At 37.2% G+C, this 142,639-nt stretch overlaps 1 protein-coding gene across 1 annotated transcript; it reads right to left on the bottom strand.

Annotated features, from left to right (window-relative positions):
• Positions 1–21,098: 21,098 nt before the first annotated feature.
• CLVS2 (clavesin 2) lies at positions 21,099–92,601 on the bottom strand (the record flags this gene model as incomplete). The annotated part of the gene is made up of 5 exons (XM_079716377.1): positions 92,093–92,601; positions 79,996–80,170; positions 34,649–34,759; positions 28,592–28,812; positions 21,099–21,186 (listed from the first exon to the last, which is right to left on the bottom strand). Exons 1-5 carry the CDS (start codon positions 92,479–92,481, stop codon positions 21,099–21,101), a joined length of 984 nt encoding a protein of 327 aa, XP_079572503.1. The 5' UTR covers positions 92,482–92,601.
• Between the last annotated feature and the right edge of the window lie 50,038 nt (positions 92,602–142,639).

Raw genomic sequence — 142,639 nt, 5'->3', positions numbered from 1 at the left:
AAAGTGCAAATTTCCTTCCCACCCTTGCTCAATCTACCCAATTTCCAACTCCCCCAACAGACAACAAATGTTATTAAGTCCTTTGTATTTTTCTGCATTTCTTTAATATACAAGCAAATATGTATATTTATTTTATTCCCTTCTCCACTTTTTTACATTAACTATAACATATTCTGTACAATATTCTGTACCTTGTTTTCTTGAACAATGTATCTTAGATGTCTTTCTATTTTAGTACATAAAGTGTTTCCTCATTTTTTTTAGGTTTGTATAGTATTCTGGTTTATTTAAGCAGATTATATCAGCTCTGTATAGTATCCTTTCTATGGATATAACATATATTTTAAAACATTTTTTCTTCCAATTTTTTGTTCTTGCAAACAATTATCCTATGAATATCCTTGGAAATACATTTGAATATATCCTATGAAATATTTATCATGTCTGCAAGTATGTTTGAAGGATAAATTCCCAAAAGTGGAATGTCTGAGTCAAAGTACACTTCCTTTTGTAGTTTTGATAGATATTGCCAAACTGTCATCCATCGTAAAAGCAATGTGAGGAAGAACTGATTTCCCCATAGCCTCCTCAAAATAGAGTGTGCCCTGAAACTGCCCCACTGAATTTTTATTTCTCTCATTTTAAGCATGGTACAGCATCTTTTCGTATTTTTAGAGATACTATGTTTTCTTTTCTGTGAACCATATGTTTATATCAGCTGCCCATATTTCTATTGGGTTTTTCTTTTTCTCATCAATTTCTAGAAACCTTTTAATACATGAGAACTTAGCTCTATATCTGTGATATGAGTTGAAAAATTTTCCCAATTTGTCCTTTGTCTTTTGACTTTTAAAGGGCTTGCATTTGAAATTTAGGATAATACACGGTATGATGTATGAAGCTATGCTGTTTTTAATTATAATTCTGTTTCCCAAAGAGAAATATTTTTAAATTAGATTACTTCCAACTTAGAATACAATAGTATTATAAGTACTTAGGGTTTTTTTTGTTTTTTGTTTTTTTTTGCGGTACGCGGGCCTCTCACCGCTGTGGCCTCTCTCGTCGTGGAGTGCAGGCTCAGCGGCCATGGCCAATGGGCCCAGCCACTCCACAGCACGCAGGATCCTCCCGGACCGGGGCACAAACCCGTGTCCCCTGCACCGGCAGGCGGACTCCCAACCACTGCGCCACCAGGGAAGCCCTACTATGGGTTTTCTAAAGTGCATTATTTTAAGATAGTTGACTCTGTGTAGCATTTATGTTCTCAGTATAGGTCTAATACCATATTTTCACACATTATTTTAAAAAAAAACATTCAAATGCAGTTAAAAAGTCAGATAAAATGATAATGGCCAAGTAACTCCAGAGCCACGATTTTCCAAACTCAACAATAACAATGCTGAGATAATCTCAGATAAAATCTGATACAGAACTTTTTACTCCTTTTTAGTGAACTGAATTAAATATTTTTGTACACTTAGATTAACCAATTTATTAAGATCTATAGTTCCGTCCAATTTTTTTCTTAAGATTTGAGAAAATCCAATCTGTGAAAGTTACCAGCCCATAAAATTCCTATAGCAAATCCTATGAGAAAAGCTCACAATAAGGTAACACAGTAGGGGAAATGCCTGTGGGAAGCTCTCTCCCAAACAGTACCACAGCTCTCCCACAGAACACATAGTTGATTGGCAGCCATCATGATAGAAAATGTCACCAACCTCCTGGCCTTTGATTTGCCTTTAATCGTTGACAAATGTAGAGACGATAGTCAAGAGTTAAGTTGAGTAGTTGCACTGAGCTGCTCCCCATCCCATTTTCTTCTTGAAATCAAGGAACACATGCTTCTAAACACAAGATAGTTGGCTTCACTGAGTGACTATTGTTTTCTTAGTCATAGGCCTGATAAAATTTCATCTTCCTGCAGGACTGGGCTTATGTCGCATCTACTGATTGTTAAGATCTTTTCAAAGGCTGGGCATAGTGGATATGTACAGTCTGTTTCTAATTTTAATATCCCTGAATATTGTGCTCTTAGTGTTAGTAGATGTCTACCTAATATAATACTGGTGGAGAATTCCAAGCACATTAAAAGGTATGGGGAAAAAATGAAAAAAAATGAAATGGGGACATATGCAGAAGAGAGTTTAATAGAAAAGGATTAGGAGAGCAAGGAAGAAGTTATTAAAAGCAACAAAAGCATCACCAAATTGGTTGAATCTTCATTCTAGTACCAGCATTTCCCTTAATTAGTTGTGTGACTTCTAGCAAGACAGACGTTATAGGTTTCCATTTATATACTAATAAAATGAGCAATTTGGATTACTTAATCTCTAAAGGATCTTCTAGTAGCATCTATTATTCTCAAGGAAAACAAAAAGAGAGGTAGTTTCTGATTGTGGTGAGGAGGGCCATGCCTGAGGGATAATGAGAAAGTTTTTTTGCTTTTTTCCTTAGGTGTTAACAACTGTCTGTTTGGCAGTCTTCATTAATCAAATATATTGAATAATTACCAAATATCCTCATAATCGTTCCAAGTTAAAAATATGTATGCTATAGATTCTTAGATTTTTTAAAAGTCTTGAATTATATCTATAATTTGTTTTAATATTTTTGAGAAAAGTTTGTTAAAACATGTTTATAATATCCATTAACTGTCAAAAGAGCAACTGTGGCAAAATAAGTTTTAAAATTCTTTGCACTAGAAAAATTGCTTTCAAATATCTTTTAGTATGTAAGTTGTATAAAAACCACTATTTGGGCTTCCCTGGTGGCGCAGTGGTTGAGAGTTCGCCTGCCGATGCAGGGGACACCGGTTCGTGCCCCAGTCCGGGAAGATCCCACATGCCGTGGAGTGCTGGGCCCATGAGCCATGGCCGCTGAGCCAGGGCGTCCGGAGCCTGTGCTCCGCAACGGGAGATGCCACAGCAGTGAGAGGCCCGCATACCACCCCCCCAAAAAAAAAACCCACCTTTTTTTTCTAGAGACTGGCTAAAATCTTTAGTATATAATCAATGAGGGAAATAAATTTATAAAGACTTCAGGAACACATCAACTCACAAAATAGGTAATACTTTCCTGCTCTCAAAAACAGAATGTTTTATTATGATCGTAAAAATTATCTGTTTTTTTTTGCCATAAATTTAATGAATCAATTGTTGGTGGTCTGAAATATTCCTTTATGAAAGTCAGTATGTGAAAGAAGACTCAATTTTTCTATTAGTTAACTAACATGGCATCTAGCCTGCCCTAATATAGACACTTTCCTTTAGTGATTTTTCTGTATGAACAGAAATAGAGAAGCCCTATGTTTCCCTAAGATGGAAGTCATTTGCTGTTTTTCTCTCTATTTCATAAGTGAAACTTTTATTTGCTCACGGCTCCTCCTAGATGAGTTATAATCTATATTCATGGTGTCTTGTACTTTGTCCAAACTTTCTCACAACTTTCTCTGAGTATTTCATAATGTGACTACTTTATAAAAAGCAAAACTTCTAAGTTTCACGTACCAGCAGGAAGTAATCCTTTTAATTCTACCTAAATTAACACCTCTGGATCTACAATGGTTGGAGCTCCCTTTAACTGTGATACTGATACATAGAATACACCCATACCTTGTCAGGAAAACCATGGGTTTGTGGTTCTCCCTGTGGATGCGGGAAAATAACAGATTAAATGGAAAGATGAAATTGTGCAGTCTATCAGCGCTCATTTATCTTTCGTTCTTTTTGTCTCCTTTTCTGATGAAAATTGATGTTTATTTTTCACATATAATGAATTAAAGCAGTATGGAATTTACCTTAAAAGGGACAAAACTGAGCAGGAGCTGGCACCTCTGGATGACCCTGAAACGCAGGTTGTATGATTCATTTTCTGTGAGCATCTGCAGCCCTAGCAACCACTGCCAGTGCTGAGCAGAAATGAACTGAAGAATCCTGATAGCCATCCCCCAAATAGCATGGAGACTGATAGATTATATTGTATTTTTCCATGAAAGGTAAGGGGCCAAATTAACAAGAGGATTTATAACAAGATCTAGCTCATGTTTTTGGTAAAAGTATTGTCCCATTTCACAGGTGAGGAAACAGAGTGCCAGAGGTCACACAAATTAAACTAATAAGTCTTCATTGTACTTACACTACTACCTGACAGTATATAATTTTTCTTATCTACTTTTTGCATGTCTTCTCCACCAGAATAAGACTTTCATAAAGACAAAGGCTTGGTTTTGTTTACTCCTGTACCTCTGGAGCTTAGAACAGTAACTGGGACAGATAAAGTGCTCAATTAATGTTTGTTAATGTTAAAAATGAAATAAACTGAAATCATCATCCAGTCCATTCCACTGCTTCAAGGGGAGGACTTTACAGCTGACACTGGTTTGGATCACCATTCTGTCATTCCAGAAGTCACTAAGTTCTTTCTAGTGATTTGCTGTTTATAACAATCTCATCAAATATATTGTATCAAATCAACAATAAATTCAAAATAACATTACAATATGTCCACAAATGTTTAGAGTCCCTTTAAAAATATTTTATACTTCTAAATACTAACACCAATTTCATATGTCTCCATTTTTAATGACAAAGTTATTCATAGCTATTTGATACAATGTCTTCTAAATTTACAGAAATTTAGCTTATGACGAAAAGATTGAAAGGGCATATACGCACATCCACATTTTAGAATCTGAAATTTCATTTAGTGACACTTTATTTAACAGAAATCCATTTGTCCTCAGAAATAAACAGACATGAATAATCTAGACATTAAATGAAACATGAATACTACGGGTTTAAGAATATAATAAACAGTGACCTATTTTGTAAAATTTCTAAGTCCATTAAAAAGTGGATATAATGAATAAATTTATCAAAGAACATATTGTTAGGATTCAATCATAAAAATAATTCATGAAAAAAATAAAATTGAGTAAAAGATAACATGAATTACAGTATCTTCCATGTACTGTGCATACTTGAGCTTGAATTCTTTATTTCTGAAGTGATGCTAAACACATTCTTGAAGATTGGCAAAAAATGTTGCCACAGAGGCAAATACTGTCAAGGATAGAAATACAAGAAAATCCTGCCTTGTTTCTGAGCAAGAGCCATTTAATCTCTTCTCTATAGAAGAAGGTTTTCCAAACTATCCATTAACCCTGATTGCAATATATTTATGTAACTGACAAGAAACATGATCATTACTGAGTACCAATGTACATACTATACATCACAAAGTCACTAAAGACTGGTTGTCTCCTGAAAACACTTTCAAACATCTATCCTTATTTTTCAAGTTATAGTTCCTTCTTCAGTACCACCTGTCAACCCTTTATTTTCAGTATCTTCTTAATAGAAGTCCTGGTAGGAAATTATAAAACTGGAGGATTGAATTATTACAATGTAGGGAAAGGCACAAAAGTATAGTGGGGGAAAAGGAATAGCATAGGTTTAACAAGAACAGAAAGATAAACTGCAAAGGATAAAAATCAGAAACTTGTCACACCAAGAATCAATATCTAAGATATTCGGTTACTAAAATTATGGGTGTGTCCAAATTGTAAAAAAAATAATATGGGGATAGTTAAGGACAAAAAAAAAAATGTGATTGTAAAGTTCAGAAAATGATACCTGCAAGTAAAGTACAGAGAAGGGAGAAAGTTGGAAAGCCAGTTAGACTATATGAGTTTGATCAATTCCTGTCATGTGGTGCCAGGACTATAAGAAATGTATAAAGATATCAAATACAAGACTCATTTGATATAAGACTTCTGTTAAGAGGGCTCATGGACTAAGTAGTTGTAATATATAGATTTCTAGATCATGGGAAGCTCTTAGAAACACCAAAAAACTTCCTCATTTATAATTGTTTCAGAGAAAGGGTGATCATAATCTCTTTCCTTCTTCCTGCTCTTTTCCCTCTCCTTTCCAGTAAAAGTAAGTATATAGGCATATTCAATTGATCTGTCTTCTATAGTGGAAGAACTATGGTCTTTTAACTTCCTGCAATTTTAAAAAATTGGAATTAACTAGGATAATCAACAAAGAACAATTTACTATGGTTTTGAGCTCAAAATGACTTTTCATCTGAGGTATCTTGTAGTCTCTCTAGGTGTAAATATAAGCCATGAATATATAGACACAACATCTAATGATCTTAGGATGACTTCCAAAGATAAAGCTCAAACAGTTATGTAAAATTTAGGACCTGGAGTAGAGACCAGATTTGGGAGAAAGGGGAAGAGAATTCTCAGCACGTGACTCCATCATCATCAGAGAGGTAAAAATTCCCACTTTGATGATGAGTTTTAAAAAAATATTTCTTATTAAGAAAAAAAGGGCTCTCCTTAAATGTATACTACTGGCTAATATAAAACTTGCTGAAACAACTTAAGATATTCATGCAGTCATTTTGGATTTGCTACTAAATTCCAGTCACTATTCAAGGCACTGGTAATACAACAGTAAACAAGACAGACACAAATCTCTGCCTGTGTGGAGTTCATATTCCATTAGGGGAAAATGCAAAGTGAACAAAATAAATAAGCTTTATGATGTATTAGAAGGTGATAAAAGCTATGGAGAAGAAATAGAGCAGAAAAAAGTACGTGAAGAAGCACAGGGCCATGTGATTTTAAATAGGGAAATCCAGAGAGTTCTAAGAAGGTGTCATTTGAGCAAAGATCTGAAGGAGATGAGGGAATAAGCTACGGGGATAACTGGGGGAAAGAGGCAGAAGGAACAGAGAGTAAAAGTTCAGAGGTGGAGGAATGCTTGGCAATTTCCTGGAAGCGCAAGGATGACCGTTAGGAAGACAATAAAGAGTTGATGAAAGCTTGAGAGATGATCTAAGAAAAGTCAAGGTCAGGGGTGAGAGGGTATAGTGTCTAGAACTTTAGAAGCAAGAAATTACTTAACAATTACATTTGCATCGTACAGGTAAAGATGCCAGCCCAAGCAGAAAATATGCTCTTGAGGAGCCGGAGGAAGATGGCGGAAGAGTAAGACGCGGAGATCACCTTCCTCCCCACAGATACATCAGAAATTCATCTACACGTGGAACAACTCCAACAGAACACCTACTGAACGCTGACAGAAGACCTCAGACCCCCCAAAAGGCAAGAAACTCCCCACATACCTGGGTAGGTCAAAAGAAAAAAAGAATAAACAGAGACAATAGGATATGGACGGGACCTGCACCAGTGGGAGGGAGCCGTGAAGGAGGGAAGGTTTCTACACACTACAAGCCCCTTCAAGGGCGGAGACTGCAGGTGGCGGAGGGGGAAAGCTTCGGAGTAGCGGAGGAGAGCACAGCAACAGGGGTGTGGAGGGCAAAGCAGAGAGATTTTGGCACAGAGGATCGGTGCCCTCAGGCACACACCAGCCCGAGAGACTTGTCTGCTCGGCCGCCAGGGCGGGCGGGGCTGGGAGCTGAGGCTCGGGTATCGGCTTTCAGTCGGAGCGCAGGGAGAGGTCTGGGGCTGGCGGCAGGAAGAGACCCTGAAGGGGTTAGTGCTAGCCCGGAGGGAGTCCGGGGAAAGGGTCTGGAGCTACCGGAGAGGCAAGAGACTTTTTTCCCTTTTGTTGCCTGGTGCGCGAGGAGAGGGCATTCCCCTCCCTCCCCTCTGCCTGAGTGAGCCAGAGCCCCCGAATCAGCGGCTCCTTTAAACCCGTCCTGTCTGAGCGAAGAACGGACGCCCTCCGGCGACCTACGCGCAGAGGCGGGGCCAGGTCCAAGGCTGAGACCCGGGAGCTGTGAGAGCAGAGACAGGGAAATCTCTCTGTGCAGCCTCCGAGGCAGCGGATTAAAGCTCCACGGTCCATTTGATGTGCCCTGCGTCTGTGGAGTGCATGAATGGACAGCGAATCATCCCAAATTGAGGAAGTGGATCTTGAGGACAAGATTTAAGACTTTCCCCCCCCTTTTTTTTCCTCTTTTTACAACGAATTATCTCAAATTAAGGAGGTGGACTTAGCAAGATTTCAGACTTTTCGCCCTTTTCCTCTTTTTACAACGAATTATCCCAAATCGAGGAGGTGGACTTGGAGAGCAAGATTTTTGATTTTTCCCCCTGCTCTCTTTTTGTGAATGTGTATGTGTAATCTTCTGTGTAAGATTCTCTCTGTATAGCTTTGCTTCCACCATATGTCCCAGGGTTCTTTCGGTCCGTGTTTTTTTTCAATAATTACTTTTTAATTTTAATAACGCTACTATATTTCATACTTTATTCTATTTTACTTTACCTGCTCTTTCTTTTTTTCCTCCCTTCCCTTCCTCCCTCCCTCCCTCCGCTCCTCCTTTCCTTCTTTCTTTTTCTTTCCTCCATCCCTCCCTCCCTCCCACCCTTCTTCTTTCCACTTTCTTTTTCTTTCCTTCCTCCCTCCCTCCCTCCCTCCTGTGTTTCTTTCTTTCTTTCCTTCCTCCCTCCCTCCCTCTCTTCTTCCATTCACTCTTCCTTTTGCTTTCATTCCTCCCTCCCTCCCTCCTTTCTTTCCTTTCTTTCCATCCTTCCTCCCTCCCTCCTTTCTTTCTTTCTTCCTTCCTTCCTTCCTTACTTCCCTTCTTCCTTTCTTTCAATCTCTCTTTCTTTCTTCTACTAATTATTTCTTTCTACTTTTTCTCACTGTTATTCTGAGCCGGGTGGATGAAAGGCTCTTGGTGCTGCAGCCAGGAGTTAGTGCTGTGCCTCTGAAGTGGGAGAGCCAACTTCAGGACACGGGTCCACAAGAGACCTCCCAGCTCCACATAATATCAAGCAGCGAAAATCTCCCAGGGATCTCCATCTCAACACCAGCACCCAGCTTCAGTCAACGACCAGCAAGCTACAGTGCTGGTCACCCTATGCCAAGCAACTAGCAAGGCAGGAACACAACCCCACCCATTAGCAGAGAGGATACCTAAAAACATAATAAGGCCACAGGCACCCCAAAACACACCACCAGACGTGGACCTGTCCACCAGAAAGACAAGATCGAGCTTCAACCACCAGAACACAGGCATTAGTCCCCCCCACCAGGAAGCCTACACAACCTACTGAAACAACCTTAGCCACGGGGGACAGACACCAAAAACAACGGGAACTGCGAATCTGCAGCCTGCAAAAAGGAGACCCCAAACACAGTAACATAAGCAAAATGAGAAAGCAGAAAAACACACAGCAGGTGAAGGAGCAAGATAAAAACCTACCAGACCTAACAAATGAAGAGGTAATAGGCAGTCTACCTGAAAAAGAATTCAGAATAATGATAGTAAAGCTGATCCAAGATTCTATTTCCCAGATCCAAAATCTTGGAAATAGAATAGACAATATGCAAGAAACAGTTAACAAGGACCTAGAAGAACTAAAGATGAATCAAGCATCGATTAAAAACACAATAAATGAAATGAAAAATACTCTAGATGGGATCAATAGCAGAATAACTGAGGCAGAAGAACGGATAAGTGAGGTGGAAGATAAAATAGTGGAAATAACTGCTGCAGAGCAAAATAAAGAAAAAAGAATGAAAAGAACAGAGGACAGTCTCAGAGACCTCTGGGACAACATTAAACGCACCAACATTCGAATTATAGGGGTTCCAGAAGAAGAAGAGAAAAAGAAAGGGACTGAGAAAATATTTGAAGAGATTATAGTTGAAAACTTCCCTAATATGGGAAAGGAAATAGTTAATCAAGTCCAGGAGGCACAGAGAGTCCCATACAGAATAAATCCAAGAAGAAATACGCCAAGACACATATTAATCAAACTGTCAAAAATTAAACACAAAGAAATCATATTAAAAGCAGCAAGGGAAAAACAACAAATAACACACAAGGGAATCCCCATCAGGTTAACAGCTGATCTCTCAGCAGAAACTCTACAAGCCAGAAGGGAGTGGCAGGACATAATTAAAGTGATGAAGGAGAGAAACCTGCAACCAAGATTACTCTACCCAGCAAGGATCTCATTCAGATTTGATGGAGAAATTAAAACCTTTACAGACAAGCAAAAGCTGAGAGAGTTCAGCACCACCAAACCAGCTTTACAACAAATGCTAAAGGAACTTCTCTAGGCAAGAAACACAACAGAAGGACTATACCTACAATAACGAACCCAAAGCCATTAAGGAAATGGGAATAGGAACATACATATCAATAATTACCTTAAATGTAAATGGACTAAATGCTCCCACCAAAAGACACAGAGTGGCTGAATGGATACAAAAACAAGACCCATATGTATGCTGTCTACAAGAGACCCACTTCAGACCTAGAGACACATACAGATTGAAAGTAAGGGGATGGAAAAAGATATTCCATGCAAATGGAAATCAAAAGAAAGCTGGAGTAGCAATTCTTATATCAGACAAAATAGACTTTAAAATAAAGACTATTAGAAGAGACAAAGAAGGACACTACATAACGATAAAGGGATCGATCCAAGAAGAAGATATAACAATTGTAAATATTTATGCACCCAACATAGGAGCGCCTCAATACATAAGGCAAATACTAACAGCCATAAAAGGGGAAATCGACAGTAACACAATCATAGTAGGGGACTTTAACACCCCACTTTCACCAATGGACAGATCATCCAAAATGAAAATAAATAAGGAAACACAAGCTTTAAATGATACATTAAACAAGATGGACTTAATTGATATTTATAGGACATTCCACCCAAAAACAACAGAATACACATTTTTCTCAAGTGCTCATGGAACATTCTCCAGGATAGATCATATCTTGGGTCACAAATCAAGCCTTGGTAAATTTAAGAAAATTGAAATTGTATCAAGTATCTTTTCCGACCACAATGCTATGAGACTAGACATCAATTACAGGAAAAGATCTGTAAAAAATACAAACACATGGAGGCTAAACAATACACTACTCAATAACGAAGTGATCACTGAAGAAATCAAAGAGGAAATTAAGAAATACTTAGAAACAAATGACAATGGAGACACGACGACCCAAAACCTACGGGACGCAGCAAAAGCAGTTCTAAGGGGGAAGTTTATAGCAATACAATCCCACCTTAAAAAACAGGAAACATTTCGAGTAAACAACCTGACCCTGCACCTAAAGCAATTAGAGAAAGAAGAACAAAAAACCCCCAAAGTTAGCAGAAGGAAAGAAATCATAAAGATCAGATCAGAAATAAATGAAAAAGAAATGAAGGAAACGATAGCAAAGATCAACCAAACTAAAAGCTGGTTCTTTGAGAAGATAAACAAAATTGACAAACCATTAGCCAGACTCATCAAGAAAAGAAGGGAGAAGACTCAAATCAGTAGAATTAGAAATGAAAAAGGAGAAGTAACAACTGACACTGCAGAAATACAAAAGATCATGAGAGATTACTATAAGCAACTCTATGCCAATAAAATGGACAACCTGGAAGAAATGGACAAATTCTTAGAAATGCACAACCTGCCAAGACTGACTCAGGAAGAAATAGAAAATATGAATAGACCAATCACAAGCACTGAAATTGAAACTGTGATTAAAAATCTTCCATCAAACAAAAGCCCAGGACCAGATGGCTTCACAGGCGAATTCTATCAAACATTTAGAGAAGAGCTAACACCCATCCTTCTCAAACTCTTCCAAACAATATCAGAGGAAGGAACACTCCCAAACTCATTCTACGAGGCCACCATCACCTTGATACCAAAACCAGGCAAGGATGTCACAAAGAAAGAAAACTACAGGCCAATATCACTGATGAACATAGATGCAAAAATCCTCAACAAAATACTAGCAAACAGAATCCAACAGCACATTAAAAGGATCATACACCATGATCAAGTGGGGTTTATTCCAGGAATGCAAGGATTCTTTAATATACGCAAATCAATCAATGTGATACACCATATTAACAAGTTGAAGGAGAAAAACCATATGATCATCTCAATAGATGCAGAGAAAGCTTTCGACAAAATTCAACACCCATTTATGATAAAAACCCTGCAGAAAGTAGGCATAGAGGGAACTTTCCTCAACATAATAAAGGCCATATATGACAAACCCACAGCCAACATTGTCCTCAATGGTGAAAAACTGAAACCATTTCCACTAAGATCAGGAACAAGACAAGGCTGCCCACTCTCACCACTCTTATTCAACATAGTTTTGGAAGTTTTAGCCACAGCAATCAGAGAAGAAAAGGAAATAAAAGGAATCCAAATTGGAAAAGAAGAAGTAAAGCTGTCACTGTTTGCAGATGACATGATGCTATACATAGAGAATCCTAAAGATGCTACCGAAAAACTACTAGAGCTAATCAATGAATTTGGTAAAGTAGCAGGATACAAAATTAATGCACAGAAATCTCTGGCATTCCTGTACACTAATGATGAAAAATCTGAAAATGAAATCAAGAAAACACTCCCATTTACCATTGCAACAAAAAGAATAAAATATCTAGGAATAAACCTACCTAAGGAGACAAAAGACCTGTATGCAGAAAATTATAAGACACTGATGAAAGAAATTAAAGATGATATAAATAGATGGAGAGATATACCATGCTCCTGGATTGGAAGAATCAATATTGTGAAAATGACTCTACTACCCAAAGCAATCTACAGATTCAATGCAATCCCTATCAAACTACCACTGGCATTTTTCACAGAAGTAGAACAAAAAATTTCAAAATTTGTTTGGAAAAACAAAAGACCCCGAATAGCCAAAGCAATCTTGAGAACGAAAAACGGAGCTGGAGGAATCAGGCTGCCTGACTTCAGACTATACTCCAAAGCTACAGTAATTAAGACAGTGTGGTACTGGCATAAAAACAGAAAGATAGATCAGTGGATCAGGATAGAAAGCCCAGAGATAAACCCACGCACATATGGCCAACTTATCTTTGATAAAGGAGGCAGGAATGTACAGTGGAGAAAGGACAGCCTCTTCAATAAGTGGTGCTGGGAAAACTGGACAGGGACATGTAGAAGTATGAGATTAGATCATTCCCTAACACCATACACAAAAATAAGCTCAAAATGGATTAAAGACCTAAATGTAAGGCCAGAAACTATCAAACTCTTAGAGGAAAACATAGGTAGAACACTCTATGACATAAATCACAGCAAGATCCTTTTGGACCCACCTCCTAGAGAAATGGAAATAAAAACAAAGATAAACAAATGGGACCTAATGAAACTTCAAAGCTTTTGCACAGCAAAGGAAACCATAAACAAGACCAAAAGACAACCCTCAGAATGGGAGAAAATATTTGCAAATGAAGCAACTGACAAAGGATTAATCTCCAAAATTTATAAACAGCTCATGCAGCTCAATAGCAAAAAAACAAACAACCCAATCCAAAAATGGGCAGAAGACTTAAATAGGCATTTCTCCAAAGAAGATATACAGACTGCCAACAAACACATGAAAGGATGCTCAACATCATTAATCATTAGAGAAATGCAAATCAAAACTACAATGAGATATCATCTCACACCAGTCAGAATGGCCATCATCAAGAAATCTAGAAACAATAAATGCTGGAGAGGGTGTGGAGAAAAGGGAACACTCTTGCACTGCTGGTGGGAATGTGAATTGGTACAGCCACTATGGAGAACAGTATGGAGGTTCCTTAAAAAACTAAAAATAGAACTACCATATGACCCAGCAATCCCACTACTAGGCATATACCCTGAGAAAACCATAATTCAAAAAGAGACATGTACCAAAATGTTCATTGCAGCTCTATTCACAATAGCCCGGAGCTGGAAACAACCTAAGTGTCCATCATCGGATGAATGGATAAAGATGATGTGGCACATATATACAATGGAATATTACTCAGCCATAAAAAGAAACGAAACTGAGCTATTTGTAATGAGGTGGATAGACCTAGAGTCTGTCATACAGAGTGAAGTAAGTCAGAAAGAGAAAGACAAATACCGTATGCTAACACATATATATGGAATTTAAAAAAAAAAATGTCATGAAGAACCTAGGGGTAAAACGGGAATAAAGACACAGACCTACTTGAGAATGGACTTGAGGATATGGGGAAGGGGAAGGGTAAGCTGTGACAAAGGGAAAGAGAGGCATGGACATATATACACTACCAAACGTAAGGTAGATAGATAGTGGGAAGCAGCCGCAGAGCACAGGGAGATCAGCTCGGTGCTTTGTGACCGCCTGGAGGGGTGGGATGGGGAGGGTGGGAGGGAGGGAGATGCATGAGGGAGGGGATGTGGGAACAGATGTATATGTATGACTGATTCACTTTGTTATAAAGCAGAAACTAATAAAAAAAAAAAGAAAGAAAATATTCTCTTCTGCTATACTGGTGCTTACAAACTTCGTATCAATCCTTCTCAACCATCGTTATAAGGACTGTGGTGTTTACTCTTGCAGAGAGTTTTGAGAAGAATGAAATCATCTGAGCTCACCCTCACTAACGTGTCATAAACTGATTCTAGGGGGCAAGGGCAGAAACAAGGAGACTAGTTTTCAGATTATTAAACTATTCCAGGTGGAAAATGAAATCTTGGAGCAAGGTACTGATGATGAAGGTTAGAGAAGTGGTCAGAGTGTGGATACTATACTTTGAAAAGGAGCTAAAAGTATGAGCTAGCAGACTGGATGTGGGTTTGAGATCAAGAGAGGAGGGATAGGATGACTGTAAAGTTTTAAGCCCTAGAAACTAGAAGGTTAGGGTTGACTCTTAGTGAGATGGTAAAGTTATAAAGAGGAAACAGGTTCAGGATAGAGAAGTTTGGTTTTGTAAATGTTAAATGTGAGATGTCCGTTAAACATCCAAATAAAATGTTTAGATATATGAATTCAACAGAAAGGATATTACCAGTCTTCCCCACGAATCCCAGATACGAAGAACGTTTAATAATTTTCTAGCAATAAAGTCTTATTATATATGTTTTTAAATTTTTAGGAAGGATTTATAAATCAGGATGCAAATATTTCAGTCCTATGCAACTGAGTGAGTTGTGTTTATATGGGTATAACGTAGCATTTTTTTCTTAAAAGACAACTAAGCATTTACAGTTTCCAACTGATACTTTTATGTTTCCAGTTAGAAAAAAAGGGAATAAGAGCATATTTTATTTTTAGAGAAAAGTGATACGTAGAGATAAGGGTTTAGGTGGCGCTGCTGTGTGCAGACAGACCACACAACAGAGCCCTGTCCATCATGTCCCCGTGGCCTCTGTTCTTGGGCTAAGAATGTTTAACTCTTGATATCAGAAAGTCTTGACATTTTGAAATCATTTTCTGTATTTAGAATTAGTAATAGTTTAATGCACTTTTAAGTGAAAAGGGGTGCAGACCATATCTCTGGCTTTTTGTGTATTGTCTGGTTGCCCTTGTTTTATTCCTACTCAGGATGCTTCTGCAGTAGCTGCTAGAAACTTGGGTTCCTCCTGACAGAGCTTTAGAAAGAGGCGGCAATGACTAGACTTGATAACCTCAAAAGCTGTGCACGGGAAAATCATCTGCATTTGAGCTAAAGAAAGTCATGAAATCAATTACAGAGGATTCTAGTTAGGGGTCTCTTGCCCCTCCATAGATGGTTTTTCATCCACAGGTGAGGAAAACTCGCAGAAGATACAAGTGTGTATTTATTAAGTAAGCATTTTTTTCAAGTCAGGCTGAATTTTTTTTTTTTTTACTTAATATTTTTTAATTTTACTTAATTATTTTTATAGAATTTAAATCAATGTTTTTTATAATTCAAATTTCTGAATTTAGTTCCTTGTCTAATCCAATAACATTACATGAAAATGTGAAAATGTGAGTTATTTTACTTATTGATCATTCCCATTGCTCCATGCAACTTAAAAGTTAACTTACTTCTTTCAAGCTCTCCTTTGAAGGCTTGTCTAGAAGTTATAGACTATTGAAAATGTAATTTTGATGAAATGAATTGTGTTTTTCCCTTTAGCCCCAAACATACAAGTATCAGAAAATTTCAGGTGTCCTAACCAAAATAGCTAACTACAATTTCTCTCAAAATATAGTTACTGTTGCCCATTTTTAGATAACATTTTAGAAATCTCCATTTCACAGATGCAAAGATCCATACTACAAAATTCTACATCTACTATATGCAAAATAAAGGCTTTTTTAAAGCAAAAATGTATATTTATTCAAAATTATGTTATACCATTTGTAATATTGTATTGGAATAAACAATTCCCTCAAAAGGTCAAAGGTAGTTGAGCCAAATAGTAAACAGTGTGCTCAGTATTCATATCAAAGTCTGTATAATTACCTCTTAGACATCTTATTTAGTCTGTTTTGAAAACAAAACTACTTAGTTTGGGGAGTTTTATTTATATTTTACACAAATATGAAAACTGAAAAACTGAATTAAGAACAAGACAAAGCTTCGAACCTCTGTTATATATAACCAATTATAATGCATTGCAATTTTTTAATATGGTTTAGGGTTTGTTCACTTCTTATCTAGGCCCCTCTCATTCACCACAAGAACTAATTTTGACAGAATAAATGCATTGATATCATTAAGGAAAAAAATATTTGCATGAAATTTGAAACTAAGTCAAATACTGACTGACCAAACACCTTCTGAATTGTAACAATGTCCACTATTTACTATAAAAGTGCATTTATTGTATTTAAGACCTATGCTTATTTGTTTTCTAATTATTTTAAATTTCAACAGTATCATTTGCACTCCTTTAAAAAAAATAGTACAACTTAAGTGTTTCAATCCAGTGCATTGCTATTTCATATTTTTCTCTTACAGTATAGGGGAATAAATTCCCACGCTCAGCGCAGAATAAGTTCCATAGTATTATGTCCATGTGCCCGGCTAATCTATGGATATTTACTAAATAAAAACTTCAATTCATGAAAAAAAATTATATGCTTTAAGCCATTAAAGTGATATAATAATGTTTCAAAGCCAAGCCTCCTTATGTATTTATTATTTTCTCCCTTTCAAATAGTAATAGTGCTAACTAGTTCCAATAGCATATTGGAAAACAGTTTTTTCAACTAAAACAAAACAAAATCCTTTTCACTACTAAAGATAATTACACACACAATGAATATTTAGCCAATCCTCCACATTTGTTCCAATATATTTTAGATAATCTGCTGATTCTTACATGATCTAACAGCCTCATAAATTTAAAATGTATCACTAATTCTTAGGCTATATAGCTATATAGCACATATAAAATGGAACATTTCCCTATTAGCCGATTAATGCAAAAAAATGTAAATACCATATCTGAAAGTTCACACATCGTGCCAGAGTTCTGCTCCTTTTATTTTGTGTTGAAAGTCATTCTGAAATGTCCTCATATAACTGGAGACAATTTTTCAAGTAATCATTAATAAATACACACCAAATAAGAAGCAAAAGAAATTATTAACCAACCAAACCAGCTAGACGCTTACATAAAATAACATAAGATTGTACAACCTTTCAGCAGGTTTTCTTGATATAACTTCTTTAAAGGACCATAAGCATATCCATATGCTTTTGGGTTACTTGTAGATGAAAAGGAAGTCTGTTCCTGAAGACACACTGCCATAGCTCTAAAAGTTTCTTTTTGTGAAGAGTAGTAAACATGTTTCTTGATGTTTAAAACAATTCTGCATTATCTTGATGCATTAGAGGGACCTCTGTTCCCTCAGAAATATTACGGAAACTTCAAATGTTTAATTTAACAATGTGACCTAGTTAATATTAAAGAGAACCCAGCTGCTTGGCTTTCTTGCTTATGAATGTATGAACTTTCAGTACTGTAAAGTAAACAAGCATTTTATATGAAAACACTTAAGGAATGTCTCTGTCTACACTTATGCAAACTATTAATCATGCATGCACTTCAAAAACTTGCTTGCAACACTCAATTTAATATTTGTATATTGTTTTAGCATAGTGCCATGTTTGTCAGAAACATGTTGAAGTTACTGTATCGAACTTACACAATAAAGACAATACTATACGAGAATCGTCAAAGCAAGACCGCAAATATCCTTCTTCAAATTATAGCTATATTTCACCCTTATAATATAATAGATGCATGTATTTACTTTTTGGAAGAGAGAACAAATAGAATCCATAGTCTAGTATCACTGCTTTGTTCCACTTTTAAAGAGGCACTTCTTCATATTTCTTAGAATATATTTTTATGATAATCTCTTCCTTTTAAAATATCAGTCAAAAATGTGTGCAAATATCACTGACAACATAAGGAAGTTACTTATTCTTAAACCAGCTTTGGAAGCAGCTGCCCCTGAAACACTGGAGAAAAGAAATGATACACGAAATAGAAGGTAAGGCAGGCTAAGTGAGGGAAGTAAATGAATTATGGGCCTATTCCAAATCAAACGTGGTAATTCTTTGATGCCTACAAATTTTAAGTAACAAGATAACTGAAAAAGAAAAGCATAGCTCTCAAAATAGAGAGGCAAATCATTAGAGCAAACAGCCTAGTGTTCGTGTGTGTGTGTGTGAGTGGGGATGTACTATCTCAATGAAATCGAAAGAATATAAGGGTGTTTATTTACTATGTTATGTAACAGTAGACATAGCTACATAACACAGAAAATCACATGAGGAAAAAGAAAATTCCTAAACAGTGTTAGTTAGCTGGTGCTGAGGGGAAAATTCATAAAGTTGATCAAATGTTCTCTAAACAGCTTCAAAAACATTACTGGAAAATTTTTTTCCAGACTGAAAAGACATAGGCAGACTGAACTAGATACAGCAATTTCAAAACACATCATTGTTGTAATTTGTTCATTCATTTAAAAATATTTTACACAATCTGGCCAACTCTCAATTGCTCATTTGAAGAAGAGCAGTCAAGCAGCAATGCCAGTGCAGTTTCCAAATGTGGGGTAGGGAGAGAGTGTGAATGATACTTATAAGTGGGTAGGTATACACATAAAATATGCCTTCCAAGTTATTTTTGTATATGACACTAGCCTATGACAGGGGGAAAAATAAGCTGGCTATGCTGGTTGACATCTGAAGCTGGTAGAATTCTGAAAATTGGCAATAAATGGTGCATATCAAATGAAACTCATGAAAATGCAAAGTTGACTGGCCTTCTGTACTTACTTTGTTTCCATTTTATTCCAAAGCATCATATTGTCTAACACTTGCTTGTATAGTATATAAAGCCCAACGCTAAAAAATGTATGTCAAGTTGGCAAAAACAAGAACACCATTGGTTAGGTTCTTAGATTAAGAGTTGCTGTGGCTTTTTATTCCAATGCATTCCAATCTCTGTAATATTTATGGGTGGAGCAAAGGACCAACAGTCATTATTTTTCTGCATTTGATTGGAGGTCAGCATTTTTAAGGTATCTTTCGTTCATATTTTTTATGTATATTTATGTATTTTTACAAATACTAGACAGTCCATTGGTGACACTGCAGAATCATGTACTGATCTTGATTTTAAGATTCTTAGCTGTAGAATTAGAACTGGACTTTTTAAAGCTTTTGACTAAGAAGTATATGAAGGCTGCTACATGCCTTTATTTCTGTTGGTTTCCAAATGTCCCTTGAGATATTTTTCTTTCAAAAGAATGGTTTAATGTTAAATCCTCAGTCTCAAAAATTACCACTCTGAAAAGGTGGTAAAAATCTTGCTTTTTCACACTAGAATTTGAAATTTAAAGTTAAATTTTTAAAAATGTGCTATCATTTCAGAATTTTTATGAAGTGAAAACTTTAACATAAGGATTCCAAATCTAGATTTATACTATAATATAGTATCTCAGATGCCCTCAGAAGATTTCATTGTCTCTCCTGGATGCAATATGCTCTTAAAATCTTTTCTGAGAAGAAAATGTGTACTTACTGGATCATTAGGAAAATTAACTTGAATTTGGGGAAAACAATATTACTCTCCATCACCTGATACTGCCTACTGCCTTTGTTGATACCTGTTGTTTTTTTGAAGAAAAAATATATTTCACTAAAATGGCAGAGTCAAGATTGCATTACAAATTAAATTGAATTCCCTTAAATAAGTTCACTGAAAGTCTGTTTTACAATACCTCATTTTCATTAACTTTAATGGAAGTGGTTTTCCAGAGTTAGCATTGCATACAGTAATCTATAACATCTCTAAGACCATTGAATATTTGTGATTTATTTTGTAAGCCTGTCACATCAAGGATTTATTAGAGCTCAGTAAAAATATATACGTGTGTGTGAATATATATATTTTTTCAACCAGTGCACAAGAATTAGAAATTAGCCCCTTATTGGTACTTGGCAACTTTTATGTTCAAAATTAGCTGTCAAATACTATTCATGTATGAGTTCTCTTTTTCTTGATCAAAGGGTTTTGGGGGAAAAAGTTTCTTAAAGTACATCAGACAGGGATAAAATGGGGTCTGGACTAAAGGACATATTGTGAAGACAGCAGTTTAAAAAGAATCCACTCTCTTTCAGAATTCCACATCTTAATTTGGGGAACATATTTTTTCACAAGATTCCAGGAATTAAACAACATAGAAGAGTTCAACTGTTGAGTTTACCAGGTCATTTGCCATTTCTTGTCTCCCAAATGGAAGGCCAGTGATAGTCACCAGGGTATGTTTTCTGTGAACTGAAAATCACTAGACAGTTAATACATTTATCATAATAATTTCCTAGAATCATCTAGTTCCCTGTGCCCATTAAATGTACATTTGAGTAGAACAGAGTTTCAGAGAAAAACAACGAAACAATCACTATGATAGCTGAAATATGGCTTCATAGGAAACAGGGCTACATTTAATTATCTTTGATTGTTTATGTGTCTTTTCTGTTCTTGTTATAGTTCATATCACTGGCATAGACTCATAAGCCAATCTTCCAATTTAAGTTACTACCAAAATTTACAAACTTGACGTGAAGAGTACATTGTATTTACAAAGAACTTGGCACTTACAGAATAAATTATTGACTTTTTTTAAAAAATCCAGACCAGGACACCCATGGTTCAGGCAAATGGGAAAGCCTGATGTCTTATATATTATGCTACATTAACGTGAATAAATAAATTTCCAGCTGGTAATTCCTCCACAGCGCTGGCCCTGGTGCTGAAAAAAGTACCTTCCATTTCTTATCCATGGGGAGGGTAGAGAAGTTATCAGTCCAGAGAGAGCAAAGGTTGCATGTTTTCTTCCTCATTTTTATCCATGCGTTTTAGCACTGTAGGATCCACAACTGATTGGGATCTAGAAATGATAAAGCCAATATCAGTACATTACTGCCAAACAATCACGTTCTCTTCTCTGTCTTTTCTCCTTTATTACTTCTCTCATGGATGCGGATTAACTTCTTCTACATTAAGAGACTTATGAACTGAGAATGCTGCACATTTAGAGAGATACATTTATGGTGATGTTTTACATCAAAGGAAACAATCCCCTCTGGCCTCTGAATAGAATAATGCACAGCAGAGGATTCTAAATACACAATAATAGGCTTAAGTTCTCTTCTTTACAGTCAAGCAAGAGACTTTTCTTTGAGTCTGAGAATTTCTACTACAGGACTAATGTATTCCAAGAGATCACCAAATGGGAGAATTATTACAGTGAACTTATTGTTATAAGAAAAGAAGTAGAAATAAAAGGAGCCTTGATTCCTGTCTGAAAGGGCTCTATGAAATGACTTCAACAGGAATGTGCATTTTTAACCATCATTTTTTATATTTAATGAGAACATTAGGAAAAAATCAATATTTCAATATGAGTTTTGTTAAATTTTCCACTAGGACATCTGAATAAAATCAATCCTACTCTTGAAAACTTTAAGAAAAGTAGAAATCCTTCTTGTTTAGTCAGCAGCACTTTATGATTAGGAAAGCAAATAATGTGAAAACCCCTTACACATGCCTTTGATAGCAGGTGGGAATTATATCTCAGTTCCTCACTAGGAAACAACATAAAACTTGGAAGGAGGAAAGTCAATGGAAAGTGCTACTATGGTGGCAGGAAGCTGCCATCTTAGTGGCTATGGCATTAAAGAAGCAGCTGCCCTTTTAAATTCTCCTCCATAATGAATTTTTCCCCTGCTGCTGCATTCCAACCATTTGGCTATTGCTGTGGCAATATGCCTCTTCGCAGACCTCATTAATTTTCAAAAAGAAAGACTATAAGCTAAATACAACCACACATGCTAATGGAAAAGAACAGCAATGGAACTAATTATCAAAGCAAAAATAATGACAGAATTAACTGATAAATTGACTCCTTCATTTAAATAAACTTAAATTCATTTCTAAAGAGAGAATGAAAAGGAAGGTGAGAACTTTAAAATAAAGAGGTTTATTTTCTAAGTCATTTTCACTATTTTACCTCAATAATAGGTATTAGATGCATATGTCAGAATGGAGACTGACTGCAGTTGAATGTGGGGTGTGTGTGTGTGTGTGTGTGTGTGTGTGTGCAGGAGAGAGAAAGAGACAGAGAGAGAGAGGAGAAGGAGAAATGATAATTTATCTTAGAAAAAAGTACATGAATAAAATACATTTTAACACAATTGACAATTGCACAAAGCACTTAATAATTAGATCTGTAACACTATTTTTCTTAGACTCAACTGAAATAATTGGTTTCCCAAGATGATCCGTGCTAAAGTATACAGGGTTTCATTTAATGTCCTGCACTAGAGCGTTACTTGACAATGAGTACCCACTAGACTATAAATTCCATGAGCAGGGACTTTATCAGTTTCTCTCCTTGCTGTGAACACAATGCGTGTCACAGAGTCTGTTACACAGTAGGATTTCAATGTCTTAACTTTTATCCAATAAATAGTTTCCATACTGAAAGAAGATGGGTATCAAGCATTCAAAGCGAAGAGTGATGAAGATAAAGCAATTTATCCTGTGGAGAAAGAAATTCTTCACAAAAACATTTATTTTAAAATTCTCACAAAGTTAAATATATAAATGTTGAGGCATATCCTAATAATATTCATTAGGTACACACCAAAGCTCTTCAGACAGCACAGAGTCCACAATATAAGCATTTGTCATAATGTTCTATGAAAACACACATCATACAAATACACATACACATGCACACACATCTTTTAAATCCTTACGTTCCTTGACTACTTTTACTACCAAATGTAAAATAGATAGCTAGTGGGAAGCAGTCACGTAGCAAAGGGAGATCAACTCGGTGCTTTGTGACCACCTAGAGGGGTGGGATAGGGAGGAGGGGAGGGAAACGCAAGAGGGAGGAGATATGGGGACATATGTATATGTATAGCTGATTCACTTTGTTATACAGCAGAAACTAACACACCATTGTAAAGCAATTATACTCCAATAAAGATGTTTAAAATTTTTTTTAAATAAAATAAAATTATTAGAGGATATGGCAATTTTAATAAAATAGTTTAAATTACAGTGCACTATCCAACCTGGGATTAAGTTCCTAGTTTGCTTTTTGTTTAAACATCTTTATTGGAGTATAATTGCTTTACAATGGTGTGTTAGTTTCTGCTTTATAACAAAGTGAATCAGTTATGCATATACATATGTCCCCATATCTCTTCCCTCTTGTGTCTCCTTCCCTCCCACCCTCCTTATCCCACTCCTCTGGGGTTGTCACAAAGCACCGAGCTGATCTCCCTGTGCTATGCGGCTGCTTCCCACTAGTTATCTGTTTTATGTTTGGTAGTGTATATATGTCCTAGTTTGCTTTTAACATGCACTACAGGTGTCAGAATTGTTGGATGATGAACGTTGCTGGCTCAATATGCAGAACAATTCCTCAATAAAGCAAGCCAGGCAGAAACAATTTCTGATTAAGATTTTTTTGATATTTAATTGCCCCAAGTGTACTGTTGTTTTAGTCTAGATTTTCTTTTTTGCTCTCTTTTACAAAACAACAGGGTTATTTGTGCAGGATCATAACTGTTAATAAATTGGTCTGTTTCAACTGCAATAGAGGAAGTTACCTAACATTAACTCATAATACATCTTATCAGTCTCCAACCTCTACTGTCTTTCAATGAATAACTTTTTTCCCTCATGAAAACCTATAGTTTAACTTTAATTATCCAGGTATCATTTATTCATTTATTATGTATCTACAATATTGTGCTATACCTTAGTGTTTAAGAGACTAGATTTTAGACAGAAATGGATTCCAATTCCACCTTCTGCTATTTATTAATTCTGTGACCAAGGGAAGGCTATTTAAACTTCCTAAGATTTTGTTCCCTTATCTGTGAAATGGGGAAAATAATACCTACATCATACAGACGTATTGAAGATCAAGTGCAATAATGCATGCATAACCCCCAGCATTAATTCTGGCAGATAGCATATGGTAGTGGTTAAGGAAATAACTTAGAGAATACTATTACCTGTGTTCCAACATTAGCATTGTAGCTTTGTAGCTATGTGAAATGTAGAAGTTACTTACCTTCTCTGTATCTGGGTCTCATCAATAAGATGGGTATAGTATTACCTTATTAGTTGTTTAGAAAAAGCAAAGGAGTTGATGTATACAAAGCATTAGGTAGGGTTTGGCATGTAGTAACAATAGGTGTTGAATATTATTTAATAAAATGGAAGTGCATATTACCATGGCAACATTAGTGTTGATGCTCACTGCAACTGTTGTGTGCCAGACACTATCCTGGGTCCTAGAGGCATAAGGTACAAGACATTCCCCAAGTTTAAGGAACCCATTCTCTAGTGAAGTTTGTATTCTTTCACATGATTATACTATCTCTCCACAAATTTACACAGAAGAACATAATCTTCTAGCTATACACGTAGCTAAATTCACCCAAAGGAACAGTTATCTACAACTCTTTGGTGAAGGAATGATTTTTCCCCTCTCAATCTAAGAATGATATAAAACTGGAAAAAGAGATGGAGGAAGGGTGGAACCTAGATGGGGAACTGCCATCCCCTGCCAGAAAGAAGATAAAAATAAAGTGAAACAACTTTCCTGATCTCATTCTTCAGGAGTTTTCAAATAGAACCATATAAGCTTCATATGATACAAAACCTACACCAAACAAAGGATGTCTGAAATTTCAATCAGCCCATGTCAGAGGCAAGAAACTCAGGGTTGGGGAGGTCATCATGCTGTAAGCCAAGTCTTCAGGGGACAAAATGTCCTAATTAATTGGAGAAGAAAATCAGGATCCAAAAAGACTTCAAAAGGTGGATCGCCTGAACCAAATCTAACAAGGTGATGTCAATTAAAATAATGTGCTTGGAGGAAAAAGCTAAACACAGAAATAAAGAATTATGAGGATAAGGATCTATAAGTAAAGAGACCAGTTTTAAGGGGTTCAGTATGAGTCAGCAATGTGCCTTGGCTGCCTGAATGGCAGCAACAGTGACAACAACAGCAACTAAAGGAAGCCAAAGAGGTCTACACTGCAAAGCCAGAATTCTGGAACCTCTATGCAAGTAATGATAACGTCAGATGTCACCTCTACAATTCTAAACACTGCACCTAAAAGGGGCCACTGACAGACAGCAGAGGACTCCTTCATTCATTTAACTGGTGCCTAGTGAGCATGGTTTGTGTGCCAGGCTCCACTCCAGGCACTGAGGATTCAGAAGAGAACAGGATAGACAAAGCCACTAAAGTCTCCCTGAAGCTTACATTGCAGGACAGGGGGGATAAATAACTAAATAAAATCAATCATTTCACTGACTAATAATGAACTATGAAGAAAATGAAGAAGGTGATTGATAGGAAGTGGCTAGAATGAGTAGGAAGTAGAGCTGATTAAGACCTGGTGACTGAGGAAGACCAAAAGACCCTCTTGAGGAGATGACCTTTGATTGGGGCCAACCATTGGAAGATAGAGGAAAAGAATATTCCAGCCAGAGGTGACCAGAATAAAGACCCTTGGATAGGAACAAGCTGGGGAGGCTGAAGGAGAATAAAGAAGGATGTTGTGTCTGAAAGGTAGGGGAGGAGAGAAAAGGTAAATAAACTGAGAGGAGAGAGGTAGGCAGGATCAGATCATGCAGCATATTGTAAGTCTCGTTATGGAGTTGATTGTATTCATTGTATAATCAGCAGTCACTTAAAAATTCAAAGCAGAGAAGTGAAATGATCTGATTTACATTTTTAAAATAATATTTTGATTGCCACATGGTTAATATAATAAATGGAAGGTAGGGGAGCAGGGTAAAGGTGGAGGCAAAGAGAGCAGGTAGGAGTTTTGGAGGAAGTGTAGGTGATGGGGATGCAGCTAAGGCTGTAGAGGATATGGAGAGAGGTGTGCTCAGAGGAGGGGACCACATTAGTTAACAAGTCACAGAAGGAGGGGCTAAAGGAAATGAACATTGTTAGCTGGCAAAGGAAAAGACTAAGGGACACCTATGAGAGCAGTCTCCAAATCCTCCTGTAGCTCAGTTCTACAGTGAGGGCACTCTGTGTCATGCTGTCACAGAAGAGTAGACAAGATTTATATCAACAACATGAAAGACTCTGTACCTCATGGATTGGAACCTTGTTCCATTACATATAAACTATGTGACTTTGGGGATACGAATATCTGTTTAACAAGGTTGCTGTGAGAATTAAATAAGTGAATGTTATCAAAAAAGGTACCTAGGGCTTCCCTGGTGGCGCAGTGGTTAAGAGTCCGCCTGCCGATGCAGGGGACACGGGTTCGTGCTCCGGTCTGGGAAGATCCCACATGCTGCAGAGCGGCTAGGCCCGTGAGCCATGGCGCTGAGCCTGCGCGTCCGGAGCCTGTGCTCCGCAAGGGGAGAGGCCACAACAGTGAGAGGCCCGCCTACCGCAAAAAAAAAAAAAAAAAAAAAAAAAAAAAGGTACCTAGTAAGGGCCTAGCTCATGAGAAGTTTATTAAAAATGGTAGGTTGTGGGCTTCCCTGGTGGCGCAGTGGTTGAGAGTCCGCCTGCCGATGCAGGGGACACGGGTTCGTGCCCCAGTCCAGGAAGATCCCACATGCCGCGGAGCGGCTGGGCCCGTGAGCCATGGCCGCTGAGCCTGCGAGTCTGGAGCCTGTTCTCCACAATGGGAGAGGCCACAACAGTGAGAGGCCCGTGTACCGCCAAAAAAAAAAAAAAAAAAAACTCTGACTTCTGCCAACAGTAAAATAAAAAAATAAAAAATAATAAAAATGGTAGATTGTAACAATTATCACTGTTAGAATTTTAATTTTTATCAGCAGGAACCTATTCTTAGGCAATGACTTTTAACCATTTTTGTCTTAGACAACTTTGAGAGTTTGATGAAATATGCCTTCTCTCCAGAAAAAAAATCCACTATATATACATTTATATATCTATATATACATACATACATTCAAACATATACACACACAGTTTTGAATACAACTTTTATCACTTTACAGACCACTTTGAGAGTCCATCAATGAACCCCTTTGGTGAGAAGAGCATATAACTCAAATTAGGAAGCCTTGTTTTAAGAGGAGGGAGTTGAAAAGCTCAAACTTGATTTAAAGATAAGCTTGTCAATTAGTGGAGAAATTAAAGTTGAAGATGTTCCTGGCCTTTCCATTCTCTCCAAGGAGTTGTGGAGCAGCCTGGGGAGAGAAAGGCATCACACTCCACCCCCCAAGAACAGCAGGAGCTGCAGCAGCAAATAAAAGAGGCCAGTCTCAATGATGCCACTGCATGAGTCAGTGGTGACCAAATGACCCTAAGGCTTTCCTCAGAGAAGGATGCAAGATAGTGTTTGCAATGACATGGGAGATGCCCTTGTGTCCTCCCTGAATTAGGTGAAGAGAGACTTGTAGGATCTGTGATTCCTATATTTCCAGGATAGGAAATGAACCAAGAAATAATATTTGTGATCCAAATGAACCCTGGGCTGGTGTGGCCGGGGGTAGCATAAGAATTAGATGTCTTCTGGTGTGCTACAGAATGCAAACTCAGAGGCAGTTATGCATTTGTGTATGTCTGGCAACCCACCTGCCCTTGACATATGTTTTACCCATATTGGATTCAAAACGCCTAGGAAAGTTTTTATTACAGAGCATGTGTTGAATAAATACCCACTGACTGAAAGAAAACAGGCCTAATAACACTATGAGAGTCAAAGCAGGAAATCAGATTCTGACTCAACAATGAATTCTGTAAAGATTAAAGCTGCAGGGAAATACAGTGTTTTGCCCCAGGAATGGCTAGACAGAAACTTGGCAGAGATGCTGAAAAAAGAACGTAAGCTTTGAATGTTAGTGTTTGAAGTGTGTGTGTGTGTGCACTCTATGGATCCATTCCTTCAAATGAAATCTTACTCAGAAGTTCAAAAATTTGTTTAGATAGTCAGTCTCATTGTAGTGGAGATGGGCACTGTCCCCACCCCCTACCTGCTTGCCCTGAGACACTCAACCAGAACCTTAAAGAACAGTTTGAAAAGCCACTGGATTGGCTGACTTCTAAGGGGCCAGCTAGATTGTGAATTTGGAGCAACACTGAGTTGAGGTTACCTTGAATGAATTTATCTTTGACTTGAAACTCCTTAGACATCCAATCATAGGAGCATGAAAGGCTTTAAAATGTCACCAAATATCTACTTCAGAAAAATATAAAATCTGGAGTTGTATCAGGTGTCCTCACCCTGGCCCAGCCCACTTCCCAGCGACCTCCAGCATACCTCTTCATGGACTTGGGGGAGAGTTCCTTCTCTACCTCCTTCACAGGCTTGCTGTAGGAGTCCACATTGTACTCACTGTCATCATCATACTCGTGGTCTAGCAGTGTTCTTGCCCAGGTTCCCATATCATAAGGGGGGAGCATTCCTCCAAACTCAGAGGGCAAAATCTCAGGATGAATTAGTTGGTGTAGACTGTTCAGGTTGTTACCGTGCAAAAATATCTACAAATGTAAGAAGAGGGTGGGAGAAAACACACAGAGGAGAATAAATATCACCCAGATTTTGGGAACTGGGAGGGAGGTGGGGGGGATGGAGGATTGGGGATAGCAAAGCCAAAGCAAGAGTTTTCCATGTCTGTTTAAATATTTAAGCCCCTCATCTACTCTGTGAAACAGGAAGGCTGGTTCTGTAATCCTAATAATTCATATAAAAATCCTGAGGCTCAGGGGTTTTAAGTAGCTTCTAGAAGGTCAGATGGTTATTGGTTTAAAGAACTGGAACAAGAAATTTAGTTTCCTGCTTCATAGCTGGGAACATGAGCAGAATCTAATGTGCACGTTGATCTGCACATTATCCTGGTGTTAGCTGTACAAAGCTGATGACGTGCATAATGAATGCTGTTAAAAGACTCTTCTCATAAGGACTCAACAACTGCTGAGCCCATTCAAGTTATTAATCCCAAAAGCTGTCACCAGTATGGCTTCCTCTTTATCTTCAGTAAAAATAAGAATACTGTAACCACTAAATTACTGTTTTATAATACAAAGTATGTGATGTAAATAAAAGTAGATTAGCATCATCACAATGAAAGGTTGACTGAAGTTTCACATCCCAAAGGACCAAGTTCTATAATGTTGCCAGCATCTTCTCTGCTAGAGATTTCCATGGTTATCATTCAAATCAGAAATGGAATAATGAGTTGAAACTGTAAAGCTGTGTGCATCTGTTAATTATTCTTATCATTGTCTACATAGAGCTTTTTGTTAAACTGGAGAATTATTTAAGCTACATACTCAAGATTTGTTTCTCCATAAATTGCTACCTCTTTCCTCTTCTTTCATTTCAATCTCAAGACTCAGATCAGTCTTCTCTGATAAAGTACTCTTGTCACCTCATATAAACTTATATATTTATTTAAAGATTATAATTTATAAGTGGCTTAGAAATCTCATACTTCAGGTTCAAGATGAACAGGCTAAGACATTCATCTTGCTTTCCATACTTTTAGAATCCACGGAAGTAAATATACTGGGAAACAAAGACTAGTCTATATCAAATAAAATGAGAGGAATGGGAGTCACCAGTCAACAAATAATTTCAACAAATTGTGGAAGAGTATAAAAGCACCTGAGAGCAGGTCACTGGCCAAAATGATCACAGCAAGTGGCTGGTGGAATACATAATGTGGGGCTTACAGAGGTGGAAGATACTGTCCGCCCCAAGTTAAATCAGGTTAATTGCAAATTTTATACCTTCCCCTTCCTACTTACAGAGCACAACAGGAAAACACACACACACACACACACACACACACACACACACACACACTCTGTCTCTCTCTCTCTCTCTCTCTCTCTCTTATAATTTTCCTGGGAAAATTAAGTTCTAGCACCTGAAATCCCTACTTTATTAGGTATACAACCTTTATTTCATTAGATGTACTACTTCATGTCAGAAACCTTATCTTTCAAGTCATGCAAGAGTTATGGTAATAAATCCTTAGAAAAGTAAATGGAATTCACACTACTTCTCTCTTCACTAACACTCTGTTCCCTCCTCCCTCAACATCACTTTCAGCTTTGGTCTTGTTTCCTCTTTCCCTGAAAAAATAGGGCAACCAGATGAGACCCACCCACTAGCATCTGTGTCCATATGCTTTGCCTTTGCTCCCAGCACAATGGAAGAATAAATTCTACAAAGGCCAACCCCTCCACCTGTGCACTAGAATTCATTCTCTCTTCCACTCAGTTATATTTCCCAAACAATTTTCTCTTGTCTCTCTCACATCATCAAATTTCCTCCTCTTCTGTATCTTTCCCAACAAAGAACAAACATGCCAACTCTACTCTTCCCTTCCCCCCCCATACAGATGCATAAAACCTCTCTTGACCTTACCTCTAGTTATTATCCTATTTTTCTCCTTCCTTTCATTGCAAAACTCGTCAAAGGAGTCATCTATATTCATTGTCCAAGTACTTTTGTCCCATTTTTCCTGAATCGAATCCAAATAGGCTTTGCCTCCCACCATTGCATGAAAATAGCTCTTGTCAAGATCCTTCTCACTGCTAAATTCAGTGTCCAATAATTCTCTGTCCTTATTTTTCTTAAACTCTCAGCAGCACTGGATATAGTAGATGGCTCTCCTCATTGAAACAATTTCTCCCAGGATCTCTTGGTTTCCTTCTATTTGATAGATGTTTTTTTCAGACTCTTTTGCTGGTTATTCATCACCTCCCCAGCATCTTAACATCAGAGAGCTCCAGGCTTCAGTTCTTGGATTTATTCTCTTCTCTAACTATACTCACTCCTTGGTGATGTCATTCAGTCTAGTGGCTTTAAGTATTGCCCATACACTGAAAATTTATATTTTGAATCCAGACCTCTCTTTTGAACTCCATGTTGGTATTTCTACTCTCTACGTCACACCTCCACTTAAATGGTAAATGAGCACCTGGAACTTAACATATCCAAGACTGAACTTATAATTCTCTCCCCCAAATCAACTCCTCCCTATTTTCAATGTCAGTTAATCGTACAAATATGCTTCTAGTTTCTCAGGCCAAAACATCTGACTCATCTTTTACTTCTCTCCTAATCTAAGTTGTCAGTCAGTTCTTTTGGTACTACCTCCAACATCTATCCTGAATTCAAACATCTGAACAACTCCACCCTTACAACCCTAACTCAACTCCCATCATCCTTCACACTGTGTTACTGCCTCCTAACTGCTCTCCCGACTTCCACTCTTGCCACCAACACTCTATTCTCAACACAGCAGACAGAATGACCATGTTAAAACATCCATCAGGTCACATTAGTCTGCTCATAATACCCATTGGCTTCTTCTTTCTCTTAGAGTAAGTCCTATAAGATCCTCTATGAACTCTTTCTGTGAGCACATCTCCTACTACTCACACCCTGCTGGAATATGCCATGCACACATTTGTCTCATCATTTGTTGAAGTTTTACTATATTCTCCCCCATGTATATTTTTTCTTCCTCCATTTCATGCAAGAAGTCTGGTTCTTTGGGTCTCCTTTGCCTTAGATTACCTTACAATTATACTTAGGCTGAACTTTTAAATTTAAAAATTTTTTTAATTTTACTTTCCTAAACCGTGCCATTGAAGAGATTATGGTAGCTGACCATAATTATGGTAGAAAGAGGGTAGAATATTTTCAAGAATTAGCAAGGAATAGAATAGCAAGCCCATGATTGAGGAAGAAGTGGAAATTTGTGACAACTAGCAGGAAAACCTGTTTCTTGTCAGCTCTTGGGGTGTGGCAGGACCACATCCGTGGACCAGCTGAAGAGTGCACTAGGGTAGTGGATTGAAACTTAGCCATTGGGTTCTGGCTTCAGTAAAGATGCTGGAGCATCTCCTTCTGCTGGAGCAGAAGGAGACCTTAATTCAAGGAACTAATACTAGCTTGAACAGTGAGCATGTCAAAAGTGGCCATGATGGATGGGAAGTTAGGCTCTGCATGAAAGATTCCAGACTCTGGTGAAATTTTGAGAAGAAGGGACCCCTGTGACACCTAAGGTTGACATTCCCATCAGCCCAATGTGTTGGAAACTCAAAGTCTGATTTAGTTTAAGAAAATGAAGAGCTAAATGTCTACTGTGAAAGAGGATTCACGACTCTTTCCTAGGTTTCCTTTTACCAGTTTTTCAGAACATAGATTTACAGCATCTGTATTATAAGTTGTTTGAGTAATACTGTAATGCTGAATCACTTGGGATTCCAGTAAAGAAATATAATAACATTGCATTGTGCATTGATTATATACTTAAAAATTAAAGGTGTTTCAATCTATAATTATTTTCTCATACAAATATTTCCAAGTCATATAGTTTTAATTAAAATGGTAAAATTCAAATACCTCAATTCCATCTGGAATAGTGCTAGCAATGCATTCTTGTAGGCATTGTCAAAATCATCAAATTCCATCAAATAACTCCCAAACCTAGAGCTTTCCTTGTTTTGTAGACTTGATACTCTTCAGTCTTTTCAACAGAGCAAAATCATGTCAAAATCATGTCACAACAAGTCACTCCTGCACTCAAAATCTTTCAAGTGCTCCTCATTTCACTCTGATTGAAAGCCCAGATCTTTACAACAGTGTACAAGACCTTCTATGAGCGGATACACTATGTTCCTGCCCATCCATTCCCCTAATATCCCCCCCAGTAGCTCATTCATCTCTAGCTTTTCTGGCCTCCTTGCTGTTTGTCAAATATTCCAGGCCTGTTTCTACCTAAGGACCATTGCCTTTGCTAGTCCCTCTACCTGGAAAATTCTTCCCAATACATCCACATTTTCAGCTCTACTACCTCCTAGCTGTGATTTAGAGCAAATGGTTTCACCTTCCATGCCTCATTTTCTCATCTATAAAAGGAGGAAAATAACAATGCTTACCCTAAAGCTTTGTTGGAAGGACTAAATGAATTAACATACCAAGAGTACTTAGAACAGCACGTGGCATAGTGTGAACACTACAAAAACATTCACTAGTACAATTTGTGCTAAAAGCCCCAGCAGGTATTTTGGATCACCTGATCATCCCTTCATAAAACAATGCTGAAAGTGTTTTTTCTAAGGCACATCAATACATTTTTCCAAATTATAAAATGTAAATTAATATGAATCTTGGTGGTAGAAATAATTCCTAATATAAATTATAATTGTTTACAGAATTCTTCCTCCTAAATTACTAAAACATATTCAACAAATTCATAAACAGAAAACTCTCTGTTCACAAATGTTTGACACCAACACATACTAACAATGATTTCACTTTCACACTCACAGAAAGGCTTTTATGGCACTGAGATACCTGAAGTGCCTTCTCATTCATGAGAAACATGGAAAATTATCTTCCATATGGATTTAGAAGTAACTATATTTTACTTTGGAACTAATCATTTGAAAATTGGTCACAGCACAGTGATAAAAATATCTCTAAATGCAGAGCTATTTGGATTCAAATGTTAACTCTACAACTTTACAGCTGTGTAAATGAATAAGCAAGTTATTTATCCATCCTAAGACTTACTTTCCTCAGCTTTTAAATAGGAGACAATGCTTACTAAGCTTACTTTTCAGAGATGTTTGGAGGATAAAATGAAATAATGTACATTAAAATGCGTTTTAAAATATTATCAAGAGTGATAAATGTGTTCGGTATTTACAATGTGCCATGCACTGCATTAAATAATTTATATAAATATTCTTATTCTCAGAAAAATGATTATTTTGGAACATACTTTGAATATCCTCATTGTTGGATAAAATTGAATCTTGGAATTCAAGTAACTTGTAATTTAAAGAGATATTAAAATTTCTACACATTAGTATTCTTTCTGAAATATGTGATTGATCAAGACAATCATTACAAAATTATATTAGAGATCACAAAATTCACTATATTCAATGTAATATATTGTGAAATAACTAACACCTATTTATAACATAAAAAATTATAACTTTTGCCTGTATATTACTTGAAATTAAGTGTACCAATAACAATATACTAACATGGTAAAATTTTTTTTACTTTTAAACCGAGGCTTTAATGTATAATGAATGTGCTAAAATATTCTCCCCATTTGTGGAAAAGCAAGAGAACTAGTTTTTATTTCTTTCACAGATACACTGTTCAGAATTAATCACAAGTTTTTACATTTTGTAAAATATCTTTTATGTTATCTTTTACAGTTATATTCAATACAGAAACACATTTTACCAGAGGACATGTTATACATGCAGTATGCATCATAATTTATTGAATGGGGGAGCAGAAAGGAAATAAAAAAACAAAGAAGCAAACAAATACCCTTTTCCGAGTCTTCTCCTTCAGGAAAGGCCGGATCACGGTATACAGGGCATGGATATACCATGGTTGGTTGACAAAATGAATTCCTCCAAATCGTGCTGGGAAACTATCCTAGAGTAACATGGCAGGGAAAAAAAAATCAAAACACGCTTTAAAACACTGAGAAGGTTTAGGGAAGGCCATATGGTATACAAATTTGTTATTCCGTACACTTAAATGATTATCTGTATAGCTAAGGAGAAGAAAGAAGGAAGAACCTTACTGCAATTAATCATTGTAACTTTCAGACAGAAACTGAAGCAATATGTAATAAAGCACATCTTTCTCAAGAATAGGTTGTTGATAGGAATTTCAGCATTTTTAGGAGTGCCACGTTTTAAGCCTGCAAACTGCTAACAGTCATTATAGACCAAGAAATATAAGTAAAAGACTTTAGAAATTTGTCAAATAATGAATCTATGTTAGATAAGTGTATATTAAAATGTATTTAAATTAAAATGTTTTATTAAATTTCAATGTAGTTATCTATAATGTGAGGATGGTCAGATATCAAAACTCACTTTATTCTCTTTATTTTATTACCAACTTTACTATAAACACTCTCCTTTCCTTATTCCAACTACCAAAAAAATGAAACATGCTTAAGCAAAATAAAAACTTGGAATTGTAGTGTTAGAAATTTGCACATGCATTTTGCCAAGTTAAATGAAAGTTAAACCCTCTGAGCTCACCCAACAGGAGGAAAACGGGGCTATCACAAAGCCAGCCTCTCCTTCAGCAAGAACTCAACCATGTAAGGTTTGCATCTGAAGTGATGCAGAGGTGTTTTCCTCCTTTCTGTGACTAAATAGGTGCATCTCAAGTCCACCCCAAAATCTGAAGAGAATCCTTAAGCCAAATAAGTTACAACATTTGACAGTGCTATGGATTCTATGTAAATGGACCTAGATTTTGCTACTGGTTCAACATTCCACGCTGAACTGACTACAAAAGTCTCCTTTAAAAAACTGTGCCACTAGAAGTGTCTCTTGAGAGGCATCATAATAATTGGCATACATCTGGAGTCTACTGAGAACATAAACAGGAACAAAAGAGAAGAAACTGAAATAATTGTAGATCTATTTTCTTAATTTAAATTTTCTCTTGAACAAGATTCAAAAGATTTAAAAACATGGTTTAACATCATTAAGTTATCTTGTTTTTAGGGGACACTTATGAGCATTAGAAATTAATTAGTGATTTTATATATTGATTTTTAGAGTCAACAAACATTTTTTCTGCAACAAAATTTCTATCTTTGAGAATAACACACTATGAAAAAACCCCAGTACTTCAAATAATAAATAAATACATTCATAAGCTGTGTCTTATTTTATGTCAGTGTTTTACTTCTTTTATAAATTTGTAGCTTTCATTCATCAAGAGTATTACAAAACAGAAATGAATCAGGTAGAAATGCAGACATACTGTCTTTTAATTTTTTTATTTTTATTTTTTCAGCTAAATGTGCTTTTATTTTCATATGAAAAAATACATCTGACTTCCACATAGCAGGTTACTTTTTAAAAATTTTTTTATTGGAATATAGCTGCTTTACAATGTTGTGTTAGTTTCTACTGTACACAGGTATAGAGAACAAACATATGGATACCAAGGGGGAAATGGGGGGGGGGGATGAACTGGGACATTGAGATTGACATATATACACTATTGATACTATGTATAAAATAGATAACTAATGAGAACCTACTGTATAGCACAGGGAACTCTACTCAATGCTCTGTGGTGACCTAAATGGGAAGGAAATCTAAAAAAGAGGGGATATATGAATCATATATGTATATATGATTCATAGTGTTTTTTAAAATTATGACATTTTATACATAAAATGGAGATAAATAATGTATATACAATAAAGAGAATACTAATATGTGCCCTCCACTCAGCTTAAGAAATAGAATATAATTGGTAACCTTGAAGATCACTGTATTTATATATTCTTTCATTTCCCCCACATTTTAAAATTTCACATTGTATTTCAAATATAAGCATTTCTCTTGCTTATATCAATATTTTATATTTTATTTTATAAATGTTATAAATATATAAATATCATATTTATTATTTTGCATATTTTAATTTTATATTTTTGCTATATATATATATATATATATATATATATATATATATATATATCCCTTAAAACATACTGTTAAGTTTTTTAAGTACTTAAGCTTTACAAAAATGTCATAGTGAATGTGGTCGTGTAACAGTGTTTTTGCGGTTCGTTGTATTTGAAATTTAAACACGTTGTGCATAGCTATAGTTCATTGTCACTATTGTATAGCATACCATTGTATGGAACACCACAGTTTATTTTCTTCTGTCCCTGCACATTGTTTTCCAAATTTTCGGTTTGTTTTGCTATCACCAACACAGCTGCCCTGCAGACTTCATTCTCAGAAGTGTCTCTTGTGCATGTTCAGGTGTATGTGCAGGGTATTTATCTAAAAGTGTTAACGTTGAGTCATAGAGTGTATACAGTTCAACTTTACAAAATTGTTAGGAGCAAACTTCACCAATTTATACTCCTCTTTCCCCCAGTAATGCAGGAAGGTTCTGGCTGCTCCACATACTACACTTGGTATTATCCATCTTTCTAAGTTCTGCCAATCTAGTGGGTGTAAAATAGATTCTCGTGACACTTTAATTTGTTAGTTGCTTGGTCTTTGCTTATTTTAATTCCATCATTAATAACATTGTTTGATAACATAACCATTTTACACAGAGGTATTTTGTTTCTGGATCCTTGAGTGCCTAAATTTGTTATCTCTGCTGATCTTGTTCATGATATCTTGTTTATGGTGGATCATATTTGGCTAATATTAATCCTTGGGAATCCTGAAAGAGCTAGTTTGAGGATGCTTTTCTCCTGACAAGATCTATATTAGCTCCCACTAGGTTCTATCCCTGGATATGGGAAAGGCAGAGAGGTTCCTTAAACGTTTCCTGGCCAGCAGGGATTTTCCCAGCACAACCTTTCCCTAAGGATGCAGCACCTGGAGGAATGCAGGTTCTCACATCCAGTCCCCAACTTGCCCTCAGTGTGTGCAGGCCTCACGTCTTCTCCTGCCCACCGCGCACCCCCAGCAATCATTCCTCTCCAAAACTCTAGGTTCCTACAGTCAACACTGGCCTCCAGAACCACTCAAGCTTCCCTTATTCTGTTTCTTTCCAGTAGACTCCATGTGCTTGTCTCTGTTGGGACTTGTTTTATGTTCACCAGAGTTCAGTAGAGCATCTAGACATATTTTCATTGTGATTTATTCAACACCTTGATGTTTCATGGCAGGGAGATCTTTAAGAATTTTTAACCTACAGCACAACCTAAAGCAGAACTACTTAGTACACTTTTAAAATATACTCCTGAGTGAGCATTTGATCTCTAGAACAAAATCGAATGAACACCACCTATCAGGTTTTTAAGCCAGAAGTCTTAGCTCAGTGATTTTTAAACTTTGAGAACCACTTGGAGGTCATGCTTCTTCTACTGTGAACAAAGAATATACACATGTAAACACATAACTTACACACGATGCCATGGATTCCTTGGACACATCTTTAAATACAGAATGACTTGGTCAGTACCAAATCACAGTTAAGGCAGTGAAAGAGAAAGGAAAGCACTGACTTTGCAATCAAGTAGACCTAGATTAAAATTCTGACTTAACACTACCTCTATGTTAAAAAGGTATCAAAGTATCAAAGTCCAAAGCAAGGACATAATACTTGATTCCTTCCTTTCCTCACTGTGATGTCACTCATTTCCTTTCTCTTTTTCTTTTCCTTGTGGTATTACCATTATACACATGGTACACCTTTTGTAGTTGCCCTGCAGTCCTTGGATATTCTGTTCTGTTTTTTTTTTCCCTTTGTTCTCTTTGCATTTCAGTTTTTGAGGTTTCTATTGATATATCCTCAAGCTCAGAGATTCTTTCCTTAGCTGTGTCCAGTCTACTAAAAAGCCTATCAAAAGCATTCTTCATTTCTGTCACTGTTTTTGATCGCTAGCATTTCTTTTTGGTTCTTTTTTAGGATTTCTTCCTCTCTGCTTACATTGTCCATCTGTTTTAGCATGCTGTCTAGTTATTCATTAAAGCCCTTAGCATATTAATCATAGTTTAAAATTCCCAGTCTAATAATTCCAATATCCCTGCCATGTCTCATTCAGATGCTTACCCTGTCTCTTCAAATTTTGTTTTCTACCTTTTTTTCAGTTATGACTTATAATTTTTTCTTGATAGCCAGGCATGATGTACCAGGTAAAAGGAACTATTGTAAAAAGCCTTCAGTAATAAAATGGTAAGAGGTGGGGGAAGGTAAAGCATTCTATAGTCCAATGGATTAGCTCTTGGGCTTTTAATGATCATGTGCTTCTGGACTGTTAACTCACAAGTGTTTCTTGATTTTTTTTCTCCCCGCTTGGGTGGAGCAGGATGGCTAAAGTACCTGGAGTTGGGTATTTGCCTTTTCCCATGTGGAAGACTAAAGTTGGGAGTTTCCCTCTCCCGCAGGTCAGTTAAGCTCTAATAATACCCCAGCAGGTTAGGTTCTGGTTACCTGGTTTCTCCTGAGAGCAAGCCTTGATGAGAAGAGCAGAGTGCTCTGGCATATGTAAAAATGGTTCCTTTTCCCCTCCTCCTGATGCAAACACAAGGAGATTTTTCTCAAATATTTACTGTGATAACTTGGTCAAGATCCTGGAGGTAAATCTCACAAAAGTGTGGAGGGCCCGCCTATACCTGCTCCTCTCCCTGGAGGTTTTAAATCTCAGCATTTTATACAATGAGCCTCCAGCAATTCGTCATTAACAATTCAGGTTGTCCTTCCCCAGATTGGTTCCTACGTAGGTTTCTGATCATGACTTTCTGCCCCAATAAGCCAAGACTCTCTGTATTCACCTGTTTCTCTAATCTTGGGGGGGTAGGGGATTGCCCTGTGCCCTCACACCACTTTTATAGATCTAAGAATAGTTGTTGATTTTTCAGTCTGTTCAGTTTTTTCCTTGTTAGGACAGAGTGGTGACTTCCAAACTGTTTATATTAGGAACTGGAAACGAGAAGGCTGATCCCCTTTATTTCTGATCACACCTCAAGTCTTGCAGTATTTATGCCCCCACCTCTGTGTAGCTTCATAGTTTCACATTCACCTTCCATATGATGCCAGTGTGATCACAGTTAAATCCGAAACTAACTACATCCATTCCACTCCTTGGTACCATGTCACTTCCCCCCATCCCCTTCATGTCCGTTCATGTTCACATGCTGTTTAATCACTTGTTGATTCTGTTCCTTCCCATACGCATCCCTCCCTTTTTGTACCATCTGCTCTTACTAATCCCTCAAGAATTAGCTCAGGCAACATCATTTCCAGGAAGCCCTTTTGATCCTTTTCCTGTCTTCTCATCCCACTGCTCTCACATCAAAGCCCATCTCTACCATCACAGTGCCTAAGTCCATCACTGCACTTGCCGTGAGATACTAAATTTGTCTCTTTATTTGTCTGCCTCCACTACTAAATTGTGAGCTCTTTGAGTGCAGAGGTTGTGTGTTCCATATGGTCTGTTGGTGCTGGGCCTGGCATCCATTTCCACCTACTTCACGTCCCACCTAACAGAGCAGGGGATGGAAAGCTAAAACAGGAATCTATGTTAGCTAGGGTTCTGACTAGGTGAGATCTGTCAATGAGAAGCACTTGAATAAGATTTAAAGGACTAAAGGGAGGCAGCAATCACCTTCCTGTGCAATGACAGCTGCTAAGCAAGCTCTAGAAGAGCAATTGTTTACAGTAGTATCTGCACACCACCTTCCACTTTCTAGTTACCACCCTTGGAAAGTAAAAGTCTGTTGGGACATCAGCAGTAAGAGGGTGAAGACATCAGTTTCTTGACCTCTGAATCACATCTGCAGGGTTGTGACCTCAAAACCAAGAGATCAGTCACAGTCCTCTGTTATTTTCATTCCTCCTGCTCTTCCAGTGAGGTTTTAAGCACTCACTCACTGCATTTAAATCAATTTTTCCTTGAACTATCTAGAGAGATTTCTGTTTTGTGCACTGAATGCTGATCCAGACTGTGCCTGATTCATCCTTATACTCCCAGCATTTTGAAAACCTGTGTATGTGAATGTGTGTGTAAGCTAGATGAATATTTATTAAATGAAATACATTCTGATATTTATTATTTAATTAAACTATTTATATTCTCTGAGCTACAATTTCTTTATCTGCAACATGGGAAAAATATTTAACAGGACTGCTAATGGCTCACCATTGGTGCCACTCATTGAGCCCACCTTCTTGGTGCTGAGCTACCATATTAACTCCCACTTTACACACGTGGAAATGACCACGGTGGTAATTTTATAATATAGTTTATTGGGCAATTGTTTGGCCCTAAATAATACTACATAGTACAAAATAATAATCAAAATATTAAGAATATACAGTATGTTGATCATTGGCTCTGGCCACACTGCTCTTCACTGGAGACAAGGAAATAAGTGCTTTGCAATTAGTGAGAATATAGCCAAAATGGGCTGAAAAGAGTTAATAGAATTTCTACCTTCCAAAAGCTTTTGCCAATTCACCTACTTCCATTCATTTTTCCTTGAGCAGAACACTTGTGCTTGAGGTACAGATTGTCTGGCCTGAATTCTTCCGTTAATGGAAACTTGAACCACCAGAGCTCTAGTGGAATTCAGCATCTCTCCAAGCCTCTGCTGACCACAAACTCAAATAAATATCCTTCTTTGGGAGAAGATGGATTTGGAAGTACTTCCAGCATGTAATATGTGGGTTTCCTTAAGAGTTGACTGCCATGGCAAACAACTGCAAAACTAGTTCAATCAAAGCAAAGCCTTGATCTTCTCATTAGCATATAAACACTATGAACACAATAGACATTGGCACCATGGGCACCATATAGAGGGGTAAACGTATTTATACCTACCAAATATACATAAGAGAATTATTCACATATTTCTAGCCAAAAAAAATACGTTTGCCCTAAATATCTAGCTATTCAAGAAAAAAAATTTACAGAATCTGAACTATTCGCATGTAACTCAAATTTTTAACTGATTTTGATGAAATATAAAAATTGTATATTAAGATTAATACTACTATGAGTAAATTATCAGATTTGAGAACATAAATCAATATAATTTCTGGTGTAATTAAAGGTTGAGGTCACAAATGTGAGGAAAATGAACTTTTCTATTATTACATCAAAACTCTGGTCTTGTTTCACAAGTAAGACTGTCTAGGACTCCTAAACCAGACTGTCTAGGGTTTCTCAACTTCTTCTTAAACTTATCAACTGGGTTTAAGAATTGTCCTCAATGTGAACAGAGGCAAAAATTGCATTTGTAACTCACCCGTTCAGAATTAAATTTATTCGGCCTTTTTTAATGTTTGTTTTTCTTTTCCTCTTTTCTTGCACTTTTTTTGTAGCACTTAGTTTCAACTACTATATGCGCTATGGCAAAATGCATTTAGTGATAAATTGTAGCACCAGCACCTAGAAATTACACCTTTAATTCTACAACTCTACCTCTGAAGTTATACTAGGATCAAAAATATTGGACTATTATTTTATGATGTTTTAGAAAAAATATAAAACACGCTTGTTGTAGAAATTTTGATCACAAAATAAAATATAATTTTTATTTTTTATTTATTTATTTTTTTTGCAGTACGCAGGCCTCTCACTATTGTGGCCTCTCCTGTTGCTGAGCACAGGCTCCGGACACGCAGGCTCAGCGGCCATGGCTCACGGGCCTACCCGCTCCGTAGCATGTGGTATCTTCCCAGACCGGGGCATGAACCCGTGTCCCCTGCATCGGCAGGCAGACTCTCAACCACTGCGCCACCAGGGAAGCCCAAAATATAATTTTTAAAAAGTCACTCATAACCTTACCACCTAGAGACAAAAGCAATACTCTAAGCATCTTGAGGTATGCCTCCATTTCTTTTCAGTTATGTTTTATATAGATGACATGAAACTCTAACAGTCTGAAATTATGATAATAGTTTTTTTTATAATGGCTCATATATGTGCAACATACACAATAATCACTTTCTCTAAAAGTATGAGTAGGTATAGAAAGTAGGTGATTATTGTAGCAGTTGGTACTACTGGTTCCTTAGGTAGGATCAACATTAGCTTCCTTCAGATATGTTCAAACTTCTTAAGATTGGTCTGCTTTGATTGCTAGTGGGCAGCAGCCACATAGTACAGGGAGATCAGCTCAGTGCTTCGTGTCCACCTAAAGGGTGGGATAGGGAGGGTGAGAGGGAAACACAAGAGGGAAGAGATATGGGGATATATGTATACATATAGCTGATTTGCTTTGTTATACAGCAGCAACTAACACAACGTTGTAAAGCAATTATACTCCAATAAAGATGTTAAAAAAATAAAAATAAAAACTTTGAAAAGAAAGCATAAAAAATATGCAATTGAAAGATGAAGAGAAAAAAGATATAAAAGATGGTGTTAAGTAGTTATTAAGAATATTATGTTATTTGTATAGATTTTATGATATTTGTGGTATGTGGCAGTTTCTTAAAATGTCTAGTTTATAGTGATTCATTTCTTCATCATGAGTAAAATTTCATCTTGTATCTGAAAAAAAACAAAACAAACAAAAAAAAAACGATTGGTCTGCTTTGACGTGCTAACCGTAGAATGTTTTGCTAAATATGTATATTGAGGGTATTCTTTCTAGATGGTAAAATAGTATTTTAATACCTCATATCCATCTTTTAGAATGTTGTATTAGCTATTTGTCTACATGTTGTACCCATCTTCAGAAGGTTAAGATTCCTGTATGAAATCACGTTTGTTCTAGTTCCAAAGCCCTGCTCCCATTCCTTACCACTAGCACCCTGCGCAGCGTATGCAACTGAAAAGAATGGAACTATAGTTGTGATCCCATATATTTAGCGCCATCAATAGTGGACAGACAGATCCAGGCAAGTCATTCAACTACTTTCACAAGGGAAACAAAAATTTTTACCAAAACTAGTGCCTTCTGCCAAACTGCAAGAAGACAGGCAGGAAAGTATTTAATTATCAGCTAATTGGTATGTCTTTTTCTGTGCCTGTCTCATGACTGGTAATAAGCCATATGTAAATGAATGTAAATGACATATTGAAAACAAAGGATCTTGATCCTGGTATGGAGATAAGAGAGTTTACATTGAAATCATACACATGCAGGAGGATGCTTCATCTCCATCCTCTTAACTTCTAACTGTCCATTAAAACCTCATGCTATCCAGATGGGCATCAAATAAAGGAACTTAGATGAAAAAATTGTGTAGAAACAAAATTTCACCAAAAAGAAGTAATTGCTCTGATATGTAGGGAAACAATAATGATTAACATTTTCTACAACCAGTTTGTTTAACATTTAGAGTTCGTCATCAGAGAAAAGAGAAAAAAATAAGCGAATGGTTGGTAAAATGACCAGTGAATTCCTGTTTCAGGAAACAAGTCAGCCTTCAAAGATATATCACATTGTATTCCAAAATAAGCACTTAGCAAAGCTTTTTGTTTGATGAGCAATCTCTGAAACAAAATGCATGTAAATTACAGATTTAAATTTTTATGATTCCTCAGAAAACAGTCTTAATTTTAATAAGTGTTTTAAGAAACATGGATTAACCATGATGGATCATTTAAAAGAGTGATAAATAGGATACATTAATTTCCCATTAATAAGTGATATTCTTTTTAGAATTAAAAATTTTTGAGATATGAATATATTTTGAAATGATTTTACCCTTATAAAGGTTAAAATCTTAAATCCAAATACACACTAAAATATAGATAACAGTTTATGTTAAATTTTTAAATTTGAAAATTGATGTTCTTAGATTTGCATTTGCAAACTTTACAGTATCTGTTTGTTTTAAGACCTCTGGCAAAATGTCAGCTATTGTTTAAAGTGTCTATCATGAATACAAGTGTGTCAACATGAATTTCTATTAAGGGTGATCAACAGAATGTGCTCTACCCAAAGGCAAATGCATATCATTTATGACATTTCTATTTTAAAAAATAGCCACTTTCCTTCATCCTATATGCATCAATATTTGGCTAAAGAAGATTTTATGGCACCACGACTCCTAATAATGTCTCTTTTGCCCTGTCACTCTCCTTTTATAGAATTCAGTTCCCATTATAGAGATATGCTAGCTTTGTTCTTTTTCAGTTTTGTCTGAGGGTGTTCTCTGTTTTGTTTTTTTTTAAGTTAATTTGAAATGATGCCCAAGTGCAAGTGCAATGATATTGCCTGATATTCTCCTTTCTGGGGAACATAAAAGAAAACTTAGAGGGGCTCAATGGAGGGTTCTATCTTCTCAATGCAAATAACTAGGAAAACTGCTATAGGATTCTAAGGTATTAAATTATCATGTCCTTTAAACTGTGAGTGGACATGTGCTGTAGGGAGAGCAGCTCTCACACCAGCATTTTGAAGGCAGAGGCATTTGACTGCATTGCTTTGGTGATTGCTTGGACTGAGAGAGTCTTCCAACTTCCACTCCAGAGGACTAGGAGGAAACTTCTCTGGGTCACTCAGAACCCAGTGGTGGCCAAGGACTGCTCCAGCTCACAAAGCTACAGGCCTAGAGAAAGGGAAGGAGTGATCCTTTCCTCATCCAAGACGGCACATGATTATCATCTGCTCACATGAAAATGAGAATTTTGTAATATTCTTATTGTTGTAATTTTAATGTAGACCATCATTTCCCAATTTTTAATTTCGTTATAAAAATCTTAAATACAGTATAGTTCGCTTGCCTAAATCTACAAAGAATAACCTTACTTCCTCTCTCACGAGTAAATTATCACTTGTAAATAATGGTTATACACTAATTCCACAGGAAAAAACACAAATGTTATTCCATTTTTTCCTATTCCTGCTATGTTTTGAACACATGTATTGAGGTAATCTATAACACTCTTGACTTCTAGGTTCCAGGGGTAAATCCATGTACCTATTAGGTAAATGTCTCTGTCAGCAAAAGTATTCCTGTCCCTCCCTCTCAGCCACATAATCAGAATTATTAAATAGACCAGAGGGATTACTATGGAGAGAAAGCCTACGAGAGTACATTATGACTATATGATCAGGGTCTCTGAAATTTGTGGGCTGGAACTGACTAATCTTTCTCAAAATCTCAGGTATATGCTAATTCCAGACAAATCACTGTTTTATTATTGTGTTCTTGTGCCTATAGTTGATCATCTGGTGTTGGTTAACTTTGGTTCAAGTACAACCCTTCCCATCCTGTGAGGAACCCTGGAACACAATGTTGGTACATTACAGTGGATAGATCCCTATATCTAGATAAAACTCTCAAATTACACGGGTGACACAGTGCCATCAACTTTGCACATGGAAGGGTATGTCTGAGTCTTGAGTGCAGTAAAATACAGACAACTTAAAGTGGGATATTATATAAAATATTCCTCCTCGAAAGAGCACTACCTAGATAAAAAAGTTTCTTAAAGTATAACCAACACTGAAAATTAATTTGTAGCATGTTTAGTCATCACATAACTGAATGAGCAAGAAGATTTCTCTTTCATGAGCAAAATAAGTTGGTATTCTCCCCAGCTATTTTTTCTGTCAGAGAAGGTTGAAAACAGATTGAAACAAATCACAGCTACAGAGCCTTGACACGAAGACACAAGACTTATTTAAGTTAGTCTCTGCTGGTGTGTGTCTGGTACATGCAGGAGGTGAGACAGCCAAAAGGACAGGACACAAAGCTATTCTCACACCTCTTTACAATCCATGAAGTACCAATTTCAATCAACTATAACAGCAGGAGAGAACCCAAAGTCAAAACTACCACCTTATAAAAGCACTAGGTTCTTTTATTAAAACTGAACACAAAGCAAGGTTAACAGTTAATTGTGCCATTTCTAATCAAAATAGAATATATAGTAATTTTTTATGACCTGTACCTTGAGTCTTGTGGCTTCAATCTATGTGTTAGCTGTAGCAAGACAGCCTTACTTTTACCCCCAGACAGTACATCAATAATGAATTAGGTCTCCCACTTGACTTTTAAACTACTTTAGTAACACACATTCAGAAGTGCTGACGTTCTCATATTCAAAATTGCCAAAGGAGAATGAAGCGGCAGAACTTCAGCCAGAGGAATTCAGAAGAGCAAATTATAAAAATAATTAGGCAGAAGTCCTTAAGTGAATATTTCAGGACACTCCTGTCTACATCAGGCAGGTGAAACTGGCCAGTATTGTTTGTAATGGTGAAACTCAGTGCTGCAAGGGTTTGGCAAGACAGTATCTGTCGTATTCTGTTAAGGAAATAGAAATTGGTGAAACATTCCTGAAAGAAACCTCAAAGCATGTACTTTATTTCTCCTAATACCATTTCTAGAAATAAATTATAAAGAAATTATCATTAATTGGGGCAAAATTTTCTGTACTTGAATGTTTTGTACATATTTTGTAATGAGGAAAACACCAAGAACAATTTAAATTTATTTAACAAAAGAGTGAATAAATGAATAGTGTATTTATAATATATAATACTAAAGAGCCATTGAAATGGCATTTTCAAAGAATTCTTAATAACAGAAAACAATCAAAATATAATATTAGGCAATAATCCAGGAAAAAACTTTATTTTAACAAAGAATATAAAAGAATAGAAATATACATCAAATATTGGCCTGGTTAACTCTGTGTAATAGAATACTAGATGACTTTTATTTTATTCTTTGTATATTTTATATTTTTCAAATGTTCCAAAATGACCATACACCACACACACACACGCACACGCACACACACACACACATACACACTTAGAGAAATATTTTTTAAAAATCAATACAAAGACAACACAGAACTCTAAGCATTGATTAATGCTAACAAATATTTACTGAAAACTGCTCAAGCCTAAGAAACGTAAGGGGAATATGAATGAAGCAGAGTCCTTACTCTGAAGGAATTTATATTTTGGTAAAGAGAATAAGTAATGTAAACCAAGGAAAGATAATGTTCACAAAATGTTATAAGGTTTAAAGGAGAGAAAGGATGACAGATTGAACAGAAGTTGAAATGATGAGGAAAGAACTCTCAAAAGAGGCGGTATTTGGAATAAATCTTAGGGTGTCAGTGAGAATCTGGTCGCTGTAGATAAGGCAACAGAGTGAGTGGAAGAGAGCATCTCAGAGAGAAGGAGAAGTGGTACTAGACACGGGGAGACTGGGCCACCTTTGGGATCCAGTTGCCAGGACTGTTTGTCTGCAGTTGAATGTAAGTGTGAAGAAGTGTTGACAGCATGGCTGTCAGCAAGATGGTTTCGCAGTCCACCTGAGCCATCCAAGCTGTCTCACAAAAGATTTCGTGTGTACCTTGCACTAGGTCTCCTTGAGAAGAGTGGCATGTTGCAGTCGTGCTGTGGGAACATTAATCTAGCAGGGTTGTGTAGTTTGTTATGGAAATTGATATTTTAATATTTATGTTTTAGTGCAACCATTTTAACGTAGAGACATTCTGTCTCAGGTTAAAAATCAAAAACAACTAGAGTGTTAGTTTTGTCGTTTTGTTTTTTAATGACCAAGTGATGTGTGACACACACATCCATCCACCAGGTCCTCCCATCATGCTCACCTACCACATGCTCACCCGCAGCAGGGATAAGGTGGTGAGGGTAAGGGATGGGACAGGGCTGGAGTAAGACTTGGGAACTAATGGAGATAAGGATGGAATAAGAGTCCTGGGTGTCTCTGGTGCACATTTCTTGGAATATGAAACAGTGATTTTTATGTTTTCACCTGCCCAATTCGTTTGGTGAAGCCTTGCAAAATGTCCTACTTTACTTGATTTCAAGTAGGGAGAAAGGGAGGATGGACACATGAGGTCAAGCCTATTAGTGCTCTGCAGGTAACAAAGCCGAATGTGAGCCATATTAAGGTGTTAACTATAAAGAGAAAACAAGATACACTCTTCAGAATTATGGCGAAGACAGAAGAGGGAGCTTACAAGAGAATGGCTGAAAGTAGGCTGGCACATTTTAATCTTGGTTAGTTGAGAAACCACTACTTGTACTAGAAACTGAAAGAGGAAAAGGATTATATTTGAGGGGGAGTGTGATATGTCGAATTTCAAGTGGCAGTAGGCCATGTGGAGATGTCCCCAAGTTTGGATAACTCAGACTGGAGTAGAGATATAGAAAAGCAGAAACAGAGCAAAAAATGGAGATTCATGAATACACTGAAAAACATTTTAAAAGACTACAGACACCTGTAAATTTTAAAATGATAATAATACACATTTGTCTCCCGAATTGAAGTTCTTGACCACTATCATGTTGCCGGCATTGGAGGGAAGAGGTCACTGAAGCCAGTGTGATGTTTTCCAATCATTTGTCAGAACATTTTTAGCTCTACCAACTCCTTCCAAGACTATGTGGTGTCCATATGGATGGTGAGGCAGTGGATTATAAAGATAGCTTGAGAGGTTCTAAAGATGTTCAGGCACGTGTCCTTCAAAGAAGCACATATGAAAAACAGCACAGCCAAGGCTCACGGTGTAGGCAGCCCCTCTGCCTGACACTGCTAATGAGGAGCTCCCATTTAGTCTCTGAATATCTCCTGCAAGGCCAGGGGTAAGGAGGATGATTCCTCAGTTTAGCTAATCTGGGAATATTTACATTCTCTTACCTGTTAGTTTTACAACAGGAAGGAAGCAAGGGTATAGATTGGGATGGTCACCGCCCGCCCCCCCCCCACTGCCTCCAAAATCTGAAAACTCGTAATGAATGTACCTCTAAAAAAAAGAACTTCTAATTCAATGCTTCAAATATTTTACTGTGCTTTCCTTGTGTTTATTACAAAATCAAAGATACTTATCGATTTTGGTTACTTTGAGACAATTCTAATTAAAGCTACAGGAAATTCATGTGCGCTGTATAGGATTTGTATTCCTTTTGCTTTACCTTCTGTGACTTTATTGGCAGTAATAATCATCCAAAGCTATTCCCTGGAAGTTTGCCTTCACATTGCTGTAAACTCCTCCTACAAATAAAGCTCCTTGGGAAGTTGTATTCAACAAGCTGTTGCACCATGGTGCATTTCATCGGAGTGGAGATGTCAAAGATTGGCACTTACTGTCCCCCCATAGCATTCCTATGCACTCAAGGCCTCCTTGAGTGCACAGGAACTGGAGAGTTCATATTAGTCTTTGGTCTGCCAATTTGCATGAACAAGATATGGAAGCATCTTTATTTGTCCAAACATTCATATCAGGGCAACCACACACATCTCTGGTCTTTCTTTCTATAATCTCAGTCATGGTATATACATAAAAAATAAAATAAAATTCTAGCCCACCCACATAAAGTTGCAGAAAATCCTCAAGAAAGCACAGATTTCCTGAAAAGTTATTTCCAATGATTGCTGTATGCATGGATGTATGTGTTTAAGAAAGCTCCATAGCTTCAACCTCTTCTTTGCAATTCATGAGTAGAAGAGATTTCATGCCTTGCCCTTCACCTGCCCTTGAAGGGAACACAACAATTCTGAACTAGTGACAAAGCTGGTAGATATCCATTTTATATAACGTGTAAATCTGACTGGGGCAATGCATGTCATTTAAAAAATTGAAGTATGTGACACATTTAGGCTGATATTTTGTTCAGTGTAATTTTTAAAAACTCACTCTCAAATCTTTAGAATAGTCCATGGCTCAACCATGAGTTGCAATTTAGGTGGATTCCAGAGATTTTGGAGACAAAACACAGACAGCTACACCTTTTCTCCAACTTCAACACTCTCCCCACCCCATCCATGTAGTTTGTCATTGGATCAGGTTTTGATCATATTCCTTTTTTTCTATCATCTACTTACAATTGCTTTAACATGGGTTCTATCTGTGTTCATGTATGTACATATGTATGTACATATGTATGTATTTGATGGAAAGCTCCACATGAAGTTCTATGTATTAACTCTAAAAAAATAACCCCCACCTTTAGGTAAAGTCATCAAAAAATTCCTTTACAAGTAAATATTAGCAAAGGAGTAGATTTTACTTTAAAAAGTGTTGCTTTGGGGCTTCCCTGGTGGCGCAGTGGTTGAGAGTCTGTCTGCCGATGCAGGGGACACGGGTTCGTGCCCCGGTCCGGGAGGATCCCACATGCCGCGGAGCGGCTGGGCCCGTGAGCCATGGCCGCTGGGCCTGTGCGTCCGGAGCCTGTGCTCCCCAACTGGAGAGGCCACAGCAGCGAGAGGCCCGCGTACCACCAAAAAAAAAAGAAAAAAGTGTTGCTTTTATCTCTCCAATAGTCTCTGCCATATAGATCTGACCAAAAACAAAACAAAACAGCAAAAACTATTCTACTTCTTTCAATGATGCAAAATAAAAATGTTATTCTGAATGTTATTCTATGGTTTTCTTCAAAAGAGGTAATAAAAGTTTATTTCTCATTCAACAAGGATTTATTGTTTTAAATATACATTGGTACGATGTTGGTGGTGAGATCCAGACTCTATAATATTTTCACTTTTTTAACCATTCAGAAGGTACTTGTATCTATCTATTTACTCGCTGATTTTTAAGTTTTTAATTATAGACTCATAGGAAGCTGCAAAACTGAAAGAGAGACCTCCTGCACCACTCCCCCTTCCGCGCCCAATGGAATATTTGTACAATCCACAAAGTTTACTCAGATAACATCAGTTTAACAAATACTCATTTGTGAGTGTGTTTGTATGTACGTCTATGCAATTTGTATCATCTGCGTAGCTCACCACATTCAAGATGCCTAAATGATCTATCACCACAGGGTTCCCTCCTGCTACCTCTCCAGAGTCACACCCAACCTGACCCCAATCCTTCATCTCTGGTAACCATTCATCTATCTTCCATCTCTATAATTTTGTTATTTTGAGAATTTTATATACAAGTAGAATCATACAGTATATAACTTTTTGAGACTGGCTTTTCTCATTTACATAATGCCCTTGATATACTTCAAAATTGTTGTATGTAGCAATAGTCATTTTTTCCCCTTTTTATTACTAAGTAGTATGCCATGGTATGGATGTACCACCATTCACTCCTTTTAGGACATTTGGGTTGTTTCCAGTTTGGGGCTATTATTAAGAATATTTGTGTGTATCGTTTTGTGTGAACATAAGTTTTCATTTATCTGTGATAAGTGCTCCAGAGTGAAATTGCTGGGTGATATGGTTGCATGTTTAGTTTTATAGAAAACTGCCAATTGATCTTCAGAATTGCTGCAGCATTTTACATTCCCACAAGGAATGTATGAGAGATCTGGTTTCTCTGCATCTTTACCATCATTTAGTATTTTCACTGTTTTTAATTTTGTTTTTATTTTAGCAATTCTGGTAGGTATATACTGATATCTCATTGTGGTATTAATTGCATTTCCCTACATGCAAAAATGTTGAACATCTTTTCATGTGCTTATTTGTCATCTGTATATCCTTCTCAGTGAAATATATGTTCATTTACTTTGCTCATTTTATTATTGGAGGGTTTTTTCAAATGTTGACTTTTTAAGAGTTGTTTGTTTCCTAGATAAAAGTTCTTTCTCGCTTATGTGGTTTGCAAATATTTTCTCCTTGCTTGCAGCCAGTCTTTTCATCCTTTAAACAGGGTGTTTCATAGAGTAAATATTCTTTAATTTTGATGAGGTTCAATTTTTTTTTTCTTTTATAGATTGTGCTTTCAACATCAAGTCTAAGAAACCTTTTCCTAGCCTTAGATCCTAAAGATTTTCTTTGATTTTTTAGAAGTTAGAGCTTTGTATTTTACATTTAATTCCATAATCCATTTTGAGTTAATTTTTGCATAAAGTTTGAGGTTTAAGTTGGGATTCATTTTTTTGCCTGTGGATGTCCAGTCACTTCCTGCATCATTTGTTGAAAAAGCTATACTTCCTCCACTGAATAGCTCTCACATTTCTGTAAAAAACAAGGGCATATTTGTGTAAGTCTATTTCTAAGTTCTCTATTTTGCTCCATTTTTCTATGTGTTTATCCCTCTACCAGTTCAACGTTCTAATATTTATATCTAATATTACTGTAGCTATATAAATTTGACACAAAAAGAACAAAATCTACTTCTTCTCAAGATGTAAATTAAAACTATTTTCCAAATATATCACTATGTTGTTCTCTAAAACATAAATAAAAGTTTATTTTTAAGGAAACAATTCCGTCCCTAGAAAAAGCTGAAAATTAACTTGCCATTTTATACCTTTCAATTTAATAAGCCAAATAATGTTAGTTTGAAACGTTTCTGTTAAAGCGAGAAAAGATTAATATGCCAACATGAAAAAAATAAACTCCAAACTTGAATAAAAAATACATATCTAAAGGTTGAGAAAAATTACTAGGAAAAAATATACAACTAAGAAATAATTAAATTTTTAAAAAACTCTGGGGCTTCCCTGGTGGTGCAGTGGTTGAGAGTCCGCCTGCCGATGCAGGGGACACAGGTTCATGCCCCGGTCCGGGAAGATCCCACATGCCACGGAGTGGCTGGGCCCGTGAGCCATGGCCGCTGAGCCTGCGTGTCCGGAGCCTGTGCTCTGCAACGGGAGAGGCCACAACAGTGAAAGGCCCACATACCGCAAAAAAAAACAAAACAAAACTCTGACATAGATAAAGAAACAACAGACAACAAATAAACCTTTGGTGTTTATGATATACAGAATGCCCATAGCCTCTTGGACAAGTCTGTCATTACATAATCTTAATTTTATAACTGAGAAAACTGAGACACAGAAAGTTTAAAAATTTAAAGGATTAAAGATCTAATCAAACTGTTGTTAGTTAAGGTGAGCATGGACTCTACCATAGTTTCAAATCTACTTCTTAGTCTCCTCTGCTATAATTTTTTGTCTATTAGTGAGAAAGAGACCAAATTTTGAATATTAAACTTAAGTATCATACTAAGAAAATACTGCACATACTCCTGTAGCAGTGACACTGCTTCAGTCACTCTACAGCCAACACACACCTTTATCATTTTCTTAGTTTAAGCAAAAAAGGGCTTCACATTTTATTGATGATACATGTATTTAAGGAACATTTGTTAAGCTCTACTTTTTGCCATTCCCTTAGTGATGGTGAGTAAGATACCATCTCTGCCACCGATGGATTTTTCCATTTAGTTGAAATTAAAATGTTATATTCTATGTTTTACCAGAGAGCATTTTGGTGGCTTACAATGATACAAAACTTTATTTTAAAGTAAAGTGAGTAGTTTCTGATTTAAAATGACAGACTGAGCATGTGCATTTGTCTCCCTTACTCCTGAGGCTTCATTACAATGATGGGAAAGGAATGTTTTTGAGGAAATGAAACCATAAATAGTGAGCAGAGTGGAGAAAAGAAACATGATCACTTAAATTATTTCAAAGCATTTTTAGAATAGTTGAAGGATTTAAAAGTCTAATGAATAAAATAGAGGCAATACAGACAGGTATGAGAACAAGAAGAAAGAGATTTTAAACAAGAAACAGTAGATTTAAGCCAGGAATTCACTGAAAAACAATACAGTATGATAGTCATGCAGCAAAACTAGAAAGCAATTAGACAACTTAGAAGAGAAAATGACTGGGCTAAAAGAAAAATGATTTTTAAAGGAATAAAAAGAATTTCATGCGTAAATATTATGAAAAGATGACTATAAGATACTGGCAGTGAATAGTGGGAAAAGGTCTTTTACTTTTAGTTATAAGCTCTTTTATTTTTATGAAGAAGTAAATATCTTGATATAATATTTTTAAATGGAGTTAAGTATAAAAGAAGGAAAAATAAGACCAAGATTCTCAATAATGAGACTAATGCAGTAACGTATATGTAGAACTAGTTAGTACAGATATATCCCTGAGTGTTTTAGGAGCAGAATTTGAAGATATAATCCCTGAAAATCTTCTGGAAATAGTTACTTAGAAGTTCATCAGATTTGTGAGTAGACATGTGAGCTGGAATTAGAATTGGCATTTGCTTGTGAAAACAAGCAACTTTTAGAGGTGGCCTAATAGAGACACCTAACACAACAGAAATTCATCCTTACTCTACTCTGTGATGAGCTGAATGATAACCTTTCAGGTAAGATTAAGATCCTCCATGATTTCTTAATGATTTCAACCCCATCCTAATGCATAGCAAGCAAAGTAGCAGTTAAGGCCCTAGGATTTACTCCCTCTAGCTTGGTAGAGCAAGTTTTAGTCTCAGATATTAACATGAAGAAGAAAGCATGTGCTGTCATTTGGATCTGCCCACCTTGGTTCCACTCCGATACTATCTGGACAGCAAAGTCCAGTTTGGAGCTAAGAAAAAAGACAAAGGGAAGCAGATCTAAAGAAAATGTTACTGAAGATACGGCTGACTTTCATGCTTAGCTAGCGGGGAGTGAGCAATTCTCTAAGCAGTCATATATGAGTCTGAAGAACATACAGTTTTAGGTGGCATAAAGCTTGACTTCAACATGACTCATTCCTGCTTCTCTCTCCCATAGTGCTGAGAACATTAAAACAGAACCTGAGATAAGGTTCTTGGATCACTGGGACTCCACTGGATATTAAATATTATGCAAAGAATTCAAGAATCCAGTCTCTTACCTGTCTCTTATAATAGCTCCATAAGACCAGAGATGAGATCAAAGACCAGAGAGAGATCAAAGATCAGACACAGATAGAATTGAACAAGAAAAGAACTAAATGTATGCACTTTTATTAACAGCCTATTTAAAAGCCTATTTCAAAGAAATAAGAAAAAAATGACATAAAAGGAGACATTGGGATATTATAAGGCAACAGTGTGATGGTGATAAACTGTAACTTCCTGCCTTTCCCCAGTCGGTGTTGTAGAGCTGTGACAGAGCTTTGACTCGGCTCTCTGTACGGCTCGCTAAAGGTCTGGTGTACGGAGGTTATGAGCATTTTGCTAAGCGAGGATGATGCATCTCCAAGTCCAAAACCTTCTCCATGTAAGACGATTCATGAGAACTAGTCTCACAGTAGTTTTAACAAAAACTGCCTCATCAATCTGTGTTTTAATACACAGGTTCCTTGTTACCTGTGAATTCCATCATCAGACAGTATTTGCTATAAGTACAGTTGATGATATGCTTAAGTGAACCAACAGCATGTTGCAACTGTTACACAGTGTTTCCCTCTGTTTAACCCATCCTTTATAACAGGTCCACCAGATTTTCTATTAAAATACACTTTTCCTGTCAAGTCAAAATCTCGACTGATCACCCACAGAAAAAAATTTGAACTCTAGAGTTGCATTCATGACCTTATACTATTGGTATCAATTAACTTTTGCAACGTTATTTCCTACTTTACTTTTTCATGAATGCTAATATACAACTAAATTAATCTACTTGCTAATACCCATCATGTACATCATGTACATATTCATCTCTGTTTTTTCCCCTAACTGTCCCTCAGCATGTAATGCTTTTAATGATGCATTTCCCTTATCTCAAAATCCTTCCAGGACCTTCTACGGATATCTTTTTTCTTATTCCTTTCCTTAAGTAAAATATAACTGCCCTTTCCTTTCTCCCTCTTTAGTATGTTATTTGCACTTTTACAGAGCATTTGCGATTTTAAGTTAACATCATCTTTGGCTATTTAATAATATACTTTACTAATGGTGGGAAATATTTGCCACACTGATACAAACACATGTGGAGTAATTACTTTTTTACTTGGGGATAAACTGAAAAAAAATGTTTTGAATTTAGAAGAAGGAAACTAGAGTGATACACTATTTAGAAACTTTGTCATGAGAGAAAGGATGGAGGAACAGGTCATTGGTATTTGGAGAAGAAAATCATAAAATAAAAAATATCAGATAGCTCCAAATGTTCAAAGGAACAACACTCTATGTTTTTGAAATATTGTTATGTAAAGGGCCAGGTACTAGGTGCAGTAGCATTGATCCTGTCTTCATGAGTTGGTATAAGGACCAATGGGTGCAAGATTCAGAAGCAGATTTTAGCTGAATTTAAGAAAGATCTTTGTTGCCAAACTCAGAGATGGAAAGGACTGCCTTTTGAGGTGCTGCACTAGCAGGCTCAGATTGTGTATAAACGGAAGCTGCAGAATCATCTCTTAAGACTACCACAGAAGTAATTCTTACATAAGATTGCCTGTGTGACTTCTACGTTTCCTTCAAATGCTAAGATTCTAAAGATTCTAGCCACTTCTACACTAAACTTTTCATGACAGCATCTGACATAGAATGTGCTCCTGTGTTGTGTACCTGCTGAAACTAATTTAGATATATATAGAATGGTCAAGAGCCCAATACAGAATGACATAAAATGCCAAGAAATGGCATCCTAATTAGATAAGAAAGATCACATTAGGCTGCTCTCTGTTATTTTAATACTTGGTTTTCCATTCACTTGTACTTAGTATTAGTCTAGAAAGTCTACAGGAAAAAGAAGAATCTAGTCATGAATCTGTAACCCTTAAATATTTAAAATATGTGAATAGTTGTTTATAATTTACCAACATTTGATCAGATTTTAGAAGAAAATTAATTCATTAAAAAGTCTTATAAAACAGAATGCACTTTTTTGTACATTCAATATCATAAATACAGTTTATAATCAGATCTTGAGCAAATGAAAGTATAAACCTTTTCAAGAAAATCTTTTCCACAAAAGGCTTTACCATGAGTAACAACTAATTTAATGTTTCAAGAGTATCTTTTTTTTGAATTTTATTTTATTTATTTTTTATACAGCAGGTTCTTATTAGTTATCCATTTTATACATATTAGTGTATACATGTCAATCCCAGCCTCCAAGTTCATCCCCCCACCCCCCACCCCTGCCACCTTCCCCCCTTGGTGTCCATACATTTGTTCTCTACATCTGTGTCTCTATTTCTGCCTTGTAAACCGGATGGAATTCTAATTTGGGTCCCAAACCGCTGCCTCGCCAAAACCTCTGGTTTGTTTCATTTAAGGTAAGCCTGACAAGCTCCGGGTCTATGGAGCATGCCAGAACCCTTACTTCTCGTCTGTTCAAAGAGACCAATGTGAGCAAAGACATGGGCTGGGGGAGAGTGTCTGGTGACTAGATCACGTTTTAGAAAGACAACTGTGATTACCACGTCCATGTTGAGGAGGAACTGGACAGGGTCCAGTTGGAGGCAGGGCCACTGATTTATCTTTGGAGATAACAAAGGTGAGAGGTAACAAAGATTTAAAGGAGGATAGGAAAAAAATGTGAATCGGAAAGGACACAGAAAAAAGTACCCTCCCCTTCTTTTTCATATCATTTGGCCCGAGCTAATGCGGACTTTCAGCATCTCTGGGCTGGACTGCTATAAAATTGTCTCCTAAATTCCCACTTTTCCAACTTCTTTCTTTAAGATTATCGCACTCCATAGATATTGGTGGGCTGAAGTCATGAACAAATGAATTATATCACATTAGTTTTTCAATTGGCCACTTTCCATGATTTGTTCTCTGACTTAAAATACTCATTTATTCTCCAGTCTTCATAAAATACAGTTTAAATTCAAAGTCCATCCCACTTTGACCCCAACCTATCAGATTTCTCCAGTGTATCTTTCTTGCCTACCTTACATCAACTCATCACATGAGACTGCCTAGACTTATAACATATCCAAAATGCAATGTATGAATTTTCACTCTATACTTAGCTGCACTGTTTCCCTCCCTATGCATCTCTATATACCAAATCATGTCATCCTTGAAGATATGCTCAATCTTTAACTCTTACATAAAACATTTATAGCATTTTAGTCCATACACCACAACTCCCTCTTCTGAACTATTAAACAATTTCTGTCTGTAAAAATTTATTTTGCCATTTATAGAACCAATTTTAATAATATAAGGATATGACTGGTAGGCAGAAATAAGATGTACTGTTTAAAAGCATGATTGTCTTATAAGGTGTAATTTATGTCCACTTTTTGTCTTTTACTTAATTCATCGATGGCTATCTTATTCAGATTTGCATAAAAATGTTTTTAAATGGGGCTTATTGATGGCTGTTTAAAAATTCAACTTCCTTCTTTTCTCCTACCAAACACTGGTTAGTTCATATCAGGTATATTAGCATAATATTTTGGATTATATATCAGCCTGGTAGCTTCATAAAACATGCTTTTTAAAGCATGTCTGATCTTTAACTCTGAAGCATATTTACGTTTCCACTGACTCTGTTTTCCTAGGTCTTGATGTAAATTTTCTTTGTGGTTCCCAAATGTGACCCATCACAGCTATATGAGTTAGCACTGCATAATTTTCTTAAGATGAGCAGCTGCAGCTGCCTGATTCTATTAATTTTCTCGTCAGACTATGTTAATATCACTTTAAAATAGAAGCTAACCTTTTTAACATGGCATATTGTATACTTATTTGTTAAATAATTTGCTTTATTTTCTACTGTATATCATGACTACTTGAAATAAAATTTTTAGGATAAAAATACTATGTTCCCAATGGTAAAATGTATAAAATGCAGAAAGTAGGAAAAGGAAAATTTCTCCACAGTCCTACCACTCTCATATAATCATTGCTTACATTCCAATGCATTTTCTTCTCCTCTTTGTTTAACATATTATTAACATAAATGTGATCATATTTTCATACATTCGTTTCTATCACACACACTTAAGATTATTAATAATCATTGCCCATATTATCACAAACTCTTTGCAAACATTACTCGTAGCAGTTGAAAGATCATCCACCATAGAAATATCTTGGTGCTGCAGGGTTCTTCCTCACAAGGATCTATATTCTCCTTCAGCTCATGGATTCTGAGTCTGAGAACTATCTCAGGTCAGGAAACTAGGCATAATATTCTAACTTTATATTCGGATAGCTGCCTTCATTCCTTTTCTCTTTTTTCTCTTTTAACTTGTTTTTTGTGTGTGTGTGTGTGTGTTTTTTTTTTTTTTTTTTTTTTGGCGGTACGCGGGCCTCTCACCGCTGCGGCCTCTCCCGTTGCAGAGCACAGGCTCCAGACGCGCAGGCTCAGTGGCCATGGCTCACGGGCCCAGCCGCTCCGCGGCATGTGGGATCTTCCCAGACCGGGGCACGAACCCGTGTTCCCTGCATCGGCAGGCGGACTCTCAACCACTGCGCCACCAGGGAAGCCCTCGTTTAATATTTTAAGCAATATTTATTGTCTTCCTATCTTTCTTTCCCAATAGGAACACCATGTTTAATAACCATATCCATAGCTCCCTTAGGGCCAGGCCCTTATGTTTGCCACTCCAACCTTGCTACTCATTATAATAACTGCAGCTTAAGCTACTTTTGATTACTAATTCCCCTGCAGCTTTCACATTTCTTAGATATTGCACTCTCCAGTGTATGTTCTCCCATGAGTATCTCATCCTATTTCACCACTATGAAAGTTTTAAGAGTTGCAGGTCTATAACATGCTTTTAGTCCACCCAGGACCAATGATATGATCCTCCTTGCCAGCCAACTGGTGAGTTATTTAGTGGAACTGTTATCTTGCCATTGAGGAAGTCTTCATCTAGTTGAAAACAGTGAGGAGAGATATGGATGTTAATCATGTAAAAACAAGTCTCTTCATGTATTTCAGCAGAAAATATTTGTGATATTCCCAAGAGTGAAAATCCCCAAAGTCTTACATCCTGAGAACAAACCAACGAGTTCCACATGTTATAAATCACAATACTTTTTATTATCACATTTAACCATTATCTTACAACTTGGAAGAACAAATGTAGTGACTATAAACTTCAAAGAGAAAATTACCCACTTAATTTCTTAAAAAATGCATTGTTTTCAGAAAAAGGGGGTGAGAGACTTTCTTCCCACCTAATTTTAGTTGGTGAGTTTTGCATGATCTGCCAAGTTAGGTTGATTAATTATATTATATAACCACTGTATTTTGTTCTAAAGATGTAATCTTCTTGTTACATAGTTTATTTATATTATCTTCTCCAGCATGGGGCAGGGAAGAAGTGCATGGTCAGGACTGACTGTAACGAAGTGACTTCTCTGACTAGGTATCATGCCAATCTCTTTCATATATGTTATCTTGTTTAATCCTCAAAATAACACCAGGTGGAAGGTATCACTCCCATTTTATATGTGGTAACAGTGACTGCGATCAGTTAAGTAGTCTATTTAAAGTTGAAATCTGGATGTGGCTGAGACAAGACTTAAGCCCAGGAATGCTTGCTTCTAAAGTCTGACCTATTCTAGCACTTGTCAGGGGAGAGACAATTCTGCTTTCAACTATATCCTATATAATTTTTGTCCAAATACCTCTTTATGAAGAAAGCATATAATCAAACCATGACTTTCCTAGCAGTTTTCATGGGTGAAAGAAGACAATCTCTTTCTTCCTTACATGACCTTATGATGAAACACAAATCACAGTGTCATTTCTCTTACCCTATATCCAACTTAGGAATGTTTTTGTGTTTTTAAAATTAGGATATAAATAACTTATGGGAAGATTCCAAGAATAAAGCAAAGAGAGGTGATAGTTCTAATTCCAATAGTTCTAATTCCAATGCCGATACATGAGTTTCCAGTAAACAATTCCAAAAAAACAGGAGCTAAATAATAAAGGGAAAGCCTTAAAAGGAAAACCTTGGACCACGTGAAAAATGTAGCCTTGACTCAAACATAGAAACTATGAGACTCAGGGAAAATGAAGGAAACCTCTACTTCTGTGAGTACTGTGACCTATTCTAAGAGGTAGAGGGGCTTACTTTAAAGGCAGTGATGACAAGAGAAAACCAGAACTGCAAAGCGGAAAAGACAAACCGCAGCAATGGAATTTCTGGGAGCTCTCCGTGGTGCTGCTCAATTCAGCCTAAGCCTACTTTGATGGTTTCTATGCAGCATTGAAGTCACATTAGCTCTTTTCTGAGTTAAGGCACTTTCCAGATCTAAATATCTATGAAACTAGAAAACAGCCTGTTATGATTTACAGCAGAGTGCTTTTACCCTCCTTTCACTGACTAAATTATAGCTCTAAGTTTAGCGTATAGTAGATCTACCCCCTGTTGAGACAGTAGGCCTCAAATACCACTAAATGTAGTTTGTTTACCAGTTCTGTTGCAGCCCATCACTGTCTTACGTGGGGTAGAATGTGCTTTTCTTTTTTTTTTTTTTAACATCTTTATTGGAGTATAATTGCTTTACAATGGTGTGTTAGTTTCTGCTTTATAACAAAGTGAATCAGTTATACATATACATATGTTCCCATATCTCTTCCCTCTTGCGTCTCCCTCCCTCCCACCCTCCCTATCCCACCCCTGTAGGTGGTCACAAAGCACAGAGCTGATCTCCCTGTGCTATGCGGCTGCTTCCCACTAGCTATTTTACGTTTGGTATTTATATACGTCCATGCCACTCTCTCACTTTGTCACAGCTTCCCCTTCCCCTTCCCCATATCCTCAAGTCCCAGACTGCCAACAAACGCATGAAAGGATGCTCAACATCACTAATCATTAGAGAAATGCAAATCAAAACTACAATGAGATATCATCTCACACCAGTCAGAATGACCATCATCAAAAAAATCTAGAAACAATAAATGCTGGAGAATGTGCTTTTCTTAGCCATCTTAGGAGAGACAGTGGTCTGACTGGTAGCATCTTTTTGAGGTTTTCTTTTAAAACCAAGTGATAAAATTGCCTATCTGCCTGAATTTCATCTTACTTGAAAATAAACCTGGTTTTCTAAGCTTTAGCGTCTTTGTTCATAATAATTTGCAAATAATTATGGGTATATCTCTTGGAATATTTTTGGGTTTTTGAAAATAAATTTACTCCATATTTAATACTAGAAAAATATCTCTGGGGATTTAAAGAACATAATAATAAAAGCTATTACTACATAGAAGAAGAAGAATTTCTCCCTTAGATCATTATCTATAGGTAAAAATGATGGCTCATGACCTTCATTTCTATTGTCTTGTGGTCATAAACTAGAAAATGGTTGCTTTAAGGAGTTAAGGAGCTTCCAAGTCAATAAGGCAGACTGAATAAGCACACTTTCCTCACCTCCCTCCACAAATTTAAATGACAGTAAACGGTACAAACTATAAGAAATTTACAACAACACTGAAAACTAAATGAGGCAAAGTAACTTTATTAAATCAGATATTTGATAAAATTTTAGAAGATGAAAAATACATGTGGTTCTAACTTCCACTTCCAGAAAGACAGGAAAATCAAATCATACTTTTCCCTATTCTTCTCATTAAGTATAACTAAAAAACTTGGGCAGTATACATAAAACAAACATAAGAAGACAATAAATGGTGAAAAGAAAAAGGCAGACCAGCTAGAGACTTTGGGACCAAAAGAATGAAATACTAGCACATTCCCCGGGCTTGATTTTGCCTCAGATATACCAGATTTATAGCTCAGGAAACTGGCAACTGGAAACAGGCACAGACAAAAAAGCCTTAACTAAAGCTTGCTCTCACTGGCCAAAGGACCAGGAAAGATGCATACTAGCAACACACAAAATTTTTAGGCAATAACTACTCTACTCCAGCCAAGCACTAGAGGAAAAGAAAAAAACAAAAACAAAAACATGTGATCTCACTCCCACCCACACCAGCAAAGGATGAGAGCACCCTCATCAAGCTGTGATGAGGTATCTCAGCTCCCACCAGGGTCATGTGTAAGAGAAGACTGAGTACGTAGCCAGGACTTTCACCCCTATTATATCGATGTTAATATCCTGGTTGTGAGATTGCACAATACTTTTGCAAGATGTTACCATTGAGGAAAACATATATGAGATCTCTCTGCACTATTTCTTACAACTGCACGTGAAGTTGTATATTAATTTCAAAATAAAAATGAAAAGTTTAATTCAAAAACATGTGATCCAGAAACATTATGATACACAGAGGATTAAGACCACAGACACAATGTCCACGCAATAGTAATACCAGAAAAGGGATCAGAGAAAAATTGAAAGGAAAGAATAACAAAAATGTTTCTGTTTCTAACTGAGGGATTCATTAAGGTGTGGTAGACACAAGAAGATCTGCTCCCAAGTGCATGCTTGTAAATGCCAAAGATGAAAAAAGATCCTAAAATCTTTCACAGGTACCTACAAAGTAACAAAAATTTGTCTGAATCCAGGCTTCTTATCAGAAATAATGGATGCCTAACAACTATAAAATAATGATTTCTAAGTACTGAGGGAAATTATTTTGAATCTATGTTTATATATCTAGACAAAACTATTAACCGATGTGAAAAAATAAACACACTTTAGAGAATGCAAGTGTTCTGCAACTTTACCTCCCTCATACTCCTTCAGGTGGAAAAAAAAAATATATATATATATATATATGTAAACAAAACAAAAAAGAGAGAAAAGAATTCAAGGACTTGAGGAAAGGAAATCTAAGACACAACGAATATTACACAAGAATGAAATTTGAAAGTCTTCTAGAATGACAGCTCTAATACAGACCTAATAAACAAGAGGAAAAAGTCAAGCTTCCGGGTAAGATAGCGGAAGAGTAAGACGCGGAGATCACCTTCCTCCCCACGGATACACCAGAAATACAGCTACACGTGGAACAACTCCTACAGAACACCTACTGAACGCTGGCAGAAGACCCCAGACCTCCCAAAAGGCAAGAAACTCCCCACATACCTGGGTAGGGCAAAGCGGAGAGATCCCCGCACAGAGGATCGGTGCCGAGCGGCACTCACCAGCCCGAGAGGCTTGTCTGCTCGCCCGCCGGGGCGGGCGGCGCTGGAAGCTGAGGCTCGGGCTTCGGTCAGAGCGCAGGGAGAGGACTGGGGCTGGCGGCGAGAACTCAGCCTGAAGGGGGCTAATGTGCCACAGCTAGCCGGGAGGGAGTACAGGAAAACTCTGGAGCTGCTGAAGAGGCAAGAGACTTTTTCTTCCCTCTTGGTTTCCTGGTGCGCGAGGAGAGGGGATTAAGAGCGCTGCTTAAAGGAGCTCCTCAGACGGGCGCGAGTCGCGGTTGAAAGCGCGGAGCCCAGAGACGGGCGTGGGACGCTGGGGCTGCTGCTGCCGCCGCCAAGAAGCCTGTGTGCGAGCGCAGGTCACTGTCCACACCGCCCTTCCGAGAGTCTGTGCAGCCCGCCACTGCCGGGGTCCCGGTATCCAGGGGCGCCTTCCCTGGGAGAACGCACGGCGCGCCTCGGGCTGGTGCAACGTCACGCCAACCTCTGCCGCTGCAGGCTCGCCCCGCACTCCGTGCCCCTCCCTCCCGCCCGGCCTGAGTGAGCCAGAGTCGCCGAAGAGGCTGCTCCTTTAACCCTGTCCTGTCTGAGCAAAGAACAGACGCCCTCCGGCGACCTACACGCAGAGGCGGGGCCAAATCCAAAGCTGAGACCCGGGAGCTGTGAGAACAAAGAAGAGAAAGGGAAACCTCTCCCAGCAGCCTCAGAAGCAGCGGATTAAAGCTCCACAATCAACTTGATGTACCCTGCATCTGTGGAATACATGAACAGACAACAAATCATCCCAAATTGAGGAGCCAGGAGTCAGTGCTGTGCCTCTGAGGTGGGAGAGCCAACCTCAGGACACTGGTGCACAAGAGACCTCCCAGCTCCACATAATATCAAACGGCGAAAATCTTCCAGAGATCTCCATCTCAACACCAGCACCCAGCTGCACTCAACGACCAGCAAGCTACAGTGCTGGACACCCTATGCCAAACAACTAGCAAGACAGGAACACAATGCCACCCATTAGCAGAGAGGTGGCCTAAAATCATAAGAAGTCCACAGACACCCCAAAACACACCACCAGACATGGACCTGCCCACCAGAAAGACAAGATCCAGCCTCATCCACCAGAACACAGGCACTAGTCCCCTCCACCAGGAAGCCTACACAACCCACTAAACCAACCTTAGCCACTGGGGACAGACGCCAAAAACAACGGGAACTACGAACCTGCAGCCTGCAAAAAGGAGACCCCAAACACAGTAACATAAGCAAAATGAGAAGACAGAAAAACACACAGCAGGAGAAGGAGCAAGATAAAAACCCACCAGACCTAACAAATGAAGAGGTAATAGGCAGTCTACCTGAAAAAGAACTCAGAATAATGATGGTAAAGATGATCCAAGATTCTATTTCCAAGATCCAAAATCTTGGAAATAGAATAGACAAAATGCAAGAAACAGTTAACAAGGACCTAGAAGAACTAAAGATGAATCAAGCATCGATTAAAAACACAATAAATGAAATAAAAAATACTCTAGATGGGATCAATAGCAGAATAACTGAGGCAGAAGAACGGATAAGTGAGGTGGAAGATAAAATAGTGGAAATAAATGCTGCAGAGCAAAATAAAGAAAAAAGAATGAAAAGAACAGAGGACAGTCTCAGAGACCTCTGGGACAACATTAAATGCACCAACATTCGAATTATAGGGGTTCCAGAAGAAGAGAAAAAGAAAGGGACTGAGAAAATATTTGAAGAGATTATAGTTGAAAACTTCCCTAATATGGGAAAGGAAATAGTTAATCAAGTCCAGGAGGCACAGAGAGTCCCATACAGAATAAATCCAAGGAGAAATATGCCAAGACACATATTAATCAAACTGTCAAAAATTAAACACAAAGAAATCATATTAAAAGCAGCAAGGCAAAAACAACAAATAACACACGAGGGAATCCCATCAGGATAACAGCTGATCTCTCAGCAGAAACTCTACAAGCCAGAAGGGAGTGGCAGGACATAATTAAAGTGATGAAGGAGAAAAACCTGCAACCAAGATTACTCTACCCAGCAAGGATCTCATTCAGATTTGATGGAGAAATTAAAACGTTTACAGACAAGCAAAAGCTGAGAGAGTTCAGCACCACCAAACCAGCTTTACAACAAATGCTAAAGGAACTTCTCTAGGCAAGAAACACAACAGAAGGAAAAGACCTACAATGACAAACCCAAAACAATTAAGAAAATGGGAATAGGAACATACATATCGATAATTACCTTAAATGTAAATGGACTACATGCTCCCACCAAAAGACACAGATTGGCTGAATGGATACAAAAACAAGACCCATATATATGCTGTCTACAAGAGACCCACTTCAGACCTAGAGACACATACAGACTGAAAGTAAGGGGATGGAAAAAGATATTCCATGCAAATGGAAATCAAAAGAAAGCTGGAGTAGCAATTCTCATATCAGACAAAATAGACTTTAAAATAAAGACTACAAGAAGAGACAAAGAAGGACACTACATAATGATCAAGGGATCGATCCAAGAAGAAGATATAACAATTGTAAATATTTATGCACCAAACATAGGAGCACCTCAATACATAAGGTGAATACTAACAGCCATAAAAGGAGAAATCGACAGTAACACAATCATAGTAGGGGACTTTAACACCCCACTTTCACCAATGGACAGATCATCCAAAATGAAAATAAATAAGGAAACACAAGCTTTAAATGATACATTAAACAAGATGGACTTAATTGATATTTATAGGACATTCCATCCAAAAACAACAGAATACACATTTTTCTCAAGTTCTCATGGAACATTCTCCAGGATAGATCATATCTTGGGTCACAAATCAAGCCTTGGTAAATTTAAGAAAATTGAAATTGTATCAAGTATCTTTTCCGACCACAATGCTATGAGACTAGATATCAATTACAGGAAAAGAGCTATAAAAAATACAAACACATGGAGGCTAAACAATACACTACTTAATAACGAAGTGATCACTGAAGAAATCAAAGAGGAAATAAAAAAATACCTAGAAACAAATGACAATGGAGACACGACGACCCAAAACCTATGGGATGCAGCCAAAGCAGTTCTAAGAGGAAAGTTTACAGCAATACAATCCCACCTTAAGAAACAGGAAACATCTCGAATAAACAACCTAACCTTGCACCTAAAGCAATTAGAGAAAGAAGAACAAAAACATCCCAAAGTTAGCAGAGGGAAAGAAATCATAAAAATCAGATCAGAAATAAATGAAAAAGAAATGAAGGAAACGATAGCAAAGATCAATAAAACTAAAAGCTGGTTCTTTGAGTAGATAAACAAAATTGATAAACCATTAGCCAGACTCATCAAGAAAGAAAGGGAGAAGACTCAAATCAATAGAATTAGAAATGAAAAAGGAGAAGTAACAACTGACACTGCAGAAATACAAAAGATCATGAGAGATTACTATAAGCAACTCTATGCCAATAATAATGGACAACCTGGAAGAAATGGACAAATTCTTAGAAATGCACAACCTGCCAAGACTGAATCAGGAAGAAATAGAAAATAGGAACAGACCAATCACAAGCACTGAAATTGAAACTGTGATAAAATTTCTTCCAAGAAACAAAAGCCCAGGACCAGATGGCTTCACAGGCGAATTCTATCAAACATTTAAAGAAGAGCTAACACCTATCCTTCTCAAACTCTTCCAAAATATAGCAGAGGGAGGAACACTCCCAAACTCATTCTACGAGGCCACCATCACCTTGATACCAAAACCAGACAAGGATGTCACAAAGAAAGAAAACTACAGGCCAATATCACTGATGAACATAGATGCAAAAATCCTCAACAAAATACTAGCAAACAGAATCCAACAGCACATTAAAAGATTCATACACCATGATCAAATGGGGTTTATTCCAGGAATGCAAGGATTCTTCAATATATGCAAATCAATCAACGTGATACACCATATTAACAAATTGAAGGAGAAAAACCATATGATCATCTCAATAGATGCAGAGAAAGCTTTTGACAAAATTCAACACCCATTTATGATAAAAACCCTGCAGAAAGTAGGCATAGAGGGAACTTTCCTCAACATAATAAAGGCCATATATGACAAACCCACAGCCAGCTTCGTCCTCAATGGTGAAAAACTGAAACCATTTCCACTAAGATCAGGAACAAGACAAGGTTGCCCATTCTCACCACTCTTATTCAACATAGTTTTGGAAGTTTTAGCCACAGCAATCAGAGAAGAAAAGGAAATAAAAGGAATCCAAATCGGAAAAGAAGAAGTAAAGCTGTCACTGTTTGCAGATGACATGATACTATACATAGAGAATCCTAAAGATGCTACCAGAAAACTACTAGAGCTAATCAATGAATGTGGTAAATTTGCAGGATACAAAATTAATGCACAGAAATCTCTGGCATTCTTATATACTAATGATGAAAAATCTGAAAGTGAAATCAAGGAAACACTCCCATTTACCATTGCAACAAAAAGAATAAAATATCTAGGAATAAACCTACCTAAGGAGACAAAAGACCTGTATGCAGAAAATTATAAGACACTGATGAAAGAAATTAAAGATGATACAAATAGATGGAGAGATATACCATGCTCCTGGATTGGAAGAATCAACATTGTGAAAATGACTCTACTACCCAAAGCAATCTACAGATTCAATGCAATCCCTATCAAACTACCACTGGCATTTTTCACAGAACTAGAGCAAAAAATTTCACAATTTGTATGGAAACACAAAAAACCCCGAATAGCCAAAGCAATCTTGAGAACGAAAAACGGAGCTGGAGGAATCAGGCTCCCTGACTTCAGACTATACTACAAAGCTACAGTAATCAAGAAGTGTGGTACTGGCACAAAAACAGAAACATAGATCAATGGAACAGGATAGAAAGCTCAGAGATAAACCCACGGACATATGTTCACCTTATCTTTGATAAAGGAGGCAGGAATGTACAGTGGAGAAAGGACAGTCTCTTCAATAAGTGGTGCTGGGAAAACTGGACAGGGACATGTAAAAGTATGAGATTAGTCACTCCCTAACACCATACACAAAAATAAGCTCAAAATGGATTAAAGACCTAAATGTAAGGCCAGACACTATCAAACTCTTAGAGGAAAACATAGGCAGAACACTCTATGACATAAATCACAGCAAGATCCTTTTTGACCCACCTCCTAGAGAAATGGAAATAAAGACAAAAATAAACACATGGGACCTAATGAAACTTCAAAGCTTTTGCACAGCAAAGGAAACCATAAACAAGACCAAAAGACAACCCTCAGAATGGGAGAAAATATTTGCAAATGAAGCAACTGACAAAGGATTAATCTCCAAATTTTATAAGCAGCTCATGCAGCTCAGTATCCAAAAAACAAACAACCCAATCCAAAAATGGGCAGAAGACCTAAATAGACATTTCTCCACAGAAGATATACAGACTGCCAACAAACACATGAAAGGATGCTCAACATCTTTACTCATTAGAGAAATGCAAATCAAAACTACAATGAGATATCATCTCACACCAGTCAGAATGGCCATCATCAAAAAATCTAGGAACAGTAAATGCTGGAGAGAGTGTGGAAAAAAGGGAACACTCTTGCACCGCTGGTGGGAATGTGAATTGGTACAGCCACTATGGAGAACGGTATGGAGGTTCCTTAAAAAACTACAAATAGAACTACCATATGACCCAGCAATCCCACTACTGGGCATATACCCTGAGAAAACCATAATTCAAAAAGAGACATGTACCAAAATGTTCATAGCAGCCCTATTTACAATAGCCTGGAGATGGAAACAACCTAAGTGTCCATCATCAGATGAATGGGTAAAGAAGATGTCGCACATATATACAATGGAATATTACTCAGCCATAAAAAGAAATGAAATTGAGCTATTTGTAATGAGGTGGATGGACCTAGAGTCTGTCATACAGAGTGAAGTAAGTCAGAAAGAGAAAGACAAATACTGTATGCTGACACATATATATGGAATTTAAGAAAAAAAATGTCATGAAGAACATAGGGGTAAGACAGGAATAAAGCCACAGACCTACTAGAGAATGGACTTGAGGATATGGGGAGGGGGAAGGGTAAGCTGTGACAAAGTGAAATAGCGGCATGGACATATATACACTACCAATCGTAAAGTAGATAGCTAGTGGGAAGCAGCTGCATAACACAGGGAGATCAGCTCGGTGCTTTGTGACTGCCTGGAGGGGTGGGATAGGGAGGGTGGGAGGGAGATGCAAAAGGGAGGGGATATGGGAACATATGTATATGTATAACTGATTAAATTTGTTATAAAGCAAAAAAATAAAAAAAATTTTTTTAAAAAGAGGAAAAAGTCATAACAGGAAATAAAGAGCTCCTAGAATACCTTCAAGAGGAAAGTGGATTCCTTATAGTATACAATATGATTGAAAAATTAGGTACTGATAGTATAACTTTTACTTTATTAATTTATGTACTAAAATTATATTGACTTTTTGCATGTTTTCACTAGATGACTAAACAATAAGTAAAACTTCTACTGGTTTTTAAAGCACTTGATAGATATTGACAAAATGGTGAAAGCTGGTGGACTCTGCATCCTAAAATTTGACATTGATTTCAGTCTTTAAGCCTATGCAACAAGACTCTACAGTGAAATCCTTTCAGTGTTTCAGCAGCTAGTGTTCTTTTTTGGGGAGATTCTCAAGGTAGGTAATCTCAAATTTTTTAAAAAGTCATATTCTCATTTTATGAAAATTAAATCCCCAATTCAGAGGATTTCTAACTTTCAAGGTAAAGCAACAAAAATATCACTATAGCTGTCTTACATGTAGTCTTAAGACGCTAGAAGATGATTTATTATTTTTCTCCTTTTAAAATTGGGATTTTAGGAGCACTGAACTGATTGAATCGCAGCTGTGTTACCTTTGTTATGGGGATATAGCTATAGTGACCCACGTACTCAGAAATTGCCAGCATCCCTACCTATGCAAAGCTAGTTGGGTACAGAGATTGCAATAAGTACACAGAATGGATTGTAGGAAAACTGCATTTATTTCTTTGTGCTTAAATGTTGGAATAAAACTTTCTTGAAACACTGTCTAATTATCACCTCTTCCTTTCAGAGAACATAAGCAAACATTCTATAAAGAGCTGATAGAAGAGTCATCATAGGTATTTTAGGGAATCAGCATTGTGAAGGAGAGGACGAGGTGTCCACCATTCCTGTTCTTCCTAGAATCACAGACTACATTTCTTCATCTCCTTTATAGTTATGGGTGTCGACTTGACTGAGTTTTCTAGCCAACAGAATTCGAATTCAAATAAATAATGTACACTGTTTTCAGGTTTGGCCGATAGACATGTATCATACGTGATCCTCCATGCTTTTTCACCTTATAAGGAAATGCAATGAAACTGACAAAAGTGATCCGGGAAACCACACATAGAAAATGTCAGGGCAACAAAGTGGAAGGAACATGGGTTACTGACTCACTAGGAGAAGCACCATACCTTGATCAAAGCACCCTATTTGATTTCACCGTGAGATGGTTGAGCAAATGCACACATTTTCGTTTGTTTGTTACAGCAGCTATCATTACCTTGTATAACTACCTCACACTCACCCACATCTTAAAATTCCAACTGACTGAGGCCTTTCAAAATGCAGTTGACCCCAAGCCATAGAAACACACTATTTTTAATTGTGCATCAAATAGAAGCCCAGGATTAATACAAGGAGGCATTCCTCTTATGAGTTTATTGCGACTTCTCCAATTGCTGGTATGAAGAAAATTAAGCCCATTAAAAACAAATCCTCAGAATAGTTAAAATGAAGACTAAAGAGTATTTTAATTTCCAGATCAATCTTAAGAGAATATAACAAGAGTGCTACTCATGGATGGGATAGAAGAATCACTCACCTCCAAGATTCTGGCAATATGGTACCAGAATTTTCAAACTTAAGAAAACAAAAATGACACCTTAATTTGAGATTTCAAAAGATTTTGATTTAGATGTCCAGGAGGGTACATTTATGAAGGTGAAATGACTAAACACTGGAAAGATAAGCATGTCAGTTTTATCAACATCTGTAGGAAAATCTGATAGCACTGGGGTCTTAAATTAATTTTTTCCAGTTTTATCAAGACATGATTGACAAAATTTGGATATATTTAAGGTATACAGCATGATATTTTGGTATACACATACATTGTAAAATAATTGCCACAATTAGGCTAACTAACATATCTATCACCTCACATAATTACCTTTTATTATGTGTGTGTGTGTGTGTGTGTGTGTGGTAAAAACAGTTGAGATCTACTCTCTTAGCAAATTTCAAGTATACAACACATTATTATTAACTATAGTCACCATTCTGTCCATTAGGTCTCCAGGATTTATTCATCTTATAACTGAAATGTTGTACCCTTTGACCAGCATCTCCCCATTTCCCCAACCTCCCGACCCCTGGTAACCACCATTCTCCTCCCTGTTACTATGAATTTGACTTTGTAGATCCCACGTGTAAGTGAGATCATGCAGTACTTGTATTTCAGTGCCTGGCTTACTTCACTTAGCATAATGTCCTCAAGGTTCACCCGTATTGTTGCAAACAGCAGGATTCCTTTGTTTTTTAAGGTTGTATCTAAACTAATATTTTAAAGATAAATGAATGTTCACATTTTGCCATTTTGATTTGAAGAGAGTGAAAAAAATGAAGTTCTACTGAGAGAGAAGGATATATCAAGATGCATTTACATTGATAATAAAAAGAATAAGAGCGAACCTGCAGTTACTCATCTTTTTTGTTCTCCAGTTAAGGACTTGTCTTAACATAGCCAATAAAATGAAATGTAGAATAGCTCATATGGTTCGTTCAGTTTTTCATTATAGGTAGTTACTTTCTATCCATTTATCATTATCTCAATGACTCAAACAGAAAGATTATTTGCTTCCTTCCCTTTTGTTTCTTAAATTATTTGGCTATTAGAAGAAAAATGATAGCTAGTCTCCTTTTCAGTGGTTGAAAGTGTACAGGTATTAAATTTTATGGATAATTACTGATACTCCTTACTTTAATTCAGTAAGTGTATGTTAAGTAAGTCTAGAGCATTCATCTCTTTAATTTTATTCCAAGGTTGACAGCTACTTCCTATAACTAGACATTTTAAATGGATTTAGCTGCTAATCAAAAAAAACCCCAGCAATTTTAATGCAAGAAAAAATAGTGAGATATATGCACATACACATGTATGTAGGTACATGTATGTGTTATGTGTATATATGTACATATATATGCAGAATTAACCTGGCCTGTTAGCAAAGTTTATATAATCCTTAGCCTGCTTGCTGAACTGAATATTATATATAGCTTTTACATGTCTATTGTCAGATTTTAAAAAGACTTCCAATGTCCTACTTCTGGGGACTAAACCTCTCAGCCAAGCCACATTCTCATACCATGAAATCAGGCAACTTTAGGGTTTTCACTCATTTTGTTTTAGGTTAAGAAACAACTGAAAGGAAGCACACTTAGTTCAGACAGCTATGCATGTGATGAACAAAATGTAACTTTTTTTTTTTTTGCACACTGCCCTTGTCACTGTTTCTCAACATGGTTCTGACTGTGCATACAAAATGTGGAAATAAATGCTCCCACCTCCAGGCTGTCTGAATAAATACAGTTCATGAGTCCGTGTGTTCATTTTCAAAAAGACAGGTATCGTTTCAGACCTCTACCATCAATGCACCATCATGCCACCTTAAATTTACAAGGCAGCTTGCATGCAAGAGGTTTCTGCTATTGTCAGAAGCATTATAAGCCTGAAAACTACTGGCAGGTTAACAACCATTGCAAAAAACACTGTTGCAAAGCAGAGTCCTTTTGTCTTATTATGAAAGCCTAATTTACTCAATATCTCACTGACTTCCTTTTTAATAATCTCTGATAACTGTCCTACACACATACACACGCACACACACATGTGCAATTTCAAAGCTAGCAGGAACTGTAGGTAAGATCGGGAAGACTGAATAAGCTAACGTTAGACTGAACTTAATGGTGCTCCTCACCCGCTAGCCCTGGACAGGGATGTTCCAAGTCATTAGCATGGCCTCTGTTTTTGGCAAGATCCCCTAGGTAGGACTGGGCTTCCAAACAGTCAGAGCCAGAATTTGTAGTGGCAGCACTTTCTGCCTTCCACATGAATGACCAGAGCTCTCAGAGCTAGCAGATTGGTGGCTGCTAGTAACACTGGACCCTTGAGTCAAAAGAAAGGGCCAGCATTAAGTACTGTGAATTGATTACATATTCTTTATTCTTTCACAAGTCCTATTTATTAAGGGCTCTTACAATATCTGGCACTGATTTAGGTACTTTGTGATGGCCCTACATCTGAGTGTTAGGTAGCAATTCAAAGAGCTATTCAATTCTTTGTTACAGCCAAACCCCTTGTCAGCAAGCTAACTCTTGACTACGTTATGTACTTTTCAGCAGACGGAGTTTGAGGATTCCTGTGAAATTGTGAAAGCAACAGCACAGAGACTCAGCAGAACAGAGCTAAGGGGTAATAACAGGTAAATACATCCAAAGGGCAACAAAAAACAAAGGTAGGGTCAGGATATGTTTTTAAAAATCACAAATAAGAGATTCTGGATTCATAAGACAGTTTGAGTTTTTCACTACCAAAGAGTTTTAAGAATGGTAATATTTTATAAGAAAACTATTAAAATAGAGCAATAGCAACCAAAAAATATTAAAAGCATACTGCTCCATTATAAGTTCAGTCTAAGCCATTCTAGGTATTTCCAAACATTTCATGTTTTAATTGGCTTCCCAGACAGATATCTTAGAGTCAACCAGTCACATCCACTTAATCTTGTATTGATTTTCTAAGATGCTTCCTGTTACTATGACTACCCTAATCAATTAAATTCTTGTAAGGTGCAAGACAATTTTCTCTTTTTCTTTTCCTTCTGACTAAGAATGAATACTTTATTTCCACAAAATATATCTGATGTTGCCTCTTATCTATCAAGAAGCTGCATTGTGTTGGTAAAAAATCTTTTATGCCTTTCATTTAAAAAAAATGTTTGAAGATTCTGCAAAGAGAAAGTGTACAGAATTGCCTTGGATTGGTATAATGAGTGGCTTACCAATTTGTGGTTGTGAGGATAAAAGTTCTCTTTGGCTAGCAGAAAAGTGCCTTGCCCTTGTCCTTAATCACAGGGAACTGGGAGGTTGGTAGTCACTCAAAGAGACCACTCACTGGGAAGAAGAGAATTGTTCTGCCACTTGGTGTCCAAAAAAGTGCAAGGTCAGCCATTTGTGACTATTTTAGTACTGTACTATCCCAGCAAAGAAATTTCTCCTGTACTGAAATGTGAGGATTTCTGGCATGGGGGAGGAAATTTACTTTAACCTGAGGCTACTCATTTTTTCTTAGGCACAGCCCTGGAAACAACAGAAACAAGGGGGCATGGGAGGCACAAACTATTGGATGTAAAATAAGCTCAAGGATGTATTGTACAACACGAGGAGTAGAGCCAATATTTTGTAATCACTGTAAATGGAAAGTAACCTTTAAAATTGTATAATTTTTTAAATTAACATAAAACCAGACACAATAAGATTCAGGAAAGACATTCATTCTTTGGAATCAGACACCCTGGACTCAAGCCTTGAGGTCAGTTGAGAAAATTCAGGTAAGTGTCTTAAACTCCCTGAAGTTTCATATCTGTCCTACAAAATGGGATCAATATAAGTACCTCCAGGGTAGTGTGGGTGTTCTCTATATCTAAGCCCTCTCCTTTGATCCAAGTCAATTCTTCTACCCAACAGATCTTTCCAAAGAAGAAGAGTGACCAGGTCACTTTCCTGTCCCAAATGTCCCCATGTCTGGAGTACCCAGGTCAAATCACACAGCATGCCTTCCTCCAGCCCATAGGGCCAGGTCTCAGTCTGCCTTTCCCAGATCACCTCTGGTCATTCGTTTCCATTCATTTCTCACTCTAGCCATATTGAAACTGATTTATCACATACTTTCAGTGCTTTATAGCTGTTTGTTCAAGTCACCTCCCCCAAAGTTTCCCTGCCCAAAATGCTCTTCCTGTCCTTATTCCCATAGCAAACTCTTGCTCCTCCCTCAAGGCCAAAGCTATCTCCACAATCACCACCTTTCCAACTGTGCCTGGAGTTTCTCCCAAAAGAAACAAATATTAATTTTCACCAGGTGAAAAAAAATCTCATGTTTTGTTTGGCTTCCAACAAGAAAAAAGTATATTATTTGGCATCTAACATGAAAATATCTAGATGCTATTTAACGACAAAGTAAGTGATTTTTTAAACATGGAATCTGTGTATCTATAATCTGAGCACTAAAAGCAAAATATGATATTTTTCAGATTCCCAAAGTCAATCATCTTTAAGTCTTCACAGCCTAGGTAGTCACTGAATTGTGAGAAAACCAGCACACATCCAGAAAAATATGCCACTTGAGAAATGAGCTTACCCACATCAATTACTTTGATCATTAATATCACCTGCTAGGTGCAAGGTGTATTATTTCTAATGCAATACTTTAAAATTGGTATAAATGAATAGATTGACATCCAAACAAGTTAAGTAATTTGCCCAAATATTTGATATGTGGCAGGGCTGCCATCCAAACCCAGGTCTCTCTGCCTCTATAGCCCGTTTCCATCCTTCAACAGTGTCTCTCTATTCGCCTTCCACTGTGATCACAGGTGGATCTTACAACAATGGTCTCTGTGTTTTTATCCAAAGTATAAGGTGCTATCTCTAGCTGGGTCACTCAAAATACTTGAGGAAAAAGGGGATTGGTCTATGCAGGTAGAGAGGTTATACAGTCACCTCTGTATAAAGGAAGAGAGATGGGCCCTCTTCAAAACACAGTTACATCCCTTAATAATACACATCATTAAATTAAGTTTCCTCCCTTGCACTAGACCCACTGGTAGCTTTTCTTACTTTTGGTTTAATTCCCTAGGATATTTTTTTGTTTGCCTAAATAAAAGTAACATATTATGGCAGAATGATAGAGTGATATAAATTATCACTGAGTTATTAAAAATATTCTCACCTCTTAATTTCCCTGACTGGGTTAATTGGAAGGGGATTATTATTGTGGTTTCAGTGGTGGTCTTAGTGATGGCGATAGTTGTGTTTAACAATCTAAAATTGTGCATATGTGTCTTTACTTCAAACACCTTACAGTTTCACGCTAATCTCAAAAAAAAAGTTTATTCATGCTCTGCGTGAAACATATCAATACACAATAATATTTCTCACCTAGTAAGTGCAAAATAAAACAGTCTTAATTAGAAAAGTCAGAAAACGTTACTTCAGTATGAAGGTAAATATGAAATCACACATGTCACAATGGAACATTTTTAGCACATCTTATATTCCAATTCAGAATCACCACTGTTTATAGATATCGATATAGACATAGACACAGATATAGACATAGATATAGAGCATTTAAAAATTAATTTGAACTAGAGAAAAAATGAGTTTAAAAGTTAGTAACATGTCAAATTTATTCCCAGGAGGAGCTCCCTTCTTTTAAGTGGCTTCCCAATTGGCAACCAGGAGGAATCAACCCTGCTTACTCAGCCTGGGTCCTGGGAGCAAGGAAAGGGGATCGGGACAGTGATGGGGAATAGAGATAAGGCAGTTCAGCTGAGGTCCCTGCAGAGAGGGGGACCATTTCCCTCTCTAACACAAGCACAGAGGTTTAACGTGACTGTAGCTCCTGTTGGGCTAACCCTCAGCACTTAAAAAAGTCCAGATTGGAGCCATGGGTAATGGGGAAGTTCCCAAACATGTCCAAGTGGTCAGTTTTTTCCTCCATCGAGGACTTATCATATTACTATTAAATGACTCCATAAAGTGTGTAAATTAGCAAACAGCGAGATACTGAGTCTATCCTTGAGTTGTTTGTTTTTTTCAATTTTTTGGAAATAATATGAGTTCTCCAGTTCTTCATATGCTGAAGGCCTAGACTACGCCTCATGCCAGTTAAATTGGGATCACGATTATAAAAGGCTAGGTTACCATTCTGTGTTAAGTAATATGGTTGGTGGTGACCAATTTTCTCTATAAAGTGAAGAACACTTTACACGCTCATGGCAGGAGGGCAGAATTAGGACTGATTCTACATGATACACACATTTCCAAACACTGTGTTTCCCCATGCCCTCCCAACTTTTATTAACTGTCTCTATGGAGTTCAAAAGAAAGTGTAGTTCAAGATATGGTAGGAGCAAGGCTGACTCACCAAGAGCAAGTCAGGAAACCTGCATCAGGGAAAGCCTATCAGAGAAAAGGATCAGTGTGTCTTATTCACTCCAGAGGCAAAACCCAAACTGTGAATTCAATTTGGTTAAGATGTCCTGCTGCTTGGAGAAGTGACCTTTGTTTAGGGGGCCATCATCCTTCAGTTTAGGTGCCTATAGACACAGTCAGAAATTACTGTGAAGCAGAGATCTAGATAATTTTGGTTGTTCTATTAAAAAAAAAATCTAGCATCCTGAACTAATGAATGACAATGATAAAATTAGTGATTTTGTGATATTTTCAGTGATAAACGTTATAAAAACTAACTGCTGCAAACTTCTAAAAAGCATGTTGAACATACTGAGAATAAATACTGACTAACATCACTTAAGAATTAATATGGAAACCTTTTTAAGAATTTAAATTTCATTCCATAAATAGTATATATAGAGTAGCATAAAGCAAAGCAGAGAGCAGAAAAAAGACACCTTAAAATTTAAAAAGAAATCGTTGATATTAGGTTTATAACATCTCACTAAATAATAACTGATTTTCCATTTTATAATTCCCAACCAGTTAAATGTCATTCATTGGAAGATGCACCATTCCTCTGTCAACTTCACATCATGGCCCTTCCACAATAAAAAAAAAAAAGAGAGAGAAAAAAAAAAAAAACCCCAATTAAGTCTAAAGAAGTAATTCAAAACAGTGATTCCATATCTTAGATACCAAAAAACATATTGATTGACTGGCTTTCCAACAGTTGTTGGGCAACTAAATGGAACAATGAAGCAAACATTTAGCTAATTAACAACTATACACAGAAAAGGAAAGAAAAACAAACAAACAAAAGCCTAGATAGTTAATAATGAAAATCCAGAAGATGTTGCTTGTTCTGATTGTCAAGCTAAAAATCCCAGACCATCACTGGCACTTATAGACATAGTGAGGGCTCAGTGCCAAGTATCACAATCTTCCGTTCATTAAAAGGCCCACATCTTCTAGTTTTTCTTCTATGATCCTTTGTCCAGTTAATGTTTGTGCTTGAAAACTAGTTTTTTAAATGTGCTTTTATTATTCCTTAAATAAGACCTTCTGTTGTTCTACCACAGATCAGCCAAACATGGGACACTGAGAAACTGGGTAATTTGTAAATCATTACCTGAAGGCCTTCGATAGCCAAGCGCAGCATGCTTGGTGTAAGTTTAGAGGCTTGCTTGAAGGTGAAGTTACTCCAGTCTATGATCAAAACAAATCCATTCACTTGAAGCTCAGGATCTTCGATCATGGCTTCTAAAGAAAGTAAGATGGCACGCAAAATATCCACCAGTGTGTACCTATCAGCAACAGAAAAGTGCTGCATTAAATCTGACAACCACTTTTGTAGAAGCTATAGAAAGTTGTGAAGCATACTAAAAATTCCCTTTTAAAATACATCAGGAATCTTAAGGAAATGATTTTGTTTAAAAATCTTCTTTTAAGATGAAGTTTACTTTATTTGCTATACTCAGGGGACATATTAGAATTTAACATGCATTCTATCAAAACAAATTCCAATGCTTTTGAAAATACTACAATTTGTTTCATATTTTAAAACCTTTTCCTTTCCTTCTAGGCCTTCCCATGAGTTTATAAAATCTCATTTCAACAACCCTAAAAACTAGGCATGGTACTTTTAAATAGCTCAAGAATGCTCTCAGTAGTACTGACATTTCATATCTTCACACGTGGAAAATTTGAGAATGAGATTTGAAGGAGTTTCATCAATAAACAACATTATATGTAAACAGTTATGATTGAAAGTGTCAACAGATTTTAATTGTACTGAGTTTATATCATAAAGATAAAAGAAAGGAAAAGAAAAAAGGAAAGGTGGGATGGACAGAAAGAAAGAGAAATCAACGAAAATAAAAGGGAAAATGTACCTGCCTGTTATTACATAGACCATCCAAATTTAGGGGTCAAGACTTTATCTTTTTCTACCTTGCAACTTAGCACAGTGCCTGGCACACTGTAAAAACCCCATAAATGCTCTTTACTTTCTTCTAAAATGGAACTAGACTAGAGTGCAAAGACACTAATTGTACATTAAGACACTACCTCAACGAAGGCAGCAGAAGTAAGAAGAAAAGAAGCCACATTTGAGAAGTGTTTGAGAGGTAAACTTTTTAAAACTTAGTACTTAATTAAATGTGAGGGCTAAGATTGAGGGAAGAGTATAAGATGGCACACAGATTCTAGCTTCATTCTGATTAGATGGTAAAAATCTTTCATCAAAATAAATAGTGCAAAAAGAGGATAGAGTTGAGGATGGCTGGAAATGTGGAATTTGGAATAGTACCTGTTGTACTTGAGAAATATGTAGTATACCCAGAAAGATATATCAAGTAAACATCTGAAAAAGTAAATTCCAAACTCAGGAGAGAGCTCAAGATTGAAAATTCCAGAATCAAAAGCATACCAATCCTACGTTCAAGGAAGTGAAGGAGGTAATGCAATCTGAGCTGAGAAGAAAATGAGATAATTACTCTAAGAGGGAATCCCAGCATTTTAAGAGGGATTAGTAAATTTATGGAAGATGTTAACAATTTTCCATTTTTAGCAGCCTGCATTTCAAGTTTACTTTTCTGCTCAGACATTCAGGTGGAGGTATCTGGGAAAAGCGAGAGAAAGAAATCCTGACCTCAGGGAAGAGGTGGTGTGTGGAGAGGGGTGGATTAGGAGTGGAAATCATTGGGATTCAGTGGAAGCAATGGGCTCACCAGGAAGATGCATGAGACAGTGAGCACATGTGAGGGAGTAGTTCTATTTTGACTTCTAAAAACATTTGGAGGCGAATGGAGAAAGTGTAGTAGTTCAGAAAGGAAGGAATAATTAACAGTGAAACCTCAGGCAATTTCTCACTTTCTCTGGGCCTCATTTCCTCATCTGTAAAATCAGTAGTTTGGAATAGAATCTCTTTAGGGTCCCAGCATTAATCAAGCAAAGGGCGTGGTGTCAGAAGACTTCAAGAAGGAATCTCTTCCTGTCCCTCATTAGCTGTGTGGCCCTGGACATGTCAATGATTTATCATTCTGAGGCTTAGTTCCCTTAAATGAGAGTATCTATGATTATCTCACTGCATCTCACTGGCAGTGGCAAGGTGGGAGGAGGGGGTATGGGAAGGGAAGTCAAAGACATGATTCAAGTGAAAGCATTTGCACAATGCTAGGTATATAGCATGTGTTCAGTAAATGTTGGTTGGAATACACACATAGCACACTTTTTACTGTATTGGTAACCACAGACATTGTGCACTAGGCAGGGTATAATCAGAACTAAAGAATATTTGCTTGTAAATTTTACTTAAAAATTAATGATAATCTTTAGATAGCTTATTACTACTGTGAAAGGCAAGGATCAAGAGATTATTTTTAAATCTCTGGAAAGTATACAGGGTATTTATAGGCCTAAGGCTATGGCATCCCAAAATACTACATAAGCACATGAGATAAAATTTTTTGTAGAGCTCTGTTACTTGTCTTTAAATCTGTGAAATATGAATGACTGAATACCTTTATCTGTCACTTCATGGCTGGCTCATCTCCTTTTTAAATATAATGGCCTAACATGGTATTGTGACCAAAAGCCTATAAGCCTACACAGACGGGAAAGTTGGAGCAGGAAGGCTATAGTTCTGGTTAAAATGTAGAACTACCCCCTCTAAAAAAGTATTCACTTTAATTTCTGAAGTTCATAATAATATCACAGTTAAGAAAATTAAAAATTAGAACAATCCAATTTAGAACTTCCCCCCATTATGATCATTCTTACATTTCCTATAAGAATGACAAATAGCATTAATACCAAACAGCCTTAAGTAAAAGTGGAATCTAAAATCAGCTTTGGAAGAATGATGCACTGTATGTATGAAGAATAAACCATGGCACCAGTAGGGCTGAAAACAAGAGGCAATTTGTTTTGAGCAACACATTTTAAGTTTGGTTTTTCCAAAACTGCGTCAAATCAAGAGAGAAACTTATATACATATCATTATTCCAAAGGAAAGAAAATAAGGCAAATCCCAGGATCATCAATAGAGAAAAGTAGGTTTGCAAAGTTTTCAAGAGTAAATCTAACAATGGATTTTTAATTTAATATCTTCTTCCAAAAAGAGAATTAAGTGATTTTTATATAAATTATACTAGTGTATACGTTTAATAAAAGAAACATAAAAACATCTTAGCTAACTGAATTCAAAGGGCAGGTCAAAACCACTCTTGAGGGCTTCCATGGTGGCGCAGTGGTTGAGAGTCTGCCTGCCGGTGTGGGGGACACGGGTTCGATCCCTGGTCTGGGAGGATCCCACGTGCCGCGGAGCAGCTGGGACCGTGCGCCACAAGTATTGAGCCTGCGCTCTGGAGCCCACAAGCCAGAACTGTTGAAGCCCGCGCGCCTGGAGCCCGTGCTCCGCAGCGGGAGAAGCCACCGCAAACGAGAAGCCCGCGGACTGCAGCGAAGAGTGGCCCCCACTCGCCGCGGCTAGAGAAAGCCCGCATGCAGCAGTGAAGACCCAACTCAGCCAAAAAAAAAAAAAAAAAAACCACTCTTGACACTCCAATCCTCTGTTGTCCAACATGTCACATTACTACCATTAGCAGCTCAGCAGGTTATTCCTAAGCAGAACATTATTACATGAGATCTTGCCAAAGTCCGCAAAATATCTTCCAAAGAAATGGAGCATTTTATGAATTTTCTGTCTTCAGGAATCCTACTTTCATTATTCTCTTTGAAACTATTTTTGAACTGTTGTATTTTACAAATTAGACGTCACTACAATAAGTATTTCACAAGCTTATGTTTGGGGTTTACACCCCAATTATAGTAGCTCTACCATTGCTATTCTTCCCTTCTATGTTGAAAGAAAGCCATAAACAATAAACTAGCCCATTAATGGGGCTCTTGGCTCCTGACTGTGCTTCCCAAAGCAGCATTAGGTGAAGCCTGAACCTGAAATCAGCTTGGAGAGGATGAAATAATGACACCAGTACAACTGGGACTATGTAGACCACTGCTCTTGAAAGAAGTCAAAGCTGCTATAATATGTAAAAAAAAATAAAATAAATAAAAAATTCTATTTAGTACCAGTGTGATCAAGAGCAGGGAAACTTCTTCTCCTGCCTCTGGCCTTACAAGGTTTTGGGGAGCTACCTAGCCTATGCTTCTCTCCTAGGGTTCACAACGTCTCAACCCCTACTAGAGCTTACAATCAGCGCAAAGAGCAACTTAAATCACAAACAGACCATTTCCTTCCTACTCTCCAGCCCTTTCTTTTAGCCTGACAAGGAAAAACTGGCATCTTGGCATCACACTGAGCAGCACAAGAGCAAGCAGTTTCCCCTCTGTCACTAAATCAATCAGCCATTATTAAATTCTTCATTAAGGCTGCCCCCAACCCTCAGTTTTCATTATGCCACATTTTCTAATGTCTGAAGCACTTTGTGTTAGAAAGGTGCTAGGGGAAGAGACAAAGGAGAAGAATTACTTTTATTAATGCCTCGGAGTATCATTAGTGCTAAAGTCAATGAATTCACCAAGGTATTTTATATTACTGAGTGGTAATAACAATATCTCTATATGTGTAATCGTTTAAGATTTCCAAAGCAATTTCAAACGTATTATCTTAATCTCAAAATAAGCCCAAAGTCTCTGTGCCTGGCTTAGTTCCTATTATTCTGGAGATGAGGACACAGATGAGGTCTCAGAGAATTTAGACAGTTTGTCCAAAATCACTATGGGAGTAAAACTGGAAGCCTAGATGAGAAGCTGGGTCTTTCTGACGCCCCAGTGCTCTCCACTCCTTATGGTGCCTAGACCTAGAACCGAGTTTGATGAATAGCTGTTCTGCTTTCTCATGTCTCAGTGGCATACTCTGTGTCAGAAGATGGATCAGAAAGTCGATACCAACATGGTGCCAGGCCAGGTACCAGGGTAGCTCCAACCTGGTCCCAGAAAGGGGCTTTGGCGGAAGAAAAGTAACAAGACGTTTGTAAAAGTCAGGATGGGAACAGGCTAAGTCTACAAACCTTGGAGGAAATATGAAATCCAAAATAATTAAGTGTCTGGTTTGTATCACTAGGCACAGATTCGTGGTCTCAACCTTGCTTTAATTTTACTGCTGTGGAAATGTAGGTGAATAAGAGCAAAGCAATCCTTGTAAATGAAACATCTAGAGGAAAAATGTCATTCTTTGGGGAAAAAAAAAGGTTAAAAAATGTGCACGGGCTGCCGCCAAAATAAAATGAAATGAAATAAAACAAAATTGTACTGGAAAAATACAAACATTGAAAAGGCAACTCTCCTCAGGGCAGAATAAGTGTTTGCTCAGCTGTTTAATACAGTCTTTGCCTTCAGAATATTTATTCTACCAACTTAAATTTCTGTGCTTAATGGTCTACATTCTGATGTTTAATCAAGATTTTCTAAAACATAGATGAATTTTTAATTATCAGAGTTTGCTTTTTTTTTTTTTAAGTGTTTTTTTGTTTTTTTGTTTGTTTTTTTTGCGGTACTCGGGCCTCTCACCGTTGTGGCCTCCCCCGTTGCGGAGCACAGGCTCCGGATGTGCAGGCCCAGCGGCCATGGCTCATGGGCCCAGCCGCTCCGTGGCACGTGGGATCTTCCCAGACTGGGGCACGAACCCGTGTCCCCTGCATCGGCAGGCAGACTCCCAACCACTGCGCCACCAGGGAAGCCCCAGAGTTTGCTTTTTTAATAATTATATTTAATTGTCTTTCCCAGATTTATGCTGGTTAACTATCTGTACACAAAAAACAAGTTTGACCAATTCACTTACTAGCTGTGCAGTTATGGATGGAATAACTGCTCTGTGTCTCAGTTTCCGCATCTGCAAAATGTGGATATTAACAGAACCTACCTTGTATGTATGTGATAAAGATTTAATAAATTAATGTTTATAAAGTACTTAGAACAGTGCCTGACACATAGCATATGCTATAAAAGTGTTTTAACATGAATGAATGAATTAAATAATTAATTAAAATGAAAAAATAAAAGGTTGAATTACATTACCCGAGCAGGTGAATTTCTTTCTATACAACACTGAGCAGCCTGCTGCCCCTGCCCTGAACTTCCAGCACGGACAAGCAGTACCCTCATTTAGCACTTAATGACCTCTCTGTAGTTATTTTGCTTTTAGTGTATGTTCTTCCCAGAGAGGTTGTATGTTCCTTGATGGTACAAAGAATGTGTCATGTGTCATTTTTTGCACCTAGCACCTATTAAATGTCCATGTATGTAGCAAACGCTGGAAAAAAGTATACTTTTTAAAACATTGATTTGAATCAAGTACTATTCTATTCACTCATTTTACTCGATGTTGTAAGGACCCAACCAATGTACGGGGACATCTTTTCCCTTGTGTCAATAGTGTCACTTACTATGTTAATGAAATATATGTACCTGCCTTCAATGATGTAAAAGAATTCAATCTTTTTCCCAGAATGGAGGAAATATAGTAATTTACTAAGGACAATTTAATAATTTACTAATTGTTGGCTCGTGTTTTAAAATATCTTTACACATTTTTTGAGACATCCTTTCAGAGCACTTTAGTAACATCAAATCTGTTGCTTCTTTTTAACTTTGTTTACAGTTGCATATTTGAAACATGAAAATAGTCTGGTTTGGGCCAGACCCAATCAACATCCTGCTGAAGTTTGGAACTCTTGGTCATTGCTGTTATTTCAGGATTATTTCACTAATTACTGCATAATTACCCTAGTTTTTAGAGACTGTCTTATTTTTTTTAAGAGATTTGTCCCAATATTTCGCTAACATTTCTCAGGACAATTTTTTTTTTTCTCTCCCATTTTCCATGGTATGAACCAAGGGCATATTTTAAAGTAAGCTGCAGTTCCCAGAGTATTTGTTTAAAGAGCAGCCCTATAAGGAAGCAATACAGAAGCCCTGTTGGGACAGAAACCCCATGGAACCCACACCCGCATTCCTAGTATTAACCTAATCTCAAAATCAGCCGTAATACACCATAGCAGTGCCTCTAGGATTTCGAAGGTAAGGATTCCTGACCCTGCCAGGATATATGATACCAAGAAACAAAAAGTTGAGAAATATTTAAATATTTTAATAAACAGAGCCAAGAAGACTTGAAAAATCAGTCCAAAAAAATTAATCCTCTTTTTTGGCTTGTTTTTTGTTTTTAAAATTATCAAGTAAGAGCGTTTCTCCCTAATTAACTAGCTAATTGCCCTTGTCTGTTTTAATCTATTTCTAATCATTTTATTTTATTTTATTTTATATTTTATTTTATTTTAGTGCACTTCCACAGAAGAGTAAGGCTTTGTGGCTGATAATAAAGCAAATATGTATAATCTACGGCTATTTTTAAAAAATTTTAAGCTACCATCATCATAACCTTCTTTCATTTGAAGATTTGCCACACTATTTTAATAAATGAGAGCATAGTCATAATTAAAACTGAAGCTTCAAATAGCTGGCCATTTGTATAATATTTTCCTTTGTGTGAAAAAGCCACACAATAGGAACGAACAAACTGACAACAGTACATTTTTAAGGCAAATTCCAGGATAAGTTAGAGGATCATAGCATTGTCTCACCAGTCTTTGAGCCCTTTCAGAGTTTCAGTACTATAAGTGATAATCAATGTCCATTATGACAAGCCAAACATGGTACAAGATGGTCAGTACTTTCTGAATTGTCACTATATTAGAATCATTTTAACGTCGCTGTATTTAATTGTTTTCTAATGGTTGTTAACCAGATTCCAGATAAATTGTTTGTTTACAATTGGTTGTTTGTGGTACTAAGTATAGAGAAGTCATTTATAAGTCTAAGAAGGTAAAATATTACTTACAGGATAACTGACAAATTACAGGCCACATATCAGAATATATGTCATCATTATGTTTCAGGTAACACAGTTTACTCATGAATATTCCCAATAATTACATGCCAGTGAATTTCGACTTCTCAGATACCTGCTCTCACTCCCTGGGTCTAGACCACAATCTACTTTCGTTCCAAACTTCCTTTTCTTAAGGTAGTATAATCTATTCTAGCTTCTTGGTAGATTATCATCACACTCTGTTGATGAAATCAGGTGGACAATTTGAAGGTATCCGCTGAGTCCTAAGCAGGGCAGTGTCACTCAGGAACGCAAGACAGCATGTAATATACGGAGGACTACTGCATCACAGTGCTGCAGGGTAACAATCCGTTTGTTTTTAATTTTGTGGAATTTACTTTTGTTTTCAGAAATTACGTTAGACGATTTGAAAAAAAAAAGATAAAATTGTGTGAATCTTTGCCAAGGATAGCCTGCTCAATAAACGTAACAAATCATCTGAAACCTGTTCTATGTTTTTTTAAAAAAGAACCACAGACCACACTGAAAGTCATTTTGACATTTCAGTATTTCAAATATTTTTTTAGCTGTATTAGAAGGTGGGTACACTGTAAATATTATACCTCAGTCTCCTGAAGATTCCATATTTCTTGTAAAGGCTTTGGAAATGGTCCAGCTATTTGCAATAACCTGAAACTGACCTGCACCATATTGCAATAGGAAGAGACACTATTTTATTTATAGTCACCATCTCACACAGATTTACTGTTTCCAGTCTCCTGAGAAGCACAGAAAACTGTCCTAAAAATTCAATATAGGAGAAAGTATATATCAGATAACTTCCTGCTTAGAATTCTTTTTTAAAATAATGCATAATTCAATTCAACTCAACAAACATTTACTGAATATTAACTCTAGTTCAGGTGCTGTTATAATAACATGAGGCTTAGTCTTTTTTTGTTATATAAAACTCTTTACAAAGTTTTTCAAAATTCACAAAAAATCTTGATTATTCCCTTTGGGAAGTTGGAAATAACCTGTTATCCAAATAAAGGGGGACATTTTCTTCTACCTCATTTCTGGAATTTCCCTGTGCAATCCTGGACAATTCCCACCTATTCTTTCTTTAAAACAATGCTATTTTGTCTCTTTTTGTGTGTGTGAGTGGTACGCGGACCTCTCACTGTTGTGGCCTCTCCCATTGCGGAGCACAGGCTCCGGACGCGCAGGCTCAGCGGCCATGACTCACGAGCCCAGCCGCTCCACGGCATGTGGGATCTTCCCGGACCGGGGCACGAACCCGTGTCCCCTGCATCGGCAGGCAGACTCTCAACCACTGCGCCACCAGGGAAGCCCTATTTTATCTCTTTTAATAGTGTTATTATTATTATTTTTAGTTGTTGAAATCCAGGTAATTCACTGAACAACTCTAGAAGGTGGTTAGAATTATGTTCAGATGTGCAGTCTTCTCCAGGGACCCAGGTTGTTTGGACTGGTGGGATCAGAGCAGGAAGGTGAGAGCACCTCACTCACAGAACAGGGGACGGATGAGGAGCAAGAGAATTTGGCACGTGGCATATCCAGCTAAAAGAGCAATCGTAAGGTAAACACCTAGGGAATGTGGCAGAGACTTCTGTAGGAGTCAAGTCAGATAAGCCTTGAAAATGTATAGTGGAGGAAGGAAGGGGATTCAGGCCAAAGGCAGGAGAAGAGCTGGTGAAACTCTGGGCCCTATCAGACAGGCAGTGGTCCTGCTGGTTTCAGAGCAGGGCAGAGACAGTTCTTAGGCACATCTCCCAATGATAAAGGTTTACAGAGGATGCCAAGAGGGTGGACCTGCTTATCCACTAGTCCTTGTATATGTACATGTAGATATGGGATAGGGGGGCGCAGGCAGGGAAAAGGAGGGAGGGACTTTTAAAAAATATATATAGGAGGAGGAAACTCAACTGAATTTTACATAAGCTCCAAATAACTTGTATACCTTTTGATCTTGAAGTACTAAAACTTCTTGATCATACCTGTTCATTTCTAACCACAGAAATTGAATTCACAATTATTAGTCTATAGGCCCTGTAAGGTATTTTTACAGGACAGGGCTTTTTATTTTTATTTTATTTATTTATTTATTTTTTTGCGGTACGCGGACCTCTCACTGTTGTGGCCTCTCCCGCTGCGGAGCACAGGCTCCAGACGCGCAGGCTCAGCGGCCATGGCTCATGGGCCCAGCCGCTCCGCGGCATGTGGGATCCTCCCGGACCGGGGCACGAACCCGTGTCCCCTGCATCGGCAGGCAGACTCTCAACCACTGCACCACCAGGGAAGCCCGGCTTTTCATTTTTAATGTCACATGTACAAAGTTTTAATATTTAAGATTTTGTGTAGATTTAAAGAAATCAATTAATATCAATTAAGTCCCCTCCCACTGTAGATTTCCAGGGAGATATATTTTGATTACTAGTAACTTATCCTTTACATGAAAACATGAGATAGACAACTAAAACATAGTTTCTTTAGTAAGTCCAAAATAATCACCTTTCCACATACATGAGAACTACAAGTGGCTTTCATCTTAATTAGGTTTATAAATCAATGTCAATATTAGCTCACTTATAGAAATAAATGAAAATAGGTTTGATGTATGTTCATGTCTCCCTAAGGGCAATCTGCTTCCCTAATGATATCTTTAACAGACTTTGAGACATATTTAAATATACAATTTCCACAGCTCCCATTTCATGGCAACTCAATAAACTAAGTTCCAGTCTAACTCATGAAATACTAGGTTCTTTCTTGAATAAAATTTTTCTACTTTGATATACACAATAATTGGTTTGCATAACCCTACAATGTACTTCTTAGATGAAATAAAAACTTTTTAAAGAGAAATTGTCAAAGAATGGCATTTCACAAGCCTTTAAACTTTGCTACCTGATAAAGAGTAGAGTAAAATCTCTATAATTAACCAAAGTAAGAGACAGAAAGAGAACTCCATTCCCCTCAATGGCTAACTCTATGAGTTTCTTAGCTTTATGATTCTTCAGGTAGTAGTTTATCTTTATATTTACCTAAAAAAATAATTGGAGTAGTTCTCAACGTAGAATTACAGGGAAAAGGAGACCAACTGAAGGGTTAAACGCCTGTTAAAAATATTAATTTGCTTTCTAAAATCCCAAGACTCTGAGAAGCCTATCTAGAGACCTATAAGATCCATAAGATTTCTCAGTAACTGTAAAAGTCTTTTAAAGTTGCTCCAGAGATGGTTTAAACTAACCAGATGCATCAAAAATCACCATTCACCGCACTAAAAATACAACGATGTTTTAACAACAAGCTTCTTATGATTCATAATTCTGGTAACGCTTTTAAGTTCCATGACATTTATTTAACTTCAAACTTAATTGAAACTACCTTACACAATGGTCTTTTATAATTTCTTATATCTTTCAATCTGAGAAAATAATTCCTCCAACTGAGGAAGGAGAAGAGTCATTGTCTGGTGTTTTTCTATTGTAATGTAGATGAAGTAAGAATATTAGTTTTCCTCCATTAAAAAGCCAGAGAGCTCAAAAAGTCTACCAACTGACAGATCTGAACATTTTTCACTTCCTTCCAAATGATGAAAAATCACATCAGACAGGAAACACATTCTTTAGATTAGTGACAGGTGTAGAACAAGCACACGAGTCAGTCTTTATTTTCAGGGTCGGCAGCTTGCTCAGCAACAGAGGGGACAACTCTTCCTTTTTATTGAAGTGACACACATCATATTATTCCTTCATCTACACATCACCAAGCAGAAAAGTTTCCAAGCAATAAAACTACTTGATCTTGGTTGAATGCCAGGGTAGTCTTAAAAAAAAATAAAACTGCAGTACTAAAGAGAGAGATGAGGAGGAAGAGGTGGAGGACGATGATGGTGATGAATCCAGTTTAAGAATTTCTTTAGGAAAAAAAAAAAGAATTTCTTTAGGAGGAAGGAGGGAAAGTTGTCTCCATTCTCATACTCATTTCTCCACAGAACAGTAAACTTATTTAGGAGTTGAAAAAATTAGCAGCTTTATTTAGAAGCTGAATGATTTAGATCATACAGCACAATAATATGGTTCATGAAGCACCTAACGCTGCAGTAGAAAACGGGTGCTAGTGAAGTAAGAGTTTCAAGGTAAAGATAAAAGTCCCACCCACCCCCAGGGTGCCCACCAAAAACGCATTTCTTAGTTCCAGTTTCTCTTCCCACCCATGCCCCCACCCCCTGCCCCGAGCCAAATAAACAGTAACGTCAAAGCTGTAAAACTATGACACTACTCAAGATAAATTCTGGAAAATGGGAGAGTAAAAGAAGCCCTAGTACAAGTTTGGATTTAGGACTTACCTGCTCTGATCCCAGTTAGCAGCGAAAAGGACTAGAATCTTCCTGCCATAGTGGTCCAGATTGGCTAGGCCCCCAGGGAAGCCATCCTTCAGTGCCTGCTTGATGCCCGGATCAGTGGCCTTGAAGCTTTTGAACATGTCCAGGTTCTGCTGCCGGTACTCAAAGTACTGGGCCAGGAGGCGGAAAGCCTCGAAGTGATGAAACTTCCTGGCCCGCAAGAAGCGTAAGATGAAGGCATCATCTGTGCGGAGAAAGCCAATGTCCGGCCTGGTGATGACCATATCCCTCACCTCCTGGATGTCCTGGTGCAGTGTGTCTGGGTTCTCATTGAGCTCCAGGCGGGCTTTCTCCAGGGTCTCAGGAGAGAGACCAGCCTGTAAATGAGTCATTGTTCTGCTTGTTCCTGAGCCCTGCCTTTCTCTTGCTGGCTGTCCCACCGCACCGCTGGCCCTGGTCACTACCACACGCTGGCCTCCAGACCTCGCTGCTGCCTGCTTCCTCTTCTTTACAGGAAACGATTTGTCTTGGTGTCCAGTCAAACACCCTGTTGCTCCTGCTTCCCCACACCTTTTCTATGAAGGATAGAAACTTCTTTGCCCACCCCCCAAAAACAACGTCCCACTTTAGTTCCCTTGTCCCTTTCCTTCAAAGAGATGTGGACCTCTGGCGGCCCAGCACTCCTCTTCTTGTCCTTTTTCTCTGCTAACAAAACACCCCTAACTGCACCCCGCACGGGTGGTGCTGATCTTGGTGTTGTCCTGTTCTCTTCCGAGCTGTAACAGAAACAGCCCCCATGCACATCTCAGCCCCAGCACTGTGATGCTTCTGCGGTACCTACTGAAGGATGCTCCTGCCAGGGATAACGATGGAAATTCTGATTAATAATAAGGCGGCTCTTCAGTGCGGAGCTCAGGGCGGGGGAGAGAGCGTCTTTGCCAGAAGGAAAAAGAGAGAAAGAGAAACAGGGGGGGAAGGAGCTTATTTCTCCTTCTACTTATTCAAAGATGCTATTTCTAAGACATTTGTGGGATTCCATTTAAAATGACTGTGATCCAGTTAGGCGGAGGCTCTGCAGATAGCGCACCTTCCCTCCTCCCCTTCTGGATGCACCGTGATCTCATAAGGCACCAGAAGGGGTTTTGGTGGCGTCGGCACCAGCGTGGGCTCCCCCCTCAACCCCACCCCCAACTTCTGCCTTCCTCTAGCCCTTTATTTCAACGGACTTGCTGCGGAGAGGTTGGGGGGAGGGATCTCGCCGGGAAGGTACATTGCAAATGCAGGGCTGGGGGAGGAGAGGGTGGGAAAAAGGAGTGGAGGGTAAAACCTTTTCTATAACACCCCAAAGCGCGAGAGAAGAAAGAGCAGCCGGCTCCTACCAGCAAACCCGGAGGCGGGCCTCCCTGGCATCCATCGGCCGCGGCTTCGGAGGCGGCGGCGGCGACAGCAGCATCAGCCCCTCTCGGTGGGTTGGAGCGAGCAGAGAAGAGGGACGGCAGCTGGGACCCGAGCAGAAGACGCTCTGGGGAGCAGCCCTGACCACATCGTCCGCGAGCAGCCCGCTTCCTCTCCCCGCAGGAGGGGTGGGGGGAGCAGAGCTAGGGCCACCGGTGCCCCAGGTTCTCGCCCGGCTCTGCCATTCTCGCCTTCGGGAGAGCAGAAGGAAGGGAGAGAGAATCGAACGCCTGGATGCAGAAGGCCACGCGGGTAGCCGACGCCTTTGTGCGCCCGGAGCCGCCGGGACCGTGGGCGCGGCGGGGCGGCGGCTGCGGGGCGCGGGCCTCACCCTGGGCGCTGCCCGGCGGCCGCAGTCGGGCGCGCCCCTCCGGGCTGCTGCTGCTGCGGCGGCGGCGGCGGCGGCGGCTGCGGCTGCCGCTGCTCAAAGAGAACGCGGCTCAGCCTAACTCCTCTCTAATTATCCCAGCACAGATCTCGCTGCGACGTAAGCACTCACTCAGCTCGCGCACGCCCTCGGCTGCTCTCTCCCTGACTCGTTTGGGTAGCATCGCAGTCTCCGTGGCATTCAGATATCCCGAACCCCAAGTTGAGCCGGCTCCTGGTCCCCACTGCCGGGCTGGCCGCTCGGGCGGACATGGCCTGGCCGGGCGGAGCAGCGACGCCTTGTAGCCTCCCCACGCCCCGCTCTCACCCTTTGTGTGCGAGACCCCGGCGCTGCCCGGCGGCGAGGAGCTGTAGCAGATGGTAATTCACAGTGACATACATTTTCTAGTTCCAGTAGGAGGTAATTTTGATGTGGAAGGAGTACGGAAACACTGTGTCCTTTCCACATTTTGTTGTTGACAGAAAGGTTGAATTTAGTAAAGAAGACCAGAGGGGTTCCAAAGCATTGCGCTGATGATTCAGTCTCCGGAGGAACTTATAGGGATAGAATTTCGACCATAAACTCTGGCTGCTAAATTCCTGTTGAAGAGGATGGAAATGAGCACGGGGTGGTGGGGGGGCACTTCTCAGAGGAAGAAAAAACAGGTGCTCCTTGACTTCCTTCTCATCTCATAATAAAACACACATTTCTGGAGATGCGTATGATGGTTCCCTCAGTTTTATACATCTGTACACAGAATCATCATAGATGAGCAGAGGTCTTTGAGCTTGAGATGACTGTCTACGGGCTTGAGAAAAAGCAGTGTTTTCTATTTTCAAAGGACAGCATGTTACTGAGCAAGCATGTCACCAAGAGCAACTTTTGGCTTACAGACTGTCGAATGGGGTCCTGAGTTCAGGCTAACTCAATGCAACAAATATTTACTGAGTTCCACTGTGTGTGAGCCCTTGTCCTAGATTCTATGGATAGGTGGTCTTGAAGACAAGAAAACATTGTCATATTTGATGACTATTAGTACCTTCAGATTACAGGCACACACTTTTTGTTATTGTTCTTAAGGTGATGGTGTTGACAAAGAGAAAGAAGAGGGATGGCAGACCTATACCACTTTATTAATTAAAGTAGTGCAAAGTAATGTAGGAACCAGAATAAGAAAATAAATTATACACACACACGAAGTCATTTTCCTCAGGGAATTTACATTTTAAATGGGGGAGGTGGAAAACAAACCATGTAGATGTATGTGTATTATATATATATATATATATATGCACTATATGTATTCAAGGTCCTTCTAGGACTTCATGTGATTATGACTCTCAAAAGCATTCTGAATGCAACATGAACTGTTAAAAAATTTTGGTTCCCATTTCAAAAAAAATGGAAAAATTCAGTTTAGACCAGTATTCAGTATTCAGTTTCTAACTGAAGAAAATGTCTTATATCAACTGTATAAAGAGGTTTTAGCCATCACCAATACAGAGAGACAGTTCTCCCGGGGTCTTGTGTTTCTGCATGTCTTATGAGCAAGGCACTAGCTATCCTTTTTTCGAGACTATCCTTTCAAGGCTGTATGCATAGTGAACAGCCTTGGCAGCTGGAGATAGTACCTCCATCTGAACGAAGGGTAGGTTTGCTTAGAGCTTTAGAAGATAGTATCTCTCTCTCTCTTTCCTGAGCAAAGGGCAAGCAGGCTTATTTGGTTTCCTTCAACTCAGAGCTACTCTCCTGTAATGCCACCCACTGTGTATGCAAATATAACCTGAGCCTCTTCTCTTAGGCTTGTGGGAATTGGGGCTCAGGAAACCAGCCCCAAATAAGCTGATGCTCAGAATGCTTTCTGCATCTGAGTCTTTCATCTCTAACTCAGGAGTTGTGCATCCATGAAACTGTGGCCAGCTAACTTGTTAGCTTACAAATAGGGTTAAATCTCAAATCCTTCATGGTGCTTAAAATGCAATTGCTTAATTTTGTTCTTTGAGATGGAAATACTAGACTATATCTTTAGAAAGGAGTTTATAAAATAAAATTAAACTTGTTGGTCATTGGTATGGTGTGACCTCTATTTAGTGATGATATTTTCATTATATATCAATAATAGAATTGCCTCAAATAAGATTCATTTTAACATATCAATATATGATCTAAATAGCTTCTGTTATGCAGTAGCATCGTTGGAGTTGGTCAGTTATATTTAGAAACTATTCAGTCCTGCAATGATCCTACTTTTATTCTGTCTCCCTTGTACATTTGAAATCGAATTAAATATGTAAAGCCGTCTAAGAATTAAACAAAGTGTTTATCTGGATGACACCAGAGCATTCGATTCTCCTTCAATATTAACTCACTTTGCCAAATTAATACAAAGTAATGTAGAAACTAGAATATGAAAATAAGTTAATTAAACAAAAAGATTAATTAAATCATAATCAGAAAATAAGTAACTCAAGGACTTCAGGTGTTTTCAAGCAACCTGAAAGGAAAATTTGTTTTACTGTGGTATTTAAAAATGGATAGAGTGAGTGATTTATGCTTTAAAGCATTTTATCCTATTTGCTGTTCAATACAGTATACATACAAAAAGGGGCAAAAAACAAGATGTACAGTTCAATGATATAGTACAAAACAAACACCTGTGTAAATACCCAGGTTAAGGAACAGAACATTGCAGTTACCCAAAATAACCCCATCTCCTCCCCTCATAACTGCTGGCCTCTCTTCCCAACAAAGAAAGCCATTCTATCTTCATTTTGAAAGTAATCATTTCCTCATTTTTCTTTAAAAATTTACAAACTAAGGAGCGATGCACTACAAATTAGTTTTTTGTTCTTTAAGTTAAATAAATGTAATCATTCATATGTAATTCTGTGATTGGCCACTTTCATTCAATATTATGTTTGTGAGATTCACCTATCTTGTTGCATGTAGTTAGTTCATCCATAGTCAGTGATGATGCATGGAATTTCATTTTATAAACAACATACTTATCGATTCTCCTGTTGATGGAAATTTGGGTTGTTTTGTACTTGGGGCTCTTAGGACTCATGATGTATAAACATGTTGGTACAAGTCTCTTAGTGCACATGAACATACCTAGGAACGAAATTGCTGGGTCTTGTGGGATATGCGTCTTCAAATTCAGTAAACAATGCTAATTATTTATATCCAAATGATTGTGCCATTTCACCTTCCCCCCAGCAGTGTATGAGGTTTCTCACTGTGGCACAGTTCTCATAAGTTCTTACTAGTGTCCATCATTTTAACTGTATTTTAAATGCATCCATGTTCTGATTTTGAACAGAGGAATTGCATGGTGACTTTCATATGCATTTCTATGATTACTACTGAGGTTAGCTAGTTTTTATATATTTGGCCATTTGTATAACCTTTTTTGTGAAGTCCCATTTTAAGAATTTTGCCCATTTTTATAGTGGATTATTTATTATTGTTGGAGTTCTTTATAGGTTCAGAATATGAGCTCCTTGTCAGTTACACATGTTACAACTATCTTCTTCCAGTCTGTAGCTTGCATTTTTACTCTCTTAATAGTGTCTTTTGATTAACATAATTAAAAATTTTAATGTAATTAAAATTTTCCCCTATGAATAGTGTTTTTTGTGCCCTGTTCAAGAATATCTTAAACAGGTTACCGAGATATTCTCTCATACTACCTTCTATAAGTTTTGCTGCTTTTGCCTTTCACATTTAGACCTACAATCACTTGAGACTGGGTTTAGTGCATGGTGTAAGAAAGGGATCAACCATTGTTTTTTTCCTATATGAATATCCAGTTGACTCAGCACCATTTACTGAGACTATTTATTGAAAAGACTATCTGTTTTTCCTGCTGAGCAGAAGGGTTACCATTGTCACAAAATAGCTGTCCATATATGCATGGATTTTAACTCTATATAAATTATAAGCCCCACAAGACATCATTGTTTTATACAACTAATATTTCTCAGTGGTTCTCAAAGTGCGGACCCCAGGCCAGTAGCATTAGCATCACCTGGGAACTTGATAGAAATGTAAATTCCCACCCCTGACATACTGAATCAGAAATCCTGGCGAGGGATCTCAAAATGTCATCTGGCCAGCCTTTCAGGCATTCATAATTTACACTAAAGCTTGACAATTGTTGCTTTATATTTACATATATATTTATTCCTTTTGTTGTTCTTCATTCCAATGTCATTGTCACAATGATCTCTATTGCGGTAGTTAATAGGCAAGATTCTTTCCTCCAGAGGTTTATCTTGGTTTTGTTTTCTCTCTCTCCCTTTTTCTCACATATAGGTAGTACTACAGATAAGAGTATGGCCTTTAATAGCATTGCATAGACTAGGTGTTGCAGATGTAGTTGACAAATTCTCACTTCATCTTAGTGTTGTATTACCAGTGATATCACACCTTCACAGAAACCAGTAATGGGAAATTGATCCAGCTATCCTCCTGATGATACAAATGCTTCCCAGAGACCCCATTTGATACAGCGAGGGTGACTGTACTGCTCTCCCTTCTTTCAGAGAAGTAAGTGTACTCAAGGAGGTGATTACATTAAATCTTATTAGCCTGGCAGGTTTTATTAAATTTATAATACATATTATATATACCTATTTAAATTATTATTTCATATCACAGATCTATATTAAATTAATTGTTCATTATTTTATTTTATTTTGCAAAGTTGCTCTCTACTTTTAAATAAGGCTTTCCTAAAAGGATTTGCCTGGATCACTTAATTCTATGTGTCAATAGTTCCAATATAGTTGTGCAGGTGAAACTAGATTAAAATAATCATTAAGGACCACCTCAAGGACAAACACTCCATAAAAGGTTTAAGAGGGGTGTCTGTGTGTGTGGGGTGTGTGTGTGTGAAGGTCTGATTGGATGTATATGAACCTCAGCTATTTTTAATACAATCAGCAGCTGGGTGCTCACTCCCTGGGCAGCAGTTTATTATAAGCAACACTAACACCCCTAAAGTGAGTCCCCCGAATATGAATACTAAAGAGTCTATCAGGGTGAAGATACTTCAATTAAAAAAATGTGGAAAACTACTATTTTGCTGAATTTCCCAGAGTTGTCACTTCTTAAATAAAGGCAGTGTATCCAGGCTTGTCAATGGTAGTGAACATGCCTGTGACTAAATGTCACCCTGTTGCTAGTGTCTCATCAGTAGATAAGAACAAATTCAGTTCTGCTTCATTGCTCTTATTTTGAGGCATATAATTTCAGTTATAACATATTTTCATACCAACTGCTCAAACTTGGATCTCTTTCATTTTTGTTCTCCAAAATATTGAGAATGCTGTTATTGCACCATATCTGTTAATAATCATCTAATAGGACCTGGGTTTGTTCTAATGGAACATAATTAGCTAAACTTCATGAAAGTTTGAAGTCAATTTTATACAACAAGCACATGGAAACCATATGTATGTTTGCCCTGCCTATAGTCCCAGTGCTCAGCACACATCAAATGCTCCAGAGGCCCCAAGTGGAAGAAAAGTAAAACTTGTGGAGTTAAAAAAAATCCCTACATGTTCCAACTGTAGGCGAATTTTTTAAAGTGGAAATAGTGCACATAATATACAAGAGAAATATTTTAGGTTTTTCAAACCAGTTGTCTTTGACATTTGCCTGAATGTTATAAAGTGGTTTTCTAGGATTTATTCTGCAGTCCAGTTAAATCATCCTTTGAAAGTACTTTCCTTAGATTTCCATTGGTTCAATTCCTCTCAGGCTACAGTTGCAAACATTCATGTGACTTTTCCAAACTGTTCATCTTCTGGCTTACTAAAGAGGATTTATATAGTAGAAGAAAGTCTTGAAACTGTCCAGCTGGATACGTGTTGATGGCTTATTAAGATGACACTCTTACTGATACAAAGAGTGCTTTAAAAAATCATTCTAGTAAGTCATGGACCGATCCTCACATGAAGTTTGAAAAAAAAATGTTTAAAGATGGGAGTGGAGTTTCAGTTCTTTGCAAATTCATTTATTCTTCACTAAATATTTATTGAGAACCAATGTAGACCCTGTGCTAGGCAACTTTCTGCTTCCTTTTTAGCTCACCACTGTAGAATATACTGTAGCTAAATTATCTGAACTATTAGAGGATTATTTTGCAAAAGCGTCATTTTTAGGGTTATATTGCAAAGGTCATTTTTCTAGTTTCAGATGGACACAGGTCTATAAATTCAAACAGAATCCTTTGGGATAATGACCACTATCGGGGATACTGTGGATTTTCAAATTGGTACCTTAACCTAAAGGGCATCCTTTTAGCATCTCTTTAGGGGCAGCTAAATTTTTCTCAACCGTCCAAAACAGGTTTTCTCAAGCTATTTTAGATATAGTCCCATGAACCAATAAATAAGATAGAACTTTGGGTGTTGTGCAATCCCTGGAAAGCTCGCTTATCTAGTATACTTCCACTCAAATAAGTATATTATAAAAGAGGAGTGAGTTATAAGAATACAACCTGGGATCCTTACAAGGTGTGTCTGTTGGCTCCCTGTAATTAAGAGTGACTGGTCTCGGCTTCATCAATTGAAGTGAAGTTTAGCTAGTTTCTGTATCTGAATAGTTAGACGTCTTTGATAGTACTTTTTTTTTTTTTTTTTTTTTTTTTTTTTCCGGTACGCGGGCTTCTCACTGTTGTGGCCTCTCCCGTTGCAGAGCACAGGCTCCGGACGCGCAGGCTCAGCGGCCATGACTCACGAGCCCAGCCGCTCCACGGCATGTGGGATCTTCCCGGACCGGGGCACGAACCCGTGTCCCCTGCATCGGCAGGCGGACTCTCAACCACTGCGCCACCAGGGAAGCCCTGATAGTACTTTTGATGACAGTTTTCTCTTTAGCGATGTCAGCAGCTACCTTACTTTCTCTGTCTCGGGTTGACCCAGCTTCTCACAGCTGAATCCAGTGTTAGCTGCTTCTGAAGATTCTGGTCCTTCTCAGCCTCCCAGATCAATCAAAACAAAAGTAAAGTGTCAACCAGAGTTTCCAAATTCAAATGGCATTAGGGACCCAGCAGCTGGTATCTTAAACTGTGAAGCAGCCTGTGTAAGGCCACAGGGAGTGTTGGTAACTGTGGCAAATTTTGAAAGCATACTCAACGTTCAGACCTTCTGGTTTGTTTCCACACTATGCAAGCCACCAGAACATCTGCTGGGCTGCCAGTTTGCATCCCTTGACATAAGCTAATATTTTCTGCCTCAGTTATTCCTCTATCATGCTTCAAACCTGAGATTTTGTGGACCATTCACTGCAACTCCCAGACCCTCAAGTTGTGCCGCCCCACTGGCCTCCCCTGCGCTTCAGCTTTAGCAGTCAAACTCCCTGGGACATGGTGTGCCGGAAGCTCACTCCCATATATCCCCTAAGTCACAGCATCTCAGAACTCCCTCATATTTGACCCACAGGTGTACCCAGTCCATGGGATTGAACTGCAAAACATGCCCCAGACACTACCATGCTGACTAGCCATCTGTTATTCTGCTTTGCTGGTTCTGGTTGCTGTCCTTGTGGCTAGAACATTGCCTTGTATCTGAAACCAAGCATCAGGACTCAATAAAAAACTTCTCCAGAAGTTGACCCGGAACTCTCTGACTTCTGAATGTTTTCCCACCCGTCTAAGCACTGGAGGCTGCACCTTGACTGCCTGGACATGCAGCCAGGCGCCAGGACCTAAGGGCACATCTCTCTGCCAACACTGTGTGAAAAAGATATAGGCCCTTCTGGAGAAGCAGCTGGAGCCCAGCAGCATCTCAGAGAGCAGATTTTCTGACTCCATCTTTCTTCTTTCTCCAGCCAACATTGTTCCTGAGTCTACCAAAATTACAATTCAAGGCAAAATATACCCTGAATAGACCAGAACAGGCCTTCTGTTTTCTGCTCACTGGATTATGCAAGTTTCTCCTCATATTTCAAGAAACTGATGGGGAGCTTGGTGTTGGCCACCAGATGGAAAGCCATCTGTAATACACAGGCCAAGGTGTGCTGCCCTGTAAAACTGGGATTTGGCCTAGTCAACCTGCTAGCTGTCCATTTTCATACTACTTGGTTGCAAAGGTTAAAAGACATTTTTACTATAAATACTTCCCCACACCTCAGCAACTTTGCTGCATGTGCCTGTCAGTTACTATGGAAAAAGATTTGAACAACTCTCACAATGAGGCAAAACATAAGAAAATAACATCATAATGAGAAAAAAACCTGTTAGCAATTTTCTCCAATTAGAATTTTCAAATTCTCTATTGCTAGAACACTAATCACTGAAAATAATATCCTACTTCTATCTTCTGATCCCGTAACCCTCCAGAAGCTACAAGACAGGACTCTAGAGATAGTTGCAGGTTTTCTAGGATCCAAGTTACAAAGGAATATTAAAATAGTTTGATGTATATTCATTGTGGAACAGAAGAAATAAAACACTGATTTCAAAATTAAACAATAAGTGACTTCATATGGCTGTAAGAATTCCTAAACTATGAAACAACTGAGGGAAAAAATGTATGGCTCAAATCTTCAAGATACCCCCTGTTTCAAATGAATAAATTTACTCACCATCCCCCATAATTGTTTTATACTTTCTTCCATTGCCATCCATTATTTACTGCTCACAACTTCATAGTGGAGCTCAAGTCAAAGATGTGGTGTGGCTTGCCAGCAGAGGGAGCTACAAACTCGCTAGAGCTTGACTAACATCCAGGTACCAAAAGCACAGTGGTCACGTGGGGTCTGGGCTATCTAAAGCCAGTTGAATGTAGGGTTGCCTGATTTAGAAAAAAACAAAACAAAATACACTCAGATAAATTTGATTTTCAGATAAATAACAAATAAAATTTTTAGCATAAATATGTCCAATGAAATAATTGATATATATTTATACTAAAAAAAATTAAATCCAAATCTAACCAGAGAGCCTATATTTTATCCGGTAGGCTTAGTTGAAAAGTCTGTTGCCTACAGAGGGGAAGAAAGAAACTTTAACAGTAGAAGTCAGGGCCTATTTTATCAATACCAGAAATAGAAGCAGGGAAGAAATAAGGGAAGGAGCTGGTGAGTAAGACCAGGCTCATACTGATGACACTGCACCCGTCAGGTCATGTGATCCAATGTCTGCAGGAGAGTGGGCTGCAGGACTGTGGGGTAGCTGTGTGGGTAATAGGAGCAGTGGATTCAGAAGGCATTTTCCACTGGAATTCACTATGCATGTCTGCAGCCTGGGAAGCCCGTCGTTTGATTTATCTGGTCTATCTTATGTGATTGCCTCGACAATTGTAGGGAAGGCAGAGGCTCTAGGACATTGCTCTGTCTCATGCAAGGGAATTGAGAGGTTGGAGAATTAGAAGCTCAGAGAGGGCTTCCCTGGTGGCGCAGTGGTTAAGAGTCTGCCGGCCGATGCAGGGGACACGGGTTCGTGCCCCGGTGCGGGAGAATCCCACATGCCGCGGAGCGGCTGGGCCCGTGAGCCATGGCCGCTGAGCCTGCGCATCCGGAGCCTGTGCTCCGCAACGGGAGAGGCCACAACAGTGAGAGGCCCGCGTACCGCAAAAAAAAAAAAAAAAAAAAAAAAGAAGTTCAGAGAAACTCAGTGGATGTTTGAGTTAAATGTGTTTTTGAGTATAATCCCAGCCTTTGAAGCGCACTGTGGTTTAAAGGACCTGGAAACAGCAGGCACAACTGTGTCCACTTGCATCTATGGGAGGTGTTTGGGCTTCCTGAAGAAAAGGATTAAATCTTAATTGTATTGACTTCCCAACCTCTGATACAATCATGTCTCAAAGGAGCTGCCATGGATGTTTATGTTGATTTGATGTTTTGTGATTATGAGACTGAAAATTATTTTTCTCCAAAGACAAGAAATGGGACTTTCAGAGCTTCAAGAACTGTATATTTGTTTCAAAAACAATCAATGAATCAAAATGTAATTGAGACTTTTAAAAAGAGAGGGGAAAGTAATCTGGTAGAAATAATTGCATCTCTTTATTAACATAAAGCTGAAATATTTCACTTTGAACACTAAAAACTATTGAAGCTAAATCTTGGCAAGACCAAATACTCCTGTCCTATAGGAAATGGTTAGCTATACTCTGGTGACAGAGTGATTTTAATGTAACCAGGATTTAAGTCATTGGATGCATAAGGAGTACCATGTGGAGAAGCAATGAACTTTATTACCATCTGGTGATGTGCTTCTGGAATTATATACCATCCTGTCCCCTTCTCATCTCACACCACTATCCAGTGCCTTGACCTGTACTACAGAGAGACTCACCTGTATAAACATCACTGCCTTTCCACCAAGTGAGCTGCAGCATTCACAAGGAAGACTGGTGTTTCAGCCTACGACGCTTAACCCCAGAATAAAATCATTTTGAGAATAAAATACCATATTAGACACCATGAGAATAAGGAAATGGCATGAAATTAGGAACATCAAAGTAAGAGCTTTAGTTTAGCTCATAAGCTTTATCTTTTACGATAATGCTCAGGCTGTCTGGTTTACATGAAAACTTACTTAGCTTGTATTCCTTAAACCACCTTCTAAAATTCACTTTACTGTTTGTATAAAAGTATATTTTAAACTTCCTCAAACTTGAGAATTTATCATAGTGTCAAATAATAGATCAACATTATACTAATCCCTATTAGCTGTCATTTTCCATGAAAATGACACAATGAGAATGTATTCTTAGTTTATCTCCTGCAGAGGAGTCACCAAATTCATGACATTGGTAACTGTTCAGGTGAAGGCAGGGAGATAAAATCAAAGAGGGGCATCATGGGGCTTTAAGTAATTTGGCTCTATTTTATTTTTTAGTATATCAGTAGATATAAGGGTTACCTCATAATGTGCTTTCTATTTCTATGTCTTAAATGTTTCACAATAAGCTTTTAAGAAAGAGAAATCAGAGTTGCTTCAATCATACACATACTTTGGTGACTCGTATATACAGGTCAAGGTATGTGATGCACATTTGTTTAGTATGATTTTTGCTTTTAGGCACATAATCACCCATCTTCTCTGATGTTTCCATATTCATCCAACTACAAATCAAAGAAAAATATTTTGATGAGCTATCAAAATGGCTTTATATATTTTTTTTAATGTTATTGTTTATGGGGTTCTTCAACCTCATAAACCTCTGACTACCACCCTATCTCCTCTCCTTTAAACTCATTGACAAGGCTATTTAAAGTCACCATCTCCTCTTGGTCATCCTCCACTCACCCTCAACCCTGCCCTCTGACTTGCTCCATTAAAGTTGTGCTCACCAGGCATTAGTGGTTGTCACGAACAAATTCTTGCTAAATATTACTTAATCTCTGGAATATTTGCACTGTTAATATCCCCACATTTCTTGACATATTCTCCAGACATCTTTGGGCTTCTGTGATCTGATATTTATTTGGCTTCTCTCTTCTGAGTCCTGCTTCCACCACTTATTAGCCATTTCCCTTGACAATTTTACTCTGAACCTATTTTTCCCTATAAGCCTAATTTTCTTCACTGTAAAGATTACTCATTGCAGCATTACCTGGACTGCTTATTGTATCCATATGATGAAATACCGGCAGCTGTTTTAAAATATAAAGTAAACCAGTTGTGATCATCTGGAAAAATTAAGTTGCACAAAAGTAACACAATCTTTAAAAAAAAAAAAGAATTATCAGTCACAACATAAATATGCAGAGAGAAGGAAAAATTAGAGGGATATGCACTAAACTTTACTGAAAGCTATTTTGCAGAATGGGTTATATAATACAGTTACCTTCTAATTATGTATTTATATCATTGTGAATTTTGTAAAAGCATACATTATTTTGATAGTTGTAAAATGTGAAAGAGAAGGTGAGAAATAGGAATGTAATATGCTTCATTGTATTGTCGGATTAATTAAATGATACAGCACTTGGCACCATCTATGGTATACGGTAAGCCTACAACAGATGTTAACCATTATTATTCTTATTATCTCTCTGCACCTTTGTAGTTTCATTATTCTTTTCCCAATCCTAAAACATTTCTGTTCCTCAGGGTTGCATTTTCAGCTCTTTTCTATCACTCTACACACTTCCCCTGCCATTCTTATGCCAATGACTCACACCTCTCTATCCAAATCTCCCTGAGGAGCTCCAGACCTACCTACCACAGTCTTGAGCTTATTTCTACTTGTAGATCCTTCAGCCTAAAAATGCAACATGCATAAAACTGTAGTAAAGTACGAATGTTTCCCAGATTATTTAACTAGCAATATGGTTTGTTTACTTCCTTTCAGTTGTGTAAAATGAGAGTAAATGAAATAATGTATATATTATTAGCTATAATATATAATGGCTATATTATTAGTCACTATGATTTGATTAAATATCTTTCATACTCTCTTTATAAAGTGGTTTGTTTTTGTGATTTTGCTACTGAATGAAAAATTTAATTCTTAAATAAAATTGAAGTGGAAAACAAGTTTGTCTCAACTCTAAATGATGTCTTGAAACCCACTCTTAAATCTGCTCTTAGTAATTCAATTTTAATCACCAGAATTCAATCTTAGGTAGAAATTCACTTTTCAGTTGAACGGTCTTTTTTCTCTGATTCTGTATATTTTATTAGTAACTTTTTATGCATTAGCTTCTTTGATTAGAGCAATATAGAAGTTGGCATGGAGAATTCAAAAAGTTAGTATTATACTCTTTCAAATGAGTATGATTTAATGTCAGTATGTTGTTATGTGGCTATAGATATAGAATTTCCAGTTTTAAATGAAAAAGGTAATATCACCTTTGAGAATCTACAACAAACTGTCAGAGCAAAATTAAAAGCAATTCATCAAAGAGCATACTGACTGTCTTAGTAGAATGGACATTGATTATGTCCCAATTAAAGCAAACATGACTCACACTGAATGGAAATCAATTGACTATCTGTATGATAAGCATCCTCCCTTCCCTGTCTAGGACAATGGAGCTATGAAGATGGCTGGGGAGAGAGATGTGCTTCATCTGTATGTCACACAGCACTGTAGTGAAGTTCCAGAAAGCTGAGGATGGTCCCAAAGAATGTGTGGCCAAGGGAAAAACAGACACTGCACACCATTCATGCCCCACTCCACTTAGGTACCAGCTGGCCTGAGGAGGGTACTGTAGAGGAAACTGTCTAACGTGCTGGCCCCAGGGAGATCCAGAGCTTCTCCATGGAAGAAGCCTGCGCTTAGGGGAGCATCTGAGTGAAGGGCGAAGGAGGCCTCCCCTCCCATTATAGCCAGGGGGTGTGCATTACAAGGACAGAAGCATAAAGTACGCGCCTTTAAAGTGTTGGGTGCAGATGTATCTCTCACCAGCCCTCACAGCAATGGGAATTCCACAACACATCCTCCCTATGCTGCTGTGATACACTCAAAGATTCCCCAAAAGCATTTTTAAAACAGAAAAAATAAATTCTGAGGTTCTACACAGTTTGTTACATAGCACTAGAGTGTGAGAGCAACGGCATTAAATCTGATCGGCTCCATTTATTAGTTGCTGTAAACCTTTCATGGTTTGTACAGACAATTGAGTATTGCAGTGTGATGAGACGAGAGCGACCACTGTGGCGCCAGAGTAAGCTCTCCGGGTTGTGTGAATTCAGGAACACTCACACAAACCACGAGAGCAGCTGCTTTGACTAAAAAGCTTACTGTAATTCTATGCCATTTTCTCCCCACAAAAACTGTTTAATTCTACAATGTTATATAGTGCAGTTAGCAAAACTGCTGATTAAAACCCTCTTTTTTCTTATTATTTGTAGATTTTTTTCTATTATCAATTACAAATATGCTACATATTATCAACCTTTTTTGAGGTTGTAAATAAAAAGAAGAAAGGAAAAACCTATGTTGATTTTTTTTTTAGACTTCATACTTATTTCATGCATTTTTTTAGTGGTATCTCGGGTCAAGAGTGTGATATTTGATTTTTTTTACTCTCTTGACACAAACTGCCACCTACTAGTCTAACATTTTGTTTCTCTCTCACTCTTCTTTTCCTCTGGTCTTAATAGCTCCTTCCTCTGTCCTTGCTTATTTGTTCCTCTATTAAAGTATATATTTTATTCTGTCTAGCAGCAGATCTCTTTTTTTGCATGTTTTTCTCTATGATGGAATTTCAAGCTCTTAAAGGGCAGTGACCATGGCTTTTTCATCTTTGCATCCCTCGCAGCCACAAGATATGGTACTCTCCAAAGACAAAATTCAGTTTTTTTGTGTCCAATTGAACCAAGTTTAACTTAACCACTCTAAAATATTCTTACTTTAAAAAAATTATTTAAGGAAAAATATAATTTCTTGCAAACAGTAAATCACTGCAGTCACCATGAATGACAAGTGATCAACAAAAGTTCATGTGAGGAGATCCATTTAGTCACCATGTTAGGCAGCAAAAATGCCCTAAACACACAGGTTGCAGATGAGATGCAAAGATCTGACATTTAACCTAAGCAGTAGTGTGAAAATAGAGTATTTTTCTTGCTATTACTACATAATGATAAAGCCTCTAAATGAAGAAAGAAAATGTCTGTCAATTATATGGTGCTTTATTGGCAAAATACTAAAATGTCAAATGGTCTAAATGTATACTTTATATATGCTATACATTCAATTGCTATTGCTAAATAGCTACCTGCTCAACATTAGTTGAGCAAAACACTTGGTGAAGTGACTCAACTCTATACATTTCATACAACAATCTGACATTGTACAGATAATGTCTTTAATTCATTTTTTACAGACTTTTTCTTCCATGTGACACATATTTATTCACTGCTTTTATGCTAACTTTCTATAAAAGGTGCCATTGTATTTGAGGTCTACAAAGTCAGTTTGCATTCTCTGTATGTTACATCCTTATAACAACCCAGTATTTGTCTCTGAGGTAAAAGACATTTTAAAATTTCCACTTTAGAAATGAGAACTGAGAGACTTCCATGGTGGCGCAGTGGTTAAGAATCCGCCTACCAATGCAGGGGACACGGTTTCGAGCCCTGGTCCAGGAAGATCTCACGTGCTGCAGAGCAACTAAGCCCATGCGCCACACTACTGAGCCTGCGCTCTAGAGCCTGTGAGACACAACTACTGAAGCCCATGAGCCTAGAGCCTGAGCTCTGCAACAAGAGAAGCCAACGCAAATGAGAAGCCCATGCACTGCAACGAAGAGTAGCCTCCATTCGCGGCAACTAGGGAAAGCCCACAGGCAGCAATGAAGACCCAATGCAGCCAAAAATAAAATTAATTAATTAATTAATTAATTAATTAATTTTTTAAAAAAAGAAATACAAACTGAGGACACAGAGGTGAAGGTGCATGACTGAAATCCCATTGTTAATGTGTCTGAGTCAGGATTGTAACTCAAGGGAACTAGAAGCTTGCCAATGCTCCTTTTCACTCTCTACTACTTGAGCATATCTAGAGGGATAACTGTGATTTTCTTTTAATTTTTATTTATTTATTTTTGGTTGTGTTGGGTCTTTGTTGCTGCGCGCGGGCTTTCCCTAGTTGCCGCGAACGGGGGCTACTCTTGTTGCGGTGAGCAGGCTTCTCATTGCAGTGGCTTCTCTTGTTGCGGAGCACAGGCTCTAGGCGTGCAGGCTCAGTAGTTGTGGCGCACGGGCTTAGTTGCTCCACGGCATGTGGGATCTTCCCGGACCGCGGATCCAACCCGTGTTCCCTGCGTTGGCAGGAGGATTCTTAACCACTGCGCCATCAGGGAAGTCCCAGCTGTGATTTTCATATTCATTTGAATGTTTTTCTTGCACAATTCTTACTTTTTAGCAAGAGCTTTATGTAAATTAAATTATTTACAGGCGAAATGACAGGATGTCTGGGATTTACTTTAAAGCATGTGCTAAGAAAAAAATGGAGATTAATGGAAAGTTTAAAAACATTTGGGATAATGTTGATAATTGTTGAAACTGGGTAATGGATACAGGGGACTTTGCTTTGCTATTCTCTCTAATTTTGTATATGTCTGAAAATCCCCATAATGAAAAGTTAAAGAAAATAAAGAGGATTTTGAAACTCACACTTGGAAGCATAGATGGTAAATTAGTCAAGTAAATGGTTCCTTGTGATGCTGACAAGAGGATAATTTTGGAGAAAGTCCAAGATTATAGTTCTTAGAGTTTTAGACCTGGATAGTCCATTTAAATTCATCCCCTTTCAATAGACAAAACTTTCACTTTTCAGAATGTTCACTGATTATTCAAATTATTCCATGGACTAACAAAAAAACAGCCTAAGGGAAAATTATGCATAAAAAAGCAAACATTAAAATTTCTTCTCAGGACAATGGGTAAGAAAAACTATGTGGAAAAGGGAAATGATAAGAAAATACAATTTGAATATATTATTTTCAAATTCTTTGATACCATGACTTGGCACACTTGAAATTTAAGACTTTAATGGAACTTAGAATATATTGTTTGAAATAATTCAAGAATAAAACCAAGAATGTGTAAAAATTTAATATAGTGTTGAGGAGAAAAATGAAGAGTTTGACCTTGAAAATCATGATGTTGCACAACTACTTTACTCTGAGACCCTTACATGATAATAAGGTGAAGGGTGACACAGGAAAATGACTACAGATTCTTTATGATTGCACCACAGTGAAGGTGACAACCCTTAGCACGTCACATGTGAAGGGAAGGAATATAAAGTAAAAATGGAGATGAAAAACATCAGGCTTGCTGCTACTCATAGTGCACAAAAGAAATATTTAACCCAAGAGATTAAATATACCCTGGAGAATCTGCTAGTACTAGTCAATCAAGACAATTTTCCCAGTTTCTTCTAAAAAGATACAGAGCTGAACTTTCTGTGGAGAGTAGCTTATTACCTTAAATGATTTATGGCCACCTCTTCAAGTATTTAATAATACTTTGTGTCTGTCAAAGTAGGCAAAAGTTAAAAGAAAAGAGTGCAAACATTAGGTCTCTAATTGTTTCTGCATTAACTAAGGACAATAGAATTCACATTTTTCTGTCAGGAAGTCAAGAACATACCACACAAACAGTTAAGAAGAAGAGCGTATGTTTGAGTCGCATCAGGAGAGACAAAATATGAACATTATTAATGATTCTAGTTGCTCCCTTTATCTTCAAGCAATAGCACAAGATGCTGTGAATCAATGTTAATATTTTTATTGCTTTTGAGATGCTATAGTGATTTTGTCAATCATGTAAGGCAGGCTAACTCTAACATAGATTTTTCTCATAGTGGAGCCCTCTTTGGATTTTTCTCTCACGTGTTTTTAGAGAGCGGACTCTGTAATTATGCTGCTGTGTTTGAATTCTTCCACACCCTAGCTGGAGCAAGTTGCTTAAATTTTCTGCTCTTAATTTTCGTGTCAGTAAATGAACATAATTGTACCTACTTTAATAAGATTGTTGTGAGGGTCATTTTAGGTTACACATAAAGAGCTTAAATAAGTATTTGACATGTACTTAAGAAATGGTAGTTAATAATATTATGCTCTATATAACATACATTCCTTTTTCCTAAAGTAAGCTTTCTATTTTAAATGAAAACTAGTTGTCATAGGCCAACACATCCCAGCCTCTGATGCTGAAATAGTCTTGTTTCCTCAGGAGTCAAAGATCCTGTTTTAATAGAGTAGATTGTTTAACTTACCCAGAATCTAACTCTGTTCTTCCTTTCAACAGAACTCAATTGTTTTTTTATTTGTTTTTATTGTGGTAAAAAACATATAACATGAAATCTACCCTCTTAACAAATTTTTAAGTGTACAGTACAGTATTGTTAACTATATACACATTGTTGTACAGCACATCCCTAGAACTTTTTCATCTTGCATGAATGAAACTATACCCATCGAACCCACAACTCCCCATCTCCCCCTCCCCTTAGCCCCAGGCAACCATCATTCTACTTCCTGCTTCTATGAGTTTGACTACTTTGGATACCTCCTATAACTGGAATAACACAGTGTTTATCCTTCTTTGACTGGCTTATTTCACTTAGCATAATGTCCTCAAGTTTCATCTATATTGTAGCATATGACAGGATTTTCTTATTTTTGAGGATCAGTAATATTCTGTTGCATGTGCATACCACATTTTCTTTATCCACTCATCTATCAATGAATATTTAATTTGTTTCCACATCTTGGCTATTGTGAATTATGTTGCAATGAACATGAGAAAGCAAATATCTCTTTCAGTTTCTTTGGGAATATACCCAGAAATGAGATATAGGGCTGGATCATATGGTAATTTTATTTTTAATTTTTTGAAGAAACTTCACACAGTTTGCCATAGTGGCTACACCATTTTACTTTGCCACTAGGAGTGCACAAGAGTTCCAATTTCCCCACATCATGGCTTGTTATTTTACTTTTATTTATAATGGCCAGCCTAACAGATATGAGGTGGTATCTCTGTATGGTTTTGATTTTCATTTACCTGATAATTAGTGTTATTGAGCATCTTTTTATATACCTTTTGGCCATTTGTATGTCCTCTTTGGAGAAATGTCTATCCAAGTCCTTTACCTAATTTTTAATTGGGTTATTGGTTTTTGTGCTATTAAGTTGTAGGAGTTTCTTATATATTTTGGATATTAGCCTCTTATTATATATATATATATATATATATATATATATATATATATATATATATATGTATAGTTTGCAAATATTTTCCCTTATTCAGTATGTTACCTTTTCACTCTGTTGATTGTTTCCTTTGCTGTGCAAAACATTTTAGTTTGAAGTAGTCCTACTTATCTATTTTTGCCTTTGTTGCCTGCACTTTTGGTGTCATGTCTAATAAATCATTGCCAAGACCAATGTTGTGAAGCTTTGCCACAGTGTTTTCTTTTAGGAGTTTTATAGTTTCAGGCCTTACTTTTAAGTCTTTAATCCATGCTGAGTTGATTCTGTGTGTGGTATAATATAAGAGTTCAGTTTTATTCTTTTGCATGTGGATATCCAGCTTTCCCAACACCATTTGTTGAAAAGACTGTCTTTTCCCCATTGTGTAGTCTTGGCACTTGTTGACTATTATTTGATTGTATATACCTAAATTTATTTCTAGTCTCTCTATTCTATTCCATTAGTTTATATGTCTGTCTTTATGACAGTACTACACTGTTCTGAATACTACAGTATTGTCATATGTTTTGAAGTCAGAAAGCATGAGGTCTCCAGCTTTATTCTTTATCAATATTCTTTTGGCTATTCAGGATCCTTTGTCATTCCATATGAATTTTAGGCTTGTTTTTTCTCTTTCTATGAAATATGCCATTAGAATTTTTTGTTTGTTTGTTTTGTTTTGCGGTACACGGGCCTCTCACTGTTGTGGCCTCCCCCGTTGCGGAGCACAGGCTCTGGACGTGCAGGCTCAGCTGCCATGGCTCACGGGCCTAGCCACTCCTCAGCATGTGGGATCTTCCTGGACCAGGGCATGAACTCGTGTCCCCTGCATCGGTAGGCGGACTCTCAACCACTGCGCCACCAGGGAAGCCCATCCATTAGAATTTTGATAGGGATTGCATTGAATATGTAGATCACTTTGGGTAGCATGGAAATTTTAACCATATTAATTCTTCCAATCTGTGAACATGGAATGTCTTTCCATTTATTTGTCTTTAATTTCTTTTATAATTTTTGAAGTTTTCAGTGTACAAATCTTTCACCTCCTGGTTAAGTCTATACCTAACTATTTTGTGCTTTTAGATGCTATTATAAATAGGACTGTTTTCTTAATTTCCTTTGGGGATTATTCATTTTTATTATATAGAAATGCAATTGATTTTTATGTGTTGATTTTATATCTTGTAATTTTACTGAATTAATTTATTGGATCTAACAGGCTTTTGTTGTTGTTGCTAGTCTCTAGGGTTTTCTACATATAAAATCATGTCATCTGTGAACAGAAATAATTTGAATTCTTACTTTCCAATTTTGATGATTTTTTTCTTTTTCTTCCCTAATTGCTCTAACTAGGACTTTCAGTACTATGTCGAATAGAAGTTGTAACAGTGGGCATCGTTGCCTTATTCCTGATCTTAGAGGAAAAGCTTTCACATTTTCACCATTGAGATTATGCTAGCTGTGGGTTATTCTTATTATAGCCTTTACTATACTGACATAAATTTTTCTATTCACAGTTTGTTGAGTGTCTTTAAGAAAGTGTGTTGAATTTTGTCAAATGCTTTTTCTTCCTCTATTGACCATGTGACTTTATCCTTTGTTCTGTTAATGGTGTGTCTCTGTGGGGGAAGGAAGTTTTGGGGCTTCCTATTCTGCCATCTGGCTCAACAGAACTTAACTTAATGCTTTATGCACTCCATCCCATTCAGTTCCTGACTTTCAAGAGAACTGACTCTACCACCAGCTCCTGGAGGTGGGCCTGACCCCACTAAAGATCATCTCATCTCTTTGGCTAGTGATGAGATTTATTGGGTTCCGTGATGATGAGATTAGATGAGATGTAATTCAAGGAAAAGACTGCTGTCCCGTTGGAAGGTTCTGGGAAAGCCTGCCTTCCTCTTCTGGGAGAGCCTCCAAAAACAATGTTCTCTGTCACTCCCCTTGCATGTGAACAAGGAAGTATGCTCAATTGCTATTGGCAGGCATCTTATGACCATGAGAGAACTGGCCTTAGGTTGAAACCCAAACTGTGTATGGCTGCACAGAGAGACCAAAGGAGCCTGAGTCCTTGATAACATATTTGGTTCAGTGAATCTGTCAACACTGAAGCCCACCCTTAGCTTTGAATTTCATGCAATGTGAATTTTTATTGTGTAAGTTTGAATCATAAATTCTAATAGTTGCAGACCAAAGCATAATGGGATGAATTGGAGAATGTCATTAATATAGCTAAAGCTCAGTTCTTGGATCTGTAAAGTCCTTGTAATGATTAAATATGATAATGTTTTATATATACTGCTACGTATAAAATAGATAACTAGTGAGAACTTACTATATAGCACAGGGAACTCTACTTAATGATCTGTGGTGACCTAAATGGGAAGGAAATCTAAAAGAGAGTGGATATATGTATACATATAATTGATTCACTTTGTTGTACAGCAGAAACTAACACCGCATAGTAAAGCAACTGTACTCAATAAAAAAAATTTTAAGGTATGATAATGTGTTTAAAGCTTCTATCAGTGTCATGAACATTCATTTCTCAATATGTATTAGTTCCCTCTTCTTTCTTGTATACTGAGGCTCAGCATTTCTTTCCCCACATACCCCTAGACTTATTAAGGAAAATGCTTTCTATTTTTTGTTTCCTAAGGTAAAAAAAAATAAATAAATCTCACATCTGTTTCCAGAAAAAAAGGGTACAATCCCTCAACAAGAAAAATGGTTTTTGTCTTTTGTTCCCAGTAATAAGATTATTACAAATCCCTTGTCAATTCCCACCCTCATTCCTCAGCCTCAATTTTTCTACAAAATTTTAAATTTACATGCTTGACAGAACTGTTAATAAAAATTGGAATATAGGAACATAGGATCCAGAGCTGACAGTTCATGTTCGAAGTCTAAGACCAGAAAGAGTGTTCTCTCACCAAACTGTACAGACTATGTTCAGGCAGTATTTTTTACATAAAAGCAAAGGAGAAAATGTACTAGCATTGTAAGCACTGGAGGAGACCACTGGGTTTTACTCAACCCAAAATACATAAATGCATATGCCAAAGGAGTGGGAGACCTAAGGTCCTGCATATAACCATTTGTAGTTCAAGGAAACAATTGGATCAGTAACTTCTAACCTATAAGTTGTGATTTAAACTTCCATCTTTTTTCATAGCAACCTTGGAGTATCAATCAGATGGACACCATGCCACATAATAAGCTAGAACAGATTTAAACTGATACAATAAAAATTTAGTATTTCATGCTCCCTTGTGAAATATTTGTGCATTTATGAACTATATCATTTATATGGTTTGTGGAGTCATTGGATAAGTGAAACTGATACAAATAGTGTCCATTGTGTGATGTAGAGATTTTAAATTTTGTGTGCTGTCAGGCAATGTTTATGATACCTTAAAACTTCCATACAGCAGTGACAAATTATAATTGAAGAGACAGCTAGCTCTAAAATAACTCTACTATAGACTTCTGCTCTCAGAACACATTATCAAAGACATTTTTCCAAACAACCCACATCACTGCCCTTCACTTGTGGATTTAGCTTCCTCCAAGTTGTTTTCACTTCTCTCACTTACATTTTCTTTTTAAACAAGAGTTACACTTCCTTAAGCAGCTTCAGTGTAGCATATAGTTTGGGACTACATGGTTTCACGCAATATTGGCCATGGTACTTTTTAATCCATCAATGTCCATAGCTTTTAAAATGGACCAAAACCCCTGTGGAAAAGAAGCATACAAATCTAACACAGAAAGTTCTGACTCAATAGTACATCGTTAGATACTCCCTATGTGTAACAATTTGTTGCTAACAAGGCACTTTAAGAAGTTCATTAACTCTGTGAGACTGCTTAAGCACACCTCATAAAGGACAGTTTATTTATCCTGCAAACATATAATTCCAGCAATAATTTACTGATTTATATTCGAATCACTATGTTACTCCATTTCATATCTTTCTTCTAGGTCTCTGACATAAGCCTCCAATTTAAGAGCAAACGGTTATAATAGGTCAGTAGGTTAAGAATTACTATAACTAAAACAACTTTATGCCAACTCAAGTATTTATTAAACAGTTTAGCACCAGGCTAAATTGGGAACAAAGTAATAAGGAAATTATAAGGCACAGTTCCTATTTTAGAATTTAGCTGAGAAAGGAGAACAAAAGTGGTAGAGACATATATATTTTTAATATACACACATATATATGTATGTATTATATAAAATTATACAGAGCTATAATTACATATTGTTAAACAGTTATATATAATTATATAGTGTAGATAGTTATGCTATTATATATTATTTATATATTATATAACATAATTTTAATAAGCATCTAATCATGAAATGAATATTATATTTACAATATACATTTGTATGTGTGTATATATATACATTACATTTATGTATTTAATATACACACAGTATATAGTATATAATATACATTATGTGGTCTATAACAATATAATTTTATGATAAAGTATCAAAATTGAGCTTTTTTTTTTCATTCATTCAAACATTTTTGGAGTAGAACAGAGGTTGGCAAACTTTTTTCTAAGGAGCCAAATAGTACATATTTTAGGCCTTGCAATCCATATAGTCTCGGTTGGAACCATTCTGTTCTGCAGTTCTATGATGCACAAATGAATGGGTGTGCCTGTGTTCCAATAAAACAAAAGTTTCTCCTATGACCTACAAGGCTCTACATGACCTAGCCTCTTGTTTGCTCGCTGTCATCATTCAAAACTTGCTTGCTCACAGACACAAGGCCTCCTTGTTTGTGGCTGCCACCACAGGGCTTAGTATTCGTTCCTACCTGGAATTCTCTTTCTTCCGATATCTGTATAAATTGTTTCTCCTCCCCCTTCAAGTCTTTGCTCAAACATCACTTTCTAACAAAGCCTTTCTTAGTATGTTATTTACTACCATGGTATGTAGTATTGTCACAAAATATCCTATAGCCTTGTCCAAAACTCTGCATTTTGCTCCATGGCTCTGATTTAGCCCAGTGCTTGGGAAAAGCATAGACTCTGGAGCAAAAATGTTTGAGTTGAATTCTGGTTCTTTTACTTACTGACTGTGTAACTTTAGGCTAATTATTTTATGTCTCTAGGGCTCATTTTCCTTTACCCATAAAATTAACATACTAACTATATAATTCATGGAGCTGTTTGAATTAGTTAATACATAATTCATCTAATATACATAAAATGCCAAGTTAATACTGAACTGAATAAAATTTCTAAAATAACAGAGGAATAAAAAGAAACTATCCAGCAGAAGGCAGGGAAGGAGAAAAATAAGAAAAGGAAAAAAATATAAAAAGCAGAAAACACAAGATAAGTTGCAAAAATAAAACCATTGTATTAATCATTAACTATAATTATTAGCTCCAATATAAGTAAATGGATTAAATCCAGCTATTAAAAAAAGAAATTGTTGGGTTAGATTTTTTTTAACGAAATCCAGCTCTACACTGCTGACAAGGAAAACAACCAAAACACTCACAGGCATACACAAACATATGTACACATACACACATACACATATTGAACTTAAAATGATGGGAGAAGATATATTTTGCAAAAACTAACCAAAAGAAAACAAAGGTAGCATGTTAATTTTAGACAAAATATGTTATGGCAAAATTCATCATAAGATAAAGAATCACATAAAAATAAAAATACTCCTGTATCAGAGAGATATATATAAATGATGAACTTGTATGTACCTATATTAATCTGTTCAGGTTGTTATAAGAGAATATCATAGCCTGGGTGGCTTATGAACACCAAACATTTATTTATCACAGTTCTGGAAGCTAGAAGTCTGAGATCAGAGTGCCAGTGCGATTCGATGAGAGCCCTCTTCCAGGTTGCAGATTTCTTGTATCTTCACATGGCAGATGGAGCTAGGTAGCTTAGTAGAACCTCTTTCATAAGGGCTCCACCCTCATGACTGAAGCACCTCCCAAATGTGCCACCTCCTAATACCATCACATCGGGTGTTAGGATTTCAAAATATGAATCTGTTGGTGTGGGGAGTTTGACACAAACATTCAGATCATAGCAGTACCTAAGATAAATGTGCAAGGATTTTTATTGTGACACTATTTATAGTAACAAAAAATTATGACATTCTCTTATTAAAAAATCATGTGATTAAAAAATTCAAATTAAAAATATATTTTATATGCCATGTTTATAAAATATATATATATATTTATATTTGCATAGAAAAAGAAACTAAAAACAATCAAACATTTATCAATAGTTATTATTTCTAAATAGTAGTTTCAGGGTTTTTAAATTTTTTTCTTAAAAGTTTTTTCTAATTAGTATAACATACATCATTATGTATAATTTTTAAAAGAAGAAAAATAAATAGTTTTAATTCAAAGTTTTACCAATAAACAGCAAAAGTTTAAATATATTTGCATCATGACATCAACATTGACTTTTTTTTTAACATTAAGATTTTTCTAAACGAACTGCTCATAGAGTGCTTGTAAAATAGCTATTTCCAACTGAATGTTGAACATATTCAGATGTTTCAATTCCTTTTTACCTCTAACCTGAGTTCAGTACTGCAATTTTAGCTATATATCCATAGTAGAAATCCTTCACGTATTTATTGAGAACATAAATATTCATTAGCATATCTTATTTCCCTACATGGTAACCTCAATCTATATCAACACTCCAACCTCTCAGTTTCCACACTTCAGTTTTGCACGGATGAGGGTATATTATTTATGTTTTCACACATACATTCTAAACATCTGGGATGAAAACCCCCTGCTCTCATTATCACTCATTTAAATCATTTTGCACAATGTCACAGGAGAAATAGTTTGAGAAGAAATAAAATGCACTTCGGTTGTTACAATTTATGATTTAACCAGAAAATGTCTGGACATTTTTTTTTAAGTATGCTGTAAATGCCAGTCTATTCTCATTCTAAAGGAAGATTTTCTGCATGAATCTGTGATTCTTAAATAGTCACCTCACCTCAGGTGCTTGCCTAGGCGTTTTCTCTCTCTCTCTCTCTTTCTCTCTGGTTCTCCTTTCCATCCCTGTTCTTAAGCCTTGGGTTAAGCTTGAGTTAAGAAAAGGAGAGAAACCTTAAGTTGTAGGTAAAATTAGAATTTTGATTTACATTAGATTTCATTTTGAAATGAAAATGACTGAAAACTATGAAATCTTTCCAAAATATCAAGAAGGGGTAGGAAAGATTGATCCTGGAGACTGCGTTTGCATGGTGGTGTTAGGAGAAAATCCCTGTTTCCTGGTCATACCCTACTGAATTCAATCTATGTAATGAATCAATTAAAATTCATTCCTAATTATCAGTCCACTCCATGTCATGCTCACTGTGCTCCTCGCAGGTGTTTGTTTCACCAGTGCTTCTAAGTTGACATGAGCTTTGAAGGTCTTTCCTACAGTCTTAAGGTATCTAATCTCCACTTTGTCTCCACCAAAGGAGCTGCACTGCAGTCTTCAAAATGCCAACTTTCCATAGTAATCTGCTGATACACAAAGAAGAATTCACCCTCACTTTAAGTTTTCGTACTAAGTCAAATATTTTAAGCACTATTCCATCTTCTTAGGATGAATTACTATCCATAAAAATGGATTTCCATATGATTGTCCCACCAGTTCTCCAGAGATGTCCATATATGTCTGATTCCCAGATATGAGTATCGTTTGAACTTAAGCTTGAATTCCCACTATATCAGTCAAAATCAATACCTCATTAAGTTACTTAATGTGTTTTTTTTTTTTAATACAAGAGTTACCAGAAAATAGTTCCACACACACATTATGGATAAAATTATAACTGGAAATAATTAAGTATTTAAATACACACATATATGTAAAATTATAAATATCATACCACTAAGCACTACACTATATGCCATATATAATTATAATTTTTAGATTTAGATCTTTCTGGAAGTGATATTAAGACAACCTTTCCAAAAAACATTAATAACACTGATATTATTTCAATAACACTAACAACAAATACTCTTTCCACCTTTTGTTGATGTTCCCTGGTTCTTGTAATTAGAAACAAACAGATCTCTTTATCAAAACCTCCCATGCTATATTTATATGACAGGCATTTAAAAGCCATTACAGGCAATGGGCTGTCCCAGGTTATACAGAGAGGGACTAAAGCATGAAATTAACATCTAACTACAAATGGGTTATGTATGGAAATAGAGTGCAAGGTTAAAAATTATTCCAAGACAAAAACCTAGATATTTTTGCAAAGCACAAACCTGTGGCATCTGTATTGTAATAGAAAAGCTTGGTTTTTTATTTAATATTCAGCCTTGATTTTACTGCTTGTCACTGATTCTAACATTTTAAAGAAAATTTTCTTTTTCTGTCTTCTTACTTATTCAGGCATCATTATTTATACTCACCAAACCCCGTCAATAAATCTAAGTGCATAATTGGGTATGTGCATAATTGCGTACATTTATGTATACATGCACGTGCAGCAGTGTAACAGCTATACCAGAAAAGACTTCTAAGCGGGACCCAAGAGAAATGAAGAGAAGGAGAAAATTAGGTATTTTAAGAATCTACTATCTGACAAGACTAAAGTATCATTAATAAATTATCTCATTTAATTGCCATAGTCTATTAAGATTACTAATATACCCTCTTCTTGCTAATGAGGGAACTGAAATTCAGAGAGGTAAGAAACTCACTAAAATGTACACACTGGTTAATTACAAAAATGAAATTCAAGGCTACGTCCAACTCCAAAGTCCTTATTCTTTAAATTATACAATAGCTCCTTTTTTGTGCTTGTATTCAAATAGAGTATGGGATGTGTGTGTTTGCCTGAACATATTTTTCTTCAAAAGACATCATGAATAGTAGATGTTTGTACCTAAACATACAGCATGATCACAAAGGCTGAGAACATTAAATAGATACCCCAAAACACAAGTCTTATCCAGTACTAGGCTTTACTGATGATTAGCAAAAGATATGACAAGTTATGCAGCATGTCCAGCATAAATATAGTAGTGGCCTTGAACTGATAGACACAGATTGCAGCTGTGGTTCATATATTGCAAATTTGTTTACAATAATCAAACTGAAAAACCAGGTATATGCTTCTAAGTGCATTCTTAAATCAGTAATCAATATATAACAAGTACAACACCCTCATTTGTGTGTAGCTAATTTCTTTAGTCAGTATGAGAAAGGACTTCAAGTTGCAGTCAAAATGATATTAGATATTTCTGAGAAGGAAGGAACATATGAGGTATAACAATTCTGTTAACTTTTTGTCTCTGAAGACTTTATTGTGTAGAGATTGGCTAAAATTTGTATCTGGATCTTGAAAAACATGGAAAGACAGAAATACTCTTCTGTCTAAAAACAGAGGATGGTTATGATTATCTATATAATGTATATGTAGATTTATATCAAGTGAATACATTTGCAAATCATTTTAGGTATATAATAAACTCCTTCAGAATTAAGACATTAACTTGCTGATTACTGTTTTAATGTGCCTGGGTTAGAGCTTCTGAGACTCTGCCTAGAGGAAACAAGAGGCCCTGGAAAGACTCTCAAAAATATTCTTCCTTCTCAGTTATGCCAATTAAAGGTTATTGAGTTTTCAAGATCTCTCTTTAGACCATTAATCATTCACATCTAAACATGAATTAATCAGCTAATTTTGAAATGTTAGAGATTTGCAGATTTAATAGATGAAGAGTATAAGTAAACTAGACATACTCTGAAGAAAGACAGGCCGGAATAGAGTCTCAGTGTAGGCAATGTGAGAGCAGTGACCAATTTGTGTTTGGAGAAAATTGGGAAAATGTCAATACAGAATAGGAAAGAGAAAGAGAACTAGGTGAACACTCAACACAAATCCAGCATCTTTGCAATTTTGACAATGGCAAATCTTGATGGTGTCCCCAAGATCACACTGCTGAAATCAACATCCCAGCTGTCATATGTTGTTGGTCCTTGCGTATATCATTCTCCACTCTGCCTGAATTCGTCTTGTCAGCTAAGGAGTAATGGCTTTATAAACTCAATATCTCTGTATAGAAACAGAGCCATTAAAGTTTCTCCTTGATCCCTTCGTCAATTCAGAAATGCAAAAAGTACATTATCTGTCTGTTAATAGTAAATAATGAGACAAGTAGACTTTAGTATAAATGCAGTTTAGCCTGGAGGAGATATTATGTCTATACCTGAAACAGAATACTCTGCAATAAGAAAGTAATAATATGAGTGAATTAAAAAGATCATGAAAATTAAGAATATGATTACTGAAATAAAAATTCAGCTGAGAATTAGATGAAAAAATGAAGATAGCCTCCCAGAAATCATAACAATTAAAAAGAGGCAAAAATGAAAGAGTAAAGATAAAAAATAAAAAATCTTAGAAGACCGATTCATGCCATCAAACACGTAATTAAAAGAAATTCCAGAAAGAGAGAATGAAGAAAAGAAGTGGGAGGAACTTGTCATTTAAGCAATAAAACCAAATATCCCAGAGTGGAAGTAGGTCATAAGACCCTAGATTCGAAGGTGAATGGCACTGAATGAAAAAACAAAACACAACACTACATTATGAAACTGTAGCACACCAAGAATAAAGAGCATATCTTAAAAACCTACAGAGGATTAACCTGATCACTTACAAAGTTCTGTATGAAAAGTCTCATCACTGGAACCTGCTTGACATAGACCAATCCCTTCAAAGTCCTGAGGAAGCACTTTTTCATTCTAGGAGTCCAAAAGTAAGCAATTACCAATCTTTTTGAAGGTAAAATTGAGATTTTTCACACATGCAGGGACCCCAAAAATTTACCTCCACACACTTTTCCTTAGGGCACTCTTTAAGGCAATGTGGGCCCCATCATAAAAGGTCTCAGTCAAAAAAATGTGCAGCAGGGCTTCCCTGGTGGCGCAGCGGTTGAGAGTCTGCCTGCCAATGCAGGGGACACGGGTTCGTGCCCCAGTCTGGGAGGATCCCACATGCCACGGAGTGTCTGGGCCCATGAGCCATGACCGCTGAGCCTGCGTGTCCGGAGCCTGTGCTCCACAACGGGAGAGGCCACAACAGTGAGAGGCCCGCGTACCGCAAAAAAAAAACCAAAACAAAAAGCAAGAAATAAACAAACAAAAAAAAGTGCAACAGACACATTTCAATAGCCAACCTTTCCATTCTTCTTACTTTGAGGTTGGGGAAAGGAGTGGGCTGGTGCCTACCTTTCTCCCAGATGATCTTGGAATAGTGATACTAACTCCTACCTAAGTAAATTTTGATTATTTAAACTAATCATACTAATTCCATTATCCTTGCCAAGAATTTGTTTAGGAGTGAGACAAGAGCAGAAGTCTACATAATGGCTTCTAAGGAAGTTTTCCTAAGCCTGAAGTAGAGAAATAAAAAAGAGACTGCATATTTCCATGCCTATGTATGACACTTAGAATTGTGGCTTCCATGTTGTCATCCTGACAGCAGCAAGACAGTTGGACAAAAACGATGCACTGAGGCTGGTGGAGCAAAAAGATGGGAAGTAATTACATCCTTGTTTCCACTTAGTTACTGAGTTAAACAACCCTAGAATCACTCCATCTGAGGCCTTCTTTTGTGTGAGGTGATTATTTTTGTAATTACTTAGGTCATCTGGGTATGGATTTGTTACTTGTAGTCCAAACTATTCTAGTGATACAAAGAAAAAGGTGTTGGATTCAGGAAATTTGGGGATAAAATATGAAAAATAGAGAAAGTCTCAAGATAATAGTTACATTGATATAAAAGATCTAGATGGCAAACAAGCCCAGAAAAAATTCAGAAGAGAGCCTCAAGAGAAAAAGGGAAGTTAATATAATGCTTGACTGGTAGATTAAAAAATGAAAATATGATAAACTAAATAATACAAGGAAAAGAGAAAAACAAGGGAAACTTGAGGAAAAGTAAAAAACTGTACACAAAAGGAAAAAAGCTCATGGCAAACCACTGGTTCTTTAAAGAGCAAGATTTTACTACTCACACTAATGTAAACATTGTTTTCCTTTTGAATTTTAGAATGAACTTATGGAAAAATTAAACAACTAGTTTTGGTTATAGAGCATAATTTAGATATTATTAACATTAACAATTCAAAAGTTTAGATGACAAAACCCTAAAATGGAAAAGATGAAAAAGAGATTTGAAAACAATGAAATCCTTATCTTATGTATTGAAAAATGAAGATATGCAGTCTAATATAAATGGAAAAAAACAATTGCTTAAGTATATAAATGTGTTAAAATTTATATAGTAGGTAACTATAATCACGATAGAAAATTCCCACCTTAGGGCCTTTGTTTTTGCTTTTCTTACTACCTGGAATGTACTGCCCATTTCCATAAGGGGAATCCCTCTACCCAGGTCCCAACTCAAGATCTGTTCCCCAGAGAGCATTCCCTAACAGTCCATGTAAAGCGGTACCATGGTTCCAAGCACATTTTTTCCTAACATTATGATGCTTTATTGTCATTTCACTCCATTAACATTTGAATGTTCTCATTAATTCATTTACATGCTGATCTCTCTCCTCACAAGACCATATGCTCTTTGAGAACAGGGACTTTATCTGTCTCATTAATTGTTGTATCCCCACAACCTGGCTCACAGTATCCACACAGTGACTATTTCTTAAATGAATAAATGAAGAAGGGGATGAGATAGTGTAAATAAGCCAGCATAACATGAAATCAAAATATGAGGCATAAAATTGATAACATAAAACATGTCAATGTGAGGATATTATTTAGAGATATAAAGACAACCAGAGAAGAAATAGTTAAAAGATTTAAAAGTGACTAAGTTGCCTCTTGGAAAGCATTATTAATAGTCCAATAGGAACTTTCTATATATACTGTTTCAGACTATATTTATAATCTTATGTTTTCTTTGTGATGACATTTAATATCCTCAATCCATTTTTTTAACCTCTTACACTTGTCTTCCTAGTCATCCCATGCTGAGATTGAAGATCATAAATTGAGGAAGATGGTGCAGCAACTTCATTTCTTAGACAAATGAATATAATACTTGGATAAATCATCATCCTGCAGGCAATGCCCTTATAAAATGTTTTATGCCTTTAAAACATTTTCCAAGGGCTTAAGAAAAGAAGTCTGAAACAGACTCATCTACTGAAACGTTGACCTACTGTTGATCTTGACTTTAAACATTACAGAAAACAGGAAATTTAAAGAAAAAGACATTTGTTTATAGGTATACCAGTGTCCCTTACCTATTCATAGAGAAAGAATTTGTTTTGTAGATTTCATAATAAAAAGATAATGGTTTTATTTGAATTTAATATTTCTGGGAGAAGTAACAAGGATTCACTTAGTGTTTAAAGATAAGACTTGAAGGGGCTTCCCTGGTGACGCAGTGGTTCAGCGTCCACCTGCCGACGCAGGGGACACAGGTTCGTGCCCCGGTCCTGGAAGATCCCACATGCCACGGAGCGCCTGGGCCCGTGAGCCATGGCCACCGAGTCTGCGTGTCCGGAGCCTGTGCTCCGCACCAGTGAGAGGCCCGCGTACCACACACACAAAAAAAACAAAAAACAAAGATAAGACCTGAAGGAAATACATATTTTTTAATTAAAAAATAATTCTTGAAGGATACTGAAACCAAATTGAAATTCCCTGGGGTTTTAATTTCATCCTAGGCTTAAAAGAAATATAACAGAATTTCTTTTTAATTCTGTATTATAGGCAGACTTAAGACATTTTTCAATATAATATTACTGTCTGTTTACTCCTAATGTCTTTTATATTGCAACTCCTGCTGTTATGAGGTCAATAGAGCCTCCTATCAAATTGGATAAACTGTGGCCTAACATTGAAGTGTTTGATAGGAATTCTTTGATTTGACTCTGAATAGAGTACATGACTAGTGGAACAAAATTCCTTGATGAACTGTGTGTACTCTGACTTGCCGTTCTTAATAATACTATTTACTTTCACCAACAATAGTGAGAAACAACTTTTATTGTATAAGACTAAAGTAGATTTCATGGAGAGAAGTGTGGAATATGACAGTAAACAAAGGAGAAACATAAATGAAGTAATTTCAAGCTTTTAAAATTTCCAGCAAAATCTATACAGAATAGTTATTTGCAAGTTGTCCGAGTTCTGTTTCCTTACTGATTTCTGTCTAGATGTTCTATCCATTATTGAAAGTTTGGTATTGAAATCTTCTATTACTGTGTTGCTGTCTATTTCTCCCTTCAGTTCTGACAATGTGCTTCATATATTTGGATACTTTGATGTTGGATGCATTAGTATTTATAATAGTTATATCTTCCTGGTAAATTGACCCATTTATTATTATATAATAACCTTTGTCCTTTTTACAGTTTTGAGTCTTTTTTAAAATTTTTATTGGAGTATAGTTGATTTACAATGTTGTGTTAGTTTCAGATGTACAGCAGAGTGAATCATATATATATATATATATATATATATATATATATATATATATATCCACTCTTTTTTAGATTCTTTTCCCATATAGATCATTACAGAGAATTGAGTAGAGTTCCCTGTGCTATACAGTAGGTCTTTACTAGCCATCTATTTTATATATAGTAGTGTGTATATGTCAATCCCAGTCTCCTAATTTATCCCTCTCCCCCTTCCCCCTTGGTAAGCATAGGATTGTTTTCTACATCTGTGACTCTGTTTTGTAAGTAAGTTCATTTGTACCATTGTTTTAGATTCCACATATAAGCAATATCATATGATATTTGTCTTTCTCTGACTTACTTCACTGTTTTCAGTCATTTTGCCTGTTTTTTATTTCCTTTTTATTTTTTTATTGAAGTATACTTGACATACAATATTATATTAGTTTCAGGAGTAAACCTAGTGATTTGAAATTTAAATTCATTATGAATTGATCACCGTGATAAGTCTAGCAATCATCTGTCACCATACGAAGTTATTAAAATATTACTGACTATACTCCCTATGATGTACATTACATCCTTGTGAATCATTTATTTAGAATTGAAGTTTGTACCTCTTAACCTCTTCATCTATTTCGCCTAACCCTCTGCCACCCTCCACTCTGGTGACCACCAGGTTGTTCTCTGTATCTATGAATCTGTTTCTGTTTCATTTGTTTGTTTCTTTGTTTTTTCTTTCCAGTCTATATATTTTTATCCATTCATCTATCAATGGACACTTAGGTTGCTTCTATATCTTGACTATTGTAAATAATACTACAATGAACATAAGGGTATATGTATCTTTTTGGATTATTGTTTTCATTTTGTCAGGTAAATACCCAGAAGTAGAATTGCTAGATCATATGGTAGTTCAATTTTCAATTTTTTGATGAACCTGCATATTGTTTTCCATAGTGGCTTCACCAATTTACAGGTCCTCTGCTCATATTTTAATCAGATTGTTTATTTTTTAAATTGAGTTGTGTCAGTTCTTTATATATTTTTGATATTAACCCCTTATCAGATACATCATTTGCAAATATCTTCTCCCATTCAATAGATTGTCTTTTCATTTTGTTGCTTGTTTCCTTCACTGTGCAAAAGCTTTTTAGTTTGGTGTAGTATCATTTGTTTATTTTTGCTTTTGCTGCCAGTGCCTGAGGAGACAAATCAAAAAAATTATTGTTAAGACAGATGTCAAAGATAATACTGTTTAGGTTTTCTTCCAGGAGTTTTATGGTTTCAGGCCTTACATTTGAGTCTTTATCCTTTTTGAGTTTATTTTTGTATACGGTATAAGAAAGTGGTCCAGTTTGATTCTTTTTCATGTAGTTGTCCACTTTTCCCAACAGTTATTGAAAAGACTGTCTTTTCCCCCACTGTATATTCTTGGCTTTTATGTCATAAATTACCTGACCGTATTTATGAAGGTTCATTTCTGGGCTCTCTATTCTTTGTCATTGATATATGTGTCTGTTTTTGTGCCAGAACCATACTATTTTGATTACTATAGCTTTCTAGCATAGTTTGTAATCAGAGAGTGTAATACTTCCAGCTTCTTTCTCAATATTTTGACTATTTCGGGTCCCTTGTGTTTCCATACAAAATTTATGATTATTTGCTCTAGTTCTGTGAAAAATACCATTGGTATTTTGATAGGAACCACATCAAATTGGTAGACTGCTTGGGGTAGTATGGATATTTTAACAATATTAATTCTTCCAATCCGTGAACATGGTATAATTTTCCATATATTTGTGTCATCTTCAGTTTCTTTCATCAATGTCTTATAGTTTTCAGAGTACAGGTCTTTCACCACCTTGGTTAAATTTATTCCTAAGTATTTTATTCTTTTTGTTGCAATTATAAATGGGATTTTTTTTTAGTTTCTCTTTCTGATAGTTTGTTATTAGTGTACAAAAATAGAACAGATGTTTGTTCATTGATGGTGTATCCTGCAATGTTACTGAATTCATTTATCAGTTCTAATAGATTTTTGGTGGGGTCTTTAGGGTTTTATATATATAGTCATATCATCTGCAAACAGTGAAAGTTTTGTTTCTTCCTTTCCAATTTGGATGCTTTTATCTCTTTTTCTTGTCTGATTACTGTGGCTAGGACTTCCAATATTATGTTGAGTCGAAGTGGTGATAGTGGCTACTCTTTGTTGTTCCTGATCTTGGGTACAAGTTTTCAAGTTGAGTGTGACGATAGCTGTGGGTTTGTCATATACTGCCTACATTAAGTTGAGCTATGCTTCATCTGTATCCACTGTGTTGAGAGTTTTTATCATAAATGGATGTTGAATTTTGTCAAATTTTTTTCTGCATCTATTGAAATAATTATATGATTTTCAACTTTTGTTTTGTTAATGTGGTGTATCACTTTTATTTGCAGATATTAAACCACCCTTGCATTCCTGGAATAAATCCCATTTGATCATAGTGTATGATACTTTTAATGTTATTGCTGAATTTAGTTGGCTAATATTTTGTTGAAGATTTTAAAATCTCTTGTTTATCAGGGATATTGGCCTGTAATTTTCTTTTTTTGTAGTTCTTTGTTTGGTATTGTTATCAGGGTTATGTTGGCCTTGTAGAATGAGTTAGAAGCATTCCTTTCTTTTTGATTTTTTTGGAATAGTTTGAGAAGGGTAAGTATTAACTCTTTAAATTTTTGGTGGAATTCACTTGTACAGCTGTCTGGTCCTGGACTTTTGTTTATTGGGAGGTTTTTTAATACTAATTTAATTTCATTACTAATGGTTGGTCTGTTTATTTGTTTTTCTGAGGTTTTGCCTTGTTCTTTCATTTGCAAAGTATTCTTTTGTGTCCATATTGTGCCTAACTCTCTGTATTTATTTCTATGTATTAGGCATATCAGCTATGTCTCCTGGTCTTGAAAGAGTAGGCTTATGTAGAAGATGTTCTAAGGGACCCAGTGACACAATCCTCCCAGTCACAAGTCTCCTGTCCCTTTCCCTTTGTTCTTAGCTGTCTCCACCAAACTATGCAGGGTCTGTCAGTGCTCTTGGTGAGGCAAGACAGAAGTGAGCCCCTCAGACAATGAAGTGAAAGATTGGGATGGTGGAGACATGCTCCACGACTCTCCCTCTCTCCTGGAGAAGAAGCCTCAGGTTCTGTGCCTCACTTCATCTCATAGAGCCATGTCAGCCACAATAAGTCACCTGCTCTTTTTGCTTTGTTCTTAACTGAATCTAGGCCTCTGAACTATGTCAATTCCATCAGTCCTTCATGTGAGATGAGACAGGAAACTGGCCCATAGGGCAGTGCACCAAAAGACTTATTCCATTCTCTCTTTCCTCCCAGGTGCTGTCTTGGGGAGGGGCTGATGGAAGTAAAGTGAGATTGCTGTTCTTATTCATTTCAATGTGGCTGTTCTTGGTTTTATGCTCATCTGAAGTATAACAATTTTTAAACTAGATTCTAGACTTCTCATAAAGTTATTTTGATCCATATATTATTTTTAAATTGGTGCTTCTGTTGGGTAACAAGGGCCAGGATTTCTTATTCTGCCATTTTTGTGGAACTTCTTCTATGAATGTGTATTTTGTAATTTTTTTTTTTTTTACATTCCTAGCTAACTTCTTCAACTCTAAAGACAAATAGATAGAATTACTTTAATATATAGTTAAAAGCCTAGTATTTGTGGTCAAATGCCCTATGATATGGGGGGTTCTCCCCCTTTATCTTCATTTAATTTAAATTTTGAGGCAAAAGGTTTTAATATGAATGTTGCTAAAATTACAATTTTTTGTTACAATAAAAGCTACTTAAAAGTGGGGATGGACAGGGCTTCCCTGGTGGCGCTGTGGTTGAGAGTCCACCTGCCAATGCAGGGGACACGGGTTCGTGCCCCGGTCCTGGAAGATCCCACATGCCGCGGAGCGGGTGGGCCCGTGAGCCATGGCCGCTGAGCCTGCGCGTCTGGGGCCTGTGCTCCTCAACGGGAGAGGCCACAACAGTGAGAGGCCCACGTACCACAAAAAAAAAAAAAAAAAAAAAAATAGTGGGGGTGGACAATGCTAATATTTCGCTACTTAAATGCCTACTTTATTTAAGTTTATTTAATATAGTTGCTATTATAGTATTTACTTGTATGAGTTATAACGATAAAATAGATTTACTTTTAAAATTTTAACTTACTGAACGGTATACATTCAAATGAGTGCTAACATCCAAACTATTCACTTGAAAGACTAAACACATACGCCAATGCTGCTGCAACCATTTTTGAAAATTCTCCTTTGAAATGTCATTCCAAGTCAACTTAGAAAACAGTATTCACTGTTTTATAGTTTCATATTTTATTGTAAATCAAAATTCCACATTCTACCAAACATAAAGTGAGGTGTAAAAAACTATCTTCACTGTGTTAAAACGTAGAATCCATTGGCAGCACAGCTGAGGTAGATAAATGAACATCTGACAGATGGAGAGCAATAGGTGGTCACTGTACCTGGAACAGTTCAAGGAACAGATGGTATTTGTCTGTGTTTTTGAACAAGAATGAAGAGATGCTTATTTATTTTATTTGAAGTGATATCCAGAAAGATATGAAAGAACAGAAAACTGCCTTAAGAATAACATGATGAGCAAACAATGAGGATAAGTAAATTTCATGTGCTACGAAAGGAAAGAGCACATTTTCTTTCAATTAAAAACACTATAATCCAAAGAAGTTTGACTCAGAGCCTAAATCAAAATATAAGAAATACATATTTTGAGATGCTATAGATCTTCATTTTTTACTAGCCCAGCTACATAAATACATTTAAGTCAACTTTATGGTGGAGCCTGTTATGTTTCAGAATACCTTTTGCTTTGTATTTGAATAGTCTTTGTTCTCTTATTCCCCGTGGGTTGCCTAAGTAACAGAAATTAATATGACAAAGTAATTGGCCTATGGTGGTAAATGGTGGATGTTGAAGTAAGTTATTTCTCCTTTAAAAGCCTTCCAGGGTACTTCCCCGGTGGTCCAGTGGTTAAGACTCGGCGCTTCCACTGCAGGGGGTGCAAGTTCAATTCCTGGTCAGGGAACCTGACAGGCTGCGCGGCCAAAAAAAAAAAAGTAAATAAAATAAATAGAAGCCTTCTAGGACTAGTGGTAAATTAATAGGATATCTTTTTTGAAACCTAAGAACATGTACATATAATTGAAAGTTACCCTTCAGAGTCTAACATATACTCATTCCAGGGAGGCTGTCAGTAGTCTAAATATTTTGTGAACTTGTTTTACAATTACCTTTATTCAAGTTCTGAGACCAAAAAACAAATATATATATATATATATATATAACACTTTACATTCATATTGTGATTATCATACATATCAATCTAGTAAAATACCTTTTTTATTACTTTTGGAAGCCTCCATTGAACCTAATTCTCCACCAAACAAAAGGGGTGGAGATCTGCCACCATTGAAGATTTCCACAAGAATTTGACACAGATCCTGAGGATTCAGACATGAGTTTGAATACTGCCTGTACATTTATAACCATGAGACCTCGGGCAAACATTACTTAAACTCTCCAAGTCTCAATGTTTCATTTATGAAATAAGAGTGATAATATTACTAACGTTTGAGCCAAAAGTCATGATGCCAGAAGATAGAGGACTAGAAGTAAATTTTATGCATTCTACATACTCAGAGCCATACATATCATACAATATATGGTATGCATTTAAAGATGTTTATTGACTATATAAATGATGGCTTCACTTTTAAAACTATGGTTCCTGGGTTAAGAGTTTATACATTTTATTAAGAAGATTATAGGAGGACTTAAAATAAAAAGACAATTTGAGAGTTGTTTAAAAATTATAGTGAAAAATATGTGATGGGTAAAGAAGAGGATGTTTTAGAGAAATGGAAAGCAGAACTCCGGAAGAAATTGGAAAGGAGATAAGATAGCTTGTTCAAGGTCACAAAAACACCTGAATGCATTCATCAGCCAGGATACGGTATGATAACTTTAGAGCAGGAAGAAAAAGGGGGCCAAGTGAAAAAGATTTCTAAATCCAGAGTAAAATACAAGTAAAACACTGATTTCAGACCTGAAAACAGTTCTTAACTAGGATGAATGGATGATACTAGGACTTGGCCAGTACTTCCTTGGAAACCATGGTATCTCTGAGAAATATTTCTAGTGTTGTATTGAGAACACTATCTATGTAGAATGTAAATCCAACATCAGCTGTCCACGTGCACTGAGAAGCAGAAAAAGGCAATTCACTAGGGGCAAGGATGAAGCTGACCTGCTTGAAAAAACCACTGAGAGAGATCTCATGACCCTGAAAGATGGAGCGAGGAGCACCAGGTCATCGCTGTCCAGCTCCTGGCTCCAGATCTTCCTGAGGGCCACCTGCACTTCCAGGTGGGTCAATCCCACAAAGCAACTCTGAATACTTCCAATATTTTCCCAATTTAGTAAAGCTAATTTCAATGGGTTCCTGTTCTTTGCAACCAGACTCTTTAGACTATGATAGAAAGATTAATAGAGTGCAACCTTATCAGAATCTATAACACTTTTGGATTCAAACATGCTTGAGTTTTAATTTTGGATCTACCAGGCATCATTTTCCCAGGAACAAATCCAGTATAACAGCACTATTACCCATGGTCCCAGGTAATGAGGTTCAAGTAGGAAGAAGCCGTATCCTTAAGGACCTAGAGGATCCTTAAATAAGATAAGGTCAGAAAACGCTGCATTGAGAAAGAGGGGAGGAAGGAAGGAAGAAAGGAAGAAAGGAAGGGAGGGAGGAAAAGAGAGAAGTAGGTAATAAAAACCTTTTAAAGAGCTGTTTTGGTGGAAAGTTAAGCCAGAACTCAAGGTTTCCTTTGAAGGGTAAAAGCAGTAGAACAGTTGCTGGTACAGAGTGGGTCCGATTGTTCATACAATTGTTTACTTGATTTTTTATGTTTTAAATTAGTTTAATAAGGAGTTATATGAGTGTGTTTAAACCCTGATTGAAGGAGATAACCCTCCCCCAAATTGTCTCATTTTATTAGGTAGAAAAAAAGAAAATTTTGGTGTCAATATACATAATTGGGCTTATAGGTTCATAGGCAACATTTTTAAAATGTTTTGTTTGATGGATTTATTTTCTTTGAGAAGTAACAGACAAGACTATTTGCCCAAAATATGAGGGGGCCTAACAGAAAGGTAGAATGAGAGGTTTAAGAATAGAATAGAACATTTGAAATGGCACCTGTGGAGAAATAGAACTGACAAGGGGAACATAGTAGAATTCTTGGACAACCTTATGGTCATGGATAGTATGTCCCCAGGTCCATTAATATATAGTGACAATTATTTGCTTGATTGTGTAATTACTTCCTACAATACTGCAGACATCAAAAAATGTAAATAGCTGGGTTTGTGCAACACGGGGTTAGTCTGTGTGACAAAATAATGAGTCAAAGAAACTCAGTATACATGTAAGGGATTGATTGAAACTGTGCACCATGAAATCTAACCTAGGTTGGAGATGACATGAAAATGGAAAATGTATAAATAAAGTAGATGTAGTAAATGTAGATGTAGACTAGAATTCCTGATAAGGCAGAACCCATGGAAAATGAAGTAATTAATATAGCAGCTATTTGTAATATTTTCTGGCTTCAAGGAACCTTTCAAACACCTGTATAATATTTGAGTACTTTCTGCCTTCTGAGTCCTGTTTAGCCAAAGTAGAAACCAAGAACCTTCCCTAAACAAATTTTCTGCTAGAGTATAGCATGTGAACAACAACCAGGTTCATGGTCCTAGAACATCAATTTTAAGGAGTGAGCATTGTGAGGAGGTGGGCAAGAGGGATTTAATTCCTAGCAACTATATCCGTAAGGATGCCTGGCTCTTCAGGACAACTGGTGGAGACTTTTGAGCATCCAGTGACACCAGTGTCATCACTGGTACCAGCAACACCGATGGTACTGAATATTGGCAGCAGGGATATTTTCACTACAACAGTCCCTAATAGGGTCAAACCCCTTTCCTAGTTTCTGGCATTTATTTAGACATGGTTATCTGGCTTCCTTGAGCTAACTTTTATTTTTCATAAAAAATCCAGATTAGTTTATTTTGTTTGCAATAAAGAACACTGACTGATACACTGAGTGAGGTAGGCGGAGGGATTAAAAGTTGGGGTGATAGATTGGACCAGTTCTGAGTGCTGATCTGGTCCACAATATGGCAATGGAAATGGGTTACTGAGAAGCTGTAGATGTCAGTACAGGTGAGGCACCTGAAAGATGGGGCAGCCCAGATGTCGACTCTTCATCCAGAGATGTTGATCTCACCCTGGATCCTGGAAGGGGATGAGAGCAGAGGTTGAAAGAGAAAGAAAGTTGACAACAGCTACAGATAATACAAAAAGCACAGCTTATTACAAAGTCCCCAAAGAAGTAGGAGACTTACATGAAGGAGGAGGATTAATGGTTCCAACATGGTAGTGTGGACCGAGAGCTCATGAACCCCATTCCTTTACCCTAAGATTTGGGGGTAAGATTTGTAGTCTTATTCTGAGAGTCTTCAATTGTAATTTAATTCGTAGGCTAGAGTTACCAAATTCAGTAGACCACCTTGAAGCCCCCCACCCCTATAAACAAAAACTGTGTGAGTGTAAGTTAATTTCACTGTATCATTGTCACTCATTACCTGAGCTCAAATATTATATAAAGACTATCCAAAACCCAGGTGTGTAAGATGGGGCTCAGGAAAAAAATGGATAAAAGCCCAACAGAACCTTTCCATATTAGAAATACTAAAGTGTCTCCACCCTTTTATCCTCATTCATATAGTCTCCTGAAGTTAACAAGGCTCAGTTTCACAGGATTTTATATAATAAAAGCACCAGCCTAACACTAAACTTGGAGACCATGGGAACTTGCACTACATGAATAAATGTCCATCTGAGCGGTGTGCGATCTATGGGGAAAGAATGCTACCACTTTCCATTCCAAATAAACTTCTGTAGTGATTGCTCTTCCAACAATAAGTGTGCCTGACTTTTTAAATTAAAAAGCCAGTAAAGGTTAGTTGTTTATTTGTTTCTTTTAAAGAAGCAGGTCTTTTTCTCAGGAGTCAATAAAGTCTAATGATTACATCTCTGGATCAGAATGCTGGGTTTATAGCCTGGATCTGCTTCTTCTAGATGTGTGACCTTGGGTGTGTTATTTAAACATCTGATGCCTTCATTTATTTACCTACAAATGAGGCAAATGCTTTCCTACAAGACTTAATAGAGTTAACATAGGTTAAATATTAAAAGAGCACTTGGTATATAACAAGCACTTAATAAATATTAACTATTACTATTATTTCTTTGAAAAGTGATACTTTTCCATTTGTGAGGGGTTTTATAAATTTTAAGCTCAGTCTTTCCAAGTTTCAAAATGCCATGTTTATTATGTGTATTTTACTACATTGTTATGTTCATTTTCCTGCTCATGTATCAGTGCATTTTATGCCAGCCTCCCTTAACACTAAGGTCATGAGCATCTGTACTTTTTTAAGCCACCCATCATTTGAAACTCTTCCCTGCATTTTGGGAATTCACGTCTTACCACTCATGAGAAAAAAGTAAACTCTCCCTGATGGAGCTAAACCCACCAGGTGCTAATTTCCCAGCTTCCTTTGCAGCTAGGGTGTTCCAAATGTGATCCAGAATTGATCAATCAGATTTACCCAACTTAGACTATGAGCAAGAGTCAGTGATTCAAAGATGCAGGGGCCATGCAAACTCCATTTTGTTGGCAGATATTGGCAACTGGCAGCAAAACCATTAGGTCTCCAGAGACCTCAGGGACAGCCAGGCAGGGTAGTGCTTGGGGTCTGGTGCCTTGATGAACTGCCGTGAGCTTTCATGGTCAGTGGCAGTGGCACTAGAAGCAGCGTCTCCACAGGACTCGTTCGGGGCATACTCTCAGCCTGGTCCTAGCTGATGCCTTGCTCCCTCGTTCCTATTTTCCAAATCCTACACTCAGTAATGTTCCCAATATCCTTTTAGTAAATTCATTTTCTGCTTAACTCTGTCAGAGTTGTTTTCTGAACCTTACAACTAACAGACCTTGACTGACACAATTCAGTTTCATGTACTATTGCATGGTTGAATGTATACTCCCTCAATCAGCCTTCCTCTTTCAGCTCCCTGGGAATATCTGATATAGAAACAAATGTTCTTATACTAGAGTTATAGAAAGAAGTTAAATTAAGAGAAAACATACAAAATATTGTTAGTTTCCTATCACTGTTGTAACAAATTATCATAAATTCAGTGACTTAAAAGAAAACAAATTTATTCTATTAGAATTCTGGAGGTCAGAAATCTAAAATAAGTCTTAACAGGGTCAAAATCAAAGTGTTGGAAGAGTGTTTTTCTTCTAGAAGTTCCAGGGGAGAATCTGTTCCTTGCCTCTTCTAACTTCTAGAGGCTGCCTGCATCCCTGTCTCCTGTCCACACCACTGGGATCTCTTTCTTCTTCCATCACATTTCCTACTACTGACTAATATTTTACATTCCTCTTACAAGGACCCTTGTGATTACATTTCGGGCCCACTAGGATAATCCAGAATAATTTCCCCATCTCAAGATTTTTAACTTAATCACATTTGCAAAATCCCTTTTGCCACGTAAGGTGACATTTACAGGTTTCAGGGATTAAGATGTGGACATCTCTGAGGGACCATTATTCACTACCACAAACATCTAGACTACTTATTACTAAGTATAGCCTAAATTAAGTAATCTCAGGTCCTCCAGGGACCTCTGTCCCCCTTTATATTAGAAAAAGTCCTCGGTCTCCTACAGCCCTCAGCTTACTTCCAGATATAAGTGGTATAAAGATGTTGACTGCCAGATTCAAGGAAACAGAGAAAGTGTTCTTGAGAAGAAGCCAGAGGGAGAAAAAAAGTAACACATAGAATGGTGTGATCTGTCTCATTCCCTGCCTAGCTTGGTCATAACTCAGAGTGTACATCACCAAAATATGCATGCCCACATGTTCTAGGCAAAGAGGAAAATTCTATTCAATTTTCTGTCAGTCAGATATATATATAATATTTTATATTATATATATTTTATATATAATATTTCATATTATATATATTTTATATATAATATTTCATATTATATAATGTTTCATATTATTATGTATATAATATATATATTTGGCAACTATGAATATCAGTATAAGACAACATAGTCCTAATCAAAGTACATCTTTATTTTACACATGAGGACACTTTTTTATCCCATATACATGTTTTAAGAAGAAGAAACACTTCCTGATGGTCTCATTAGGTAATCATAGAGTTGCCTCTACCTGTTGGGAGCCATAACCATCATGGCATACCTCTTCCTGTTGGACAAATCTACCTTTCATTGACAAAGCATCTCACCCTGTATATGGTCATTCTTCCCTGGTCACCACCACCACCAAGAATGATTTTGCTTTCTCTTAGACATCCCAATTAGGTCTGCAGAGCTTCATACTGCTTCTCTTCCTGAAGGTCAAGTGTCATTCTCTGAATTTAAGTACTCTCACGTATTCTTTGGTTCCAGTGCATTAGGGTAACTTCTGCCTGCCTTTATTCTTGCTCTGAGTCTCATTCCCTTCTTTTCTTTTGGTTCTGTCAATTCGTGCCTTTGTCTCTTTCCACCAATTAATAAAATACCTCCTTGTTTCATTTCATGATAATTCCTTTGCTTTATCTAGGAATGTGAATTATCCTTAAATACTTGAAGGGTGATTATGTGATCAAGAAATTCAAATTATTAGGAGAAGCTCATGGGGAAGAAGTTGCAGGAACTAGTCACTAGAAATTACGATGAAGTAGATCTAAGTTTATGTTAGGAAAGACTTTCAAACAGTGCTCTTTAGAGGTAGAAAGAGCTGCCTTACAAGAAAATAATTCATTAGAATTATTCATGCAATGGGAAAGTGATCATCCATCAGGAATAGTGTTCTAAGCAGAGGAAATTCTATAATGAAATAAATGGTTGGGTCAAAAAATCCCTTGGGATTTCTTCATCTCTAAATTCTATTATACCAAGTCATATGGTACATGTATTAAAATGTGTTTTTGCGTATAGTTGATACTTACTTTATATTTACAATACCTCTTTTAGGCTGGTAGTGGCTCTGATTTTGTGTAAAAGTAAATATAAAAATAATAATAAAAATATATGTTCAATATGGAAATAAAAGGATAAAAACATAGGAAAAATCTACTGTCATTTCTAATCAATGTGAGATTTTCTATGAGGATGTTTATGAAATTAGAGTTGCATTAGTGAAATAGATGATGAATATATGTCTAATGTGTGCTACCTAAGACTTTTGAATTGCCAATTATCTTGAAACAGTTACATGTACTACCAGAGGCCTGAGTAATATAAGTGTGACAGTTGGACATTAGCAAGTTTACCCCTAAGAAAATGTGAGACACAGCAAGTTGAAACCTTTGTACAAAGAGCCGAATGCAACTAGGGAATTGGAGGGTACAGGAGCCAAAAGAACAGATGGGCAGGAGAGGCAATGAGGTTAGCAACAATTTCTGTGATGGTGAGGCTTCTGTCGGTGCTGCCACCATTAATGCTTGCCACCCGGAAAGTCACATCATTAGCTTGTATTAAGGTTAATTCTTGAGGTTGTACCACATCATCACAATAGATCTAGTTCTACTATCATTCATTTTACTTGGAAAGCTATTCTAGCAAATACACCTGAACTTAACTTCAGAAAGTTAAGGTTAGGGCACTTTCTAAGCCATGTACAATACTCAGAGAAGTGCTTTATTGAGTGAATTACTCACTTGCTCAGAGTGTACACATGTTCCACCTGGCCCTGGTATGAGGTGTAGGATTAGATCTTTGCAGGAGGCATTACAGAGAGTTCAGAGTGTCTAGAAGCTTAACTCCATTGGAAAAGGCTACTTTAACAACAGAACAAAGTTGGACTTAGGTCTTTGGAGAATGGGGTGGTCTCCCCTGATCCCCCTTGAGGAAGGCAGAGAGCTCTCTTTCAGCTGGTAACCCTGTGTTCTCTGAAAAAAACTAAAGGGCATCTACAATTTCGGGAATGATTCTATTCTTGGAGTTCTATATGGGTTTTTTTTTTCTTCAGCTGTACTGACATACAGCACTGTATAAGTTTAAGGTGTACAGCACAAAGATTTAACTTACATACATCATGGAATGACTTTCACAGTAAATTTAGTGAACATCTGTCATCTCATATAGATACAAAATTAAAGAAATAGAAAAACACTTTTCCTGGTGACGAGAACTCCTAGGATTTACTCTCTTCACAGCTTTCATGTATAACACACAGCAGTGTTCACTAGATTTATCATGTTCTACATCGCATCCCTAGTGCTTGTTTCTCTTATAACTAGAAGTTTGTATCATTTGACTGCTTTCATCTATATGTTTTAAATTTTTTAATAATTTTTTTATTTCCTTGATAATTTTTTAAAGTTAGGATAGTGATTCAAATACCCACATTATTACTTAGGTCTGACTTTCAATAACTTATAATCAAATACAATACAGTTGTGCAAATTCGTATCCATAATCAGTTTAATCCAAGCAAAAGGTAAATGTGCATGTGCTCTGAATATGTGGCGGGACACCTCAAGGCTCTTGATAAAGTTTATAATTCAAAGAAATCCCCCTAATAGCTCAAGTAATTGAAAGTAATTTGAATGGGATCCATTTCCCAACCCATGGCAACACTTCTTATGGGCATCTCATAGTGCTTAGCAGAGGAGCCCAGGGACTCAGCTGAGTGATGAAGGACAAAAGGAAGTAGGAGGAAACTTGGAATTTCCCACAGACCCATCCCTGATATTTCCGGTGTCTTCTGCTGCGCCTTTTTTTTTTTTTTTTTTTTTTTTTTTTGCGGTACGCGAGCCTCTCACTGTTGTGGCCTCTCCCGCTGCGGAGCACAGGCTCCAGACGCGCAGGGTCAGTGACCATGGCTCACGGGCCCAGCCGCTCCGCGGCATGTAGAATCTCCCCGGACCGGGACACGAACCCGTGCCCCCTGCATCGGCAGGCGGACTCTCAACCACTGCGCCACCAGGGAGGCCCCAGCGCCTTTTTATAACAACAAGACTCCTGACTCCACAAACCAGAGAAATCAAGATATACTTTAACTACATGTAACACTAAATATATTTTCAGAGAGGGAAAGTGAGATAAGAAATTAGCCAGACTGTTATTTTCTGTAGAAAAATACCCTAGGGTTTCCTAAACAATTAATTTATACATAGACTTTGGGAAAGTAACACATTGTTGAGTTGGAGACTACCTACAATATTTCATTTTTGTTCTAATATGCTTCTGCTGTCCTAGTATCTAAAAAACATACATATATTATGTAATATATAACATTATAATATAATATATAAGTAATATACAATAAATAATATGTACAGTTCTATATGTGCTATTCAAAATTCTCAAACATTTCTGCAAGAGTTCATTGTCACCTAAAAGCATAGCACTGCCCACCTCCTGCTAATCCACACATGCCATGAGGAGCAAGTAGCGTATCATCCAGACAATGGGGTGGGAAATGATTTTCAATTATCATTCAGACAGATAATTCCTAGGGGAGTGGGGGAGCCCCTTTTGCTTCTCATTGTGAGAATGATCTGGATTATTGCTCCAATTCAGGTTTTTTTTGCCCTGGGAGTAAGGGTTTGGACTCAGAAGCCTCTAAGGCTACAGCAGCTCTACCTTCAGACCCAGAAACCATGGTAACCGATGGCCACTGCAAAGGCAACTTCCTATGCCGCTGTGTATTTTCCAAATCTTTATAGCTGACACTTGAAACACTGTTTACAATCAACCAATCCCACAGATTCTGCAGTGAGCTCACTGCCCTTTATTGATATGACTGGAATGATTAGTTTCCGGATGAATGTGCACATAAGGCAACATTGTAGAAAGAAGAGATTAGTTTTGTGCTGTTCTTTTTTTGCTGTCATCATTATGTGACAAACTATGGTAGCTCTCTCCATTTTATTATTTTAATTAAATTCCCAGGAGGCAGAGAAAAGTGAAGAGATGTAATGTCCTGAACATAAAAACAGGTGCTATTGTTTGTTGTAAATATGACATGTATATTTTTCTCATAAAGGAATATCCCAGAGATTATATGTCTCATGGGCTATAAATAAAATAAAGAATAGGCTTCAGGATAATGGTGTGTGTGTATATGGTGAAGAAGGTGGTAAAAACCTAGAATTTTATTAAAGGCCATGAAATGTAGCAGCCTTATTATTATGGGGCTCCACAGTTTTTTAATGTGTCATTAAATAAACTCCACTAATTAGTATGTAAACCCTCCATTCACAACACCTAAAAAATATTGAAAGATAGAGTGTAGTCGTTTAAATAACAAATTCCGGAGTCAGACTACCTCAGTCTTCTTCCACATACTGGCTGTGCCACCTTAGGCAAGCTACTTACCATCTCTCTCGTGCCTC

Source organism: Hyperoodon ampullatus, assembly GCF_949752795.1.
Source record: "Hyperoodon ampullatus genome assembly, chromosome: 12".
Taxonomy (NCBI): Eukaryota; Metazoa; Chordata; class Mammalia; order Artiodactyla; family Ziphiidae; genus Hyperoodon; species Hyperoodon ampullatus.
The sequence above is the reverse complement of the archived record's forward strand: the minus strand, read 5'-3'. Positions and strand labels throughout refer to the sequence as shown.